Source organism: Mustela erminea, chromosome 9 (assembly GCF_009829155.1).
Source record: "Mustela erminea isolate mMusErm1 chromosome 9, mMusErm1.Pri, whole genome shotgun sequence".
Classification (NCBI taxonomy): domain Eukaryota; kingdom Metazoa; phylum Chordata; class Mammalia; order Carnivora; family Mustelidae; genus Mustela; species Mustela erminea.
In genome coordinates this window covers 96,172,270-96,274,236 of record NC_045622.1, presented here as the reverse complement: position 1 = coordinate 96,274,236, position 101,967 = coordinate 96,172,270, and the positions used below count along the sequence as shown (strand labels likewise).

The 101,967-nt window shown below is 46.5% G+C and overlaps 4 protein-coding genes across 11 annotated transcripts; 2 read left to right on the top strand and 2 right to left on the bottom strand.

The window, feature by feature from the left end:
- Positions 1–7,590: 7,590 nt before the first annotated feature.
- Positions 7,591–12,227, bottom strand: ZNF408 (zinc finger protein 408). Its single transcript, XM_032360503.1, has 5 exons — positions 11,852–12,227; positions 11,270–11,541; positions 10,466–10,527; positions 9,983–10,242; positions 7,591–9,164 (listed from the first exon to the last, which is right to left on the bottom strand). The coding sequence occupies exons 1-5, from the start codon at positions 11,898–11,900 to the stop codon at positions 7,642–7,644; spliced, it is 2,166 nt and encodes a 721-aa protein (XP_032216394.1). The 5' UTR covers positions 11,901–12,227; the 3' UTR covers positions 7,591–7,641.
- A 78-nt stretch (positions 12,228–12,305) lies between these two features.
- ARHGAP1 (Rho GTPase activating protein 1) lies at positions 12,306–30,531 on the top strand. Of its 2 annotated transcripts, XM_032360505.1 has the most exons (14): positions 12,306–12,427; positions 15,899–16,080; positions 16,505–16,600; positions 17,973–18,002; positions 22,468–22,555; positions 25,992–26,123; positions 26,488–26,574; positions 26,782–26,880; positions 27,227–27,334; positions 27,419–27,495; positions 27,721–27,798; positions 28,204–28,332; positions 28,503–28,606; positions 28,732–30,531. In XM_032360505.1, exons 2-14 carry the CDS (start codon positions 15,948–15,950, stop codon positions 28,918–28,920), a joined length of 1,350 nt encoding a protein of 449 aa, XP_032216396.1. In that variant the 5' UTR covers positions 12,306–12,427; positions 15,899–15,947; the 3' UTR covers positions 28,921–30,531. The 2 variants fall into 2 exon arrangements, with proteins under 2 accessions (XP_032216396.1, XP_032216397.1); XM_032360506.1 differs by lacking the exon at positions 17,973–18,002 and having other exon boundaries at positions 12,307–12,427.
- Positions 30,532–33,077: 2,546 nt separating this feature from the next.
- On the bottom strand, positions 33,078–90,503 carry ATG13 (autophagy related 13). Of its 6 annotated transcripts, none has more exons than XM_032356870.1 (19): positions 90,154–90,502; positions 89,649–89,765; positions 60,344–60,425; positions 59,274–59,354; positions 58,710–58,829; positions 56,543–56,589; positions 55,239–55,379; positions 49,606–49,646; positions 48,732–48,828; positions 48,291–48,389; positions 47,388–47,481; positions 42,827–42,925; positions 41,958–42,068; positions 41,429–41,565; positions 39,234–39,348; positions 38,572–38,649; positions 38,248–38,364; positions 37,568–37,696; positions 33,078–35,411 (listed from the first exon to the last, which is right to left on the bottom strand). In XM_032356870.1, the coding sequence occupies exons 3-19, from the start codon at positions 60,410–60,412 to the stop codon at positions 35,334–35,336; spliced, it is 1,653 nt and encodes a 550-aa protein (XP_032212761.1). In that variant the 5' UTR covers positions 60,413–60,425; positions 89,649–89,765; positions 90,154–90,502; the 3' UTR covers positions 33,078–35,333. The 6 variants fall into 6 exon arrangements, with proteins under 6 accessions (XP_032212761.1, XP_032212762.1, XP_032212765.1 ...); XM_032356871.1 differs by having other exon boundaries at positions 89,649–89,699; XM_032356874.1 differs by lacking the exon at positions 48,291–48,389 and having other exon boundaries at positions 90,154–90,503.
- Positions 90,504–90,790: 287 nt separating this feature from the next.
- On the top strand, positions 90,791–101,268 carry HARBI1 (harbinger transposase derived 1). 2 transcript variants are annotated; one of them, XM_032356877.1, is made up of 3 exons: positions 90,791–90,812; positions 91,860–92,678; positions 99,854–101,268. In XM_032356877.1, the coding sequence occupies exons 2-3, from the start codon at positions 92,009–92,011 to the stop codon at positions 100,231–100,233; spliced, it is 1,050 nt and encodes a 349-aa protein (XP_032212768.1). In that variant the 5' UTR covers positions 90,791–90,812; positions 91,860–92,008; the 3' UTR covers positions 100,234–101,268. The 2 variants fall into 2 exon arrangements, with proteins under 2 accessions (XP_032212768.1, XP_032212767.1); XM_032356876.1 differs by lacking the exon at positions 90,791–90,812 and adding an exon at positions 90,819–90,914.
- The last annotated feature ends 699 nt before the right edge of the window (positions 101,269–101,967 follow it).

Genomic DNA, 101,967 nt, shown 5'->3' with positions numbered 1-101,967 from the left:
CAAGTACCCACGGCCAGATCAACATTTTGAGCCCCAAACAGACTCCTGCGTGTTGTCCCTAAGATCCCCATGACTCTAACCACCATCGCCCTAGACCAGTTTTGCCTATTTTTGAACTTCATAGAAGTGGAAACCTACACCATATACTTGTTTGTGTCTGGCTTCTAGATTGTGTGTATCATGTGGGGGTCAGCGGCCCATTCCTTTAAAAGCTGCGCAGGACTTCACTGCCTGAGTTTTATCCACTGGTTACCTGGCGATGGGCATCTGGATGAGCTTCCTGTTTGGGCTCTCGTGCGTCGTGCTGCTCCACACGCTCGTGTACAAGAGCAGAGTCACTAGGTCACAGGGCGGGCGTCAGTCTTGCACCGGTCACTGACCAGCGGTCATGCTGAGAGCTGGCACTAGCTTACAGCCCCACCAGCAATGCTGGAGAGTTCTAGTCCTTGAGATCCTCACCAGCCTCCGTCTGCGCCATCCATTTCCCATTATCCACCTGATACACGTGTAGGGGGTCTCACGGGGGTTTTAACTGGGATTCCCTGTTCGCTAAGGACATTGAGCCTACTTTTATTTTTTTATTTATTTATTTTTTAGCTGAATAGTGCAAAGATCTCACCTAATTTCCTTAAAAATTATATATCGGGGGAAGGGTTCCTGAGAAGTGGAGAAGAGAGCTGTGGCTTCATCCTTCCTGCTTCAAGACAGGTGATCTGCTTTCTTTCTGAGGGCCGGCTGGCGCCAGTGCGGAGCCAACCAGGAGAGGCAGGACAGGCAAGAGCAGAGGGTGTTGGTCAGGAGAAGGACAAAACACACAGGACATGGACCTCTTGTTCCCTCGCTGTCAGAACTCCCCTTCCCTACAGACAAGCATCACAGCATAACAGAGAGTGCTGGTTTAGGAGGCCAGGCCTGGGCTTCACTGTCTGTAAAATCAGAATTAGAGCATTATTTACCTCGAGAGGCTGTTGTTGAAAAACTCACGCTGGCCTCTTGGCAGACTTGCTGAGCTCATGACCTGCTCATGCGCAGACATGACCACTAATAGGCAAGTCTAAGGTCATGTCTTCCTCAAGCTGTTTGCAGACAATACTCCAAAGGTTTTGGCTCTCTAGGCCCTGGGAAGGCAACTGAAGCTTTCTGCTTAGATTTGTTTCCTGCTTTCCCAGACTTATGCCTGGATTTATGTGTTGGGCCGATGAATTCACACATCATGGTACCAGTGGCAAATCCAATAAGCAGGGAAAACTTGGCTTATGAGAACTTCATTCTGAAGACTATGGGCCTTGACATCTCAACCGCGGCAAAAGCTGGACCCCACCGGAATGGCTCCTGGTTTGTCATCTGTGTGGTTAAGACGCATGGGTTGGGACACCTGGGTGGCTCAGTTGGTTAAGCAAATGCCTTCGGCTCGGGTCATGATCCTGGTTGCCAAGGTCAAGACCCACATTGGGCTCCCTGCTCAGTGGGGAGTCTGCTTCTCCCTCTGACCTACCCCTTCTCATGTTCTCTCTCTCTCTCTCTCAAAAATAAATAAATAAAAAATAAAAGACTGATGGGTTAAATGGCAAGCATGGGCTCTTTGGTGAGGAGAGAGCCAGCGTGGATATTGTGAAAGCCATGGTGCTTTGGGCCCAGGAATGACAAGACCAGCAAAGACTCTAGACCATTCCGATAAATTTGGTTTTGTGTTTTATCTCATCTACATCATTTCTTGTGTCCCTGCAGAAGCACCCCCAGCTCTCAGAGCTTGTAATCTTTGGGTTCTCACTTGCTGCAATTCTTTGGATCCTGTATATATATCCCTGCCTCCCTCTGATCTGGCTGGATTCAGAGTTAAGTTTATCATTATGAAGTAAGTACTAAGCTACCCCTTCAAAGCCTATTATAATGTTTGTTAAGTATGACAATGCCTACCACAAAGAAAGCACCCATTAAACACCATTATCATATATGAAACAGGAGCACACAATGCTGCCTGCAAAGGGCTCTTCTTAAAGTGGCAAAATGGAATTAAATGAGCCTCTAGCTTTAACTACTAGTTTATAGGAAATACAGGTGATCAAGGAATAAGGTAGCCACCACCACAAGGAATGATGGACATTTAGCAGAACAACTGGCCCTAGTCCCTCTGGCAAATTCATGACATGGAAATAAATGGGGTGGGTTGCAGAGACTGTTCAGAATAATAGAAACCAAGGAGAGGGGCACCTGGGTGGCTCAGTCGGTTAAGTATCTGCCTTTGGCTCAGGTCATGATCCCGGGGTCCTGGGATTGAGTTCTGCATGGGGCTCCCTGCTCAGTGGGGAGCCTGTGCTGCTTCCCCTACTTGCGCTCTCTATCTCTCTCCCCCTTTCGCAAATAAATAAATAAAATCTTTTAAAAAAGAAAAAGAAAAGAAACCAAGGAGAGAACATGCAAAAACACAAAAGGAATAGAATTATCATGATTGGTATAGGCTTTTGAACCAAAAAAAGTGTAAAATGATTTTCTTTGGGCAAATAAGAAAATGTAAATCAGGTATTCAATGATATAAAATAATTAGTTAATTTGTTAAGTGTTATAGGACTTGTGGTTATCTTTTCAATCCTCAGGAGTTAAAACAAAAAGATTAAACAAGCATGGCAAAAATGTTACCAATCACTAAATCTAGGTGGAGAGGTGACTGGGTACATCCTTTTAAATTTTGTTTCAAAATTTTCACAATGAAAAGTAAACTTAATTCCTTAATAAGTGGAGGCAGCAGCCTCCATGTTTTCTTGGGTGACCACACCTGCCCCTTCTATTTTGCAGAGAGGATCACAGGAGAGCATCTCCCCTGTGAAAGTGGCTCTGGAAGGACCCAAGAGTTCTTCTAGACCAGTGTGGCTCCACCATGGATGGTCCACCAATAGACCCAGCACAACCTCAGGCTTCAGACCCAGCACAACCTACAAGCCCCCAGCCTCCAACTACTGTTCTTCCTGGAACCCTCTGAGCCCAGTGGGTGCCATGCAGCTGAACCCTCTTGCTTCTCACCCCAAACACAGGCCTGCACACTTAGAGTGGGTCATAGAGTGGATCATATTTCTGCTAAGCACAAGGCGATAATGAGAGGCTGCATTTCTCCTGACAAGCTGGTGTCAAACAAAATTATGAGTAAGGCCAATGCTATGTTGTAAGGGGAAGCTCTGTAATCACTGAAAACAGTAAAATCATGTTCTAAGACAGAATTTCAGAGCTGGAAATGTTAGGTATCATTAAATCTAGATGTTTTATTTATTTTTATTTTTTAGATTTTATTTATTTATTTGAGAGACAGAGATCACAAGTAGGCAGAGAGGCAGGCAGAGAGAGAGGCAGAAGCAGGCTTCCCACTCGAGCAGAAAGCCGGATGCGGGGCTCGATCCCAGTACCCTGGGATCATGACCTGAGCTGAAGGCAGAGGCCTTAACCCACTGAGCCACCCAGGTGCCCTGATCTAGATGTTTTAAAGCCTAGGGCTCTGTGCATATACTACAGGATGGCCTTGTCCTTTTGTGTATTTTTTAAACCCTCAAAAATTGCAAATTTAGGGGCACGTGGGTTGCTCAGTTGGGTGTGTCTCTGCCTTCAGCTCAGGTTGTGATCTCAGATTGAGCCCCCCATCAGGCTCTCTGCTCAGCAGAAGACCACTTCTTCCTCTCACTCTCCGTCTGTGCTCTCTCTCTCAAATCAATAAATAAACTCTTTTTAAAAATTATAAATTTGCCTTAAGAATAATTTTTTTCCCTTTTGGCTAAAATTATGTCTTTTTATTTTATTTTTTTTAAATTTTATTTTATTTGACAGAGAGAGAGATCACAAGTAGGCAGAGGCAGGCAGAGACAGAGGGGGAAGCAGGCTCCCTGCTGAGCAGAGGGCCCGATGCGGGGCTCGATCCCAGGACACTGAGATCATGACCTGAGCCGAAGGCAGCGGCTTTAATCCACTGAGCCACCCAGGCGCCCCTAAAATTATGTCTTTTGAGGTGGTTAATTATCTTTTATTTCCCTTCAATCTGATCAGCATTTTTTTTCTGATCAGCATTTTAAAATGAATTTCTTTCTCTTTCAAAAATAAAAAAAATCTTTTAAAATATATTTAAAATGAGAGGAATTTCTATTTAATCAAAAGCTTTTATTTTTTAAAAAGATTTTATTTATTTGGGGCACCTGGGTAGCTCAGTGGGTTAGGTCACTGCCTTCAGCTCAGGTCATGATCTCGGGGTCCTGGGATCGAGCCCCAAATCGGGCTCTTTGCTCAGCAGGGGGGCTGCTTCTTCCTCTCTCTCTGCCTGCCTCTCTGCCTGCTTGTCATCTCTCTGTGTCAAATAAATAAATAAAATCTTAAAAAAAAAAAAAGATTTTATTTGCCAGAGAGAGAGAACACAAGCAGGGGGAGCAGCGAATATATATACATATTTCATAGGATGTATATATTTCATAGCAAAAGTTAGCAAAAGGGCTCAGTGCAGGAGCTGAGATTGGAAAGCAATGATCTGGTCCGACTTCCCCGTGTCACGGTAAGGAAAGGGAATCTCCCAGGTGGGGCGCTAATTGATCAAGGGTGTCGAGTGTCGGTGATAAAGCTGGGAGCTCCTGCCTCTCAGACCATTGCTCTTCCCCTCGCATGACCGTCATGCCCTGACGTTCTGCTAGAGAACAGCTTCACCGTCCTATGAAGCGTGCCCAGTGGACAAGCACCTGAAGCATGAGGCTATTGTGAGTGATGCTGACCTGCCCCAAACAAGCAACACCTGTAGAAACACGCAAGCACCTTCACTTTGTCTTCCAATTTAGGACACCACTAATAACCAGCTACAATTTAGTAACTGCTCACCATGTGTCAGGTACATCGTGCTGATGAGGTAGGTACCACAATTATCCCCCTTTTACAGATGAGGCAACTGAGGCAGAGAGAAGCCAAGGAACTTGCCTGAGTGCGTGCAGGCGGTCTGAACTTGTCTAGAGATGGACCTCTTCACAGTCCATGCTTTGCCTTGTTTACAGGTCCCTAAACCTGATTCGAATATTATTCTATTGCAAGATTTTCTGATACTGTTGAAGTTGCAAATGGGAATAAAAGATCCTTAACTCTCCTACACCTTCTGACATTTGGTTCAGCAGCTGTAGACACCACAGCTAACCCTGCGTCCAGGTTTCAGGTGTCCGGCCCCATTTACACAGAACCTTTGCCCTTGAGCAAGCAGCAGCAAATTCAGCACTGAATGCACCGAACTGTTAAAACTGACTTTATCTGGGAGAAAAAAAAAGTGACTTTATCTGGGGGTGGAGGAAAAGAAGTAGGGAGTAAAGGGACTTTATCACCAGGACGAATGAGAATTATTTTGACATCAAGGGAGAGTCTTTCCTCTATGGGAAAATTACTCCAGTGATCAATCTTTTCAAGAAGTTACTGCATTTTAACTGGAGCAGCACTACACTGGGGGTCAGAAGACATGGGCCCTGTCCCGGTTCTGCAACTTACTGGTCTCAGGCCTTGGCAATGACTCCTCTCGAGGCGCCTGTGTCCTCCTCTGACATGGGGAGCTCGCACAGTGCCCTCCGATGCCCACTCATGTCTTAACCAAGCTTTGGCGGAAAAGAGGCTCCCAAACCAAGTGCCTTTGGATTGGTTGGCTTTGATCTGACCCCGCTCTACATCATGTAGGAACAGCCTTAGTGGAGATAAAAATTCTCCATTTGTGTGGGGGATGGAGCAAGGGGGCACGCGCATCCCAGGTTTGGGCCTAAGGAGGGTTGTGGGGTGTGGACAGGCCTCTCCAGCAACCCAAAGCACCCCCAACTTGCCTTTGCAGCTCGTCACCGAGTGAGGAAGATGTCCTTCACTGCACAGCTGGGGATCACGTGATGAGAATGTCCCAAGGACACCTAGAAACACCAGGCGGACACAGACACTGGTCCACCGGAAGCAGGAGCTAGAAAAGAATAGGACCCACCAGCCTCACATGGGCTCCAAGAAACAGGGCTGGCTTTCGGGCTTTGGATGGTATGACCTTCCTCTCCATAGAGCGCCATAATCTCCAGTTGTCCCCCCTCCCTGTGGACAATTTCAGAATGCTTTGTCAACAGCTTATTGGATGGGGTGGGTGCGGGGTGAATGTCAGGGGCAAAGCAGGAGACACGGGGCTGCCCGTGACATTGTGATTGAGTGCTGGGAAGCCAGAGGACAGACCCGCCATATTATCAGTCACTCTGCCACTTGCTGGCTATGCGATCTCAGCCAGCTACCTACCCTCTCTGACCCCCAGTTTCCTCCTCTGTGACACAGGGATCACACCTATTCTGCAGGACAGATGAAGGAACAAGAAGCTAAGTCCTTCCTCTCTTGCCACCTACTCTTCAAAGCAATCCAGTCCGGCTTCCAACTGCCCTGTGAGTTCACAAACTTCAACCCTCTTAACAGGAGTGGACGTTCTTTTTTTCCACTGCGTTTACCATCATCTGACATGTTTTGTTTATTGTCTCTGCATACCAGGATTAACTCTGAGAACAGAGGCTGTTTCCATGCTGTCTCCCTAACTAGCATGCAGACCGTGCTCAAGTGCTGGATGATTTCACTTCTCTGCTTTTCTACTGCTACAGCCCCATTCCCCACCCACCCACTTGGCAGCCTCCTGGTGGATTTCCCCACGGCCACACCTCGCCAGCCAGTCCATCCCTCGGTGGTCTCTTCAAACACAAATCTAGGCAGGTCATCAAGCTCCTCAGTATTCTGAGAATAAAGCCCCAACTCCCGAAGCAAGACAGGGGAGATGCGGTCCTACCCCCTCCCCTTGCTCTCTGCCCTACCCCCGGGACTCTGACCACAGGGTTCCCGCACATGCGGTAAGCGTCCCATGTAACAGGTCCACGCAGCACTAGCTAGTGATCCTCTGCAAACTCTTGTCCAGTGCTTCCCGCCCTAGATCATGACCTCTGTAAAGGACGTCTCCCGGTCTGGCGCATAGCTATGTCCCAGCACCCAGGGTGGCCCAGGCCTGCGCCGCCGTGGACGCAAAACCCGTGTTCATTCCTTCCCTCAAAAGGGCTGCCTTTGGCCAAGTCTTCCAAAGGCTCCAGATCTGTCCCTAGCTGCCTCCAGGGGTCTGCTATCGGCACAGAAAGAAAACCAACTTCACAGCCCTCAGATGGTGAGAAAGGCTGCCCAAACCACCCAGAGCCCAAGTTAGAACTGTGAGCCATGAGCTGAGCTCAGCATCTGGTCTTTTTTTTCCCCCAGTTGCTTTTCAGTCCTTTTAACCCTCAAGTCATTCCATTTGGCTTGAGATGGAAGTGCCTGTCCCTCAGGGGGCTCAGGGGAGTGTTGATCCCAGTGTTAAGCACCCCAGCAGGGCAGCAGACCTGATGGGGGAGGGAGGTTAATTCTGCCACATTTAAAGAACAAGCACCTTGAGGAGCTCCTGGGGAAAGCAGCAGAGGTCAATAAGAAGTTCTTAACCTGGAACAGGTTTACCCTACAGTCAGGAAACAATGTGGTGGTCCATAAACAGGAAGGGAAATCCTTCTCCTCAGAGTAGACTTAATTCTATCCGGCAACCCAAAGAGAAAGACGCAGACGCCCAGCAGCTAGAAAACACTAGCTTTATACAGAACTCCCCTGGGGGAGTTGGGGGGAGGGTCAGGTGCCCGTCTCCACCTCCACCACTTCTGCCCAGGTGCTGAAGGCCATGTCCTTATGGATGAGCACCAGGCTGGAGGCGGGGCCTGGCTCCTCAGGTACCACAAAGCACTTGTCCTGGCTCTCAGAAATGGTGACCTCAAAGACATCCCGGGCTGCGGAGACGTCCTGTTCCCCGCCGGTGTCTAGTTCTGGCTCAGTCTGCAACAGTACCACAGTGGGCTCAGTAGCAGTGGGAGGCACACAGGGTGGGCTGGCTGGCGCCCCGGGCTGGTGACTGAGCTGGTGCCGCTTGAGGCTCTGCGGGAGGGTGTAGCCCATGCCACAGGTGGGACAGCGGTAGGGCTTGTCGGCCAGGTGGGATTTGAGGTGGCGCCTCAGCTTGGTAGCCAGCGTGTAAGCCCGGCCACACTGGGGGCACGAGAAGGGCCTCTCTCCCGAGTGCAGACGCTCATGAGCGCGTAGCGTGTGTGGGTCTCGAAGGGCCTTCCCGCACACGGGGCACAAGTAGGCCTCCCCGGTGTGCGAGATCAGATGGCGCCGCAGCTCAGGCAGCTGGGGAAAGGCATCCGCACAGTGCGGGCAGCGGTAAGGACGCTCGCCCGTGTGCAGTCGCAGATGCCCACGCAGGTTGCCCCGCTGACGGAACGCCCGGCCACAGTGCGGGCACAAGAAGGGCTTCTCCCCTGTGTGGAGCCGCATGTGGTTCCGCAGGGAGCCCTGGTTGGCCAAGGGCCGCCCACACACAGGGCACGGGCACGGGGCAGGGGCAGCTGGCACCTGATGGGTCTTGCGATGTAACCGCAGGGAGGGCCGGCGTGCAAAGGCCTTGCCACACTGGTCACAAGCAAAGGGCCTGGCACCTGAATGTACCACCTGGTGCTCTTTGAGGTCTCGCCGGGTGCCATAGGCCTTGTCGCATTGTGGGCAAGGAAAGGGCCGCACCCCGCGGTGGCCCAACATGTGGGCTTTGAAGCTCTCCTCGGAGCTGTAGCTCTTGCCACACTCAGTGCAAAGGAAGGGCTTGTGGCCCGTGTGCACAAATGCGTGCTTCTTCAGGTGGCACAGCTGCAGGAAGGCCTTGCCACACTCCCCACAGCGGTACCGCCGCCTCTGCTTTGGGGAGCTTCCTGCTGGGCCAGGAGGGCTCCGCAAGCGTGCAGGGAAGCCAGGGGGCTGCTGCTCTCCAGCCTGCTGGGCTCCAGGCTCTGAGGTCTTTTCTCTGGGCGGGCACTGACCACAGGGGCCACGTAACTTCCTGACCAGGTAAGCATGCAGCTGGTTGCCCCTGGCAGAAGACGAGCGACTGGCCTCACTGCTCTCTGGGCCCTGCTGGGGAGCAGAGCTGCTCGGAGGCTCAGGTGGCTCCTGTATCTGGGGTGGGTCCTCCTCCCTGCCACCATCCGGAGCGGGCAGACTAAGTGCTTGGCTCTCCTTGGAAAGTTGATCCTGGGTTTGGGGCTTAAGTCCAGGGCTTACTATACTCTCTCCCTCAACGCTGGGGGGTGACTGGTGACCAGGATCTGCAAAACAAGAGTGGGGTACTAGGGTTAGGAGAAACTGTAGCAGGTGGTAGCAGTGGTGTTACCAGGAAATCTTAAGAATATGTGTCTCCTCCTACTCAGCCCCTAACTTCAGCAGGGGCAAGGACACCAATCTCTTCCTTGGAACATGAACCACAGGCTGTGCTTATCTTCATGTCCAGTCTCAGGTGCCTCCTGGGGAAGCACTCTTGGGAACCATGGTGCTCCAAGCCTCCAGAGTCCTAGAGAAGGCTACCCCATTCTCCCTCTAAAGACACACACTTAGGATGAATTAGTCACCATCTCTTCACCTCAGCTCATCTGAAAATAAACAGACCTCCACTCCCACCCCAAGTAAAAGAAACATAAGAAATTGGAAACCTTATACACAGCTTGCTGTCTTCATCAACATGACCTTACTATTCCAGAAAACTTACTCAGGAAGATAAAAGTTGCAAATACTGATACTGTTCATTCTAAGGAAAAGACCCATACTCTGCAACAGAAAGCATCAAAAGACAGGTTATACCCCCAAAACTCTTTGAGCCTCTTGCTTGAAAATTCTACCCTGGGGTCCATGGATCCTCAACAATTATGTCATGACCCTTTATTCAACCCCGTTCAAGCCCTGCCTCCACTCCACACTGAAAGACCCAGGCTTCAAAATGTCAATAAATACTCAGGCTTGACCCTTCCCCTCAGAAAACCTACTAACACTTTAATGTTCTCCTTTATCTCCGTGAACCAAAGCTTTGCTTGTCTTGTCAACAGGGTGTTCTGGGGATAATCTGAGAAACGAACACCTATTTGTCACGTACCTGTCCAAGGTTCTGCTGCATCTTGCCCTGGAGAGTCCACCTCCTGCTGAACACCAGAGTCCACTTCCGTCACCACAGCCATGGCTGCCTCTTCCTCTAGGCTGGGCTCGGTGGGACTCAGGCCCTCGGAGGGAGGCTGGGGCCACAGCAGCAACTCACAGCCCGGCAGTACGACCCGGTACACCTGCAGATGGAGCTTCTCGCTGACCCACACCGGGGCCACGTTCCCCTCACTCTCCAGCCTGCCCCGCTGCACCAAACTGCAAAGCAGAGGAACAGCTAGCTCAGGAGACCCTCTTCAGGTGGCCCTCCCTAAAGCCCCAGCTGCTGGCAGGCCGAGTCCTAAAGACCCCATGCCCTTGGAACACTCACTGCAAAAAACTCACTGGGTGGGGAATTACCGTGGGCTTCTGGTTCTGTCTCATGCCATGACAGAAAGCCTCAAAAAGGACCATCTTCACTACATACTCTCCTGTAACTTACCTGGTCCAGCCTGAACTCTGCTCACAAGCACACACGTCTCCCCATGGGCCTAGTGACACGTCCTGAAATAAACCAATAAGAGTCCTTCTCCCATGTGTTTGGGGGGACCAGGGTTGGGGGTGGGGGAAGGATGTATCCTTTCCTGAGACAGATCTAATATGAAACCCCTGGAAGGTTAATGGTCTCTGGTTCTGCCTTTACGGGACTGTGTTGTCTGATGTTCCATCAAGTAAAGACCAAAAGACTGTCCCCCTCACCTCCCTCCCACTGTGTGGAGAATTACTAAATTGAACACAATACTGCCTTCCAGTGAGGACCAACCAAAAAAAGGAGTAAGAGGTACATCATCTTTTCTTTTTAAGACCTGTTCTGCAACGAAATCCTTGACCTGCACTATCTCAACTACTGCTCCAAATAAAGAAAATTTTCAAATAAAGAAAAAAAATCAAATAAAGAAAAAAACCGGCCATCCCTTTATCTTACAAATCAGTTGAATGAGACCCGTCATTTCACTAGCTAGGTGACAAAGCTGGGATTTGATTCCACGGCTTTTTCACTCTAAACACCTCTGCTCTTGGCTTCCGGCACTCCTCACACCATAAATGTGGCTTTCAGCAACTTTCTGCACCTGCTTCCTTAACTACCACAAGTGAGGGGAAGAGACAGCCCTGGAGCGAAGGGCCAAAACTACGGCCTATCTCTTGAAGTACCCGGGTTCTTCTAACGAACTGAAGAAGGCCCAGAGATGACTGAACCGCTTCCAAAATTTCAGTCAGGGAGAAGACAAGTCCTAGCCTTCAATACCTCCTCCTGCCGTGGTTTCACTTCTTCACCCTTCTGCTCCGAGACAGACTCCTCTTCCAGCGGCCCCCAGAGCAGTCCCGGCTGCAGGGGGGCCCCGACACACCAGACCCCTAAGCGCAGCTCCACGGCGAGTGAAGGGCCAAGGGCCAAGCCCCGGGGCAGGCTCTTTAGAGCAAGGACGGCCCGGGTCGGCCCGGGCGGAAAGTCTTTGAGGCCCCGAGCACAGCCTTGTCCAGAAGGGATCCATCTCGAGTCCGGGCGCGGGTCGGGAGCTGCAGGGAGATGGAGAGGCGGTGAGGGGACGGCCCGAGAGGTCGTGAGGGTGGGGACAGGTGCGAGGGGAAACCGCAGATCCGGTTAGGCCTCGGCAGTCTGAGGGATCTGTAAGGGCTCTACGTGGGCCAATCGGAGGTGTGAGGGGGTTCGAGGACTCGAAAGTCCCCAGAGACTTCTGAGGGCACGGGGAAGGATCCCGGGCTAGGGAAGAAAAGTGCCTGTGGTAGATAGGGAGCTGGCCAGGAAGGGAACGTTAAGTCTATCTAAGGCCAGGGCCGAGGGTCGGAGACACCGCAGGTCACTAACCCAACTGCAGTTTCTCGCCCTCAGAGAGCAGCTCCTCCGACTCCTCCATCCCTCCAGAAAAGCCTCCTTCCGCCGGAAGTGAACGTCTTCTTCTCCGCTCCTCCCGGAAACAGTCATAGGCTTCTAAATTTCCCGTGGGGAAAGAATGCTAAGAGTCAGACTCATGGGTGCACAGATCCGGGAGTTGGGGAATACCGGCGAGGCAAAACTCCGTCCGGGAACATTAAGAACCATAGGATTCCAGAGGACCATCAGGGATTCCAGCGTCAGAAGAGCGGAACTAATTGTTCCAACCACCTTTTTTGGGAGGGACGGGTCGGACACTTATGCTGTCCCCCCTTCGAACCCCTCCACCCCCCACCCCCGTCCCGGCCCTTAGGCCGGCACGTGCAGGAAGTGGGAGGGGATCCTGGAAAGCCATATTTGGACCGGGCAGCGAACCGGAAGTGGGTCGGAGGTGTGGCGGAAGTGGTTGGGGAGTGAGGCGCCCGGGAGGGGGCGGTTCCCGTTCTACCGCGGAGCCGGATGTTTGCCGAGCTTTGACAGGCGTGGCAGAGGGAGCAGTACCCGACCACGGTGAGCTGCAGGGCGTGGGGTCTTCCTGGGTGGTGGGGGGAGAAAAGGAAGGGACTAGACAGGTCGCCGGAAGGGACAGGGTCCGGAGGGGGAAGATCCGAGCAGATCCGAGGGTGGGAGCAGGAGTGGGATGGGGCCTAGAATCCTGGCTTTCCCACTGCAGGGATTCAGCCCCATTCCCGGGTCTGCAGTAACGGGACTGAGTTTCCTTCGCTGCTTTCCTCCTGCACTTCCCAGAGCAGAGTCCAGGTCAGATCGTAGTCATCTAGCAAGCCGATGGGAAGGGGAAGTCTCTTTGATCCGATCTGGCGAAACTCTAAGAAGAAGAAATTTGGGGGAAGTATTCCAGCCTGCCACTAACTAGGCCACGGATTCATCTCTATTTCTTAATCTCTGCAGTGGGTTAATTACACCCAGTAGGGGTTTTATAAACCCTGAAGCTCTGGACAAACGCACTTGTAGTTGCTATTGTGTCGTGGGATTTGCATTTTCGCAATTCTGGGGCCCCAACCAGGAGGGTGATTCCAGTGCCAAAGAGTTGTTATCTGAGCTCTTCGTGAAGATAAAGGGAGAGGCTTTATCTTTTTATGGGCCCTTTCTGAACCTTCAGAATCACATGAGTGACACTCATTTAGAGATGTTTTGAGGAATTGACCTGCATCAAGAGACCACCTTATACAGACATAGATTAAAATTTTGACTCTGCTGTACGACCTACCTAAACAATTTGCTTGTTTTTTCTGGTCCTCACTTTCCTCCAAGAGTAAAATGGACTTAGGAGTAAACCTCACTGGTGCTGTTGTGAAGTTAAAAGATAATTTGTCTACTTTATGGTGCTGCATAGGCCCTCAACAAATACTGGTTCTCTTCTCCATTTAGGAGATGGTTTCATTCATTCAGTCATTCAACAAATGACAGCTTCTATGTGCTGAATAGGTCAGGGAGTCTTAAATGGATTCTCAGAGGGTCTGTGACCCCCTTAAAATTGCATAAAAGATTTCACGTGTGTGCTGGGTTTTCTTAGGGAAAAAACCCACAGATTTCATCAGAATTTCGGAGAAGTCCAGAGGTTAAAAACTCTGCCTAGAAGGATTCTCAAAGGTTTTTGTACAAGTACGTGTTTTACCTATACAGAAGGGAAATACTAATCTCAGAGCAGGGAATATTTTGCACAGAGCAGAACAGGGCTTGTAGGTGTCTGGAGCCTTAGGCGGCCAGGATACTTCATTTCCACCACTTTAAATTAGAATTTCCCCGAGCCAGCTTCCCTCACCTTCCCACTGAGGGAGCCAAACTTCAGGACTCCCAGAGGGAAGCAGCTGTGGGTTGGAGGCCAGTCTGGCTGGGAGATGGAAACAACTGTGATTAGTTTTGCTGGAAAAGGAGGTTATGGAATGGGGGCGGGCGTCAGTTCTGAAGAACAGACAAAGCAGTGGTGGAGTTCCTGGAAAAGAGGTGGAGTTCAAGTCCAACTCCCCGTTAGAGGGTGTCCCTCTCCTCTCACACATACTTCAGCTTGCAGCTGTTCCTTCTAATCCTGTTGTTCGCTTTAGTGCAAGTATTTTAGAATACTGGAGAGTTCTGTTTCTGGGAGGAGCCTATGCTTCTATAGATAGGGAAATTTAAGTCTAGTTAGGAAAAAGACTTACCCAGTATCTTTGCAACTCATTGGCTCATGCAGGACTATAATCCAGTTCTCCACAGACCTCATCCCCTGCCTTTTTCATTGCATCGGGCACCCACGGTGTGCGGAAAGACTTCTTGGGGTAGCTGTGGGCAGGGCGAATGGGCAGTTAGTGCCTGGACAGTGACAGAAGAGAAGGCACCGAGAGAAGGTTCCGGCCTAACGGGGGTTACTGTGAGCTGAATTCCATCCCAGTTACCCAGTGGAGTCCCCTTTTGGGGGACTACTCACAGCCATCTGGCTGAACGAGGGAAGGAGTGATGAATCAGGAGTGGATTCCTCGGCTTAGAGTTGCCTGCATTGGAGGCTTGAAGGGAGTGGGTGAGGTGGGGCGTGGGGCACAGCAGCACTCACTGGGAGAAGTGCGTGCCCAAATAAAAGAGGGTCGTCTTTCTCTGCACTCATGAGGGACTTATGTTTTGGTGGTATGCCGCAGGAGGGAATAAGGATAAGAGGCTGAAGGAAAGGAAGAGAAAGTTTTTTCGGTTTTTGGTTTTTGTATGGCCTTTTGGCTCTTTGGCTGCTTGGCTTTGGCTCAGGAGCTTGGAATGGCTTTTGCCACTGAATCAGCACGGTTGCCCTGGTAACAGGGTGGTTGTTGCTAGGCACAGGGAGCTGGTTTACCATCCAGAGTCCTCAGCTGTGAGGTGGCGTGTGCCGGAGGTTGTCATGTTGCCTCAGAACCCAGAGGTGTTCAGGCTCTGGATCCCAGCTGGCACTTCTCCCCTCTTCTCCCTTCCCGTGCCTGGTCTTGTTTTCACTCTTTATCTGTCCTGCCGATTCTCTGACCATATATGTCATTTTTGGACTCCAGGAATGTAGTGGGCTTACAGCAGCCTCTTCTCTGGGGCTGCACTGAGTGGACTGAATCCAATCCGAGAAGAAGTTCCTCCCCTGGGGCTTCACGCAGCCACATCCTTACTACCAGCCCCAGACCTGGGCAAACCCAGCTTTGGCAGCCGGCTCCTCTCCCTCTCCGTCGGCTCTAGATGCGGGTCTGGTTTTCACCTCCTGTGACTCAGCGCTCTGGAGGCTGTGGGCTTCCCCCTTCCCCATCTGTGCTTCCCCAATCCTTGGGGCAGTGTCTTGACCTTTCCCATCTTGAAACTGGTGTCAGGAGCTCCCTACGTATAGGAGTGGGCTCGGGAACCCCCAGGATGCTGCAGATTGCCTGCTGTGCCTGGCAGGCAGATTCCAGCCCCTGCTTCCTGTTTCTGTCCTGGTGCAGACGAAGCTGGGCACCTCGACCATGGCCTTTCTTCTGGGACTCTGGGGTCTCTGGCCACCTCCTCTTCTCTGGGCCAAAAGTGAGAGGTGCAGTAGCCAGCGCCACAATTAACCTTTTTCATGAAGGGGGTTTGGAACATCCCCGTACACCTTAGATGCTTGCAACATCTCACCTCTGTAACCGTTGGCACCTGGGACGCTTCTGTGCACGATGACCCCTGAGGAGAGGGGCATGGACTTTTCTACCCTCTGCAGCTGGGCCTGCATGACTGTACCAGATGGGTGGTGGGCAGCACAGGGCCTGGCACGGCTCATCCCTAGCCAGCTGGAGGACCTGAGGGCAGGCTCCAAGCTGCGCCATCCAACTGCCCCAGCTGCCTTTTCTGGCAACATGCCTAAACTGTGGAGAATCCAGGGCAACATGGAGCCCTTGGCCAGGATGCGATGCGTTGAGGAACAGGAACAGGGAGGCTGGGGGAGGAATGAGGGAGAGCAGGAGGGCTTGCCGTAGCCCGTACAAGGGAGATGAGGGTGTCCCTGACTTGCCCCCCCCACCCCAGGTTTCTCTTCAGGTTCTGTGGAGTGAAGCTGTGGGGGACAGGCCTGGTCATGGACCCGCTTTCAGAGTTGCAGGATGACCTGACCTTGGATGACACTAGCCAGGCTCTGAACCAGCTGAAGCTCGCCTCCATTGATGAGAAGAACTGGCCCTCGGACGAAATGCCCGACTTTCCTAAGTCAGGTGGGCGCTTCTGGATCTCAGGCGGCCTTCCATGCCTTAGAAGGGGAGACTCCAGGCACCTGGGTGGCTCATTGGGTTAAGCTTCTGCCTTCAGCTCAGGTCATGGTCTCAGGGTCCTGGGATCGAGCCCCACATCGGGATCCCTGCTCAGCGGGGAGCCTGCTTTCCCCCTCTCTCTGCCTGCCTCTCTGCCTACTTGTGATTTCTCTGTCAAATAAAAAACTAAAATATTAAAAAAAAAGAAGGGGAAACTCCCTTCCTATTGAAGGGGGACCCCAGGGGAGCAAGAGGAGGGCAAGCAGAGCAGCCCCAGGGTGGGGCTGGGAGCACAGGTCCCACCGAGGGGAAGCTCAGAGAACACGAGTCTCAGGGAGAACACTGCCATCCCCCGCAGCTCATCCCCTGACTTTGCCGTGTTCCACAGATGACTCCAAAAGCAGCTCCCCGGAACCTGTCACTCACCTGAAGTGGGATGACCCTTACTACGACATCGCCCGGCACCAGATTGTGGAGGTGGCAGGTGAGTACACCCTCAGTGGCACCTTTTACCTCCTGGTCTGCACTCCCAGCCTGAGGAAGCCCGGCCCTCATGCCACAGTGGGAGAGATGGGGCCGGGGTGGGGCCCGGGGACCCTTACTGTGGTCTCACCCCTGACCCTGGGGCTCCTGAGTATAATTTTTTAAAATCACGGACTTGATTGTGATGGCCGCTTGGTCTCTCCCCCAGCAGCCACATCCTGACCTCTGACCCCGCTGTCTCTGTTGGCTGATGGTATGTGGGAGGCAGTGTGGTGGCTTCGTGCCTTGAAGTCAGAGAGCGGTTTGTTTGTAGCTCTGCTGTCTGAGCTCATTTCTTCCTCATGGGGTCGCTGAGAGGATTACAGCAGCCAGTGTCTGTCAGGGCCTATGCAGGAGTCAGAACATAATGGGCCCTGAATAAGTTGCTAGGAACCTCCCTTTCCTTTGCCCTGATGTCCACTTTTCCACCCTGTCAGTTACTGGGGATCAGGGAGGTACTGGTTCCTTTAGGTGAAAAACCTACCTCCAAGGAAGTCTGGAACAGCAGAGCCTCCTTCCAGAAGTAAGAGGCCCCATGACCCCCTGGAAGCATCAGGTTTCTGGCAGATGTGCTACTGTGCTGAGCATGGGTATGGAGCTCCCCTTGGGGCTTGGCCTCAGTGAGCTCCCACTTTCTTGTTCGTAACACAGAATGCAGAGGAGGGGAGGTAGCAAGGATGTTGGTGACTGATTTCTGCCCTTAGGGTCCTACTACTACTAGAAGAGGAAAGCAGAGTGGTAGGATTCTTTGTCTTTTCCCTAATGGTTGTCTGTCCTCACTGGTGAGGACAGGCAACGGTAAGCCACAGCATGGCCTTGCTCTGAGGCATTGGGGCAGGCAGAGGAAGCCAGGCAGCACATGGCCTGGAGCCTAGTGGCACGGGCTAAGGGGGCCCTGCAGGCATCTGGCCATAGGGAAGCCACCGGGAGCTCTAGCTCTTCTGAATGCCAGGCTCCAAGAGTGATGGGGCCATTGAAAGAGTCGCCCCTCGTGTCAGCAGTGTTTCTGTGGCATTTGTGTTCCTGCTGCCTGCCCTGGCCTGAGTTGGAGGCCTCAGCTATGGCTTCTTTCACTGCTGCAGAAGCAAGGTTGAGAGTTCTTTCCCAGCCTGGTCCTCACCTGGGGACAGGAGAGTCACCTGAATGTTTCAGAAGGTTTCTCTCACTTCCTTAAATGGACCTGCCTGGGACATGGGGGTGGGTATCTGATGAGATATAACATAGTTTCTATCCTCCCGGCTGGTGCGGCCAAGACACCAGACAGAGCAGGGGGGACCCGCCTCCAGCCAGGCCCTGGGTGACCACTTTGCTGTGGCATGTTTCTGTTTCCCCAGGATGTGATGAGCCTGAGGGGGCCCAGCCAGGTAGGTGTGTTCCTGGCTCTCTGTGCTTGGCCTCTGGGCTGTGGATCAAGAAGGGCTCTTGGTAGAGGCTGGGAGGGGGGGGCGGTGGTGTGGCCGCGTAATTACAGCCCCACTCCCGGGAGCTAGGAGCTGGTGGTACCTGGGAGCCGGAAATAGCAAAGGGTTTTTATAGGAGGTTTGACAGGGGGTGCCATGTGGGGACACCTCCAGAGCCCATAGGGAAAGGGGCTCCTGGGGATGGAGAGGCCATGTCCTGTGGGGAGAGGCTGGCCTTAGCACTGGCTCAGGGCCCCTATGGTGGGGGTGTCCCCATGGCTGTGTCTCTCTGATTGCTGAGAAGAGTTTGGATGTCATTTGGCGAGACTATGGTGATGTCCTTCTTGGGAGGCCAGTTTCCCAGCATTAGAAACTGGAGAAAGAGCCCATCTTGGATTGGAGGGCGGGTGTGGGGCGACGTCCCCAACTCGTGTGTAGCCTGCGTCCTCCATGCTGATGGTAGCTGTCCGGCTCCACCGTCAGATTTGACTCAGCCCAAGTGGGTTCTTTCCAGTGGTGTGCTGGCAAACGTTTAACAGTTCGCTCTCCGGAAAGGGGAAAAAAGAGGGCTGTTATTTATTGGTAGCATTTGTAATTTCTACCACGCCAGATTCCGAGCACCAACCTGACGTCAGCTGGCTGCAGTATCCCAACCACTGAACAGTTTGACGAATGTGGGAGCCGGCCCCAGCTCCCCAGCTCCCACCTCCCACCCCCTGGGCCCGCGCTGCAGGTTGTGGGCAGCCGGTGGCTGGTCCAGCGGTTCTCAGCCTGCCTGCTGGAGGACGGTGCTGTTGCTGATTAACCCCCAGGCTGGCCCGGAGCGGTCCTGATTGGTATCCGGGGAATGCAGAGGCTCCCTGCTCGGGCAGCTTGCTCTTTTCCTGGTGCTTTCCACAAGTGCCGCGTCTTCTCATCCAGCCCTTGCCCCCAGTGCCCTGGAGACAGCCGGGCGCCCAGCTCTTCTCCTCTTAGGCCGTTCTCTCCTGAGGTCAGGAGGGAAGGTCCTTTTCACACTTGCTTTGCATAGCGACATATTTGCCCTGTGTGCTGGCAGGTGCCAAACCACCCAAGAACTTGAGCAACGGGACTCCACTCCAGGGAGGGGAGGACGGCGGCTAGGCCCTGGGGTCACCTGCGTCTTGTTCCTTGCTTGTCTGAGAGTCTTGCCGTCCAGCACCTTACTGATCACCCTTTTTGCCCCCATCTGCATCTGACAGAATCCAGCAGGCACTTTTAAGCCCTGTGGTCAGCCTGGAGGACTCAGTGAGGAAAAACATACATTACTTCAGTCAGGGAGCAGACAGTCCAGTGAAGGGGTTCTTAGAACTGGTCAGAGTCCTCTTTGAGAACATGAGTGAGGTGGACCTCTTCTCTTAGGGTATGTGTGCGTCGTACTTTTCATTGATCATCATGACCTTGGTGGAGTCCCGGTTGAGAAAGGAAAGTTTCCCGTTTATGAGGTGTCAAGGCCAGCTGAGCAAGCCTCGGGCCCCTGGCCCCTCACCTCAATTGCTTGTTTAACCGGTTACCAGCTCTTTAAATTCCACAGCCCTGTGAGCTCGGACTTCCTGTCCTGGCTAAGCCCTTAAACCTGCCAGCCTGTGAGGGCTGCCTCTGTGTTGGGGGAAGGATAAAAAGAATCTTTTGGAATGCCCCTTGCTCCTCCCTGCATTTTCCCCCTCATTCTGGGTCTTTCCTCCACTGAGAGGGGAGTAGGAAGATGTCCCTCCCCTCACAGGCTCATGGCAGAAGGCCCAGGGGTTTCTGAGGTTCCAGATTATGCATGAGGCTGGCTTGACCAGACTGACCCTTTGCCCCTCCTTCACCGGTCTGCTCCTTCTCCAGTCAGGGCCTGCGGGAAGAGCTCAGAACAGGCCTGAGAGCCACCCCCACTCGGCTGGAGGGAACCCGGCAGCTCAGGATCTAGGCGAGGGTGTGACGGAAAGCAGGTGGCATCTGGTTCTTCAAAACCGACTGTTTGCTGGATCCAGCTGCACCTTCTCGGGCGGCTTGCAGAGGCTTCTCTGCTCCTAAGTCTGGAGAACCTCTGTGACAGGCTTTGGGAAACTATCTAAAGCGGTCTTGTAACCTAGATATCATGGTGAGCAAACCCTGAAATAGAACCAGGCGTGCATTGTAATGCTGACCGCTGACTTTGTGTAGGCTTCCAGCACAGATGTTTCTCGAATACCTGCCACAGGCTGGCCTCGGGACCAGCACTAGAATTTCTGAGATGGGTGAGACATGATCCCTGCTCATAAGCCAGTGTAGGGGACAGGCACATAAACAATTCTGCAGAAGAGTCCAAGTGTCACAACAGAGATGGGAGCCCTGAAAACGTTTCAGCTAAACTGTCTGGGGAAAGGAAGGAGGAGCGGACACAGGCTTCTGGGAGGAGATCATGCCTGGAATGAGTCTTAAGGGTTCCGAGGAGTTAGTCTGGAGAAGGGTTGCGGAATTGTCTTGAGAAGTTCTGTCTGGCAAGAGAAACAGCAGAGGCCCTAAAGCTGCCTGGTGTGGACTGGGTTGCAGGCACATCAGTGTTGGAAGTGTGCATGGTGTCGAGCCTGGAGAGTCCTGCAAGTCATTCCAAAGAACATCTACAGGGTGGTGGGGGTGGGGGCAGATTGTTTATCTGGGGTGGAGTTCAGGAGGAAAGGAGGATTCAAGGCAGGACAGTTGCGGGCACGTAGGGCAGGGAAGTGTTCGTCATTCTCCAAAGCTAGAAGTTGGGGCAGCTTTCAGATGGAGGAGCAGAGCCTCTCCCTAGGCTTGGGGTATTTTGGGTGGAGATGGACTGGTTGGAGGGGCTGATCTAGAGGTTGGATAGGGTAGTCAGACTGCTGGCAGTGAGGTGCTGAATCAGGCCATTGCACCAAGCCATGCAGCCAGCGGGGCCTGGGGCCATGCTGCCCACATTCCAGAAGCCTCCTTCAGCCCCTCTGATGAGTCCTGCCTCAGCCCTGCAGAAAAGGGTCAGAGCCTTGGCAACCGCTTTGGAAAAGTACTGACTCCTGGGTTAAGTCACTGACCGAGAAGAAGCATCATGGTTTACTAAATATGGAGAAGGACACTCAGCAAGGCTTTGGTGGGAGGGGTGGTCCTTAGTCCGCAGAGGTGGGTGGAGAACACAGTCCATGCATTTCATGTGTTGTATAAGTATTTTCATTTGCCTCTGAAGCAATGGCAGTTAGGCAGTTGTGGTTTGGTGTCCCTGGAGAGGCGTGAAGGTAAAGAGGCAGGGAGGGTTCTTGGGACACGGAGTGGGGACCAAGCCTTGTCCTTATCGAGCTTTGTTTGGTGTCCCTGATCTGTGATGACCCTGGAAGAGCATCTCACCTTGGAGGGCAGTAGCTCCCCAGCTTCCCAACAAAGCCAGATGATCAGATCATCAAATAGTGACCAGTTTTAGATGAACACCCCTGAGCGATTACAGCCAAACAAGCATTTTTCCAAAGCATTACAAATGCCTCTGAATTCCATTTTCTATTGAATATCCTTAATGAGAAAGGATATGATTTTTAGAAATGTCCAGAAGTCAGAGCCAAGTGTGGTTATTATAATCTTAGTAATAAAATCAGGAAGTGCTGCTAGTGGTCAAAAATGAGACCGGTGTCATTACTCCCATGTTCTCCATGGCCTTGGACTTGATGAGAAGGCAGCCTCAAGACGCTTTCCAAATGCATGCTGCTGAGAGGGGATGCTTCTGGAACAATCATGGGCTTTTAAGATGACTGTTTGGCAAGGTCACAATTGCTTGGGTGGGTGTGACTTTCAATTTTTTTTAGTTAACCATTTTAAACTGTGCAGTCGGTGCTATTTCGGACCTTCACAGTGGGGTGCAGCCACCTCTGTCTAGTCACACAGCTTCATCCCTACCCACGCCAGGTCCCATAACCAGAAACAACCAGTCCGTAACCTCCCTCCTCCCAGCAACTCGCAGCCACGGATGTGCTGTGAATTTGCCTATTCTAGATAACTCCCATAAATGGAGTCATACAATAGGTAGCCTTTGGGGTCTGGCTCCTTTCACTTAGCTCACTTAGCATCCTGTTCTCAGGGTCCATTCACAATGTAGGATGGATCAGTACTTCATCCTTTTTTGTGGCCAACCCACATCCCTTTTGCATGGATATACCACATTTCCTTGAGCCATTCACGCATTGATGGGCGTGTGGGTGTTTCGGCCGGGTGGGACTTTGAGTTAACGATATTTTTTTAGACCCCAGCTCAGTAGCCCTGAGAGCAGCCTCTCCCTCTTTCTTCAGCGACACATGCCTGAGTGCAGACCGCTGCCCAGGCTGTGTGTCGGCCGCTCTGGCCCCTCTACCACGTGGCTCGGGTCTCCGGGCCTGGCACCCTGAGCTCCTCGCCCCGCTTCTCTCCGTTGATCTTCCACTCACCGCTCAACTTTCTCTGCACCTAGGAGACGACAAGTATGGGCGGAAGATCATTGTGTTCAGTGCCTGCCGGATGCCCCCGAGCCACCAGCTGGACCACAGCAAACTCTTGGGGTGAGTTCCCGCAGGGATGGTGGTGGGACAGGTGACCAGACCCCCTCCCACCATTGCCTGATGCCCAGTGGTACCCAGAGGTACCAAGCTGCCTCCCTCCACGCCTCTCCTCTCGCCCCAAGGGAGCTCTTCTTTACATTTTGGGGAGAGCACCGGGCTAGGTGTCCGACCCGTTTCTAGTCCGGGAAACTGCATCCTTGGCAGGTGTCTTCATCCCTCACTGAGGGCGTCAAAATGCAGCCCTCCTTCCTTGCAGGGTGGAGAGAGTGCCCACAAACACGCTTGGAAAAGTAAAATACTGTCCCCCGGTGCGGGCTGGTGGGGATGATGTGTCGCTTGTGCTGTGCTTACAGTTCATCGTTTACATGAATGATTTGGGGGTTTTTGTGCCAAGTTTGGTGCCAGTGGCCTCTGTACCTGTCTGGGTCCTGTTGGTAAATACATGTACTAGCTCTGGCTGGTCTAGAAATAACTGCCAGTCTGAAAGCTGATTGAAAGCAGGAGTTTGACAGACCTGTTCTTTCCTAATTTTTTTTTTTTTAAGATTTTATCTATTTCACAGAGAGAGAGAAAGGGGAGGAGCAGAGGGAGAGGGATAAGCAGACTCTGTGCTGAGCGCAGGGCGTGCCATGGGACTCGATCTCACGACCCTGAGATCTCAATCTCACAACCCTGAGATCATGACCTGAGCCGAAACCAAGAGTCAGAGTCTTAACTAACTGCACCGCCCAGGTGCACCTGCCAGACCCTGCTCTGATGAACATTCATTACTGAGCCGCAGCGGGCTGCCGGCTCGTGCCCGACCTCCATGGAGGCAGAGCCCTAGCCGACTCCTCCTGAGGCCCCTTTGTGTGTGTGCAGTTAGCGTGTTGCACGTCTTTCCTCGTCTCTTCAAAGCACTCCCCGAAACTGAAGGTGGCTGCGCTGCCCGTACCAGCTCTTCGGGATCCTGAATGGTTGTGTGTGAGTGTGCGTGGGTGTGTGGGTGTGGGCGGGGTGGGGAAGGGTCAGGGACAGTCTGTGTGTGGGGGGGTGTGGGTGTGTGTGGATGGTGGTGGTGTGTGTGTAGGGGTGAGGAGGGGTCAGGGACAGACTGTGTGTGGAACAGAGTAGGGGTGGGAGGGGAGGGGTCAGGGACAGGCCAGGGGTGCGGCTGCAGAAGGGGAAGGGCCTGAGTGCAGAGTCCACAGCTTGATGAGCCAGGCCTGAGGCTCTCCAGCCTTGTGGGAGTTTTCTGTCAGGCCTCTGGAGCCCTTCTCTTGTCGCCCCCCAGCCAGGCAGGCAGAGCCTTGTTGAGGCCCATCACATGGCCCAGCCAGGAACAGGCCAGGGAGCTCAGCCTGAGGGTGGCTGAGGCACACACCCTACCCTTCGGTTTAGCGTACAGCGACTGAGTTGGCAGGTGACAGACTCCTGGCCAGATAATAGTCGGAGGAAGTCAGCAGCACCCAGGTTTCAGGAGAGCGCTTGCTGAGTCCGCTCCACTCTTCCTCTGACTTCTGGAAGCCCTCCGCCATCCGTCCTGTCTGTCCCCCCCATCCCTTCCTAGAGGGGGTCTTCCTGACCTCCCTCCCCAGCCTGCAGGGCAGCACTTTCCTCGCGGGTCAGTCTCATTATTGCAGCTGAGGCCTTTCCCGGCCGTCCAGCCACATCTGGGGGTTGGAAGAGAAAGTGCCCGAAGCTTGGATTCAGAAGACCAGTTAAGCTTCACTCTGCCTCTTACCAGCTGTGTGTTTGGGGGCAGTTCTCTTCTGAATCCTATAAAAATAAGATTTGTGTCCACCTCACGGGGTTGTCGTGGGCATTTGGTAAGATAAGATGCATGAAATGCCGTTGTATACATTTGTAAAGTACTACAGATTTCAAGGATTTAAAAAAATGTAAGTAGCTTTAAAGAAAAAATACAGACAATGATAAATAAAATCTCCCGTGAACCTAGCACCCGGAGAGAAAACTGCAGTTAATATTTTCGTGTATTCACCTATTTTTTTTCTATAATGTAAATAGATCTTTTTGTAGTCATCTCTATTCCCCATAACGTTACCTTCTGAGCACTAAACACACTTCCAAGACATCTTTTAAAAACATGTTATCGGCGTACCACTTGACGAATTTTAAGAAACTGAATACACCCGTCCACACCCACAGACTTCCCTTTGTTCTTCTAGCCGGTTCCTCAGAGGGTAGGCACTCTCTTGACACCTGACTTCACAGATTGCTTCTGTCTGCAGAAACATCCCGAGAGGTGTCCTATTTCTAGATGGCCTGTAATTTATTTAACCAATTCCCTGTTCCTGAACAGTTAGCTTGCTGCTCAAAAAATGTTTTTCCATTGTAAAACAGGCTGCTGTGAACAGCCTTCTACCAAAACAGTTCTGCTCCTTTCTTTTTTTTTTTTTTTTAAAGATTTTATTTATTTATCAGAGAGAGAGAGGGAGAGAGCGAGCACAGGCAGACAGAATGGCAGGCAGAGGCAGAGGGAGAAGCAGGCTCCCCGCCGAGCAAGGAGCCTGATGTGGGACTCGGTCCCAGGACGCCGGGATCATGACCTGAGCCGAAGGCAGCTGCTTAACCAACTGAGCCACCCAGGCGTCCCAGTTCTGCTCCTTTCTGATTGTTCTTTAGGATGACTTCCTGGACATATTTTTACCAGGTCAAAGAGCATGGACTTTTTTTTAGCTTCTGATAAACATTACTTTATTGCCCTCCAAAAGGTCATAACATCCAGCAAAGGATGACTGTATTGTCACTGCAGTTTTTGCTGTCTTGTAGTTGCAGAATGCTGTCTTTTTATGTCATAGCCCTTTGTAAGCTTGGAGTTTTCAGTGTGCCCAGGGCTCGGTTACCGTGGAGCAGTAATAATCCAGCTTTAACGCTGCGCATGCCTGCCTGTGTGGTCAGGTCAGCAGGATGAACTTAGAGTTCAGCTCCAGGCTCCAGAGCAAGCTGGGTGACTCTGATTTAGCATTTAACCTCCCTGAGCCTCACTGGCCTCACGTTTAAGGAGGGGATAATCAGCCCCAGCTGTTATGAGGGAGGCGCGAGATGATGTATGTGGAGTGCTTGGCAGACACTAAAAGATAAGATATTGATGCATGGTGACTGTCATCATCATGATCGCCTCGGGACGGTCCCATAGGGAGTGTTCCTCCCATTTTTCTGCAGGGTGTGCGAGAGGGCCCCAGCTCCAGTCCTGGTCTCCTGGTTTCTGGCCGGGGCTGCTGTTCTCATTCTTCCTCCTCCGCCCAGCCCAGCCGCCACCCGGAACCGCCTCCGCACAGTGGAGCGGGTGATTCCGCAGCCAGAACAGGCAGTGCAGGAGAGGGGCTCGTGGGGAGGTGGAGGATGGACACAGGGGACGCTTGCGGTGCCAGGCTGTGCCTCCAGGGGCCCCCCCGAATCGAGGCTAGGCCTGAGTGGGGCTTGGCTCTTGTAGGTACCTGAAGCACACACTGGACCAGTACGTGGAGAGTGACTATACGCTGCTCTACCTGCACCACGGCCTGACCAGCGACAACAAGCCCTCGCTCAGCTGGCTCCGGGACGCCTACCGCGAGTTTGACCGCAAGTGGGTTGGGGCCCGGGGGCAAATGGCTGTGGACCGCTGCCCTCTGCCTGCTCAGGATCTTATTCCATGTGGCGGGGAGGTGGGGAAGGAAGCAGGTCCCCCCTCCCCCCACCCCACCCCTCCCCCCACCCTAGGTAAAAGCAAAGAACCTGAATTTGGAACCTCCTGGGCTTAAATCCCAGTCTCTGTACTTCCTTGGTGTGACCTCTCTTGAGTCTCTGTTTCCTGGTCTGTAAAATGGGACAACCACGGCACTTACCTCTCAGGCCTTCCCTGAGTACGCAGATCAGAAAGTGCACCCAAAGAACCTGGCTCTGAGCCTCCCCACCACACCCGCTGCTGAGTTCCTGGTGTCTCTCTGCAGGTACAAGAAGAACATTAAGGCCCTGTACATCGTGCACCCCACCATGTTCATCAAGACCCTGCTCATCCTCTTTAAGCCCATCATTAGGTGAGGAGGCTGATCGGGAGGACAGTGGCCTCCCCGTGCTTCCCTTGGAGCTCTGAACCAGACCCCCGAGGCAGCCAGTCCTTCTGGGGACAGGCCTTCATGGGGCCCAGCTGTGTCTGATTTCCGGGGGGGGCTGCTGAGGGGGAGGTGGAAGCCTGCCGAAATGGGCCCACCGGTGCCTCCCCATGCCCTTTATTCTGCCTGCAGCTTCAAGTTCGGGCAGAAGATCTTCTATGTCAATTACCTGAGCGAGCTGAGCGAGCACGTGAAGCTGGAGCAACTGGGAATCCCTCGCCAAGTGCTCAAGTGAGGCGGGGGCGGGGGCCTCAAGTGTGTGCCAGGCTCGCAGGGGCCGGGGGACATGCCAGCCAAGGGGGAGGTAGCTTCGAGCAGCCCCGGATGAGCAGAGGAGGTGAAGGTAGTGACAAAGAGCCCGCGCAGGGGTCGGAGAGTGCGGGTTCAGGTCCCCCTTCTGTCCCTTAAAGAGCTCTGTGACTGCAGCCCCTCAGCCCTGCCTGGCTCGGTCGTGTGTCGTGCAGGGCTGCCAGGCGGCCTGGGTGAAGTGACCCTCGGCTGCGCCTGACGAACGAGGGTTGCCAACGTGACCGCAAAGTCAGGTCGGCGGCCTGACCCTCCCATCTGCCTCCCCAAGGTATGACGACTTCCTCAAATCCACACAGAAGAGCCCTGCCACCGCCCCCAAGCCCATGCCGCCACGGCCCCCTCTGCCCAACCAGCAGTTCGGGGTCTCGCTGCAGCAGTGAGTAGGGGAGAGGCGGGCAGGCCTGGCCAGTGGGGGCCGCAGAGGGCAGCAGACCCCGCTCACTGCCCCTGTTCCCAACAGCCTCCAGGAGAAGAACCCAGAGCAGGAGCCCATTCCGCTTGTGCTCCGGGAGACGGTTGCCCACCTGCAGGCCCACGGTGAGTGCCAAGGCCACTCACTGGCCACAGGGCCTCCAGGACCTGCCCCTTCCCCTTCAGCCCTGACCCCTGGCCCCTCCTCAGCTTGGCCTCCCAGTCCCCTCGGGAAGCTGCAGGTGCACCGGCGCCTGCACCGACCCTGCCTGGAGCTCTGAGACTGAGCGGGTCCAGGCGTCTACACCCTGCCCCAGAGCCTAGACTCACCAGGGCCCCACTATTCCCCAGCTCTCACCACTGAGGGGATTTTCCGGAGGTCGGCCAACACCCAGGTGGTGCGGGAAGTACAGCAGAAGTACAACATGGGTGAGTGGTCGGGGGCTGTGCCCGGGGTCGCAGGGCCAGTACGGATCCTGGGGGGGCTGGTGAGCTGGGGACCTCTATGTGACTGTGAAGGGGCCTCTTTGCTTTCTGCTCCCCTGTGAGCAAGGGCCCCATGTTCTGTTCCTGCTCGACATTCTGTGGCGTTTGGCCCGACTGCAGGGGTCCTGCTCCTGCCTGGCTGTCCCAGGCCTGCTGCCTCATCTGTCAGGCTTCCAGGAGTCACTGTAGTGCATGCTAGGGGGCCCGGTTCTACCTGGTCCCCTCGTCACAGAGCGAGAGGGAAGGTCTATGGGAGAGGAGGCTCCACAGTGGGGTGGGGGGTGCTGCACAGTGGGCGCTACTTAGCCTCCAGGCTAGGCCCACTCCCCACCCCCCACCCCGCCCTAGGGCTGCCAGTGGACTTCGACCAGTACAATGATCTGCACCTGCCCGCCGTCATCATCAAGACCTTCCTCCGGGAGCTTCCTGAGCCCCTGCTCACCTTTGACCTGTACCCCCACGTCGTGGGCTTCCTCAGTGAGTGCCCCCGCCCTTCCTTCCCCCGCTCTGTGCTGTTTCTGCTGGGTTGGGGTCAGGCCTGGAGTCAGAGCAGGCAGGTTTGGTTTGTCCGCCAAGAAAAGGCTGGGGGGATCTCGGCTCTGGCTCGTGTCCCCAGTTGCTGTGACCCGGGCCCTGGTTCCTTTCAGACATTGATGAGAGCCAGAGAGTGGAGGCGACACTGCAGGCACTCCGGGCGCTGCCTGAGGAGAACTACCAGGTGCTTCGTTTCCTCGTTGCCTTCCTGGTGCAGGTGAGACCAGGGTCTCTGAGGTCTGCCCGGAGGAGGGCGGGAGAAGAAACCACCAGCCCACCGCTCCTGGTCATGGGAAGCAGGGTCCGTGGCTTCCTGCTGGAGCACCCCAATTCCCTCCACAGATTTCTGCCCACTGTGACCAGAACAAGATGACCAACACTAACCTGGCTGTTGTCTTCGGCCCTAACCTGCTGTGGGCCAAGGATGCTGCCATCACCCTCAAAGCCATTAATCCCATCAACACGTTCACCAAGTTCCTTCTGGATCACCACGGGGAGTTGTTCCCCAGCCCTGACTCCAGGGGCCTCTGAGCTCTGCCCTGCTGCCCCTTCTCGGAGAGCCCCAAGGGGACTCTTCCTCCTGGCTTCAGCCTTACGGGAGCATGGGGCTCCTGCCCAGGAAGGGGCCGTGAGGCCCTGGGAGCTGGAAGCTGGGGCCAGCCAACCGGGCAGCTCTTCCTCCCACTCTGTCCAGCCCGCCTCACCAGCCCCGGAGGCCGCGCTGTAACTACGGGACATTATTCTTTGCCTTATACTTCTCACTGCCTCCTTGGATCCCTGGCTCCTAGCCAGGCTCTGCAGCGCTGCCCTTGGCTCTTCCAGCGGGAAGACGACTGGCCCCAGCAACTGCTTCCCTTTCTCCTGCCTCTCTTCTCCTGGCTACTGCGGAGGCCTAAATCACTGCCAGCTGGGCTGGTAGCTGGGCCTGGTCCTCCCCTTCTGGCCGCTGGGGAATAAGCAGCTGAGCTGGGCTGGCTTGGGCCTGCCCTACCGAGGCACCTCCCTGCCTGGGTGAAGGCCTGTGTGCGACCACCTGCTCCTGTCCTCCCCTCTAGAGGTTCAGCCTTGGGTGTTGACACGGCTAAGGACTGGCAAGGCCGCAGTCTGCTTCCTGCTTCTGCCTGCTTCTCTTGCACACATCCTGGGTCAGCCCTGCTCAAGTGATACTGCCCCCAGGATGTCCCAGCCCCCTGGTTCTGCCAGGACTGGCAGCTTGGATGATAGGGTTGAGCCCAGCATCCATTTGAAACAGTCACTCCATTCCTGCCCAAAAGCCCCCGGTGTCTGGTTGGGCCAGTGACAGTCTCAGCCCCCCATGCCTTGCCTCCCCTCTCTTCCCACTTCCACAGATCCTCAGCCTAATTGTGGACAGGTCTGTGGTGGGGTCACAGGTCACACTGGTCCCTGCTCTGGCTGGAAGCGACTCAGTGCCTCAGGACCTGTGGCTTCTTCCTCCAGCTAGTGACTCGAGAGGCTGAGCAGAGACCTTGCTAATTAAGTTAACCCCTGCTGGGGGAGTTCTAGCAACGTCCCCCAGGGTCTCCGGGCCCCAGGACCCTGTCATCTTTCAGAAAACCCGGACCTGGATGATTGGTACTTCTCATTCCCACTGTGTTCCTTAGAATTACACACCTTCCTGGTGAACGCTGGGGACCCCACTTCCTGCAGCCTTGTCCCCTGGCAGCAGAGGGAAGTACCTGCACAGTGGCCCTGCCCCCCTAGCCTTGGCCAGAGCCTGTACTGTGGGGGCCCTCATGGACCGGACCAGCCCCATCTGCACTGTGGGCGTGGCCTGGGTCTTGACCTCACTGGGTTCTCCCCCCAGGACCGTAGTACGTCAGGACTCCCCTGGGCCTGGAGTAGCTGCTGGTTCTGTGCGGCTCCCTGCGTCTGTGGCCTGAGTCAGGCTTCTGCTTTCTGTCCTCCTCTGTCTATCAGGTGTTCTGCACAGCCCCATTTACTGGGGAGCCTCGTAGATCTCTCTGGTCTTTCTCGTGACCCCTGTTCCACTGGTCTTACCCGGGGAAGGGGGAGAGTACTGTGAATCAAGTGTTCACATTCACACTTAGTAACTTCTAGGCACCAATCATGTATTTCACCTTTGCACTTTTTGTATTTCAATAAAAAAGGATGATGGAACACTGCCCACCTGAAGTTAGGGAGCATGCCCGGAGGCTCAGAACGGCGGGAGGTGTGTGGTTGTGGAAGCCGAGCAGGTGGGGCCTCCAGAAGTCCCCTCTGCGGTCCACCGGACCCCATCCGTCCTTGTCTTGTTCCCTTGGGAGTGGGTATGAAGCTGCTTTTTTTTTTTTTTTTTTTTAAAGATTTTATTTATTTGTCAGAGAGAGAGAGTGAGAGCGAGCACAGGCAGACAGAGTGGAAGGCAGAGGCAGAGGGAGAAGCAGGCTCCCTGCGGAGCAAGGAGCCCAATGTGGGACTCGATCCCAGGACGCTGGGATCATGACCTGAGCCGAAGGCAGCTGCTTAACCAACTGAGCCACCCAGGCGTCCCTGAAGCCGCTTTTTGACGTCGCCCAGGCCTGCACGTGAACGGTGAACGGTGACACATTGCTTGTGTGCAACATCCCAATGGGCTGGCAAGGGCAGTGTCCCATGACCAAGGCCTCTCCTGGTCCTGAACAGAGGGGACTGGTGCCAGGAGTGTGGGCTTGAGTCCCGGTGCCATCACCCTCCACCATATCCTCAGGCCACCTGAAGACTGTCTCTTCCTTTCTGAGGCTCCAAAATGATGCAAACAGGACATGACAGAGCGAGTGCCCAGTGGTGACCAGAATGACTGCTGTTTCACAAGGGAATGAGGAGATGGTCCCAACCTCGTGTAGGGGCTATGATTGGAAGCCACACTGCGATTGGAAGGGTGACCGTTCGCTTCTCCCCGCCCTCCCCCCAGCCTGAGCACCTTGGCTATCTATCTCCACCTGCCACCCAGCCCCACCGAGGCTAGGGAGGGAACCAGTTTTCCTTTTCCCTCTTGAGTAGGTTTTGCTGTGCTTTAACGTTTAAGATGATAAAATTTACGTGTGTATTATACCACAATTTAAAGATGATGGTTTGTCACTGGGAGGGCAGGCTAGAATTTCTCTTGGCATAGCGGTCAAGGTCAAGTTGCACCTGTCTGCTGCCTGCCTATTGATTGTAATCAGGTGATGGTGGCCTCAGTCGGGCCTGTTTTTTCCCTTCTGTGCCTGCTCTGGCTGGGGGAGCAGGGCGAGAGCTGCAGGATTGAGCAGAGGTGTGAAGCCGGGGATGACAAACAGGCCCTGAGCCGCAGGGAGCCAGGGCCGTTGCCCAAGTGGCCCTCACAGGCCAGGCAGAAGGCCCGGGCAGCCTCTCACCGGCTCCTCCCCGCCCTAAACTGGGCGACTGCTTACCACAGAGGAGCAGTATCCCAGGGAAACTCTGAGAGGGGATCAGCCCAAGAGAGCTGTTTACTTGGGTTGGGCTCCTGGCAGGGCCTCTGCCAGTGACTCAAAAGCGGGTTTACCCCTGCCTTGGCAACAGCAGGTCTCTGGGGAGAGATGCTTTAAAGGGGCAGGACGCCATCATGAGACACAGGGCAAGTGAACACTTCGTTTTGTGGGGGATCCCAACTGAAGGTGAAGACACAGGGACAGTCTCTTCACCATCTCTGACTCAGGGGTTGGGCAACTCTGTCCCAACTGGCTGCACGGTCAGTTATCATGGCCAATGCCAGGCGCAGTTAACAAGCGAGGGCTCCCAGGGCCCACAACAGCAGAGCACAGCCATGGGCAGCCTCCTCCTTTTCAGCCCTAGCTTTTGGCTAAAATTAGAACTTTCTCACGGTTTTCTGCCCTGGCTTCAGCCTGAAGTGGGGGCAGGGAGGCAATGCATACTACAGTTGCCCCTTCTGTCAGGAAGTTTAGTCCCTTACCTCTATCTAGGACTGTCTCTGGCTCCGGGACCCTGGCTCCACCCCCAGCTCCCATGGCCCAGCTCAGCCACAGATCAGGAGGCGGGACCTAGCTTTACCCGGGCTGAGAGGCCTGCCGGAAAAGCCCCCAGGGGCCAGGCAGGAATAACTTACTTGGCATCCTAACTCCGCAGGGAGCACCCTGGGGCCTGACTCAAGCTGTCTGGCAGATCAGGGCAGCTAAACAGGCTGGTCCTGGACTTCCCGATCCCTCACTCAGCCCCTTGCCCTGTCTGGTTTGCTCAGCACAACTCCTCACCCCAGATTAGCAAACAGATACCAGCACCTGAGGGAGGCCCACATTCCCCGTCTGCTCCTGCTGGAAACATGGAAGAGGCCTGGCAGCTCTTTCTCGCTCTGAACCAGAGGCTGCTGCCTCCAGGCTGAGTGGGGGGCAACAAGCAGCGGACGACTGCGATGGCCTCGTCTGAGGAGCTTTACTCTGCGTGTCCACTTCACACACAGTGTCTCGCTGACTCATCACACACAAGCCCCTGAACTGGGAACAGTACAGTCAAGGAAAATGAGCTCTAAGTTTCCTGACCATCCCAAGGTGGCACAGCTGCTAGGTGGCCAAGCCCCAAGACTCAGAACAGCCTGCCTGACTCCGAAGCCATTCTGCACTTCACACTCACGGCCCTTCCTTCCGCGGAAGGGGCCCGCCGGTTACCAGGGCCCACACACAAGTGGGAACGCGCGGGGTAGCATTTTAGACAACTGATAGGACAGGAGGCTGTAAAGTACAGAAAAAATTTATTGGAAATCTCTCGAATACATTTTAAAGTATAGCTCAGTATTTCCAAACCAGGTGGGCTGGAGGCAGGGGAGGGACTCTGCCACCTGGAGCCGGGTGACGGGTCCCAGCCCTGCCCCAGGGGCTGCTGCGGGAGTCAGTCTAGGGCTCATCCCTGTCAGTGCTGGGGCCGAGGAACAAGGGCCAGCCTTGACAGTTGCTCTGTTCCTCCCAGGCTCAGCTCAGGGATCAGCCTCCCTGGCCTCACTGATGGGAAGGCTGCTGCCTGCAAAGCCACAATCAGGTGTCAAGAGGACGATGGCTAACAGGCCTCTCCGTGCTGGGCCTCAGGAGGACAGCAGCTGAGACACTGTGGCAGAATGTGAGGGCAGGGGTGAGCAATAGCTTACCAGGGCTTCCCCTTTCTCAGCACTGGGGCCTGGGGCGTAAATCTGGAATGGTTCAGCAGGCCATGGGTGCACTCTGGCCCAGGTAGGAGGACCAGCTGGACACCGCTGCTGGGAACATTTCTTTGTGGCAGCAGGATGCATGCAACAGGGGCAGGGCTCAGCCTACCTGAGACAGCCTCCAGCCCACTCCAGCCCTCAGAGTTCAGCCTTGTAGGTGGGAACAATGTCACATGCATGTACTAACAAGCAATTGAGGATCACCTGCTCCGCTTCAGAACAGCTGCCGCCAAGGAATAAATAGCCCAGGTGGGCCAGGAGGAATGGGGCGGGCCTTGTCTCCCCCCCCACCCCCTCCCCGCCCACCAGGTAGGCTGGGGGAGGGACTGAAGGCAGGTGGGTGGGGCTAGGCGCTTGACTGACTCCGGTAACAATATCTAAATGGTTAAGTCAATCATACACCTAGCTTTGAGGTTTCTCAACGAGGAACCAATCCAGCCAGTAAACCTCAGGGCAGGGTGCAGAGGGTTAAACAAAGGTGGTGGCCAGGCCCAGGTGGAAAGAGAAGGCCCATAACCTAACCCTGAGAAACAGGAACAAGTCCCCCGGGGAGGGGCCCCTCTGGCCTTGCCCAGGACCATGGTGGAGCCCATAAGATGCACTCTATGTCACTGTACAACTCTAGAGGGTTGTACACACTCAGCACCCAAGACTTCCTGGACTGCCAGAATGGCATCAGTCACTCTGCAGAAGCTGGGACGGATTCACACTCTCGCCAGGAATATGCAGGAGTCTAAGGTAAAGCCTATTGTCAGTTCAAATGCAGCAATTCTGGGAGGTTCCGTTGCCCTCAGCCAGCCCAATTCTTAGCTCCCACCTTAGGTATATGGGAAGGAAGATGCTCAGAGCAGCAACCCAGAATCTGAGGAACCTCCAGATGAGGGGGTCCTACTCCAGGAAGAGGCCCTCCCCCTTCCCCAAGTGAAAACATCTAACCTCAAACATATTTTCTCTATAAAATATCGGATTTCTCTGAAAGTAATAAATATTTACCATGTTAATAACCAAGGAGCAGCAACAGGGGGAGGAAGGAGAGATAAGGAACCTTCGCTGTGACTCCCAATGAGAGACTCCTGGAGAGCTAGGATTATGCTTTCGTGCTGCTGAGGGTCTGAGCAGACAGCCACCAGGGCTGCTCAGACCCTCTGCGGGGAGAGGGGCTGGCACAACCCTCAAGAGTGAGAATGGCTGAGTTTGGAGTTCCTGCCAGCTTGGGCAGGGCGCCTGTCATATTGCCAAAAGTACAGGAACGGGGCAGAGAGGGGCAAGGTGAGAGGAAGAAGACATAAAACCAAAGGGGACCATAAAAGAGCCTGAAGGAGCCCTTCCTTCTTCTTCCCAGCACTGCTTCCTTCCTTTTCCGCCTCCACGCCAGGCTCGGGGCCACCAGCCGGAAAGTCAAGTGCTTGATGGTAACGGCAGGCCAGCAAGGGGCCAGCTGCAGAGTGGACCCAGGGCAGGGGGCCGGCAGGAGGAACGGAATGACAGCCATTGTGAAGCAGCCACGATGGGCGGTGGAAGCAGAAGGCCCTGCCAAGGGCCCTTTGGTTATACAGGGTCTTCCAATCTCCAAGGCCAGGGTGTGAGTCCTCTCAGATGCTATCCCCAGGCTTGACTGCTGCCATGGAGTCTCCAGGAGGTATGAGAACAGGGACTTGCGGGTCCCCATGGGGGAAACCAGCCTCTCCTCCGCCCGGAGCAAGGGGAGGGATGGGAGCAGCTGATGAGTGGGAGGCTCTGTCTCCTGGGACCACAGAAAGGGGATGCTGCTGGTACCCAAGGTCACCAACTTTTACTGCAGGGTTTCTACAAAGGCATCAAATTCTCGAACATTCTTCTCGTGCACAGCCAGCTTTTCTGGTAGTGAGTCCTGCACCGGGAGGGGAGAGAAGAGTTGCTTATTCAAGTAGGGTCCCGAAGAGGCAGTCGTGCAGGCCGCCCACCCTGGCTGGAGAAGGGAGCAGAGCACAGAGCTCAGCACAGCAGCACGGGGCAGGGAGGCAGGCACTGCACAGTGCGCTTGTGGGGCCCAGGGGCTCAGCAGAATGGTCCAGGGAATCCAAGTGGGCCACACACTTAACGAGCTAGAGAAGAAGCATGCCAATGACAGGATGACGCAGAGAAGTTACCTCTGGCACAGACGAGACTGACACTGGAATGAAACAGTAGGCTCAGCACGCTACAGAGTAAGAAAAGCTAACAAGAGTTCTTCATGACCTGTGCTGGGCAGCAGAATCCCTTGGAACCACAGGAACAAGGCCATCTTAACCATACTCCCGAGAAAGTCTGACTCAGCAGGTCTGTGGGGAGGTCTAGGAACCGGCATCTTTACACCCACTGAGAAAGGGCGCGTTAGATGATTGAGAGAAAACAATAAACAAGAGAAGAAAACAGAACCTCAGGAGCTAAGTTTAACTGCCCTCCAGAATCAACTACAAAAATGTGACCCTATTCAGGCACCTAAAGAGATTCCCTGGGCGCCAGGTGCTGGGGAGACGTGGCCTGTCCCGCCCCAGAACTGGCTGGCGGCCCTGCAGCACGGCAGCTGCAGGAGGCGGCAGCGTCCGGCCACTCCTGGCAGTGGAGTTGCTCTCGGAGCTGTCGCCATCGGGGTTCTTGCAAGCACGTTTCCAGTGAGAAGCCAGGGAATCAGGGGCTAAAAGCCTAAAATCAGAAGCCAGACTCTCTGGGATCAAAGCTGTGTGCTGCCAGCTCCGTGTGACCAGGGGCAAGTTATCTGTCTCCAGGGTCAGTTTTCTCATCTGTACACTGGGATAGGAAGGAAAGCTACCTACCTTAGGATTGTTGAAGATTCATGCAAAGCACTTAGAAAAATGCTTGGCACGTAGAAAGCTTCAATAAATGTTAATAATAAGGATACTGTTTTAGTATTGTTATTACTGAGCATGTTTTTCTGCTTCGAGCAAATCAGGGGCCGAGATCTCATGATTCCTACTCCTATAAAGCCATTCCTCTAATGTTGAAGAGAAGGTGACAGTCCCACCTCAGGTAGAGGGACCCTGACATCCTGGGGTGTTAGAGTAAGTTAGGTTTTAACAGGATGCCTGGAGGCCAGCAAAGGGGGAGTGAGGGACAGCTATGGGGAAAGTTGGAAGCCTGTCGCGGTGGGCCACACCCCAAAAACAGATCAAACCAGACAGGCCAAAGTCAAAGAAGGCCTGAGACCCTGACCGAGTGAGGGAGAAAAGGCGTGAAAACCTACTCCCAAAGGAATCCTCTTTCCAAATAATAAATTACACCCCCATCCCAGTTAACTGTCAATAAAAGATAGAGACCCAAACCCTGGGGTGCACAGCTCTCCCGAGCTTGCCCGCTCTCATCTCGAATGTACTCTCACTAGAATAATCTCTTCACCTGCACCACTCAACCACCATGTCTGGTCCATCTTTGAATTCTTTTCTTACAACTAAACTCAGAGGCTGCGCAGACATCCCAGAGACAGGCTGGGTGGAGGCACGGAGCACCCGGAGTTTACAGCCATGCGGCCTGCTCCTGGGTCCTTCGGACATAGGAAGTGCACTAAGCAGAGATGCGGAGATCACAGTCAGTAGCAGGACATCTGGCTAAACTCGAGAAGTGCTGGCTGAATCAGAAATGAGCTCTCTGAGGAAAGGGCAGGAATGCCAATACTCAGGACCTCACACTTCTGCCCTGTACCGCTGGTGTCTGCCTGACAGCTGAACAGCTAAATGCTGGAGCTACTGGAGCAGCTCGGCTTCACGGCAGCAGCGAGCAGAAGACCCCAGAGAGCGAACAGCAGGGATGGAAGCGATGGCGAGTGTGGAAGCAACGTGAGGACAGTGACCGCCAGACACGGTGCAACCTCAAGGGGGAGCAACAGAAGATAAGGATATCGAAGTGTCTCTTTCCTGCTACAGAGATGGGAGGTACGGGAGTGGAAGGGAGTAACAGGAAGAAATTTCTAGGCCTTTGGGGCAGGAATGACCATTAAAAGAGGATAGGAGGTCGCAGGATGAGGTCTGATGGGGGAAGGGGTTTCCATACCAAGTCCTCAGCCATGGACTGTGCCCCGATATCTATGGAGAGGCTGCTCAGCTGGGGAGGATTCTGAAATTCACGATAGAATGTCCCCAGGTCCATCGGAAGAATGTCATCTTTAGAAAAAGCCGGTTTCTTCAAAAACAAGACAGACTCAGGTTAGCTTGCCTTAGGTGGGAGAGGAAAATCAGGGGAAGGAAGCTATGAGTCGCCCTCTTTACTTCAGTAATTATCAGAGAAAGGGTTCCTCCGGGTTCATCTCAGGGGGAGGATTCGCTGTACCTTTCTCCTCTGGGCAGCTGAACTCTAGCCCTGGTGCTAACACTCTTCTCCTCTGGGAAGGTTTATGTTCCCCTTCCTCCAACTCCTTGCCCTAACAAAGGGCCAACCATTCAGGCAAGGAATAGGGCCTGCATGGATACCACTGGCAAATCCTCATTTAGAGTTGAATTTCAACCGAAGACTTGGCACAAAAAGCCTTCTTGTTCATGGGCCTCCAAATGTGTCCCCGAGCAGGGTATGCGGACAGGTTCTACCACACAGCCAGGGGCCCACCCTTCCCGTCCCCTCTGTCTGGACCAGCCCATCTGATCCCTGTAAAGGAAGTCCTGTTCAAGTCCCCGGGGATGCTTCTAGGTTTACTTCCCCTATCGCAGCCAAGGTCCGAGAAGGTGACAGCAACTTACGAAGTCGATCATGACGAAATCATCGTGGGTATTGCCGCTGCTGCCCCCGCTGGAGCCATCTGAGTGCAAGCTGCCCTGGAGAGGAGATTCGGTCTCTGGGGAGTCTGGAGGATTCACCTGTTTCAAAACAAGGCGGAGGTAGGGGCGGGTTCCAGGCCTGGTACAAGCTGGTGTTAATGATCAAAGGACCTGTAAGGGACCCGACGCTGGCCGGAAATCTGCAAGCCCAGGAGTGTGGCTGCCAGCCTGCGGAGGAACGGTGACTTGCCCGGGAAGATGACACGCATAGCACCGTCTGTTAACTTTAGTCAAAGGGGGACTCACCATGGGATCAGCACCCTCCAGCTCCAAATTCTTGGGAGCAAACATGGCAAAGGGGATGTCCAAACTGGTCAGGGTCACCTAAGAGACACGGAAATTTCAGTGGCCACCCCCACCCCAGCTTATGGGCTTCCTCAGAGGCAGCCAGCAGTCCATCGGTCCAGCAGATTCGCACACCCAGGCTGACCACACTGTCCTCAGGTTCCCATCCTGCTGAAGAACTCACAATCTCCCCGCTCCCATCACACAGCCACAACATCCACAGGGGTAGGGCTCCCCAGGACCCTGGGAATCAGCTTTGGAGGCCTGACCCGCAGTGACTGGGTAACAACTCTTCTGCGCTGGCAGAGCTGAGGAGGAACTTATTCCAAGTAAGGCTGAGGCCCTGACACTTGAGTGCAGGCCAAGTGTGCCAAATGGGGCCTAACGTCCCTCTCCTATGGGAGGTTCACTCCATCTCAGAACAAGAGCTGTGAACTTCTGGAGGGCTGTCGCGGGCTACTAACCCTCTTCCCAAAAAATTCACTCACACACACACACACACACACACACACTTCTGCATATGATTTTAGGGGTCCCACAGACTGTAGGTGAAGAGCCCTGCCCCTAAGGCCTCACTCTAAAGGCTCAGACATTCTCACAGGTAGCAGCGTCAGAAAAATCACCTGGTTGATGGGCTTGTTGACGAAAGCCCCCACTTTGCGGACAAAGATGGTCTCCAACACATCGTGGGGGGATGCCCGGCCCTCACTGCTGTTTGATACCGTTTCAGTATCCTCACTGGAGAGGAAAGACAGTGTTGGTACTCACTCTCAAACCGCAATAGAGCCTATGCGGTTGCCCATAAACCCACCATCGGTGGGGCTGTAGTCCAGGACACGAGCGCCTCCCCGACCCCCCAACCTCTGACCCACGTGGGAAATGGCAACACACGGCCTGGCTGCTGCCACTGTCGCTCTTCCTTCCGAGTTAGGGCAGAGGACGGAACCTCCAGAACAACTAAAAATGAGGCACACGTGAATGAGACTCAGCATCACAACTGTGTGAGGCGTACATTAAATTTAATCTGAAATACCACCGGTAAGCATCAGTCACCAGCACACCGCAGTCGGACATACAGGCCAGCAGCGCCTGTCAACAACCGTGACGTTAATAGTCATCTGTGACACAGGCAGACTCAAGCTTTAAGCTTTTCTTGGCCTTCTTGTTTTTGTTAACTAAAATTACCATAAGAAGGAATCATTTACAGTGTTTATATAGTACTGTGTTAATTTAAGCCTTACCTCACAAGGGGCAGTGTCATTATTCTAAGTTGAGAGTCCCAAATTTGGCTCATTAGATAACCAGAGCTTTCTCCGCCCATGACACATCGCCTGGGCTGAGGTCCTCTGCGCCACATACCACGTTTCCTCTCCTCGTCCCCAATCAACCCTCTGTTCAGCAAGGTCTCTTTCAAGGACACACTTCGTTTGGCTGCCCCACTCCCTCCCCTTCCAGCTCTCCAGACCGATGTGGAGTTGTGGATGATAGGCGGTGAGGGTGTCCCTTCCATGGGCCCCTCCATGGGCCACCAGGCCAGTAGTCACAGCCCTAGCAGCAGCAGGGGTTAGGAAAGGTCCTCTGGCCAAAAGCAGGGGCTTAAGGTAGGGAGAAGGACTGAGCCGGCTAGGTGGATTCAGGCCACTAGCTGGTAGGAAGGACCAGTACTGAGGAAAGGCCTGAGCTCTGATGACCTGCACTTAAGAACCCCTTACTCCAAAGAGAAGAGACAGTGTCCTCTATCTCCAGCTAGTCCCAGACATGTTCCAGGAATCAAGGCTCAGAAAACTGGAGTGTCAAATGACTAATGGGCTCTTCCTTTGATTACGTGACACGGGAAGGCTTTAAAAGAATGGACATTTGGGAAGCCAGGAATGAAAGTAATTATTTTTCCTGATGGATGGCAAAAAAGATGTTCCCAAGTAATACCCGCCCCCCCTGCTCCACTGTGGGAATGAAAAAAAACTACCAAAAATTTCTATTATCCAAAAGTCCATTTAGGATGCGGTGGGGCAATCAACGTCATTATCTCTGGGGCCTTGCGGTCAAAGGAGGGCAGAGAAGGTCAGGACAGCCTCATCTTCCCACGGGAGAACTCCAAGCGCAAGGGAAAGAGGATCTCAGCCTGTGCCAGGTCATTTTGGGAGCTAAATGCTCTCTGGCAAATCACTTAACCCTCTGAGAGCCTCTTACTTTTGAAGAGGCAGTAACAGTGGTGATTGGTGCAGGGCAGGATTCTGAGAACTTTCCTATTCTACCTCATCAATGTCATCATAATATGAAATTTATAGAATGTATCACTTCTGTAATCAGAAAAGAAAAAGATCTAAAAAAATTTTTTTAATGAAGAAAAACAGTTGTTTCTAAAGAATCTCCAAGTGGTACTAATACAGCAGAGGGAAATAAAAAACCCAACATCCTAACTACTACCACAGATCCACTGTGGCCCCAAACTTGAGGGTTACAGCAGACCCCCTGCTTTGGTCCTCGGGATACACTGAGGACTGACTCCAAGGGAATACATTTGGGGGTAAGAGGAGAGGAACACACACACGCATGCACGTACCGCGCACATCCCCTTCACTAGATGACGGTGATAAGAAGTAGGTCCTGGCTGTTGGCTGTTAAGAGCAAGCTTGGGGCAGCTTCCTGACATGCCAGCAATGTAAGCCAGCAATGTAAGATTCTTATCAAGAACTTTAAGAATTCCACATTTGGGGCCAAAGTGCCAAGCCTGAGGCAATGCTGAGAGCGACTCTTTACTGACACCAGAGAGGCACACATGTCAGGGAGGATGGGCCCCTGGCCACTGCGAACTCACCTGCTGGAAGGTGTGGCAGCACAGTGGGCCCCGTCAGACAGGGTGTAGGTCGCCAGTCTCTCCTGGTCAGCCTGGGCACCGTGGGCAGGCTGGTTAGGAGCCAGGGGTACCCCACCTTCCTTCCCAGGAACCATGAGCTTTGGGGGAAATGGAAGAATATGGTGAGGAACGGCAGCGTCAGGCAGGACGGGAAGCTTGGCCGAGTGCGATGGTAGCTGCCTCTGTGCTTTTCTACCGCCAGTGCTGCCACCAAATGTGTGGGAAACCTTGGATCTATGTCTTCTCTGGGACTCAGCTAATGGGAGACAGGACACGCGTGGTTAAGAACTACAAAGGGATAGGAAAGAGGGAGAAAACCCTTGGAAGCTCTTCTTTCCTTTCTGAACTATATGAGGCTCTTCCTTCTGGAGTCACCTGGGCCCTCTGAAGTTACTTAGCATCGCACTGGGCCGGATGAGGCCCTTCTCCCGCCACATGGCAGGGGAAGCAGCACAGGAACCCCCAGGGTCCTCCCCATCTTTAAAGATACCTGATGAGGGTGTGTGGCATTTAAGCCAGCAGCAAACGCTACTGGGTAAGCCAGGTCAGCTGATCCAACGCCCAGGGCAGCAGGCTGATAGGAAAGGCGAGAGCTTGAGAGCTAAGCGAGAGAAAAACAAAGACGGGCAGAAGAAAGGAGGAGGGAAAAATAGGCAATCCTAGAGCATGACTAATGATCAAGATTGTGGAGAGGTAAGGAACGGATCCCAGCCCGCACCCTCACAGCTGGGCTTGGGGGGCCGGACAGAAGGGTTAAAGACAGACCAGGCCATTAAGCTAAGGCTAAGAAAGCAGAGACTCATTTGCAATGGGACTGAAATTCCCAGCTCTGCAGTCTTCTAAAGGCCTCAAATGAGTTCCCTGCTCCCCCTTTCCCCAGGGGCTCAGCTAACTATTGAGGTTTCCAGCCCAAAGGACTGGGGAAGCACAGGCCTGGGCAGAACCTGCAGCCGAAGTCATTGGTTTCTCTCAGGTCATTCTATTTTCTCCTTTGTCCTTGAGGTCCCTTTGAAACAGAAGGCCTCTTCCCTAATCACACCCTCCATCACCCCTGGGTATGGGATGGTTCCTATTTATATTGACAAAGAAAGAATACCACTCTTGGATTGTTTATTTGGAAATAAGATATAAATAACTCCATGTATTTTTTACATCAATGGTAGGAGGAGGGGCAAATGAAACATCCTATTTTGGGCAGCTGTGCTATAGCTGCATCCTGTTAAAAATCAATTACCAAACCTCAAATAACCCCCAGAACACTTGGGGACATTTAAACAGCTATCCCCTGTACCTTATGCATACTTTTTAAATAAAAAGATGCCACCTGATTATAGTCCCTTCTCCCCAGTATGGACTCACTTGATGGGAAAAGGCCAGTCCTGCCATGGGGACCCTCAGAGTGTCCGTCACCACAGGAGTAGGGGTCTGAAAATGTGCCTTTGTGACAGTAAACACACACTGTGCACAGATACACACAGAGACAGGAGAAACAAGAGAAGAAAACAGAAAAGGGACTTGAGAAAGAAGTGAAAACAACTCTGGAAGGGGAGACAGCCACAGGGGCCGGACTGCACTCAGGAAGTCGGGGGTGAGGCAGGGAGAGAGCAACATGGCTGCCTCCCTAGAAGGACAACTTAGAAGCGTCTGAAGAAGGTACGTTTATCCCAGGGGGCTCCACTGCATGCTAGATGACCCGGTGAGCAGGTGGAAAACAAAGGTGAGTCAAGCTGGTGGCAACAGGGAAACCCAAACCAAGCATTAGTGTGTTCTTAGTCAAAAGAGGCGGAAGGGTGTTAGAGAATGGCCTCCAGCAGCGAGGGCTTGAGAGCAGGTGCAAGGCGTGCTGAGGATGAAGACCCAAGGGTACAATGCTAGACTGGAGACCCTTTCCTGGGGACCCAGAATCTGTAAGGACACGTTCAAACAACAGACATTTGCTGACTGAAACTTTATAAATGCTTGGGTCCATGGTACCTGGGTGGCTCAGTCAGTTAAGTACCTGACTTTGGCTCAGGCCAAGATCTCAGGGTCCTAGGATTGAGCCCCACCTTGGGCTCTGTGCCAAGTGGGGACCTCTGCCCCGCCCCTTCTCATGCTCTCTTAAAAAAATAAAATCTTAAAAAAAAAGCTCAGGTCCCCAGCTGCACACCTGACTACACCATCAGAGGCAGGATGAATTGGTGAGTACAGGTGTAGGCACTGTGTGTGTGTGTATATGTGTGTGTATGCACACACGCTTGCCTGTGCACATGCATGAGAGTGTGTGTGTGTTTTATAGCCCCACATGGTGAAGAAGAACATGATGCAGTAAAAGCCGGGGCACTTTAAAAACTCTTAGATTTCGGGGCTCCTGGGTGGCTCAGTGAGTTAAGCCTCTGCCTTCGGCTCAGGTCACGATCTCAGGGTCCTGGGATTGAGACCCGCATTGGGCTTTCTGCTCAGCAGGGAGCCTGCTTCCCCCTCTCTCTCTGCCTGCTGCTCTGCCTACTTGTGAACTCTCTCTGTCAAATAAATAAATAAAATCTTTAAAAAAAAAAAAAACAACTCTTAGATTTCAAAGCTAATTAAGATTATTTTGGGTCGGGGGCGCCTGGGTGGCTCAGTGGGTTAAAGCCTCTGCCTTCGGCTCGGGTCATGATCCTGGGGTCCTGGGATCAAGCCCTGCATCGGGCTCTCTACTCAGCAGGGAGCCTGCTTCCCTTCCTCTCTCTCTGCCTGCCTCTCTGCCTACTTGTGATCTCTGTCAAATAAATAAATAAAATCTTAAAAAAAAAAAAAAGATTATTTTGGGTCTTGCTGTTCTATCTTTAAGTCTTACCAATTACCTAGTTAATGCTTAGAACTGGAGGTCGGACCTGAAATCACAGCAGCAGGTTCAGGGTCACAACTATTTCCTGACTCGACTCTGTGCCCACATGACACAATGGTCGGTATTTGGTTGGGAAAACAAATACCACATTAACATGCATTTTACTGGACTCTAGCAAAAAGCTCAAATAGAAATTGTTGAACAGTTATGCAATTCCCTAGGCTAAATCGAGGAAGAAACTAGTTCAGTAGTTACAGGAATGATGAGACCTGCTGGCAAATCATTTTCTCTTTCTGCTCTGCCACTAAGGTTGAAAATGAATACTTTGGGACAACTGGGTGGCTCAGTCGGTTAAGCGGCTGTCTTTGGCTCAGGTCATGATCCCAGGGTACTCAGACTGGGTCCTCCACTGGGCTCCTTGATCAGCGGGGAGCCTGCTTCTCCCTCTGCCTCTGCCTGCCACTCTGCCTGCTTGTGATCTTTTGCTCTCTGACAAATAAATAAATAAAATCTTGAAGAAAAAAAAAAAAGAAAATGAGTACTTCTGCAACAAACTGTACCAGCCCCAACCGGAGGTACTTAGAGGGTAACGAGAAGGCTCACCCATGGGATGTTCAGTGTTGATAAGATCTTGGCACCATCTACTTGCAAACTGTGACAAGACACAGCAGGCGACTGATACCATGAGAAAGATAGGCTCCCCTTACACAGGTCAACCGACTTTGTGCAAACGGGAGATGCAGTAACTACTTAACTTCCCCTTACTTTGGGGGTCAGGTAAAATTTCCACTGTACTCAAGAAAGAGACAAACTGATTTGTTAAGCCCCAGCCTCACCATCCTCGTATCTTCCAAGTCACGACCTCATTTACTGTTCATGCATTTATCATTTCTAAAACAAAACTCTGGGGGGGGCACCTAGGTGGCTCAGTGGGTTGAGCCTTGGCCTTCAGCTTGGGTCCTGATCTCAGGGTCTTGGGATCGAGCCCCACATTGGGCTCTCTGCTCAGCAGAGAGCCTGCTCCTCCCTCTCCCTCTGCCTGTCTCTCTGCCTCCTTATGATCTGTCAAATAAATAAATAAAATATTAAAAAAACCCAAAAAACCAAAATGGTGGCACCTGAGTGGCTCAGTTGGTATGCGTCTGCCTTTGGCTTGGGATATGATCCCAGGGTCCTGGGATCGAGTCCTGCATCAGGCTCCCTGCTAAGCAGAGAGTCTGCTTCTCTCTCCCTCTAAGCACTGCCCTCCTCATGCTCTCACTCTCTCTCTAATGAAAAAATTAAAAAATAAAACAACATTTTGACTATCTAAAAAATAATCTACTTGCACTAATGTGCTCTGGTGGACCTCCCCCTCTTTTTGGGTCAGTACTGTTCTATGTCAGCAGGAGTGCCAGAAGCTGCCTCCTCCCAAAGCAATGGTGACATTCATGCCTATATACCTTCACTGGGGGAGAGGAGTTAACAGGTCCCACCCCGCAACCACCCAAACTGTCTAGGCAACTTTTAGCAAGAATCTTCTTAACTCTAAATTGGGACAACAGAAATAACAGAGACCCATGGATTTTGTCATTTCCTTCACACACATTAAGTTTTTTTTTTTTTCGGCTAACTTTTGTGCTTAACTTCTGTTTTTGAAACAGATGAGAACCATAATTTTAATCCAGTATCTCCCAACAACTCAGAATGAGTAAATTTAAATAATTTTCTTTCTTTTTTTTTTTTTTAAGATTTTATTTATTCATTTGACAGAGAGAAATCACAAGTAGGCAGAGAGGCAGGCAGAGAGAGAAGAAGGGAAGCAGGCCCCCTGCTGAGCAGAGAGCCCGATGTGGGACTCGATCCCAGGACCCTGGAATCATGACCTGAGCCGAAGGCAGCGGCTTAACCCACTGAGCCACCCAGGCGTCCCTAAATAATTTTCTTAATTAAAAAACACAGAAAATAAAAATTCATGGGTAGTGAATTAATTTGTTGGACTCCCAAAGTAAGATGGTTAAAGGGGATAATCTGGGACCAGTTGAGAGGAACACAGAACTGAGTTAGGTCTGAAGAAACTGTCTAATGTGCAAATCAGAGAGAAAGGGAGTGGCAGAGAGGATGCGCAGGCAGAGCAGGGAGCTGTAGGCCATAAGGTGGGAGACGAATGACTCGGGCTGGAAGGGAAGAAACGTGCCCTGAAATTCAGTCATCTGGCAACAAACGACTCCTCTGCTAAAGCAGACTTGGTACCACGTACGTTATACAACAATGCCCCCAGGTGGGTCTGCTTGGGAAGCTGAGAACCTTGTTTGGAGCCTGTGTTCCGCTGAAACTGAGTTTGACATTGGAGATGGACTCAAGTGGAAAAGTTAACGGTTTAAAATGTTCAGATTAAGAATGCAGATAGCCAGAAATCTGTGTCAACTATGAACAGAGACCGCACTGCTGGTTTCTTACTGGCATTCTATGCCAAATAATTACTGGTTCTTTTTGTGCTCCTTCCATTATGAGGAAACATATTAACCACTTCCAAAGTGAAGCAGCTACCAAATCAACAAGAGTAGGATAGAGTACCCCTCTGGAATCACAATGCATTTGGAATTCTAGGACTCCTCTTCTAGGGACTTTTACCATGTCTCCAGGAACATGAAAGTTACATGTAATCTTATGGGTTAAGAATGGTTAGAGACTAGAGGGGCACCTGGGTGGCTCAGTCAGTTAAACATGATTCTTGGTTTGGCTCAGGTCATCATCTCAGGGTTGTGAAATGGAGCCCCGTGTTGGGCTGCATGCTCAAAACAGAGGCTGCTTCAGATTCTCTCTCCTTCTCCCTCCCCCCTTGGCCTCTGCTTGTGCGCACATGCATGCGCTCTGGTGGGCGCTCTCTCTCTCTCAAATAAATAAATAAATAAATAAATCAAAAAAAAAAAAAAAAAGGCATGGTTATAGACTAGAAACATTGCAATATTACCTGCTAGATAAGAAGGCTCTACCTCACCCCTCAAAACAACCCCCTGAAAACAATGACTACCACTACCACCGCCAAAAGAGACTATCTAAATTCTGACACATTTCAAGTCCATACGTGTACTAAGTAACTAGAGCCGCCCCAGAACTGTTTCCCTGTACCTGAGACGGAGGAGAGGTGGAGAAAGAGGTTGTACACACTTCTTGAGAATCTTCTACAGAAGGATATGTTACTCCAGTGTCCTCACCAGCAGTTCTAGGATGGCGGGAAAATAAATCATGAATTTTATGGTCACAGCAGTCGGTTTCAGAAAGGATACAAAGGGAGCTTAGATAAAGACGAAAGCTGGGACAAGAGGTGTTTCAGGCAGAGCTCATTATGGCAAAAGAGGCATGTTGAGTCCTTGATAATGTCAGACATATCCAGAGAAAAACATCTAGAGGCTGACCAAGGCTTTTATTTTTAACCTAAACATTTTACCTGATATGTCATTTGATAATATTTTCTTAAGCCTGACCAGTGTTGGGACCAAAGAACTATAAGCAATTAGAGATGCAGTGAAACAAAGTCTAGACTCCAAAGACGAACCTATCCAACTTCAAAAGTCCTTCACGTAAAGGCAGTATCTTTCCTAATAAACATCTGTTCTGACCTCTACAGAACTCTGTTTTCTGGGATCTAGGCCTGAAGACATTGGATTCTAATCTATAACTAAACTGTGCCAATGGTGACCATAAAACCATTTAATTTGTGAAGGACATTCTGTTAATTACTGCCACTCTTGTAGTCTCTAAGTAGAATCAAATCTAAAGTCAAATTACTACCGTCAAGATCCAAAATGCCCAAGAATTTTCTGAGACAGTCTATACATTCCAAAGCTTGGTGTACCTTATAGGCAGGGAGCAGGCAGCAACAGGGAGGGAAGCTAACCACACCATTGCTCTCCATGTGGGGTCCCCAGCACTGCCCCCTGCCCACTGGCGAGTGCTTATGGAGGTGCTCTGTGTGCAAGGTGGATGCTTTTCCCTAGCTGCAGTCTGGGAAAGCCCCTACACATTCCTCACCTGTAATTGCAGGGGTGCATGGGTGAGGAGCTGGGATAGGGACGGTCCACAAAGTGATCAATGATAATCCCCATGATAGGTGGGGTCCTCTCAAATTGCCTGTAATGCAATAAGCAGATTGCAGTATTTGTTAGAATGTCTTGTCAGCCCCCCTGAAATCTTCAGAGGACCCCTCGCCTTAAATCTACTGGAAGGAACCTCTAGTCTTAACTACTGCATCCCTAAATATAAACCACAACTCTACACTGATGGCTCCGAGACACTCAGATTCTCCCATCTGGAAACGGGGCTCTTTCTCGAGTCTATTTTCCAGAAGGGCAGATTTCAGCAATGGCAAAGCTGAACTGTGGGCTTAGCCACGGAGTGTGAGGGGACAGACAAACTTTAATATCCTGAATATCTTTGGAAGAGTTCTTTTGGATTCCAAGGCTCTCTCCTCACCTGGTAGACATAAATGCCAAGTTAATTCTGTAAGCACATGAAAGAGTGATCGTGCCCACAGGGGTGCCTACTGTCCCAACACGAACTGTCTGGAAACCTAGGAGAAGAAATACATAATTAGCTTTTCCCCAGAGAACATGGACACTGTCCCCAGTCTGGCCTTCCCTGAATCATTTAGCCTATCATACAATCTCTGGCATTATCTACTCTGCCATGAGTGTAGCGGCCTTAATTTCCTTTATGTTTATATGTGTGTTTGTGTATATACATAATTTTTTAAATTTATAAGAAAACAGCATTTTCTTTCCAGATAAACCTACCTTCAAAGAGGCAAAACAACTGTCCTTTTTAGGACTTTAGTCCTAAAGTTTGAGCAAGTCCTAATCAACACGGCCCCAAGGTGTCACATGCTCTGTGAGACAGAAAGGAGGCCCCGGGGCTTTATCACACGAACCCCTCGGTTTATGTAGATGCGGAAGTGACTGCACTTCAACTCATGCTGCCACCTAAAACTAAGTATAGAAAAGAACCAGGGCCTGGGAGGCATTATTTCCAACAAAGCTTTGCTGGTTTTCTTGGTTTCGTTTCCAATTTTTCAAAATTGCTTATGCTCATCAGAAACATTAAACATGCTCATTATAGAAAATTAGGAAAACAGACAATGGTATCAAGAGTAAGAAAGAATACTGAGTTCCTAGAACTCTGGGCAAAATTATTCAGTCATTCCCTGGCAGCTCTTTGGACCACCTTCCTGTCTTTTCCTTACTTACATCACACATATTAAAATCACAAGCTACACATTAACAGTCAGTACCCAAGGCCATCTCTGAAGTCAGGAGGGCTCTTAACACTGCCAATGCTTTTTGATACATACCTTCTCCTAAGCCATTCAGCTGAACTTCACCAAAATATATCCTTAGGAAAGAGAAAAAAAAAAAAAAAAAAAAAGAAAAAGAAATCAATGATCCTTTTTTTGTTCCCCAAGATTTTTTTTTCTTGTCTGAAAGACACAGGGAGTGAACACAAGTGGGGGAGTGGGAGAGGGAGAAGCAGGCTTCCCGCTGAACAGGGAGCCTGATTCGGGGCTTGATCCCAGGACCCTGTGATCATGACCTGAGCTCAAAGCAGATGCTTAATGACTGAGCCACCCAGGAGCCTCAAAATAAATGATTCTTTATTCTAAGGGCCTACAGACAAAACAATTTAACAAACCCTTCATTTCTTATCTGCATGAATACCTCTCTTAATGAAGCAATAATGTTACCACTTCAATGAAGCTGTAGGCATAGGGATACATATGGAAAGAATTGCTGTTGTTGTTTTTTATGACTTTATTTATTTGACAGAGAGAGATCACAAGTAGGCAGGGAGTCAGGCAGAGAGAGTGGGGGGGAAGCAGGCTCCCCGCTGAGCAGAGAGCCTGATGTGGGGCTCAATCCCAGGGCCCTGAGACCATGACTTGAGCCGAAGCCAGAGGCTTAACCCACTGAGCCATTCAGGTGCCCCTGGAAAGAACTGGTTAAGAAGTAAGGAAAATAATAATAAAATGGAGTCTGCATTAGTTTCTTCTTCCTGTTCCTGCAATGTATTTTTAAAGTATACCTCCTGGGGAACAAAGAATATAGAAATAAGACTGGCAAACAGATCTCAAACCACTATTAGAAAATACTATTTTTTTTTAAGATTTTATTTATTTATTTGACAGAGATCACAAGTAGGCAGAGAGGCAGGCAGAGAGAGAAAGGGGGAAGCAGGCTCCCTGCTGAGCAGAGAGCCTGATGTGGGGCTTGATTCCAGGAAACTGAGATCATGACCTGAGCCGAAGACAGAGGTTTAACCACTGAGCCACCCAGGCGCTCCAAAATACTATATATTTTTTTGAGGTATGGTCAACATACAAAGTTATATTAGTTTCAAATGTATAAGATTCAATATCTGTTTATATTACAAATTGATCATCACAGTTATGTCCAGTTAACAGCCATCACCATACATACAGAATGTTTTTTTCTTGGGATTAGAACCTTTTTTTTTTTTAAAGATTTTATTTATTTATTTCAGAGAGAGAGAGAGAGCAAGAGAGATCACAAGTAGGCAGAGAGGCAGGCAGAGGCAGAGGGGGAAGCGGGCTCCCCAGCAAGCAGAGATCCTTATGTAAGGCTTGATCCCAGGACCCTGAGATCATGACCTGAGCCGAAGGCAGAGGCTTTAACCCACTGAGCCACTCAGGCGCCCTGGGATTATAACATTTAAGATCTCCTTTCTTAAGGAGAACACTCTTACACTGTTGGTGGGAATGCAAACTGGTGCAGCCACTCTGGAGAACACTATGGAGGTTCCTCCAAAGTTAAAAATAGCTGTATAACCAACCAATTGCATTACTAGATATTTTTTCCAAAGGATACAAAAATACTGATTCGAAGGGGCACACGCACCCTAATGTTTTGGGCAGCATTACCAACAATACCAAATTATGGAAAGAGCCCCCATGTCCATCAGCTGATAAATGGATAAAGAAAACGTGATATATATTTATTTCCATTATACACTCCATATATATATTCCATATATATACAAAAGAATATTACTCAGCCATCACAAACAATGAAATCTTGCCATTTGCAATGATGTGACTGGAACTAGAGTGTAATATGCGAAGTGTTCAGAAGTCAGTCAAAGAAAGACAAATACCATATGATTTCACTCATATATGGAATTTAAGAAACAATACAGATGAAAATAGGGGAAGGGAACGAAAAATAAAACAGGATAAAAACAGAGAGGCAAACCATAAGAGACTATTAACTAAAGAGAATACACCGAGGGTTGATGGAAGGGAAGTGAGTGGGGGGAATGCGTTAACTGGGTAATGGGCATTAAGGAAGGCACGTGATGACCCCTGGGTGTTGTATGGCAACTTTCAAATATGCAATAGAAGGTACCATATTTTGAGAGTGGTCTTCAATTAGGACAGCTCTCCATGCTTGTCACAAGTCATTCCAAAGTAAACTGGTTAAGAAATTCAAAAATCTTTTCCAATATAGAAGAATTACACAAGACTATTTATTCTGAAAATACAAAAATATAAGCACAGTAGGACCTTTCCCTGAATTTCCCTGGGAAGGGCAGTCTATATTAGCTATAAGTCTGATCTATAAAACATGACAAACTACACTATAAAACACTGTTATACTTTCCTGGTAATATGGTTAAAAATTAAACATGTACATGGCTTTGTTCAACTAAAAACTAAGCTCCAACAATATACAAAGCCCTATGGTTAGGTGTTAGGTGTGAGATAGAATAAGCTAGGGAGGAGATTCAGGGTAAATCTGAAACCCAGGTTTCACAAATTGTAATCTGGTATGAGAGAAAAGAAATGTGTTTAATTTCTGAAATACATGCACAAAAGAGACAGACGCCATAAAGCAGGGGTCAGCAAATTTTTGTGAAAAGGGTCAGATATTTAAGGCTTGCAGGCCATGCAGTCTGAGACAGACTACTCAGCTTTGCTATTGTCTTGCAAAAGTAGTCGTTGATGACACATAAATCAAGGGGGAGGCTGTGTTCTAAAATTACTTCATTTAGGAGTACCTGGCTGGCTCAGTCAGAAGAGTGTGAGACTCTTGACCTTGGGGTCATGAGATGGAGCCCCATGTTGAACGTAGAGATTACTAAAAAAAAATAAACTTAAAAAAATAAAATAAAGTAACTTTATTTATAAAAATAAGCAGATGGTCTGCTGGCCATAGTTTGCTGACTCCTGCTATAAAATAACATAGGAATGATGTCAATAAAAAGCTGCCAAAAGACATTCTGTTGCAACCTTTGGTGGCTCAGCCGGTTGAGCATTCAACTCTTGATTTCGGCTCAGGTTTCTAGAAATGAGCCCCGTGTCGGGCTCCCTAGTCACTGGGGTAGACTGCTTGTCTCTCTCTCATTCTCCCTCTGCCCTTTCCCCTGCTCATGATCTATCAAATAAATAAATAAAATCCTTTTTTAAAAAAAGCTCAGTACTCATTTGAATATTGGTAATTGGTACAGTGCTTATCTAACCACCTTCTTGGCTAGATCCTTTATGACATTCAGGTGCTAAGCAAAAGTTTTCTTCACAGATAGTGGGCAGACAACATTTTAATTCAGTCTTAATGAACAACAAACACAGAATGAATTTTTATAACGATGTAATTATACAGTGACATGATTACATTTACTAAGTCGGGGAGAAATGATAATATAGCTTTAAAAAAAAACAAACCAGAAAGTTATTCTTTAATGGTATAAGGCTGTGCTGTTACCCTGTTAACGATTGTATAGGGGTGCCTGGGTGGTTCAGTCAGTTAAGCGTCTGCCTTCGGCTCAGGACATGATCTTGGGATCCTGGGATTGAGACCCCCCTGTCAGATTCCCTGCTCATCAGGTAGCCTGCTTTTCCCTCTCCCTTTGCCTCTCCCCTTGACTTGTGCATATGTGTTCTCTCTCTCTCTCTTGCTGACAAAGAAATTAAAAAATCTTTAAAAAAAAACAAAACACAATAATATAAAAAAAGGGGAGGAGAGCCAAATCTATCTCTGAGATCACACACTTCTCTATGGTTTAAACCATATTATTTATATCCAAAAGCACTCCTAAATAATAAACAGTGAGCAATTAATCCTGCCTTACTCCAGAGATACAGAATAAAGCTTTAAACATTGGTAATGAAAGGATCAAAAGTCCTAGTTAATTAAGTTGATGACTAGTAGTGTAGTATGGTTACTTACAGAAGAATCAAAATGAAGGGGGCTTGGTATAGGTAAGTGAGAAGAGTTAGAAGTGGTCTTTCGTTATATACATATATCTTTAAAGATTTTATTTATTTGTCAAGAGATAGAGAGAGCACACCCATAAGCAGGGGGAACGGCAGACAGAGGAAGAAGCAGGCTCCCCGGCGAGCAAGGAGTCGATGTGGGGCCCAAGCTGAGGGCCCTGGGATCATGACTCAAGCTGAAGGCAGATGCTTGCTTAACTGATTAAGCCCCGCCCAAGCATCCCTCTTTTGCTATATTTGAATAAAGGTCTAGTAATTTTCAAATGGAATACTCAACTTGAAGCCTGAAGACTACAGAGAAGACAACAAAAATATTTTAAAGATTTGGAAAAATAGGCGCGCCTGGGTGGCTCAGTGGGTTAAGCTTCTGCCTTCAGCTTGGGTCGTGATCTCAGGGTGCAGGGATCGAGTCCCAAGTCAGGCTCTCCGCTCAGCAGGGAGCCTGCTTCCCCTCACCCCTGCCTCTGCCTGCCTCTCTGCCTTCTTGTGATCTCTATCTGTTAAATAAATAAATAAAATCTTAGGCGGGGGGGGGGGGGGGGGGGGGGGGGGGGGAAGATTCGGAAAAATAAACAAAAATGGGTAGGGTTGCTAGATTACTGCTAAGAAAATTTAAGAATGACTTGATAACTACTCTCGGTAGTAGACTGTTTAGCTTAACTAGTTAAGGCTCTAATTCTTAGTCTTTTCCATCCTGTTATACTAATTTCTCCTCACAATTAGCTCTATACCTATAAGCCAAAGGCTAAAACCAGTAGCTCATCACAACATGAAAAAAGTCTTGGGTGATCTGGGAACTCCTGGCTTTCGCCGTGCCGCTCTCACACTTTCCTACTTACCTTCTATACCGCCGCTAGCGCCCCTCTCACAAACTGCGCACGGCTCATATTCCGTCCCCAACTTCCATGCCTTGCCATCTGTCGCACTCCCCTCTTGGAATGATCATTCTCCCTCACTTCTACCAGCTGAAATCCTCTCTGCCTCAAGGTCTAGCTTGAATCCCACTTCCTCCAGGAAGTCTGTCTGGTTTTCCCACCCAGAACAAACTTTCCCTCCCTGTGTTCTCCTAGTACTTTTCTACTGATACTGCTATGTAGTCTTCCAATCCTGCTTTTTATTATAATTATGCATGTGCCAAACTGTATCCCCCAATAGATAGGCCCCTACGGGGTAGGGCCTCTATACAGTTCTTCCTTGGGCCTAGCACAATGCTCACATTAAAAAGGCACTCGATAAATACATGTTGAGGTGAACCACTCCAAGGAAAATACTCAAAGAATCACTGAGAAGTTCTTTATATCCACAGACAACTATTAACAACAAATTGAATTTGAAAGTCTGTTAGACAGGTTTTAATTTAACTCTGAAATAGAGAAGGCTGTGGTATTTTCCCAGGATAACCTGGTTTTGAAAGTCTTAAGCTCCTTTTTCAGCTTTGAGATGTGTATTACTACAACCTCAAAATCCATTCCATAGGAATCAGTGACTGTACACAGAACAAAAGGACAAAGAACCTGGTAGCTTTGCAAAGTTGAGGTTCACAAAGGAGGAAGGACAGACAATCATAGTAAAGCTACAGCATCTACTATCCTACCAACCATCTGTCCAAAATTAATCACAGAATACTCCTATACCAGTCGATGCGCCAAGTGGCAAGGCTAATGAGTGAATCAGGAAGGTGACACTATGTTGTTTACCTGTACAATATGACATATTCGTGCCCCTGTTTTCTGGAGAGTCTGTAAGCTGGTGTCACCCTAGTTATGGCAAGGAGGGACTTCAGCAGCAGCGACAGTCTGTTGTACACCGTGTAGGAAACTTTAATCTCTTTATCACACCTGAGGAGCACACAGACACAATCAGCATTCGCCTACTCAACTCACATAAAACCAAGAACAGAAATGTAACGGATATAGAGGTGTTATGTTCTGTCTAGTGACTGAGAATCGTCTGTTAGCATTATTCATGAATTCTGATAGAATATAACCTGCCTTGCAGTCCACATAACACCTTTCACAGAGTATGACAGTCAACATAGATGACTGCAAATTAAGTGTGGGAACTGCAGAAGATTAAATTTATCATGAAAACAGGTTCTGAACTAAATGTGTAATTAGAGGTTTTTGTCAGTTTATCAAGAGATTATTGAGGTAAGCAAAAGTTTTACTTTTCTGTGCTCTAGAACCAGGCAGTAGATAACAAAAGGGACCTAATGTTTTCTTCTAGCTTTGAAGCTATTATGTAAGAAACAAAGCTACACACTCAAAAACAGTAATTCAGCACTGCAATTATATTAATGGAAGTGCAAATAATTTCAAGATAGTATCTTATGAGATTTCTACCTCTACATATCTAATGGGAAATCTGGAGAAAAGTCTGTTTGGTACTAAAATTTTAGACTATACCTGGCAATAGCTTTCTACTTAGGAAAGAAAAACAATACCTACAACCCAGACTTAATTATTAAGATTTTTCTTTTGATGTGTTGCTATTTCCTCCATTTGCCTATATACTGTTCATGAAAACTGAAGCTTCAGGCAGGAAGTAAGCTAATCTGTCTTGAAAGAGGAACATGGAGAAGGAAAATAACATGCATTTCCAATCTATGACCAACACAGCATGTAAAAAGGAGTAGTGAAGGGGAATCGTACTGGATGTCTGCCATACAGAAAACAGACAACACAGAGCAGTCATGTTACAAGAGCTCGCAAGGGATTTAATCAGAGAACTATCTGTACTCTGGGAAAACAACAAATCCTTTTCAGTCTTTTCTCTGCTCTTTTCCCTGTGGTGTCTAAGTTTCGGTGGACTGACCCTCCCGCTGAAGGTCAACTCTGTGCCTGGGCTGGAAGCCAAGCATGAAGCAAATTGTAGCAAAGACCTACTGGCTTTGTTAAGTGGGAAGAACACCCTCCATGACTGGTAACAAAAGCCCTGCTTTCCCTGTGTCATCTTTTATCCTCAGCTACCACAACCACAGACCCTAAGTCAGAGCACTTACTTTTCATTCATTTCAAGACACCAAATTTCTAGCTCCATGGAATCTCCCTGTAGATGGGACAATTGAAAAATACTTGTTTTAATTATTTCTTTTATTATAAAGCACTGTACAGTCACTATAAAAATACTGAAAAAAATAAAGGGAAAAAAATCAATTTATAAACTCACCAGCCACTTTAATAAGTAACATGAGGGGTGCCTGGCTGGCTCGGTTAGAAGAGCAGGCAGCTCTTGATCCCGAGGTCATGCGTTAAGACCCATGTTGAGTCTAACAATACTTAAATAAATAAACCTAAACATTTTTTTTTTAATGTGAGATTATACTGTATGTTATTTTTATCACTTTCCCATTAATAAACACAACATGAAGTTTTCCTTAGTAAAATTCTACACCATTTTTAATGGTTGCATAGTATTCTACCCTATGACCATCATTTCATCCAATCAGTTCCCCAAATACATGGACATATAGGTCACTCCTAATTTTTCACTACCACAAACAAGATTCTGATAAATAGCCTTGAGATTAAAACTTTGTCATTGCCCTAAATTAATTTCTTAAGATAAATTTCCAGAATTAGCATTGTTAAACAGTACTCATGCTTCAAAGATTTTTGCTATGTATATCCAAATTACTCTTCAGAAAGGCCAACACTTCAGATGATGGAGAGAGCCTTTCCCTCCAATTCTATAGGAGATATTTTTAGGTGACACCCACTGTTAAGGAATACCTTAACAAGCTCCTCACTTAAAAATCTTTTTAGCTCTGCAATGTCTTTAGCCAAACTGTTCAGTCTTTCTCTGGTACTCTGAACAGACTTAGTCCAGTGGGTGGGAAAGAAAAACAGAAACCAAAGCCAGAATCCCTCAACCCTGTAACACTCCTGTGTGCCACTTAGTAAGAAGGACAGTCATACTTTTGAACACAAGTAACCTTATTACCAATCAACTGGAAGAGGGCTATTCTTTTAGATTTGGGAGTAACCCTGGGTTAGTTTGTGGAATACAGAACTTACTAGTTCTAGATAAAATTTAAGTATGTATCCTTAAGGTATCTTTTTCATCATACTGTCATTTTTAAATGATGTGATAAATTTTTGATTTCCCCTGCTCCCCAAAGTCAAGGGAGGATGAATAGTAGGAAGTATCCAAGACAAGCTGGTGCAGTTTGTCTAGGATAATCGGAATATTTTATACTCAGATTTCACCTGGGAAAGGAAAGAGTTCTTCTAGAGAGTCCTTTAGGACTCCCTGTGGGTCACTAACAAAAATGATTCATAGTATAAACTGGTAATACAGTAAAGAAGAGTAGGAAGTTTTGTTTTTTGGAGGGCTAAGGTTTCCACAGAACAAGTATCGACATCATTCATTCAACAAACTTCATCAAGAGTGCCATCCAGGCACTGAGCTAGACCCAAGAGATGATTATTTATTTATATCCTGCCTCATTTCAAAAAGAATCTGAACAACTACAGAAATAAATAAGATGTGGTGTAACTGCTGACCTCAAGAATAAAAGTGTAAAGTATGAAAGGAACATGGAATGATCACTACTGTAAGTTATGTCAGGCACTTTACGAATAAAGATTAAATGAGAAAATATAAAAACCCTATGAAGTGTCATGTTAGTTTGGTGGTGTTGGTGGGGGTGGGGTTAGGTAATTTGGCCAAAGTCACTCAGCTAGGATCTGAACTTGGGTCTGTGCAGCTCCAAACTCCAACTGCCTTTTATTATAGCACCCCAGCTTCACAATCTTATAATGGAAATAAATCAATAAACACACAAGTAACAATATCTGCCTTGATCCTGATGTGAAATAAGTAAAAACACATCTATAAAAAATCACAGTACATCAACTGTATTTTAGAAACAATGTAAACAAAGCATATGGTAAATCTAAGGAAAGTAGTTACCTCTCCCACTAGAAAGGGGGTTTCAAGAGCACATGAGTCTTGAAGGATTAAGTAGAAACATTTCATACATAGTTGACACATGAGGAGGACAAAAAGCCCATTTCAAGTGTTTGGGAGAATAAATACAAAAAGCATGACCTCCTCAGAGAATGCTAAATTCAGAGAGGGAGGAGGCAGGAATGAAGTTGAATTGGAACCGGAGTGTGAAGAGCTTTGAGTGCCAAATGAACACACCACCCTGGCCATAACCTTACCTCAGAAGTCTTGAGTGAGATCTCCACACACATCGATCTCCCAACAGCAGGCAACTGTCCTGCCAGCGCCTTTTTTGCTTCATGTGTAACCTCTGGGATGTCTTTGATTGCTAAATTGAACTAGAAAACAAAAGAGACTTTTGTTAAACACTCACAAGGCACATTACGGGAACATAAAGCAGTGAGATGGTTATGCTGGGTAATGCGGGCATAGCTTTGAGTGATGAAGGACATCCATTCATTTCTCCCTTGCCCAGAAAAGTCCTGCATCAAAGCCCCAAAACTCAGATTGAAAGAGGTAATGACTTATTATAAAAATCAGTCAACAAGGTATTTTCCTAAAGACTAAATTTTTCCCCGACTGCAGAAGAAAGATGAAAATCATACAAACCTAGGGCTACCATCTGATGAAGAATGTACTTTCCAAGTGAATGAATCAAATGGAATTCGACATATTAATGTTATGATTTAGTAATACTATAAACTGTATTCTTTGCAACTGCACCATGTACAATTCCTGATGACAAACACGCCTTAAAAAAAAAAACAAACCAGGAACTTTACCCAATCTGAACCCGTTGGGGATGAAGATGAGCGAGTGCAAATCTTCTCGCCAAGTCGAGCCTGGACAATCACTTGGACAGTCTAAAAAAAAAAGCAAACAAACAAGAAAAAATATCAATGATGAAGAGTCTTAAATTGATCTGACTCACAATCAGGGTTAACACCCCCTGAATGCAGGCTTAAAAAGATGCCAATGATCGTAACATCACTTTAGGAAATAACCGGATTTTAAAATTCAAGAACATATTAAAAAAAACCACGACACAAAAATAATACTGTAAATATTCCTGAGGGCATAATGTCAACTGATTGGAGGAATTTTAGTTTAAGGCTTGGGATCTGTAATATTCTCACATGGCAGAAGGAAATTTGCACATGGTAGCTCTGACTTTCATAAAGAAACAAGTCCAACCGTAGGTTTAAATATTCACTGCCGTACACTTATGTAATCATAGTAGATTTAAACCAAGGATTCCACAATTATTCATATCATTTGGCCCATATGGCAAAAGTCTCCCAACTAATTTTACAACCAGAATCTACTGCATGGATTGTTTTTTACATGGCAATCATGAGAAGGAGTGATAGAGGTGGAAATGATTTTTAGATTTAAGAAAATATAACTTCTCAAGAAAATATAACTTCTCAAGCATTCAAGATTCAGTTTTAATTCCTCATTTACCCAGAAGGGAACAATAAATGGAAGTCAGACATTTCAGAGTTAGCTGATGCTTTGGGAAGGATGCCTGAAATGCTGTCCATTCCAGTCCACTGTCTTTGTTCCCACCCCAAGGGAACATACTGTGCCAATAACCTGGCATAATAGTTTGACATTTCTGCAAACAGCCTTGCAAAAAAAAATTTTTTTTGAACAAGTAGCTGTGGAAAATTGGAAGCTACTTTTTAGTTACACCCCCAGTACCGCCCCCAAACTTCACAGTTTGGTTTACAACAGACAGAAGTATCCCTTAAAATGGGCAAGCTGCAAGCTGTTATTCTATATTTCCAAAAAGGGAGAAGCACGGAAGTTATTTCTAACAGTTCTGAGCTCAAGAGAATAGATATATTACCTTGAGGGCAAAAAATTTAATAAACTTGTCCAGGTCCTTTCTGTCCTGGGAATTGAGATCAGTTTCCATTGCCTATAGGAATCTAAAACAGGAAAAAAAAAAAAGTGTTGAAAAATGTGACTAATATCTTTTAAATTCAAAGCATACAGAGATGGTATTGTCTAGCTGTGCAAACAGTCATGTGGGAGGGAAAAAAATTTCTCCCTAAGATACCAAAGTGAAAAAATATTAAGATAGTATCTTTTGAGGAAAATAAATTCCTCACAAAGAAAATCTAGGCTGTAAAATTTAATTCCCATTCCGGAATGGAAAAAAAGAATACTTCCTTAACACACACACACAAGAAAAGAACCAAAGTCTAGGGACCTGAACAATGGATGAGGACAGGCCATTTTACCTGCATCTGAAACTTTGAGCTTTAACTATAATTCATCTATTAAAAAAAGTTCTACTACCCACCATACTGAGGACTAAATTTCTAACAAGACAAAAATTCTGTTAAAAGATAAAATGAGGGGTGCCTGGGTGGCTCAGTCGGTTAAGCGTCTCACTCTTGATTTTGGCTCAGGGCATGATCTCAGGGTGGTGAGATTAAGTGCAGTGTGGCTCCTCAAGAGCTGGAGTCTGCCTGGCGTTCTTTTTCCCTTTCCCCTCCCCCTGCTCACACATGCTCTTGCTCTCTCTCTCTCTCTCTCCAATAAATAAACAAAATCTTAAAAAAAAACATAAAATAAGATCATCTGTATTCCTTCAGAAGGGCACTAAATCAGTTTAACTTTGGGGACCCCTTTTGAGAATCTGGTAACAAGACAAGCCCCTTCTCTAGAAAAATGCACACATATAGAAATGTTTGGATATAACTTCAGGGGGTTCATGGATTTCATGGAGTACATCACAGCTCCTCAGGTTGAAATGGCTTCAGGTAGAGCTGGTATGAGGAAGCAAAAACATTTAGGGAGAGAAGAACATGAACAAAGAGTATCAGCATCAGAGAGCAAAATGGATTTGGAACTATTAAGTATCCCAGTTTTTTAGAGGACTATGTATGGACAGGGAGATAGTATGGCTGGTTGGGGCCAGATCATGAGAATCTTGAATGCAATGCAAGCCTAATACAACAGAAACGGGAGCTCCTTCAAGATCTTTGAGGAAAGGAACTAACAGGATCAGAGTGCTAGCATCATCTGAATGGTGCTTTAGAAAGAGCTTTGCTAGCGTATTGTAGAACAGTTTTGAGTATGAAAAGCAGGGAGACCAGTTAAGTCCTTGGCAATAATGCAGGCTTGTGGTCAAGGCTAAAACTCTAGTACAGTTATGGTTTGGAGACAGTATGGGTGGGAGATATTTTAAAGGAAGAGCTGATGGGATTTAAGGACTGACTACAAAAAGTTTAACAAGGTTTCAGTTAACAATAAACAGGAAGCTAGTTTTAAGGAAATGTATAAATAGAAAATAGCTGAAACTGGAAATTTTAAAAACTGAGATATAATACCATACACAAAAATAAATTCAAAATGGATGAAACACCTAAATGTGAAACAGGAAAACCATCAAAATCCTAGAAAACACAGGCAGCAACCTCTTTGGCATCAGCCATAGCAACTTCTTAACTACATTTGTCTCCCGAGCTGAGGAAAGGGAAACAAAAGTAAAAATGAACTACTGGGACTTCATCAAGATAAAAATCTGCACAACCAAAGAAAAAAATCAAAACTAAAAGGCAACCTACAGAATGGGAGAAGATATTTGCAAACGACATATATGATAAAGGGTGAGTATCCAAAATATATAAAGAACTTACCAAATTCAACATCCAAAACACAAATAATCCAGTTAAGAAATGGGCAGAAGACATGAACAGACATTCTTCCAAAGAAGACATACAGTTGGTCAACAGACACATGGAGTATGCTCAATTTCACTCATCATCAGGGAAATACAAACCAAACCTACAATAAGATATCACCTCACACCTGTCAGAATGGCTAAAATCAACAATACAAAAAACATAACAGGTGTTGGTGAGAATGTGGAAAAGGGTGAACCCTCTTACAATGTTGGCAAGAATGCAAACTGGTGAAACCACTCTTGAAAGCACTATGAAGGCTCCTCAAAAAGTTAAAAATAGAACTACCCCATGATCCAGCAATTTCACTACTGGGTGTTTACCCAAACAAGACAAAAATACTGATTCGAAGGGATATATGCATTCCAATTTTTATATCAGCACTATCAACAATACCCAAATTATGGAAAGAGCCCAAATACCCATCAACAAATGGATAAAGAACTTGTGATATATATATATATACATATATATACACACATATATACATATATATGCACACATATATACACACACACGATTGAATACTGCTCAGCCATCAAAAAGAATGAAATCTTGCAGGACATTTGGGTGGTTCAGTTGGTTAAGTGTCTGCCTTTGGCTCAGGTCATGATCAAAGGGTCCTGGGATTGAATCCCACATCAGGCTCCTTGCTCAGGAGGGAGCCTGCTTCCGCTTCTCCCTCTCCCTCCCCCTGCCATGCTCTCTTTCACTCTGACCAAAAAAAAAGGGGGGGGTGCCTGGGTGGCTCAGTGGGTTAAAGCCTCTGCCTTCGGCTCAGGTCATGATCCCAGGATCCTGGGATAGAGCCCCACATGGGGCTCTCTGCTCAGCGGGGAGCCTGCTTCCTCCTCTCTCTCTGCCTGCCTCTCTGCCTACTTGTGATCTCTCTCTGTGTCAAATAAATAAATAAAATCTTAAAAAAAAAAAAAGGATGAAATCTTGCCATTTGCAATGATGTTGATGGAAATAGAGTATATTATGCAAAGTGAAATAAGACAGTCAAAAACGACAAATACCAAACAATTTCACTCATGTAGAATTTAAGAAATGGAACAAATGAACACGGGGAAAAAGACAAAGGCAAACCATGAAACAGAACTATAGAGAACAAACTGAGGGTTGCTGGAGGAGATGTGAACGGGGGATGGATTAAACGGATGATAAGAATTAAAGAGGGCACTTGTGATGAGCACTAGGACATATAAGTGATGGAATCACTAAATTCTACTCCTAAAGCTCATACTACACTATATGTTAACTAACTGGAATTTAAATAAAAACTTAAAAGTACAAAAAAGAAAAAGAAAAATAAATAAAAATGGGGTATAACTTACATGTAGTGAAATGTACAAATCTTGGGTATACAGCTCAATAAATATCTTATTGTTTTCATTTCTATTTTGATAGATACTTTGTTTGTATATATCCATATAACTGCAATTCAGATCAAGTTACAGAACATTTCCAATAGTTCAGAGGGTTCCCTTGTGTCCCCTCAGGAAAAAGTAACCATCATTCTGACTTCTATCATCACAGATCAGTTTTATCTATTCTTACAAATCATTCCATTTAAATAAATGGAATCAAACAATATTAACTCTTTTGTGGGTAGCTTCCTTTATTCAAGTCATGCCTGTGAAAATCATAATGCTGCATGTGGAACTTTATTCTTTTTTTTTCATTGCTATGTAGCACTCCACTTTACAAATATTATCACAAACTGTTTATAAATTCCAGCAGATAACCATTTGCGTTGCTTCCTGGTTTTGGCTATTGTATTTTTACACAAATCTTTTGGTGGATATAAACACTCCTTGCCATCAGCTGTAAGCCCAGCATTATTAATGCTGGGTCACAAAGTATAAGTACCTAGTTTTACCAGACACGGACAGTTTTCCAGAATTTGTACCGATGTACACACCCATCAGCAGTATATGATGGTTCCAGATGCTCCACAGCTATACCACTACCTGGTACTACTGATTCTTAAATTTCAGCCATCCTGGTAGAGGTGCGGTAGAATCTCATTTAATCTGTATTAGATGATTAGTGATTAAATTAGTGATTAAATGAACACTGGATTCCCCCATTAGCATCTTTTCATAAGCTTATTGGCTACTTGGAAATCATCTTTAATGAAGTTCTAGTTCAAGTATTTTGCCCAATTAAAAATTAGGTTATCTTTTTTTTACTAAACTGTTGAAGTTTCTAAAATATATATATAGTGGATATAAGTACTTTGTTGGATATGCACTATAAATATCTTCTCCCAGTTTGTGTCTTGCCTTTCTTACAGCATCTGTTTCTTTTCATGAGAGTCTGAATATACTAATGGACAAAGGCCAGACTACTGTATCAAAATAGAGCTCTGACCCACAACCTGCAGGAACCAGCCCAGAAAGGAAGTGAAACTAACATCTCCATTATCTAGCCCAAGAAGTCAACATACTATCTACAGTAATCAGTCAAGGAAGCCAAACTATCTCTACCAACTAACTAGTCCAGGAAGCCAACAGTAACCCTAAAAAACTGACCCCAAAGAGTCAAGACTTGAGTAATAAGCCCCAAATACTTCCCCTAATTTTCCTCCCTGGTTCCAACTTAGGACCAACCACAGAAAGCCAAATATATAAACCTAAATAACCACATAGGATGCCCCCACTTGTAGTTAGGCTGCCTAGAGCTTTCCCATGCCAATAACCCCAAATCAGGACATATCTGAAGTTCTTCCTTTCCTCCACTATAAAGCTTCCCACTGGTCTACCTGCCTTTGAGTCTTTGCCAATGCGAGTGATGGCGGCTAACTCCCCTGCTATGACAAGCTCTGATTAAATAGGCTTCACCCATTCTCATTTTTGTGTTTATTTCCACATTAAAAACAGCCTTGCTGAGGTATAACTGACAATAAAAAATACACTGGAAATGCAACACATAGTAAGTTTTTTTTTTTTAAAGATTTTATTTGAGAGCAAGTGAGCATAGGGGCAGGGGAGCAGAGAGAGAAGGACAAGCAAACTCCACGCTAACCGCAGAGCCTGACTCAGAGCTCAGTCCCACAACCCTGAGATCATGACCTGAACAGAAATCAAGAGTCAGACGCTTAACTAAGGGACCCACCCAGATGCTCCAAGATGCTGTAAGTGGTGACATCTATTTGTAACTGTAAACCATTACCACAAAGTATCCCCATTGTAATCTCTCCTTCCAGTACCTCCTCAATGCCTCATCCTTTGGCAACTACTGCCCTGCTTTCTATCACCATAGATACCTACCTGCATTGTCTAGAGTTTTATATAAATGAAATCAGAAAGTATGTACTCTTTGGCTTCTTTCACTTAGCATAATTATTTTGAGGTTCATCCATGTTGTGTTCTATGTTCATGTTCATTTGTTTCTATTGCTGAGTAATAGCCTCTTATGGAGTCTTTTGATTAACAGAGGTTCTTAATTGATAAGTCAAATTTCTCAACTTGTTTTTTAGCACTTCTTTGTGCTCTGCTGAAAAAAATTTTTGCTGATCTCAAAGTCATGAAAATCTTCTTTTCTTCTAAAAATGTTATTGTTTGCCTTTCATGTTTACATTCATGATCCATCATAAATTAATATTTCCTGTTGCAGAAGTTTGGGGTTGAGGTTCATTATTTTTTGATAATCAGTTCAGGTTACTTAATAGGTCAAATCAAAACACCAAATAACCAACTTGTAATTAATGGAAAGGGTAAGACTGAGGTTAAAGTTGGAGAGAAGGAGAAATTCTCCAAAAAGAAGGAATAGTTTAAAAACCATAGCAGTAGATGAAATCACCATGGAAGACAGAAGGGAAAAATAACAAAGGCCCCAGGAAAATACCATAAAGAGAAATGCCAGAACTTATCAAAGAAATATGAAAAATGATTTCTGAGCAGTCATCATAGAAACTGAGAGGAAGTAAGTTTCAAGATTGAAGGGATGGTCAAATAACATAAAAGTACTTGTGGAAGAGGCAAAACTTTACCTCTACCCCTCAGGTTTCCAGCTGGGCGTCTTTAACAAAAGGACAGATTAACAGGAGAAAAACGGTTTTTTGTTTTTAAAGATTATTTATTTACTTATTTGACAGACAGAGATCACAAGTAGGCAGAGAGGTGGGCAGAGAGAGAGAGAGGAGGAAGCAGGCTCCTGGCCGAGCAGAGAGCCTGATGCGAGGCTTGATCCCAGGACCCTGGGATCAGGACCTCAGCCGAAGGCAGAGGCCTTAACCCACTGAGCCTCCCAGGTGCCCCGAAAAACGGTTTATTAACACCTGCAGTGCACATCTCACAAAAGAGACCTCAGCAGAGGGGCACCTACGTGGCTCAGTCCGGTTAGGCGGCTGTTTTTGGCTAGGGTCATGATCCCAGGATCCTTGACCAAGTCCTGCATCAGGTTCCCTGTTCAGCAGAGAGCCAGACCTCAACAGAAAAGTAATCGAAGAGTGTGGCTTAGAACTGTGGCTTATATGGGATCTTCAACAAAGAATGATAAAGTTGTAGAGAAATGACAAGACAAAGGAAAGCAGTTCTAGGCTTCCAAGGGTGGCAAACTGTGGGAAGGTAAATATATGGGAGGAAACTAATGGGGTAAGCTTTGTTTGCAGATTCCACCGGTGCCTTCTCTGAGCCGTAAGAGTCTGTCTCTAAGAAAAGGAGAATTTGGGGCATCTGGGTGGCTCAGTGGGTTAAGCCACTTCCTTCGGCTCAGGTCATGATCTCAGGGTCCTGGGATCGAGCCCCGCATCAGGCTCTCTGCTCAGCGGGCAGCCTGCTTCCCTCTCTCTCTCTATCTCTGCCTGCCTCTCTGCCTACTTGTGATCTCTCTCTGTCAAACAAATAAATAAAATCTTTAAAAAAAAAAAAAAAGAAAAGGAAAATTTATCTCACCTTCGGGCAGAAAAGTGGAAGGTAAAGACAGGTTCTTCAACATTTACTGCTTAATGGCCTTCAAATCAAAATAATTTTTATTTCAAAGAGGCATATTCACATTCTGGTTTCCTTCACTTTCAAGGTGATGAGAAAAATGCCACTGGACTTAACATCATGTTGCTAATGATCTTTGAGTGAATCACCTTTTTTTTTTTTTTAAGATTTTATTTATTTGAGAAAGAATGAGAGAGAGAGAGTGAGAGAGAGAGAGAGAAAGCATTGAGAGTGAGGAGGGTCAGAGGGAGAATCAGACCTCCCAATGAGCAGGGAGCCCGATGTGTGATGATCCGGGGAGTCTAGGATCAGGACCTGAGCCAAAGGCAGTTGCTTAACCAACTGAGCCACCCAGGTTCCCGAGAGGATCACCTCTTAAGAGCAGGGGTGCTTCAGCTCGATTCTGAGAAGTTTAGAAGGAAGAGACCTCAAGCTGCTGTGAAAAGGATTTTCTCTACAACACAGCACTATTTGAGCAAATGGGGGGGGGGGGTGGAGAAACCAATGAAGGAGAAACAAAGCACCTGAGAAGAAAGGACTGAGGGACTCAGATGCCACAGTAGAGTCTACTGTGATCAATGATAGGTTAAGGCCCGAAGTGATCCAAATTAGAAAGGACTTATCTTTTAGAGCCTACCACTTGTCTGTCTGACAGCATTTTGAAGCATACACCCACTTTCAGACCTTCCTGAATATTGGTTGAAAAGAACACCAACAGGGTGCCTGGGTGGCTCAGTGGGTTAAGCCGCTGCCTTCGGCTCAGGTCATGATCTCAGGGTCCTGGGATCGAGTCCCGCATCGGGCTCTCTGCTCAGCAGGGAGCCTGCTTCCTCCTCTCTCTCTCTCTGGCTGCCTCTCTGCCTACTTGTGATCTCTATCTGTCAAATAAATAAAATCTTTAAAAAAAAAAAAAAAGATTAAAAAAAAAAAAAAAAGAAAAGAACACCAACAAATGTTATGGTAAATATAAAGCCTTTTAAAGGGTTAAACTGTTCAAGGCCCTGAAGCAACCACAGCAACAGATCTGAGATAAGAATAATGCTGGAGGGTTGTACTGCCCTTATTTAATACTGAAGTGGGGAACTGTGTTCCCACCACCAGAACACCTACCAATGCAAACATAATAGCACAATGACTCTTGTGACTTTTTGTTCGGAGGTAGGAACTAAAGGATTATGTAACTAGAGTTAGTTACAGAGCCAAAAGGGGCGAGATCTCCACTGGGGAAAAAGTTATCTACAGACATCAGAGCTTGTTGTTCCCTCAGGCCTCGCCTATCTAGCAGTTAATTCATCCTTTAGAATATAAAGTTTACCCTATGCCTTGCTTGTTTTAACAGTCCTTCCTCGAATGTTCCAAGGACTTGAAAGGGAAATTAAAAATGGACCTACAATTCATCCCTTTTTTCTGCCCTTTACTAATACTAGCCAGTTACTAAATCCTTCAAGTTCTTGCTTATACAAAATCCTTTTATATATGTGCTACATTTTCATTTCCAAAGAACCACCTTAATCCAGGTCTCATTTCTTAGCTGGAAGAGACTCACTTGGTTACTCTACATTTGAACGAGATCAGGATATGCCATCCCAAAATAAGCCACTTTGGCATAAAGATTATTTTAAGCTGAAGACATTTGAGATTCAACAGATGTAGAAAGAAACCTTCTTGGGCTTCCCTTATCTGACTAAAAGCAGAAACTTCTGAAAAATGAGGACAGCCATAAATTCCCATTTCAGGTTGGCATCTACTTCTGAGAGAGAGATCACAAGTCCCCACTCCGTGGGAGTTTCAAGGTCAGGAAGAAGATAGACCATTTGCACTTACCTAAACAAATATTATCATAAACTTTTTTATCTCCCATTTGTTCTCCTAAAGACTCATTTGTCTTTTCTTTTTTTTTTTTTTTTTAAAGATTTTATTTATTTATTTGAAAGAAATCACAAGTAGATGGAGAGGCAGGCAGAGAGAGAGAGAGAGGGAAGCAGGCTCCCCGCCGAGCAGAGAGCCCGATGCGGGACTCGATCCCAGGACCCCGAGATCATGACCTGAGCCGAAGGCAGCGGCTTAACCCACTGAGCCACCCAGGCGCCCCTCATTTGTCTTTTCTAAAGAAACTGATTTGTGGGGCGTCTGGGTGGCTCAGTGAGTTAAAGCCTCTGCCTTCGGCTCAGGTCATGATCCCAGGGTCCTGGGATCGAGCCCTGCATCGGGCTCTCTGCTCAGTGGGGAGCCTGCTTCCTCCTCTCTCTCTCTGCCTACTTGTGATCTCTGTCTGTCAAATAAATAAATAGATAAATAAATAAATAAAATCTTAAAAAAAAAAAAAGAAACTTATTTGTTCTTCCCATAAAAGTCTCCCCCTGCCCCCAACCCGCCCCCCCCACCACCCGGTACCTGGCTGGCTTAGTGGGATCAGCCTTCAGCTCTTGATCTCTGGGTCGTGAGTTCAAGCCCAATGTTGGGGAGAGATATGAATGAATGAATGAATGAATGACTAAATAAAAATACATCTTTTTTAAAGATGCCTTTTCTCGGGGCAACTGGGTGGCTCCGTGGGTTATAAAGCCTCTGCCTTCGGCTCAGTTCATGATCCCGGGGTCCTGGGATCGAGCCCCACTTCGGGTTCTCTGCTTTGCGGGGAGCCTGCTTCCCCCTCTCTCTCTGCCTGCCTCTCTGCCTACTTGTGATCTCTGTCTGTCAAATAAATAAATATTTTAAAAAATAAAATAAAATAAGCCTTTTCTCCTAGGCCTCTTTCTCTTACTAAATTAGACCTGTAAGTCCCAAATGCTAACCACCAGGGTTATTCATCACTGAGTACTCCTATAGTTGATAGTCTCATGTCAGTTTAAATTGCAGGCTCTTAGGTACTAAACATAAGAACGTAGGAAAAGTTTTCCTCAACACCTTCTAGGTTACCTTGTAAACCTCAGGCACAATGCTAAAAGAGTAAGTAAAGCATTATCTCATATTGCTCTTATGTTCCAGAAATTTTGACAAACTCCTAAGTTTCAACTTCATGATTGTCCATGCAAAGTCAGCAGGGAAAACAGGTGAGATGATTTTGAAAAGGTAATCAGAGGTCTGCTAGCAATTTTTTTTTTTTTTTAGAATTTTTTTTTTTAAGATTTTATTTATTTATTTGACAAAGAGAGATCACAAGTAGGCAGAGAGGCAGGCAGAGAGAGAGAGAGAGGAGGAGGCAGACTCCCTGCTGAGCAAAGAGCCCGATGCGGGACTCGATCCCAGGACCCTGAGATCATGACCTGAGCCGAAGGCAGTGGCTTAACCCACTGAGCCACCCAGGCGCCCCTGCTAGCACTTTCTTATGAAAGATCTTGGTCACTGAAATTACCAAACAAATGGTGATCCAGAACCAGTGTCTAATCCTTGGACATACATGCTCAAAAAAACAATTTTATTAGTTCAATCAGGGTTTTGAGGACAACTTCAGTTATAAGAGAGTGTATATACCATAAATCCAGTTTATTATTTGAAAAATAAAATGGCTAAGTAGATGGAAATAGAAGCATTAAGTGATCAACATAATGCCTTTCCTAAAAGCGGCCATTTTGTGAAACCAAGATTATTTCCGAAGGTTAACTAGGTATCATCCTACAATGAGATTCATGTATCTTTCTCCACCTCAGGGGCAAGCAGACTGGAATTCCACCAAGAGTCTAGAGAAGGGTAACTGGGTGGCTCAGATGGTTAAGCGTCTGACTCTGTATCTCAGGAGCCTGGAATCAAGCCCTGCACCAGGCTCCACACTCCTCCTGTGGACCCTGCCTGGGATTCTCCCTCACTCTGCCCCTCCCCCCAACCCATCTGCGGGGCATTCTCTCCCCGCCAACCCAGAAAGCCTAGAGAGGCTTCTTAACTGACAATGTATGTATTCACTTGGCTTTACGATTCTTTAGGCATTGCAGACCATGGCCCACATTCGTTGTCATCACCAACACATTGTAACTGACTAAAAGGCTGTTTACATTAAGGCTGCAGATGCCCTAATATGGTGGGTTTTAAAGCAGTTCATCAGCTGCTAGAGGACTGAGCCAAAGTATGGCTTTAGGTTATCACTTAGTTCAAATCAAGGCCATTTCACCTCTTAGCATTATGGCGTTTCAATTATGTTGCAAACTCAGTGTTTCAATTATGTTGCAAACTCTTCTGCACACTTATTGATAATATGCTAAATATGTAAGGTTTTTTTTTTTTTTAAGAGTTTATTTATTTGAGAGAAGATCACAAGTAGGCAGAGAGGCAGGCAGAGGTGGGGGTAGTGGGAAGCAGGCTCCCCACTGAGCAGAGAGACCAACGCAAGGCTCAATCCCAGGACCCTGGAATCATGACCTGAGCCAAAGGCAGAGGCTTTAACCCACTGAGCCACCCAGGCGCCCCTAAGTTTTTGTTTGTTTGTTTGCTTGTTTTTAAGATTTTATTTATTTATTTGACAGAGAGGGACACAGCAAGAGAGGGATCACAAGCAGAGGGAGTGGGAGACGGAGAAGCAGGCTTCCCACCAAGCAGGGAGCCCGATGCCGGGCTTGATCCCAGGACCTGGGGATCATGACCTGAACCGAAGGCAGTTGCTTAACCGACTGAGCCACACAGGCACCCCCTGAATATGTAAGTTAATCACAGCTACCTACCACCTTCTTTATTAAATGTTTTGCCCTAGGGACATAACCTAATTACTATGTATAATTTCAGATATTTACAAAAAAATTCTATGTGGTTCCCACCAACATATATTTGATTAAATTTATCAAGTGTTACCTTTAATAAAATGGCTTAATTCGGTCAGAAATATATTTACACATTGTAATCCTCCCACAAATACTGCTATCCCCTCATCAACACCTCTTTTCCCCCAGACTCACCATTCACAGCTTTTCCTGCCTGAGAAATAACCTCAATTAAGGCCTTTCTTTAAGACGTATACATTTAACAACAAAAAATTTTTAGTGGGCTTTGAGTTGCAATTTCAGTTCAACAACATTCTCTGCACATCATTTCGTTTCCCCCCCCCATTTTTTTAGAGAGTGAGAGAACACACTTGAGAGTGGAGGGAAGAGAGGGGGAGAATCTTAAGCAGGCTCCAAGCCTACGGGGGAGCCAGCCATGGGGCTGCATCTCACACTCCTGAGATCATGACCTGAGCCAAAAGCAAGAGTCAGATGCTTAACTGATTGAGCCACCCAGTTACTTCCATCATTTTCATTAACAGAAATTCCTAACAAGTAATTCTTTAAGGTTCCCAAAGTATTTAGAACATGTAGAGATTTATACTATACTAAACTATTTTTAAACAAGTACTGAAAATATAATAAGCAAAATGTGGTATGTCTATACACAATATATACATATACAATGGAATATTATCCAGCCTTAAAAAGGAAATTCTGATACATGCTACAACATGGACGAACCCTGAGGACATTAGCTAAATGAAATAAGCCAGTCACAAAAGGACAAATGCTGTATGATACCACTGTTATGAAGTACTCAAGAGGTCAGATCATTGCCATAAAGCATGCGTGCTTGTCAGGAGCTGGGGAAGGAGAGAATGGGGAGTTCGTGTTTAACTCCTCATTGTTATATAAGATGTAGATAATCTTACATTGTTACGTAAGCTGTAGATAATCATCGACATCCAAATACTAGACAGAAGATTCTACACCACTGCTCCAGTGCAAAATATATAATCAACAAGGGAAAAGCAGACTTAACCAGATAGGCAGGTTCTCTACTTCTTTTGACTTTCATACCGAAATGGTAATTTTAACTTAAGAAAATGAGTTCTACTTAAGTAGGTACACATTTATCTCAACTATCTTCCCAATCCCCAGTTAAGAGCACAGAAATATAAAGGTTGTAAATAAAGGCAGAAAAGGGGGCGCCTTTGTGGCTCAGTTAGATAAGCATCTGCCTTCAGCTCAGGCCACAATCTCCAAGTCCCGGGACTGAGCCCTGAGTTGGGCTCCCTGCTCAGCAGGGAGTCTGCCTCTCTCTCTCCATCTGCCAATGCCCCTGTTTCTGCTCTCTCTCTCTCTCAAATACATAAAATATTAAAAATAATAATAATAATGGCAGAAAAGGAAATAACAAATGAAAGATATCAACAAAATATTGGAAGGCAAAAAGTGAACAGACTGGTTAAGTATAAAGGTTTCCATGCTTGTTTATTTCTACTCACTCCTAAAACACCATTAAAACAAAAAATGGCAGGGGCGGGGGTGGGAGGGCTTAAAAAGCATACAGGGACCAGAAGAATACGCATGGAGATAATAGCATCACAGTTTTGGAAGACAGAAAACAGAAGGAATAGATAACTGACTGAGCAGAGCTGACAAAGCAAACTCATCAGAACCGAACCCCAAAGAGGCTAAGGAATGAGAATTACCAGATCTCTCCTAAAAAAGTAGAATGGCCAATGAAGCTGAAACAGGAAGATTATTTTATAAAAGTCCATAAAAGAAGCAGTTAGACCCCACTCTAGGCCCTACACTCCTTTCATAACTCCACGCAGGGCAAAACAGCCCTTCCTCCTTCATGTCAGAAGACTGGACATTGACTTTTTGGAAACAATGAATCAAAGAACATGCTGGATTTCCATCAGGTCTGTATGAGGCACTCTGTTCTGAAGAAAAGATTCATGGGGGGAGCAGTACTCTCAGTTTCCAAGGGGGAAAAAACCACTTTATTGGTATTATAAAAATCTAAGAGAGTGGCACCTGGGTGGCTCAGTCAGTTAAGCATCTGCCTTCGGCTTAGGTCATGATCTCAGGGCCCTGGGACTGAGCCCCACATGGGCCTCTCTGCTCAGAAGGGAGTCAGCTTTTCCTTTCCCACTGCCAACCACTCGTGCTTTCTCTCTCAAATAAATATTTATTTTCCAGAAAGAGAGATCATAAATAGGCAGAGCAGCAGGCAGAGAGGGGGAAGCAGGCTCCCTGCTGAGCAGAGAGCCCGATGCGGGGTTCGATTCCAGGACCCTGAGATCATGATCTGAGTCAAAGGCAGAAGTTTAACCCATTGAGCCACCCAGGTGCCCTCAAATAAATAAAATCTTTAAAAAAAACAAAAACAAAAACCACGAATAGAAACAGAAAGAAAAGGGAAATTTGCATAGGTGAGGGCAACAGTAAGCAGTAAAGGAGAATAAGAGTTATATCAAATCAGGTACTTAAAACATCCAACCTCATTAGCTGAAGCCCCATGAAGACAGCCACGCTGGAGTCTCCACTGAGAAGCATGGACGAGTGTCCACCCCTCAGGTGAGACCTCCAACTGAAAATCCCCGTAAGGGCCATATTTGGAGGGCAAACAACAGGATCTGAAGTTAAACAAGTGTTCACCTGTTGGAGGCTACGGCATGGTTGGAGTCGTGGATCAAACCAGGCCCTGACTTGTGTCTCCTTTAAAGTCCGGACGCCTTGATAAGGGGTTAAGGACAGGAAAGTTGAGTAACACTGAGAAAGGGTTTGTGCTGTGTGTCGTGCGCTCGCCTACGTGACTTTCCACGCGCTCTCCCTACAGAAGGGAAGAATGTGGTCAGGGTCATGAATTCTTACTTGGTCCTTGTTGTTCCTGTACTGCCCATAACCCACTCCCTGGTAGACTGTCTTGCTAATGGCTTTAGCCAAAACTACCTGGCATCACGAGGTTTACTTGTAGTTAATGTAAACTTGTTATAGGAACTTGGGGTCATCTGACTAGGTACTGATGTATTACTCCTTCTATGTCATATGCCTTATAAATGCTTGTAAGATGTGGAATAAAATTGGCACTGTTGGACATCCTCCTCAGTGTCCCTCCTGCCCCCATCTCTTTGTCTCTGAATTCTTTTCACCATCCTCATACCCTCACGTTTCCTGGTCGATTTGTCGCGCTGGCCGCGACATTCGCCTATGTGCAGTTTGGAGTGAGCTGAATTCCTGTTATCGTGTCCAACATCTTCAAGGAGCCTGGGCCACATGTGCTTGCCACCCCCTTCTCAATTCCATTCTGAGGGGCCAGCCCAACCTGGAGCAGGAGGGGATGTAAGGCAAAATTTATAGCTCTTAGCGTCCAGACCAGAAGGTCCAATTCTGACCTGGAGACCAGCTAATGTCAACTAATCAGGCTCCCAAGATCACTTATCCAGCACAAGTCTCATAAACAATATTCTTTAGCCTGTCTGTGTATGTGCAGGTCGGGGTGGTCAGTTATGCAGGACAAATCATAGAAATCTCCATCCATACAATACACACTCCCACTCCCATCTCTGGAGCCCCCTTCTCCACTTGGCTTGAAAAACACAGGCAGCCATGTTGGAGGCTTTCATCAAATGACTGGTGATCCCTTTGCTGTCCCATTCAATTTGAGCGTGATGCACCAAAAAGACAGCAGAAACTCAGGGTATATGAGTGAGTCTGGTAATTTGATGGGGCTCAGAGGATCACTGGAAACAAGTTGCACGCGCCACCCCCCCCCGCACTTTTTCAATTAGAAAAAAACCTCACGGGGCGCCTCGGTGGCTCAGTGGGTTAAGCCGCTGCCTTCGGGGGGATCGAGTCCCGCATCGGGCTCTCTGCTCAGCAGGGAGCCTGCTTCCTCCCCTCTCTCTCTCTGCCTGCCTCTCTGCCTACTTGTGATCTCTCTCTGTCAAATAAATAAATAAAATCTTTAAAAAAAAAAAAAAGAAAGAAAAAAACCTCAAATGTCAGTATATAGAGGTTTTGGTCTCTGAGGACACTGAATTTCCCCCAAGGAAGGCTCTAAGAACCCTTGTGGTGCTGGGAACAAGTTTTCAATTTCTTTCTTTAGTAAATACCAAGGAGTGTGATTGGTGGATCATATGGTTAAGAGTATGTTTAGTTTTGGGTAGGGGTATGGGGAGATAGGTGAAGGGGATTAAGAAGTACAGACTTCCAGCTATAAAATAAGTCAGTCACAGGACGAAAAGTACAGTGTAGGAAACACTGTCAGTAATACCATAATAATCTTGTATGTGTATCTCATTTCACTGATGCTAAGTATCTTTTCATATGACTCTTTCTCATCTGTATATCTTTGGTGAGGTGTCTGTTAAGGTCTTTGGTCCATTTTTTAATGGGGTTGTGTATTTTATTATTGAGTTTTAAGAGTTCTTTGTATATTTTGGATAAGTGTTTCATCAGATGTGTGTCTTTTGCAAATTATTTGTTTCCAGTCTGTGGCTTGTTTTCTAACTCTCTTGACAACTTTAGGCTTTTTGAAAAGCAATCTATATATGGAACTAATCTAATACTGAAAAGCTAACAGTTCCATGATTTAAGTATTAACCAAATTCAGTTGCTTTGAGTAACAACTCCCGGCATGTTAATGATATTGCTTTCATATTTATATATGCTTATTTCTATTCATCATGCAAACTACAAAATAGTAACTTCAACAACTATTAAAGAGATCATAGGGTTATTTTGCCTACAATTTAAAAAATTACTGACAGATGCTTAGCACAAATATTATTTTCAAGATTGATAAGAATTTAACACTGTACCCATAAACCACTTTTAGATTTTTTAAAAAGAGAGAGTGCACATGCATCTGAGAGAGGGGAATGGGGTAGGGATAGGAGGAGAGGAAGAGAGAATCTTAAGCACGCCCCATGCCCAGCGCAGAGCCAAGGCAGGGCTCAATCTCATGACCCTGAGATCACGACTTGAGTTGAAATCAAGAGTCAGGTGCTAAACCAACTGAGTCACCCAAGTGCCCTTCCATAAAGCACTTATTTATTTGTTTGTTTATTGTTTTTTTTAAAGATTTCATCCACTTTTTTTGACAGAGAGAGAGAGACAGCGAGAAAGGGAATACAAGAAGGTGGAGTGGGAGAGGAAGAAGCAGACTTCCCGCCGAGCAGGGAGCCCAATTCAGGGCTTGATCCCAGAACCCTGGGATCATGACCCGAGCCAAAGGCAGATGCTTAACAACTGAGCCACCCAGGTGCCCCTCATAAAGCACTTTTATTTTTTTTTTTTAAGATTTTATTTATTTGACAGAGATCACAATTAGGCAGAGAGGCAGGCAGAGAGAGAGGAGGAAGCAGGCTCCCTGCTGAGCAGAGAGCCTGATGCAGGGCTCGATCCCAGGACCCTGGGATCATGACCTGAGCCGAAGGCAGAGGCTTTAACCCACTGAGCCACTCAGGTGCCCCCATAAAGCACTTTTAAGCACATGTTTATCATGTAAGTATATGAAGTCTGGGGAGCACTGAAATTTAAACTCACAATTTTATATTTACTTTCCTAGCTAACAATGGAAGAGCAGAGACGATCTTTTCTTGCCAGTCATTTTGTTTACCGTCTACAGCAAGGATCTTCACATTTTCCTCAACACTGGTTTCAGAGGCAGATGTATAATAAATGGGGGAAGATTAATACTTCATCACAGTAGATTGTCAAGTAGTAAATGTACAAAGAATGACAAAATTATAAAAATCACCATTCTGCAACTATTATGAATAACTGACTCAAGAAAATCACCAGGGCACGGGGGGAGGGGGAATCACCAATAGATAACCACTAGGTGACCGTTTGTTGGCAAATGCAGTATTTACACAATCTTCCCACAGATTACTTATTACAGAGAAGTCTGGTAGATACAGTCTTTTTTTTTTTTTTTTTAAGATTTTATTAATCTATTTGACAGACAGAGATCACAAGTAGGAAGAAAGGCAGGCAGAGAGAGAGGGGGAAGCAGGCTCCCCGTTGAGCAGAGAGCCCAATGCGGGGCTCGATCCCAGGACCTTGGGATCATGACCTGAGCCTAAGGCAGAGGCTTTAACCCACTGAGCCACCCAGGCGCCCCCCCCTTTTTAATGATTTTATTTATTTATTTCACAGAGAGAGATCACAAGTAGGCAGAGGCAGGCCAGCGCGGGGGTGGTGGCAGGGGAAGCAGGCTCCCTGCTGAGCAGAGAGTGCGATGCAGGGCATGATCCCAGGATCCTGAGACCATGACCTGAGCCAAAGGCAGAGGTTTAACCCACTGAGCCACCCAGGTGCCCCTGCTAGATACAGTTTTAACAAAGTAATGAAAGAAACATACCAACAATTGGAAAATTGATACTACATTCCTCTTGATGTCATATAGTAAGAAGACATGTTACTTATTGTAGCTTTCCTACTTATTGTAGCTATCAGACTCTAACCATGAGAAGCAATTAGATGAGCTTAAATTAAAAGACAGGGCATTTTTACAAATAATTGGCTTGTAGTCTTAAAAAGTGTCAATCTTATAAAAGACACCCCCTCCAAAAAAGGCTGAAAAAATGTTTTAGAATAAAGGCAATTAAAGAGGTATGATGACTAAATGCAATGCTTGATCATGGATTTTTATAAGATTTACTTGAGAGAAAGAGAGCAAGTGAGAACAAGTCTATACCGGTGGGGAGAGGGACAGAGAGAGAAAGAGAGAATCTCAAGCAGACTCCACACTGATAGTGAAGCCTGATGCAGGGCTTGATCTTAACACCTGAAGATCATGACCTGAGCCAGAGTCAAGAGTGGGTAGCTTTTTTTTTTTTTTTTAAAGATTTTATTTATTCATTTGACACAGAGAGATCACAAGTAGGCAGAGACAGGCAGAGAGAGAGAGAGAGGAGGAAGCAGGCTCCCCGCGGAGCAGAGAACCCAATGCGGGACTCGATCCCAGGACCCTGAGATCATGACCTGAGCCGAAGGCAGCGGCTTAACCCACTGAGCCACCCAGGCGCCCAAGAGTGGGTAGCTTAATTGACTGAGCCACCCAAGCACCCCAATCATGTACTTCCAGAAGAGTTTCTATAGGGGAGCCAGGGTGGGTTAGTCAGTAGAGCCTGCAACTCTTGATCTCAGGGTTTTTAGTTCAAGCCCCACACCAGGTGTACAGATTACTTAAAAATACAATAAATAAATAGATAAATAAAATCTTAAAAATAAAAGCTACTATAAAGAAGAGTACTAAAATAACTGGTAACATTTGGTACTGACTGTATACTAGGTATACAAATAACTGTATACTGATGTTAAATTTCCTAAATTTGATACAATTACACTTTGGTCAATGCTCTTGTTCTTAAGAAATACAAGTAACTGGGGCCCCTGGGTGGCTCAGTGGGTTAAGCCTCTGCCGTCGGCCCAGGTCATGATCTCCAGGTCCTGGGATTGAGCCCTGCATTGGGCTCTCTGCTCAGCAGGGAGCCTGCTTCCCTTCTCTCTCTGCCTGCCCGACTACCTGTGATCTCTCTCTGTCAAATAAATAAAAAAAATCTTAAAAAAAAAAAAAAGAAATACAAGTAACTTTTCTCAAGGATCCAGCAAAAAAATAAAAAGGGAAAAAAGAAATCATATATTATTATATTACATAGCATATGACACAGAGAGATATATACTGTATGACAGGTAAAGCAACGTGGCAAAGCATGAATGTGTAAATCTAGGTGAAGAGTATATAAGAGAGAGTCCATTGTAAAATTCTTACAATTTTTCTATAGATCTGATGGTTTTCAAAAAAAAATTTTTTTTTAAGATTTTATTTATTTATTTGATAGATAGAGATTACAAGTAGTCAGAGAAGCAGGCAAAGAGAGAGGAGGAAACAGGCTCCCCCCTGAGCGGAGAGCCAGATGTGAGGCTCAATCCCAGGACCCTGAGACCATGACCTGAGCTGAAGGCAGAGGCCTTAATGCACTGAACCACCCAGGGCCCCATCAAAAAAAGAATTTTTTAAATTAACAAACAAAATCAATTCTTATCAAGTGGTCTATAACAAGGTAGAAAACTAATTTCACCCAGGGTAAAATTTTCTAAAATTAGGTCTATCTCCTTGTAAACCTATTTCAAATACAGTTTTTCAAACATCTGAATGACTGCTCTGGCTGTACTTTCAAATTCCATCACAGAAAATCCTCGCCTTAAAGTAGTCAAAGACTTCAATGTACTGCATCATCATAAACAGGAGTCTAAAATCTCTGAGGGGTACATCCAACAAGGTGGACTGAACTGATGTTGTTAGTCTTCCTTCCGCTACATAAAAACTGCACATAAAAATGCAGATAAGTTATGACAGCAAAAGGGTTTGATGTAAAAATGCAGATAAATTAAGACAATGAGAGGCTTTAACATGCAACTAAAAAATAAATATTGAGGGCCACCTGGGAGGCTCAGTCAGTTAAGCCTCTGTCCTGGGATGGAGCCCCATGTTGGCTCCCTGCTCAGCAGGGAGTCTGCTTCTCCCTCTCTCTCTGATCCTCCTCCCACTCATGCTCTTCTGCTCTCTCTGTGTCTCTCTCTCAAATAAATAAATAATATCTTTTTTTTAAGTTGGTTTTTTTTTTTAGACAAGAAATATTGGGGCAACTGGGTGGCTCAGTGGGTTAAAGCCTCTGCCTTTGGCTCACGTCATGATCCTGGGGTCCTGGGATCAAGCCCCAGGCTCTCTGCTCAGTGGGGAGCCTGCTTCCCCCTTTCTCTCTGCCTGCCTCTCTGCCTGCTTATGATCTCTATCTGTCAAGTAAATAAATAAAATCTTAAAAAAAAAAAAAGAAAAGAAATATTGAGAAATCCCAGGCTCCAGAAAAGCTAAGTCAATGCCATAGATTTAAGGGAAAAATTGATGTCAGGGAACTGAGGCCTATGGGAAGCAAGGCCAGGTGGTTTTTTTGTTTGTTTTTTGTTTTTTTAAAGGCTCCATGCCCAATGTGGGGCTTGAATTCACGACCCTGAGATCAAAAGTCACAGGCTCTACTGACTCTTCCTGATGGTCAGGTTCTCCTAATGAATATGTGTGAAAAAGCATGGAGGTGAGAAATGGTACCTCAATCTTACAGGTAGGTAGCCCCTGCAGAGCCCAGGGCTTCTTGATCACAGAGGCCACAAGAATCCTAGAAAAGTAATAAAGAGGTTTGTCATCCTATCATGGCAAGGTTGGGAGGTAGGCAAATCACTCTCAGAACTTCAAAAGCATTAAGTTGGTAAAGTACCTAGACGTAAGATCCAAAATTACATTACCTACATACATGATAAGGAAATAAAAAGCCAAGAAATTAACTGGTCCCAGAACCATGGTAATCCTTAGAAACAGGTAGAGGCAAGCCCAGAAAGAGCCTTGGGAGAACTTTCAGCAACCTTGGATTATCAAGAGCCTGCTGCCAAGCCACACTCCCAACCATTCCTCCCAACTTGTAGCTAGATGAATTCATAATTTAAGAATTTACAGACTGAAGGCCTGGCTGGCTCAGTCAGAAGAGCATGCCACTCTTGATCTCAGAGCAGCTGAGTTCACACTCCATGTTGGGGGTAAAGGTCACTAAAAACCTTAACCAAACTTTTAAAAAAATAAGAACTTACAGACTGCACAGAGAAGTAAAATACCAAAAATGCAAAAGAACAATATGAAAGACTACACATCTGAGATGGGAATGGGCAAGCTGAAAGAAAATATGCTTATTTGTGAACATGGCAAACATATAAAAGAGAAAGTTTATGGCACCTACAGAATGTTAAGGCCCAAATCATCAGGAAATCAGTATAAGCATGACAAAAATCACAGCTGTAAAGATCTGAGTATAAGGTAGCAAGGAAAGGTTGTTTTGAAAACTACAGAGTGCACAGTATTGAGAATGGAGAGTAGCTTGGGAGGAAGGGGACACAGACCTAGAGCTTTTGAACTGGGAGGCAGGAGTGATTTAGGATTTTTAAAAAAATCATTTCACAGTTTTTCTTAAAAATTGAGATATTCACATATTATAAAATTTGCCATTTTAAAGTATACAGACTGGTGCATTTTAATATATTCACTAATTTAGTAGATTCACAACCATCCCATTTTCATGCACTAAAATGGAATCCCACATCTGTTATCAGTCACTCCCCAATTCTCCCTCCTTCCAGTGCCTGGCCACCATTATTATGCTTTGTAGCTATGGACTTGCTTATTCTGGACATTTTGTATAAAGGAAATTATAGAATATGTGGTCTTGTTGTGGTTTGTTTCTTTCACTAAACATAAGGTTTTCAAGGTTCAATCTATGTTGTAATTTCAGTACTTCATTCCTTTTTATGGCTGAATAATATTCCATGGTATGGCTACACCAAATTTGGTTTACTGATTCATCAGTTGACGAATATTTGAGCTGTCTCCACTTTTTGGCTATTATAAATAATACTGCTAAGAACATTCATGTACAAGTTTTTGTGTTAACATATGTTCTCAATTCTTTATATATACCTACAAAGGGAATTACTGGGTCATATGGTAATTCAACATTTAACTTTTTGAGAAACTGCCAAAGTGTCTTCCAAAGCAGCCATACCATTTTACATTAGGTAATGGGTTGAATTTTAAGATTAGCACACAAAATGAGGACAAAAGGGATAGAGATGACAGATATTATGTATAGGTCTTTCTTCTTTTCCTTCTTCTCCAAGTATTTCTTTGTTCTTCATAGTCTATCTCTGTTCCTCCTTTCCATTTTTATCCATAATATACAATCCAGAAAAACATGCTACTGCTGTACTATTTTTTTTAATTTATAAAAACAGTGTATATGTTTTCTCTCAGAAAACAACAAAGTGCAGTTATAATTTGTATTATTTCAAGATAAATATTTTAAAGTTTTTACTATAAAAATTTTTAAACATAACTATCTTCAACAATGTGGGATAAGGTCTGTCCTTGGTCTCTGCCAGAAACACATGTAACTTCTTTCTGGAAGACAATGATGTCACCCTAGGCTCCAAATTACCTCTATGATTTTTCATATACAATACCTGGCACATAAAAAATAAACTGGGCATTCATGGAGATAAACCTAAATGATCCAAATCTAACAGATACAATAGACATTAAAAGTATATTAATAATCAGACATTCTTAAAATTACTATGCTTAATATGTTCAATTAAATAAAGCACAAAATTGAGGACTTTGACAGAGAACTAAACAATGCAAAAAGAACTAAGGAGAAATTCTAGAACTAAAAAAAAAAAAAAAAAAAGACTAAGTTAAGAACTCAATGGTTAAAAAAAAAAAACAACAAACTCAATGGTTGAGTCTAATAGCAGATTAGACCAGCAGAAGACAGAAACAGTGAACATGAATACAGACCAGAAAGAAAGTATCAGGAATAAAGTACAGAAGAGCAAAAGGACAGAAAAGAAAGAAAAGAAAGACATAAAGTGACCATATACTCTTGGGATACTTTTGAGAACGAAAGGGCATGAATTAAGGTATTTAGTCATACCATGACAATAGGTAAAAAATGACACAGGTGGTTACCTGAGACATGGGGGACACAGGGAAAGGTCTAACATAAATGTAAGTGGAGTCTCAGAGGGAGAGGAGAAAGAATATGAGAGAAGCAAAATTAGGAAATATATAGCTGAGAATTTTCACGTAAAGGGGTAATGACAAAATAAAGCCTGGGTGGCTCAGTCAGTTAAGCATCTGCCTTCGGCTTGGACTATGATCCAAGGGTCCTGGGATCAAGCCCCACATTGGGCTCCCTGCTCAGCGAGGAGCCTGCTTCTCCCTATCCCTCTGTCTGCTGCCCCTCACTTGGGCTCTATCAAATAATGAAATATTTTTTTTTTTAAAAAGTGTGGTCTGGCCAGATTACCAGGGGTCATGAAAGTGAGGAAAAGAGGCTCTAGAGGATTACTAGGAGTCAGTGCAGATTCTTCTTTGGGTAAGATTTAGGGACATTAATCTGAATACAGAGAGGGGAGAATAAAGTAAAGGGACAAAAAGTGGAGACTAGCTAGGAAGCTACTTCAGCAATCCAGATGGGGAATTGGTGATACATTAGATTTAAGGTGATGTAGACAACAAAGAAGAAAAGAGGCAAATACTTCAGAGAAACAACTGAATAATTTGGCAAGAGATTATATAAAATGACTCCAGATAATATCTCTAGTCCTTAAAACTGGAAAAAGTTAGGGGCTCCTGGGTGGCTCTGTCAGTTGTGTCTGACTCTTGATTTTGGCTCAGGTCTTGATCTCAGGGTTATGAGTTCAAGATCCCCGTTGGGCTCCATACTGGGCATGGAGTCTACTAATAAAAAAAAGGTGGGGAATAGTTAACTAAAGTTTACCAAAAAAACAATCTTTTCCAGGTTCTTTTTCCTTTTTTAAAGATTTTATTTATTTATTTGAGATAGAGTGAGAGCAAGCACACAAGCAGGCGTAGGGGTAGAGGGCGAGGGAAAAGCAGACTCCCCACTGAGCAGGGAGCCTGACCTGAGGCGTAATCCTAGGATCCTGGGATCATCATCTGAGCCAAAGGCAAACACTTAACTGACTGGGCCAACCAGGAACCCCTGTTTTCCAGTTTTTAACATAGAGTTTTTTTAATGTTTTAGATTCAGAATAAAAAGCTCAATATGGGGGCGCCTGGGTGGCTCAGTGGGTTAAGCCACTGCCTTCGGCTCAGGTCATGATCTCAGAGTCCTGGGATCAAGCCCCGCATCGGGCTCTCTGCTCAGCAGGGAGCCTGCTTCCTCCTCTCTCTCTGCCTGCCTCTCTGCCTGCTTGTGATCTCTGTCTGTCAAATAAATAAATAAAAATCTTTAAAAAAAAAAAAAAAAAGCTCAATATGGCAAATCAGTAACATTTAAGAAAAAATAGCTAAGTACAGGAGCCCCTGAGTGGCTCAGTGGGTTAAGCCTTTGCCTTTGGCTTGGGTCATGATCTCAGGGTCCTAGGATTGAGCCCCCCATCAGGCTCTCTGCTTAGCAGGGAGACTACTTTCCCCTCTCTCTCTGCCTGCCTCTCTGTCTACTTGTGATCTCTCTCTCTCTGTGTCAAATAAATAAATAAAATCTTAAAAAAAAAAAAGTTAAGTACAATTTGAAGTACAAACAGAAAACAGTAATTTCCCCACTTTCCAAACATTAGGGTTATTATTAAATTGTAGAGAACCTCTTTTCCACTGAGAAAGTTCTTTGCAGACAAATAAGGAACAGAATAGAAAGGTTTAAACAACTGAAATAGTCTTCCTAGCTAAGAGTTACAAAGAAAGTTTGAAAATAAAGAAACAGCACAGATATACTCAGCTTAAAAAAAAAAAAAAAAAAAGGAAGACGAAAGAAAAGAAAAAGAAAGCCAAAGTAGCAATATTTATAGCAGCATTTTAGGCCAAAAGTGATGAAATGAGATTAAAAGGGATATTGAATAATGACAAAATACTCTCAGAAAATATAATTGCCATAAACTTTATACAGAAGTAATATAGCAATAAAATACATAAAGCAAAAATTCCTAGAGTTACTACTCGAGAGTTTGATCAAACCAAAACGATACCTGAAGATTCAACATACCTCTTTGACAACAGCTCAAGTAGACATAAACAAAAACATAGAGGATCTGAATAATAAAACCAATTTTCAATATATGTAATGGTATATTGGGCAAGTCACTCAATCTTTCTAGACCTCAAATTCCTTTCTTATAAAATGTCAGTAAGTAATACCTACCTCACAGGATTGTGGTGAGGATTAAATGAGACGGTTCCTATAAAGAGTACTTGCTATATATATGAAACCTTCAATAAAGACCTTGTTATCTAACTCAACCTTTCACATTCTTCTCTCAGGTTCAAGGAATATAAGAAATTAATCGTGCTCTTGACTGTTAAAAAAATTTCCTAGATGCTTTTGCCCATAATCCAATAAACTAGAAATATACAACAAAAAGTTAACCACATATAAATTAAGAAGTTTTTTATAACAGACATTGAAATAAAAACCAAAATTGCAATTATCTAGAAATAAAATGGAGAATATCTGACAACCAAAAAATGAGATACAGCAAAAGAAATATTCAGAAGAAAATGTATAGCCTTAAATGACTTTATAATTTAAAAACTTAAGCATTCAATTTAAGAAACCAGAAGTAAGGGCGCCTGGGTGGCTCAGTGGGTTAAGCCGCTGCCTTCGGCTCAGGTCATGATCTCAGGGTCCTGGGATCGAGTCCCGCATCGGGTTCTCTGCTCCGCGGGGAGCCTGCTTCCTCCTCTCTCTCTCTCTGCCTGCCTCTCTGCCTACTTGTGATCTCTCTGTGTCAAATGAATAAATAAAATCTTTAAAAAAAAAAGAAACCAGAAGTAAAATAAACCGAAAGAAAATGGGAGGTGGAAGTAAAAATAAAGCCAGGCTCGGGCCGCCTGGGTGGCTCAATGGGTTAAAGCCTCTGCCTTCGGCTCGGGTCCTGATCCCAGGGTCCTGGGATTGAGGCCCACATTGGGCTCTGTGCTCTGTGGGGAGCCTGCTTCCTCCTCTCTCTCTGCCTGCCTCTCTGTCTACTTGTGATCTTTGTCTGTCAAATAAATAAATAAAATCTTTAAAATAAAAAAATTAATAAAATAAAATAAAATAAAGCCAAGCTTAACTAACTATTTATTTTGAAGAATAAATTAGGCCAAATATCTGGTCTCTTGAACATTCCAACAGAAACAGATTCAGGAGTAAAAACACCCTTAAACTTCTACTTAAAAGAGGACATTTAAATCTCAGTATTTCTCAGTATAATTTCTCTCCTAACGACTTAATAGTTGTGGACAATACAGGAGGAATTGGAGGGGCTGGGGAACAAACAAATCTTAACACTGGAGAGAATATAAAAGGATTTTAAACTCTGTATTTCTTTCACACTTGTATGAATCAAAACTCAAAAGTGAAAGCAGCATTTTCCAAAATAATAGTATTAAGTTAGCACTTCTATAAATTCTTTATTTACCTTTATTTTACTAAGAAGATACTACTGTCAGATAGTCAACTAAGTTGTTTTTCTAAGTAGTGGTGCCCTTCTCTTGTAACCAAGGACATATGGGGGACACCATGAAGGCAAAACAAATTTCCTGTGTTACCTACAGTGGCATTTAAAGGATTTCTCTAATAAACTAGCCCAGCTTATAGTTAAAAACAACTATTTTAAATTAATTTTAAATCCCTTTAAGGATTTGAAAAATTTAAACTAATTTTACATTCCTCTAAGGATTTAAAATCCTTTTAGGATTTAAAACCCAAACTGAAAGAAAACTTTGTGGACAGTCTGTGGGCAGAAGCCTAGAGAGCCTCCTTTTCATTCTTCCTGGCTGTAACATCCTTATCATCCTATCAAGGACCACTTGAAGAGCTTTTATTGGTCTCCACAATTTGACTGAGAGGAAGCAAGAACCAGCAACCGGTACACCCTCTCATCTATTAAACTCATGCACTAGAAAACGGTGCTTTACTCAGCTCAACACCTCATAGGGGAAATTACTTCCAAATTATCCACATATAAAATCTAAGTAACCTTTATTCAAGAATTAACTTTTAGGAAAAAAATTAACTTTTAGTAAGGTACATGTATTTGAAGACTCTGAGGTCAACATACAAGGGGTGTCTGGGTGGCTCAGGTCAAGATCTCAGGATCCTGGGATGGAGCCCTAAGTCAGGCTCTCTACTCAGTGGGAAGCCTGCTTCTCCCTCCCAACTACCCTTGCTTGTGTTCCCTGTCTCGCTGTCTGTCAAATAAATAAAATCCTAAAAAAAAAAAAAAAAATCAACATGCAAGCCATTAAAAAATAAAAAACAAAAGTGAAAAATAAGTTGAAAAACAAAGATCATAACGAGGAATTTTTTTTAGGTGTACTCTTCGTTTTGTAATCTAAGCAGCACTCCAACCAGTGTTATCATTATTCATCTCTTCCATAATAAAGTAGAAAATGTTTTAAAAGGAAAGAAGTCTTTAAAACAAGTTTCAGGGACACCTGGGTAGTAGCACAGTCAGTTAAGTGCAGGACCCTTGATTTCAGCTCAGGTCTGATCTCACCGTTATGAGATCAGGACCCAAGTCGCCCAGTGCTCAGTGCCCAGTGCCCTTGGGTCTTTTCCCCCTCTGCTCCTCCCCACTGCGTGCGTGCTGGCACACTCTCTCTCTCTCAAATAAATAAATCTTTAAAAATGAAATTTCTGGTGTTTTTAGGTATTGCTAAGACTAAATAACTTCTCTCCAGATAAAGATTCCAAAAAAAACCTTCAATTTCCATTTGAACAAAATATAAATGCAGAATATTGGGAATGCACCTTATCAAGTGGGTACTTTTTCTGAATAGTCAAAATTATCTTCAAAAAAATCACTCATACAGTAGGACTTAGGTCTTTGAAAGCTCAAATTAATGTCTTCTTTTTGCATTTAGGCTATGGGCACCTTGCTCTGAGTCATGGAGGTCCTAAGCTAATACAGCTAAATCAGAGCAGATGGGGGCAGGAAAGACAACAGGAAAGATTTCTTGCCTTCACCTCCATACAGTATAATCCCACTATGCACATATGGTAGGACTCCACTGTCTAGCCGATTCTTAGTCCTTATATAAAACAATGTAATAGGGAGTGTTTAGAGCTCAAGATCTACAGTTTTTGGTTCAATTTTTAAAATTCAATTTTAGGGGCGCCTGGGTGGCTCAGTGTGTTAAGCTCTGCCTTCGGCTCAGGACAGGATCTCAGAGTCCTGGGATGGAGCCCCACATCGGGCTCTCTGCTCAGCAGGGAGCCTGCTTCCCCTTCTCTCTCTGCCTGACTCTCTGCCTATCTGTGATCCCTCTGTCTGTCAAATAAAATAAAATCTTTAAAAAAAGATTTATTAAAAAATAAATAAATAAATAAAATTCAATTTTAATAACCACTCCTAAGGGAAAAATACAAATGCACAATAAAAAGAGTTACGTGTTAAGTATAATAATGGAAAATCCAGTGCTTTGCAATTTTTATGAAATATGAATCTCAAAAGTTGCCATATCCTTAACTTTACACCCAAAAGGGTGTAATTTGAAGACAGTGCATGAATTAACTACATTCATCTCATTATACGGATCAATATATTTGATACCTGCTTCAGCACTTACTCATCATTCACTGTGCATTAAAAATATTAACTCAGGATTCCATTTCACAAGCATTTATGTCTGCTCAGCTGAAAAATGGAGATGAAAACAAAACTTTTATAATTTAGTTGGGGCCACAAAATCCATACATGAAAAGGATTAACATTCATAAAACATACGAAAACCTAGAAATAAACTTAGTGTAAAGAAGGGGTCTGTTGGGGGCGCCTGGGTGGCTCAGTGGGTTAAAGCCTCTGCCTTCGGCTCAGGTCATGATCCCAGCGTCCGGGGATGGAGCACAGCATCCGGCTCTCTGCTCAGCAGGGAGCCTGCTTCCTCCTCTCTCTCTCTGCCTGCCTCTTTGCCTACTTGTGATCTCACTCTGTCAAATAAATAAATAAAATCTTAAAATAAAAGGGGTCTGTTGTGTATTACTGCACATTTCCTACTGTAAGTGTTTAATAAATTCTACCATCTTAGCAGATGAGTTTTAAACTAAGTACAATGATCCAGCTCGCCCGCTCTCTCTCTAAACGGAAAATACTAAAAGTGAAATGCTACGCTCAATTGACAGGGCAAGCTGAAAACTGACCTGGAAAGTGAAAACGGACATGAGTTAGTGATGAACCCCAAAAGGTGCTTAGCCACTTACCCAGAGATTTATTAAATGAGAACGGATCGCCGGTTTCCACAAGTCGTTCCACTGCCAGTAAGAAGACAGTCGTGAACCTTGGGGTCCCTTTTTTCACTAGTCAACAGTCACCCTCACCTACACGCGGAGTACATATTTGGCACTCAGCAAGTTTTGTTTTGTTTTGTTTTCTTCCCAACAAATCTTGATTGAATGAAAACCTACCTCACTCATATTGGTACCAACCCCGGAGTTAGGGTCCCCCAAATTACCTCCAAAAACCTTACGACATAACCCAAAGAGCTGAGAAAGTAGAGACGAAAGCTTTGTGGACTTCTGTTAAGACTAGGGGCCATCGAGAGCCAACGGGGCCTAAACCAACCCGACTTCCCAAAGAAAGGTCTAGGGACTGTTCTGGGGCTACTTGGCTTAGTCCTCACAAGGAGGTACCCGTTAGGCCGCAGATCCATTGCCTCCCACCCGGGGGCGCTGAATGTTCTGGGGGTATCCCCACTAAAGTTAGTACCTGCAAAGCTGCGACACAGAGAGTGGCTCGGGGCTCTCATTACGGAGGCCGGGGCCTGGGGCCGGCCAGCTGCGTCTCTTGGATGAGGACTCCTGCACTCCGTAGCTGCGGGGACAGCAGGGGTCGCAGATAGACACTTCACGCCTCAGGAGGCTCGTGGTTCGTGGGCCCCGGGTGTTTCACTCACAGGACTGCGCGAGTTGTCGCACTCACGTTGATTCGCGTTCTTCCAGAGCGCCCTCACAGCTCTATCGATCACTACTGCCTGAAGCCTAGCAGCCGGTCGCCTCCCGGCGCCGCCATCGTTAGTGTTTGTTTTCATCCGCTCGGATGAAGGCGGGGGGAGGAAGAGGGCTATGGGGGAAATATAGCTGCGTAACTTCATCCGCACTTTCGCTACAGGGTGGACTCCTTATTTCATCCCTTTTTTCTTAATTCCCATAAAAGTTGATTTCCTTCCCATGTAAATCTTTCTCACTAATTTTTCCAAGTGTCTCAGAAGGAAAGAACGGCATAAAGGCGGGGGACAGAGGGTCTTTGAAAGAGTGAAAACTTTGGGTTAACTGTGGAATGTGCGCCATCGAACCTCACGCTGCCGCGGAAGCGGCTGTGAGGACGCGGCGTGGGGAGACCGCTGACGCGAGGGGGCGGTGCCTATGGTGAGCGGCGTGGCGACCAGTCCGAGGTCGCTGGTTCCAGTGCAGGGCCGGACCGGCTGGGTGGGTGGGAAGTGCTGCCAGTAACGCCGCAGCCTCGGAGAGGTGGGTGACGGGCCTTCGCTGGCTTTGAGTGGCCGGCGCAATCAGATTTCTAAGTATCTTTTCTAAGGCACCTTTTATAAGTGGCGGAGTCGCCTCCCAGCTCTAACTCATCTAGCCTCTTTTGCGCTTTTATCCTAACCTGTCTGGGCTTTCGTGCTTCCTGGGCCTCAGCCTCACGATTTGGATTTCGTGCGGAGAAGGCATGGCTTGTTGTTCGAGCACACGATCTGTGTCCACCTGGCTGGATTGCGGGCAGTTTTTTGCCCATACCTGTCTTGCTAGACTGGTTTGAGCACCCCACACGTCCCTCTCGTACTTACCCCGTGGAGCCAAAAGGTTTGGGTAATGAAACCAGGCGTGACTAATTCCTGACCCGCGTAGTTAAGACTTACGTCAGCCAGTTTGTGGCCTGTGTAGTTAAGTGCAGACCTCTTCTACTTTATGAATAATTACGCTATCGCCTCCATTAATCTTTTTTTTTTAAGATGTTATTTTTAAGTAATCTCTACATCCAACATGGAGTTGGAAGTTAAAACCCAGAGATGAAGAGACCCTCCACTTGGTTCTAAACCAGCCAGGTGCCCCTCCTCCATTAATCTTGTGCTCTTGGGGTTCAAATGTCAAGCATTAAGTGAGCCATCAAAATCATCCCACATTTTCTTTTCCTTCCTTCTTTCCTTTCTTCCTTCCTTCCTTCCTTCCTTCCTTTCTTCAGACTGTAGGGTTGAGGGAGCTGCTCTGCTACATACAAAACAACTCCCATTATCTTTCAAACCACCGAGCATTTCGTGCAGCCATGTGTTAGTGGAGCAAAGCCCAGATTTACAGGTACAGCACCTTTTGCCTGGACAGATTGAAGTTTGAGAAAAGGAGCTGTTGTAGCCTTTGAATCATTTTAAAGTCTTTGGTCGGTTTCTAATGCTTTTTTTCTTTTAACCTTTACAGAGAGAAGATTACAAATGCCAGAGCCATTTAACTGATGGTTAACTGCTGAATTCTGACACTTCTTTAAATACCTTCTTGCACCAACATCTTTACTGAGAGGAATTCAGGAAAAGTAGCAGAGGGAAGGAGAAATCACATTTACATGTACCATGGCTATACCAATAACAGTACTTGACTGTGATCTCTTGCTCTATGGCCGAGGTCACCGGACATTGGACCGCTTTAAGCTGGATGACGTGACTGATGAATACTTGATGTCTATGTATGGGTTTCCTCGACAGTTCATTTATTACTTGGTGGAGCTCTTGGGGGCAAGTCTTTCTAGACCTACTCAGAGATCCAGAGCTATTAGCCCAGAGACACAGATCCTTGCAGCACTGGGCTTCTATACTTCAGGTTCCTTCCAGACTCGGATGGGAGATGCTATTGGAATCAGTCAGGCATCTATGAGTCGCTGTGTTGCCAATGTCACCGAAGCACTTGTGGAAAGAGCCACACAGTTCATTCGCTTTCCAGCAGATGAAACCTCCGTGCAGGCTCTAAAGGATGAATTCTATGGGTTAGCCGGGATGCCAGGGGTTATAGGGGTGGTTGACTGTATCCATGTGGCAATCAAGGCACCGAATGCTGAAGACCTTTCCTATGTGAACCGCAAAGGACTGCATTCTTTAAACTGCCTGATGGTGTGTGACATTAGAGGGGCACTAATGACTGTGGAGACCAACTGGCCAGGCAGCCTCCAGGACTATGCTGTGCTGCAGCAGTCTTCCCTCAGTAGTCATTTCGAAGCTGGAATACACAAAGATAGCTGGCTGCTTGGTAAGTTTTCAGGTGCACACGCTTCATTTTGTAGCCCCAGAAAAATGATGTAACAGAGCAGAATGAAATTTGAGAATCTATAGACCTGAGTCTCAGTCCTGTTCTTTTTTTTAATGAGACCTCAGGTGAGAACTCTGAGTCGGCGTCATCGTCTTCTTCTTTTTTTTTTTTTTAAGATTTTATTTATTTATTTGACAGACAGAGATCACAAGTAGGCAGAGAGGCAGGCAGAGAGAGAGGAGGAAGCAGACTCCCTGCTGAGCAGAGAGCCCAAGGCGATGCGGGGCTCGTTCCCAGGACCCTGGGATCCTGACCTGAGCCGAAGGGAGAGGCTTTATTTAATCCACTGAGCCACCCAGGCGCCCCTCTCTGAGTCTTAATTTAAAAAAAAAAAAGAACACTTTAAGGACATTTTATTAAAGTTTAAAAACACAATACTTGGTCCAGAGCCTCACTTCTAAGGATTTATCTTGAGACATATGGTCATAAGTAGGAACACTGGTGATGGGAAATAAAGTTAAGCTGTGGCAGTGTTTTGTAGTTGGAAACAGGAGCAACAACAACCCTACAAAAACATTCCCCTTTAATACAGCTGAAGTTCTTAATAAGGACAGATGTGGTTAAATATAATAGATCTCTTCAACTGAGCCTTAATTTTTATCATGTGTAAAATGTTAAAAATAATGCCAACATGGGCGCCTGGGTGGCTCAGTGGGTTAAGCCGCTGCCTTCGGCTCAGGTCGTGATCTCAGGGTCCTGGGATCGAGTCCCGCATCGGGTTCTCTGCTCCGCGGGGAGCCTGCTTCCTCCTCTCTCTCTCTCTGCCTGCCTCTCTGCCTACTTGTGATCTCTCTGTGTCAAATGAATAAATAAAATCTTTAAAAAAAAAAATAATGCCAACAGGGGCGCCTGGGTGACTCAGTGGGTTAAAGCCTCTGCCTTCAGCTCAGGTCATGATCTCAGGGTCCTGGGATCAAGCCCCACATCAGGCTCTCTGCTCAGTGGGAAGCCTGCTCTCCGCGCACCCCCACCCCCACCCCACCGCCTGCTGCTCTGCCTACTCCGGATCTCTCTCTCTGTTTAATAAATAAAATCTCTGGGGAGCCTGGGCGGCTCAGTGGGTTAAAGCCTCTGCCTTCGGCTCAGGTCATGATCTCAGGGTCCTGGGAACGAGCCCCGCATCGCATCGGGCTCTCTGCTCAGCAGGGAGTCTGCTTCCTCCTCTCTCTCTGCCTGCCTCTCTGTCTGCTTGTGATTTCTGTCTGTCAAATAAATAAATAAATCTTTATTAAAAAAATAATAATACCAACTGCAGTAATATCTATTGTTAGGACTAGGTGATATATGTGAGAGTTCATTATAGAGTATTGTACAAATATAAGACTTGTCATCGGTTACTGTTATTATGATATCTATATGAAAATGATAGCAGGGCACCTGGGTGGCTCAGTTGGTTAAGCATCTGCATTCGGCTGAGGTCATGATCCTGGGGTCCTGGGATTGAGCCCCAAGTCAAGTTGGACTCCCTACTTAGCAGGGAGTTTGCTTCTCCCTCTCCCCACCGACCCCGCCCTGCTTGTGCTCCCTCAGTTCTAGCTTGCTGTCTCTCAGATAAATAAAATCTTAAAAAAAAAAAAGAATGATAGCGGACAGTGCACTTCCACAGTTCTCGTGGGAGCTCACTTGACAAATCTGCTCAAGTGCCATTGGGAAGTCTGACTTAGTGACATAAGTAGGACAAGGACCCATTCAAAACGGAGCAATGCAAACTGGGGTGACTGCATAGCTGGGAGAAATATAGTTGGGTAACAGTGATAATATCCTTAATCTTGGCAGCTTGGTTCTCTGTGTGTGTTTGTTTGTTCTAAAGCTGACTATTATGTAAGCAACAGAACAAAGGTTATCTTCTATACAACATGTTATGTGAGAGATGAAAAGAAACATGAAGGATTGGAAGACCTCTCTTTCAAACCAGGGATCATATCTGCACTGTGTGTCCTCATAACAGTATTTAACATGCAGTAGACGCTCAGAAATTATTCCTTTTTAATATTCTTTGTTTCTTCCGTGTTCCAAGTGGGAAGAGACTGCTGTCAGAATGAAGTAGAGCTGCCAGGGTACTATGTGTGATGTCTTGGAACTCAGTGGTTTTCTTGAGTTGTTCCTTCTATCTTCTGTTATTAGTGTACCCCCTTCTCTTTATCCCTCTGGACCTTTTTCTTAATCCTACCTTGTGTGGGAGCTCCTGGGCATCTCGTTAGGCCATCTGTCTTCAGCTCAGGGTCCTGATTCCAGGATCTTAAAAAAAAAAAAAAAAATCCTACCTTGTGCCTTTTTTGAACTTTCAAATTTCTTTTTTTTTTTTTTAAGATTATTTATTTATTTATTTGAAAGAGAATGCAAGAGAGAGAGAACACAAGCAAGAGCACAAGGAGGAGCAGAGGGAGAGGGAGAAGCAGAACTTCCTGCTGAGCAGGGATCAGTCCCTGCCACCCCCCACATCATGACCTGAGCCGAAACCAAGAGTCAGACACTTAACTGACCGAACCACCAAGCTCATTTCTTATGGAAAATGACTTTGGTACCTTACTATAAAGCCAGCTAAAACATGCTGAGCGCTCAGAACTTGTCAGGCAATGTCGTAAGCAGTTTGCATTGGGTTGTCTCACTTAATTGTTATAAAAACTTTTGAAAAGTTAAATACTGATATCAACATGTTTATGGAGGAGGAAATTAAGGCACAGAATATCTAAGTCACTTGTGGTTAACTTTTGTTAACTTTTTTAAAAGATTATTTATTTAATTTATTTATTCGACAGGGAGAAAGCCCACAGATAGGCAGAGGGAGAGGGAGACGCAGAGAGCCCGATGCAGGGCTTGATCCCAGGACCCTGGCTGGGATCATGACCTGAGCCAAAGGCAGATGCTTAACTAACAGAGCCACACAGATGCCAATTGTGGTTAACTTTTAGAACTAGGTCACATGAAGAATTAAGTCTTTTGGCAAATAGTCTCTCTGTTAAGGACTTCAAGGTCATGTAGGAATTACTTACTCTCTTTTCCTTCACACGTTGGGACCCAGATTCAGTTGGAAATATGGCTTCAGTTTTTTTGAGGTTTTTTACAGGACATAATTGGAAATAAGGGGAAACTCTTGACAATTTTTTTTTTTAAGGTAGGCTCTACGCCCTATTTATTTATTTATTTATTTATTTTTAAGATTTTTTTTTTTTTTAAAGATTTTATTTGACAGACAGAGATCACAAGTGGGCAGAGAGGCAGGCAGAGAGAGAGGAGGAAGCAGGCCTCCTGCTGAGCAGAGAGCCTGATGTGGGGCCCGATCCCAGGACCCTGAGATCATGACCTGAGCTGAAGGCAGAGGCTGAACCCACTGAGCCACCCAGGTGCCCCTATTTTTTAAAGATTTTATTTATTTATTTGACAGAGAGAGATCACAAGCAGGCATAGAGGCAGGCAGAGAGAGAGAGGAGGAAGCAGGCTCCCTGCTGAGCAGAGAGCCCAATGCGGGACTCCATCCCAGGACCATGAGATCATGACCCGAGCCAAAGGCAGCGGCCTAACCCACTGAGCCACCCAGGCGCCCCTACGCCCTATTTAGAACTTGAACTCATGACAAGATCAAGAGTCACATACTCTACTGACTGAGCCAGCCAGGCACCCCAACTCTGATAAATTTTTATTACTTTTCTGATTACCCTTTTTACAGGAAGGGTGGAAATGAGAGAGATGGATATGGTAACAACATTTAACAAATATTTATTAAGGCCAATTTTGGTATCAGGCTATATGGTAGGCACTAGGGCGGGGAAAAGTATACCCATGTGGAAATTGATTAGTACAACTAGCAGTTCTAGCATATATTTTCTTGCAGATCCTCCATTATCACTATCAGGAAAACTAGTTTGAAGACCCCTGAACTTGTAAGGGTTTCACAAATTTTCCAGATCAAGAGAGTCATCTGGGGAATTTATTAAAAATACACATCACTGGGCCCCACTTTAAACTTTGGGAATGAGAATTGTCAAGGAAAGAATATAGACATCCATTTTTAACAGGTGCGTCAAGTGATTCGTACAAATAGATAAGTTTGTAAAACACTGGTATCTAAAGGATGTGTTGGATAAGAGGGTAATATTTTGGGGAAGATTGGCAGGATTATGAGGATAACAAGATGTTAAAAAAGTTAAGATGGCTGATCGTATCTTAACACGCATCAGATTTGTGAAATAGTTCTAAATTTGCCAAATGTAGAATTGACTATAATTCCCTTTGTGATTTTTTTTTTTTAGGTTTATGTTTTGTTTTTAGTAGGAAATCATTTTTTTTTAAGATTTTATTTATTTTATTGACAGAGAGAAATCACAACTAGATGGAGAGGCAGGCAGAGAGAGAGAGAGAGAGGGAAGCAGGCTCCCTGCTGAGCAGAGAGCCCGATGCGGGACTCGATCCCAGGACCCCGAGATCATGACCCAAGCCGAAGGCAGCGGCTCAACCCACTGAGCCACCCAGGCGCCCAGTAGGAAATCATTTTGATAAAGTTTACAACCAAGAACAATATTATGCTACTTAGATACAATATAAACAAATGCAGAGAAATGACAAACATAAAATTCAGAATAGTGTTTCTATCAAAGGAGGGATATATAGGAGCCTCTGAATTTTTTTTTAGCATATTTTTACCATGGTGTCATCCCTTCATCTCCTCATTCTCATCTGTCCCTTCAGAACTGCATTACCTTATTCCTCTTCTTTAAATGTACCTGCTCCTACAAAGAATCCAGCCTGAGTTCTTACTTCTTCAGCTCTTGGTCTGGTCTTGTTAAGCAGCTTTGGGTAAGATCTGCCAGAATGTCTTGTGGATGACTGATCATGTAAGCAGTTGTAATCTGTTTAGCAGTTCTGATCCTAATCCCCTCCTGAGTGTCTGTTTTCCAGTGGTGCTTGGATTATAATCAGTTAATGACCATGGGGCATGTTATAAAAGGTCTGCATTAACTAGCTAATCCTTTATGTCTCCCCAGTTAAGGCTCATACTGTTCCATAGAGAAATGTTCAACTAATAACATTTAGTATCTGTGTCCTTTGGCATTCACCGTAAATGTTTGTCTTACTCTCTTACAGCATTACACCATTGTTTTTGTGACTTTTGAGTCTGACATTAGCATTTAGTGACTAGCTCCTTCTGCTTCCTTTGCGTGGCATATCACAGGATGGCTACTGATATTTTGATTTTCTCATTGGTAGAATTAGTTCAATAATATCCTACCTGGCAGGGTTGGGATTGGATAATAAGAGATAATACATTCAAAGTGCCTAGATCGGGGGTATAGCTCAGTGGTAGAGCATTTGACTGCAAAGTGCCTAGATCAATGCCTGCTACATAGTAGGTATTTAATGAGTCACTGATATCATTTTCTTTATTATTTACAGCATCAGTTTCTTAAATTTAGTATTTAGTAGGTGTGAGTTCAAGTAAAATAGGTCGTACTTGGGGGGAAAGTCAACTAAATGTAAAAGTTGAAAATATCATGAGACTTATTAAATATTTAACAACATTCCAGTACGTACAATTAACACAATGTTATATGTCAATTATGTATAAGTAAAAACATAAATTTTTTTTAAGATTTTGTTATTTATTTGACAGAGATCACAAGTAGGCAGAGAGGCAGGCAGAGAGAGAGGAGGAAGCAGGCTTCCCACTGAGCAGAGAGTCCGATGCTGGGCTTGATCCCAGGACCTGGGGATCATGACCTGAGCCGAAGGCAGAGGCTTTAACCCACTGAGCCACCCAGACGACTCCATAAAAATTTTTTTTAATAAAGTTGATCCAGTACTTAAAAAATGTAAGCTCCTGAAAGAAAGGAGTCCTGTGTGTGTTTTGGAACAGGGCCTAGACTCTGAATAATCCATAACTATTTACCAAAACTGATAGTGGGTCAGGAACACAGCCATTGTGCAAGTTAGTACTCCGAGAGCCTCTTTGTCTCAGATTTCTAAGGGGTTGTGCCTCTGTGTGAGACATTTCATCTGTCAGCTGTAGTGAGTCAGGACAATTAAGCACCCCAGAAACATTGTACTGTTGTAACAGGACATTGCATCCCAGTCTTGAGCGTTATTTTGTTCTTAGCACTGCCAGAGATCATATGACAAGGAAGTCACCTTAGGAAAATGCCTCTGTATATTATTTTAATTGACTTCTGATTTGATTTCCTTATCACTGTTACTGTTTGTATCATTATATGTATGCTTTCCTTGTTAAAGTGAAATCATACCAGTTCCTCTGTTACACAGGCATTGTTCTAGTGATTGTAATATCTAGGAACACCTGAGTTCTGATCTGTGCCACAGGCACTGGGACTTTTATCTTACTGTTCTTAGTACAGGGAGAATGAATGATTGTTTTCCATGAAATACTCTGAAATCCCGAGGTAGTGCTTTCCAGATCTGACTCTTTAATGGTAAAGTTAGAAATTTTCCTCATAAGAGTTTTGAGCTCTCCTGGCTGAATTCTCTTTTTTCTCTCTTGCACTTTTTCTCTTTGGAGATTTTGAAGATTGGCTTGCTATATGATAGTTCTTACTAACCTTTTATTAAAGAACAGTATCTCTGAGTTCAGAAAATCCGGGAATTTCATTTCCTTAAGTGCCTTCACGTTCTCCCCACATTTTCTCAGGCTTGGCTTCCCCCATCCCCTTTTATTTATTTGTTTGTTTATTTTTAAAGATCTTATTTATTTATTTATTTATTTATTTGACAGAGAGAGAGAGAGAGAGAACAAGTAGGGGGAGCTGCAGAGGGAGAAGGGAGAAGCAGGCTTGAACCCAGGGCCCTGGGATCATGGCCTGAGCCGAAGGCAGCCTGTTAATTGACCCAGCCACCAAAGCACCCCGCCCTTTCTTTTTTAAGCTATCAGCCTTTTTTCTCTGTTGGTTTTAACAAGGATATTTCCAGCCAAGACCTCTGTCTTCCTTCTCGTGATCCTGGCATGCCTTCTTTTTACCATATCATTTCCCTCTTGGTTTTTCTGGGGCACAGTGCCTCCAGAGTCTTTTGCATTTTCTTATCCGTTCTGTGTATATGTTCCTGGATTTTCATTTCTGTTTGTATTCCAGTTAGAATGATTTACGATTTCTTTGGACCTTCCCCCACAGGTGACAGTTCCTTCTCTCTGCGTACTTGGCTCATGACCCCCCTTCACATTCCTGAAACCCCAGCCGAATATCGCTATAATATGGCCCATTCTGCAACTCACAGTGTGATTGAGAAGACTTTCCGAACCCTCTGCTCCCGATTTCGCTGCCTGGATGGATCCAAGGGAGCGCTGCAGTACTCACCAGAGAAGTCCAGCCACATTATCTTGGCTTGTTGTGTCCTCCACAACATCTCCCTGGAGCATGGGATGGATGTTTGGTCCTCTCCAATGACAGGACCCATGGAACAGCCCCCTGAAGAAGAGTATGAACACATGGAGTCCTTGGACCTGGAGGCTGATCGAATCCGTCAGGAGCTGATGCTCACTCATTTTAGCTAATGTGAGAGGTGGAAGGGAGGGAAATTTCCCAGAAGGAGTTGTGACAAACTTTCTGCCTCACCACCCCCTGCAGAGTTCCATCATCTAGCATGATTGCGTATGTGGACACTTGTCACAAATTGACATTTAATCTTTGTGTTTTAGAAGGGTTATGGCTGTGCCAGAATATCCCGACTCATTTGCAAATACATTAGCTAAACCAAAACCAAGCCAACAGTTCCCTACTACCCACTCAACTCCAGGTTGAGTGATTGAAAATTCACTAGCAGCAGACATTTATGATCTTGCCTACAAAATCAAAGCAAAGGGGGAAACGGCAGTCAGCCAGAATGTTTTTTATTTAATTGTCTAGAGATTTCAAATGAAAACAATATTCATTTGCCCTAAATTACTGGATGGGATTTTAGCTTTCCTACTTTGCTCCCTGTATAGGCATCATCTGAGGCAAGTGTAAAGAGCAAATTTAAGTTAGGGAATGGTCTTCTGACAAAAGTGGCTACTAATCTTGAGTTTTCAGCTTTGTGTTTTTAAGAGGATGTTAGGTACAGCCTGAAGCCTCCATCTCTAGTCTTTCTGCAGTAGTTGGACTGTGACTTGGACCTGGTTTCTAGGGAAAACATCTGGACTCCAATGTCCTCTTTCCAAACCAGAGAAGGAATTAGAGGCTAAATTGGTTTAAGAACCCAATCAACTTAAAGAAGACAAATCAAATGTAGATAAAATAGCAAGCTTACACTTTACAGATCTAAAAACCCGATAGATTGATGGGCAGAGGAGACTCACCCAGGTTTTGACAGCTCACATCTAAACAAATCACATTTCTTACGCCCATGATGTTAGAATGTCTGTTTGGCCATTCTGCTTTGAAATTCCTTGAGTAGAAGGAAGACTTAGGGAATAAAGAAGGCATTGTGAAAGCAGTAAAAAAGACATAATTTCTTGGTGTGAAATGAATTTTGGTGCTAGACCTACTTGAATATCTTGTGTGCAAAGTGATGGACAGAATTTCCCGGAAAATAAATAATCCTCCATCAAGTCTTATTCTAAAATTACACTGATATAAAAATAACCTGATTGGAATAACGAATGTGTGAATTAGGTTCACACTTTGGTGCCTTTGCTGGGACAAAAAAGAGACTTTCCTGAGGATTGTCTTGTTCCCAGTTTCTTTTTTTCTTTTTCATCTTTTTTTTTTTTTTTAAAGATTTATTTATTTATTTGACACAGAGAGAGGGAGAGAGGGAACACAAGCCGGGGGAGTGGGAGAGGAAGAAGCAGGCTTCCCGTCGAACAGGGAGCCCAGTGCAGGGCTCCATCCCAGGACTCTGGGATCACGACCCAAGCCAAAGGCAGACACTTAACAACTGAGCCACCCAGGCGCCCCTTGTTCCCAGTTTATCATCAGCTCACCATGTGATACTTCAGAATTGTCCTCTTGGATTGTTTCCTACCTGCCTTTGGCAGTGTTAATCTGGTGATTTTCAAAGTAAAGAAATGAACAGCTGATGACAGAAGAAATTTGGAAATAAATTGAGGGTGACTCATCCCCACGATTAAAAACAATTATGGGTTATTATCTGCTGTTTATTTCTACTCCAAATGCTATTTCCCCTCATCATCCTACTCTATAAAGAGTGGGTCCATTTGGCAGGACGTTGAGCTCGGCATGTTCAATGACGTCATGGAGATGAGAATGGACCACGGGGAGGTGCCTGGGAGCGTTAATTCTACTCA

Excerpts from the sequence above, each read along its gene's own strand:
- ZNF408 (XM_032360503.1), bottom strand. The coding sequence starts at position 11,900 with ATGGAGGAGTCGGAGGAGCTGCTCTCTGAGGGCGAGAAACTGCAGTTG. Across the intron at positions 10,243-10,465 it reads CAGAGTTCAGGCTGGACCAG|TTTGGTGCAGCGGGGCAGGC; the intron begins GTAAGTTACAGG and ends TCTGCTTTGCAG. Across the intron at positions 9,165-9,982 it reads TGCAGCAGAACCTTGGACAG|ATCCTGGTCACCAGTCACCC; the intron begins GTACGTGACAAA and ends CTTGTTTTGCAG.
- ARHGAP1 (XM_032360505.1), top strand. The coding sequence starts at position 15,948 with ATGGACCCGCTTTCAGAGTTGCAGGATGACCTGACCTTGGATGACACT. Across the intron at positions 26,881-27,226 it reads ATCCCTCGCCAAGTGCTCAA|GTATGACGACTTCCTCAAAT; the intron begins GTGAGGCGGGGG and ends TGCCTCCCCAAG. Across the intron at positions 27,799-28,203 it reads ACAGCAGAAGTACAACATGG|GGCTGCCAGTGGACTTCGAC; the intron begins GTGAGTGGTCGG and ends ACCCCGCCCTAG.
- ATG13 (XM_032356870.1), bottom strand. The coding sequence starts at position 60,412 with ATGGAAACTGATCTCAATTCCCAGGACAGAAAGGACCTGGACAAGTTT. Across the intron at positions 55,380-56,542 it reads TGTCTTGAAATGAATGAAAA|GTGTGATAAAGAGATTAAAG; the intron begins GTAAGTGCTCTG and ends TGTGCTCCTCAG. Across the intron at positions 48,390-48,731 it reads TTGGCATTTATGTCTACCAG|GCAATTTGAGAGGACCCCAC; the intron begins GTGAGGAGAGAG and ends ATTGCATTACAG.
- HARBI1 (XM_032356877.1), top strand. The coding sequence starts at position 92,009 with ATGGCTATACCAATAACAGTACTTGACTGTGATCTCTTGCTCTATGGC. Across the intron at positions 92,679-99,853 it reads CAAAGATAGCTGGCTGCTTG|GTGACAGTTCCTTCTCTCTG; the intron begins GTAAGTTTTCAG and ends CTTCCCCCACAG.